This window comes from Rhinoraja longicauda, chromosome 24 (assembly GCF_053455715.1).
Source record: "Rhinoraja longicauda isolate Sanriku21f chromosome 24, sRhiLon1.1, whole genome shotgun sequence".
Taxonomy (NCBI): Eukaryota; Metazoa; Chordata; class Chondrichthyes; order Rajiformes; family Arhynchobatidae; genus Rhinoraja; species Rhinoraja longicauda.
The window spans coordinates 25446310-25579612 of NC_135976.1; the positions used below are offsets into that span (position 1 = coordinate 25446310).

General features: G+C 44.9%; 4 protein-coding genes across 12 annotated transcripts; 3 read left to right on the forward strand and 1 right to left on the reverse strand.

Annotated features, from left to right (window-relative positions):
• Positions 1-295: 295 nt before the first annotated feature.
• mrpl16 (mitochondrial ribosomal protein L16) lies at positions 296-46874 on the forward strand. 3 transcript variants are annotated; one of them, XM_078420821.1, is made up of 4 exons: positions 296-782; positions 41244-41315; positions 43679-43827; positions 45632-46874. In XM_078420821.1, exons 1-4 carry the CDS (start codon positions 347-349, stop codon positions 46115-46117), a joined length of 1143 nt encoding a protein of 380 aa, XP_078276947.1. In that variant the 5' UTR covers positions 296-346; the 3' UTR covers positions 46118-46874. The 3 variants fall into 3 exon arrangements, with proteins under 3 accessions (XP_078276947.1, XP_078276951.1, XP_078276948.1); XM_078420825.1 differs by lacking the exon at positions 296-782 and adding an exon at positions 21219-21331; XM_078420822.1 differs by lacking the exon at positions 296-782 and adding an exon at positions 39028-39107.
• Positions 46875-48537: 1663 nt separating this feature from the next.
• LOC144605493 (adiponectin receptor protein 1-like) lies at positions 48538-69883 on the forward strand. The gene is made up of 8 exons (XM_078420826.1): positions 48538-48671; positions 52260-52426; positions 58233-58358; positions 61135-61306; positions 62325-62511; positions 63796-63983; positions 65604-65797; positions 68096-69883. Exons 1-8 carry the CDS (start codon positions 48647-48649, stop codon positions 68222-68224), a joined length of 1188 nt encoding a protein of 395 aa, XP_078276952.1. The 5' UTR covers positions 48538-48646; the 3' UTR covers positions 68225-69883.
• Positions 69884-70750: 867 nt separating this feature from the next.
• On the forward strand, positions 70751-106639 carry klhl12 (kelch-like family member 12). 6 transcript variants are annotated; one of them, XM_078420828.1, is made up of 13 exons: positions 73609-73689; positions 75668-75792; positions 78614-78848; positions 84013-84166; positions 85029-85246; positions 88852-89001; positions 91521-91635; positions 93414-93520; positions 95847-96042; positions 99613-99771; positions 101934-102032; positions 102963-103149; positions 104777-106639. In XM_078420828.1, exons 3-13 carry the CDS (start codon positions 78666-78668, stop codon positions 104901-104903), a joined length of 1695 nt encoding a protein of 564 aa, XP_078276954.1. In that variant the 5' UTR covers positions 73609-73689; positions 75668-75792; positions 78614-78665; the 3' UTR covers positions 104904-106639. The 6 variants fall into 6 exon arrangements, with proteins under 6 accessions (XP_078276955.1, XP_078276956.1, XP_078276957.1 ...); XM_078420829.1 differs by lacking the exons at positions 75668-75792; positions 78614-78848 and adding an exon at positions 70751-70788 and having other exon boundaries at positions 73528-73689; XM_078420830.1 differs by lacking the exons at positions 75668-75792; positions 78614-78848 and adding an exon at positions 70793-70928 and having other exon boundaries at positions 73528-73689.
• Positions 106640-108187: 1548 nt separating this feature from the next.
• Positions 108188-116384, reverse strand: LOC144605320 (bcl-2-like protein 15). 2 transcript variants are annotated; one of them, XM_078420447.1, is made up of 4 exons: positions 116195-116384; positions 114266-114387; positions 111856-112080; positions 108188-109772 (listed from the first exon to the last, which is right to left on the reverse strand). In XM_078420447.1, the coding sequence occupies exons 1-4, from the start codon at positions 116298-116300 to the stop codon at positions 109758-109760; spliced, it is 468 nt and encodes a 155-aa protein (XP_078276573.1). In that variant the 5' UTR covers positions 116301-116384; the 3' UTR covers positions 108188-109757. The 2 variants fall into 2 exon arrangements, with proteins under 2 accessions (XP_078276573.1, XP_078276572.1); XM_078420446.1 differs by having other exon boundaries at positions 114254-114387.
• Between the last annotated feature and the right edge of the window lie 16919 nt (positions 116385-133303).

Consider the following 133303-nt stretch of genomic DNA (forward strand, 5'->3'; position numbering starts at 1 on the left):
CGTTCATTTGCCGTTGTCAGTTGTTGTGCTGCTGCAAGTAAGAATTTCATTATTCTATCTGGGACGCATGGCAATAAAACACTCTTGACTGTTAGCGTGTTGTTGTCGGCCGCCACTCGCTGTGTCGTCTCGCATTAACTTCAGTGCCGAGACCCCAACCAACGGACTGGCTCCTTTCCGCGTGTAAATCGAGTTTGGACACATCGGTGACACTTCGGTGTGACAGACCGTGTGGCGTGGGTGGGTGTGTGTGGTGTGGCGTGGGTGGGCGTGTGTGGTGTGGCGAGGGTGGGCGTGTGTGGTGCAGTTGCAGCGGCAGCAACGTTGTGTGGCTGAAGTTGGAGAAATGTTTATTGAGTGGATCTCGCAACAACTGGCTAAACCTACTAACAGCCTGTTGGGATGGATGGCGAAAAAGCTCTTTGAGAGGGAAAACAGATTCCTGGAGGAGGGTGCCGTGAATCTGTGCGACATACAGCCCGAGAATGTGGTTCTGGAGCTGGGCTTCGGTCCGGGCCTGGGGTTGCAGGAAGCTGCCCGGCGTCTGACACAGCCCGGGGGGAAAGTGTACGGGCTGGATATCTCGGAGTACATGTTTAACACCGCCAGCGAGCGGCTGCGGGCGGACATCCAGTCGGGGAAGGTGACTCTGTTTCTGGGCAGCGTGGAGCAGATCCCTTTGGAGGACAGTGTGGTGGACAAGGTTTATCACTGCAACTGTTACTACTTCTGGCCTGACCTGCGAGCTGGGAGCAGAGAGATCCACAGAGTGATGAAACCAGGTACAATACTAGATCCGCTTGATCAGTGTGTTTGTTAATCGACCCGCCACGTACCCCTCCACACATCCCGTTTACTGGGACTTGGACAACAGCCTTCTGTGTCTGGGTGATTCAAATGCTCGTCCAATACCACTACCACAGACTGAGAGTAGACATGGTCATAGGTCAGAGGGTGGCGAATGTGGAATTCATTGCCACAGATGGCTGTGGAGGCCAAACCAATTGATATTTTTAAGTCAGAGATTGATAGATTCTTGATCAGCACGGGTGTGAGGGGTTATGAGGAGAAGGCAGGAGATTGGGGTTGAGAGGGAAAGATAGATAGAACAGCCATGATTGAATCACGAAGTAGATTTGATGGGCCGAATGGCCTGTCCCGCTGAGTTACTCCAGCATTTTGTGTCTATTTCCCCTATAACTTATGAGCTTATGTCAACTGGGAAACAATGTAAGCAGGAGAGGTTTTCTTATTTGAATTTTTTATTTTTATTTTTTATTTTTATTTATTTATTTTTATTTTTACAGAACTTTTTAGAAAACAAGCCCTCCCACCCTCCCTTATACTAACCCCAAATAAGAAAAAAGAAGAAAGGAAAGAAAGATTAAAGATTGCTTGGGTGTTGGGGGTCCTGCACACTCCCCATGGAATTCCAAACAGAATAAACTGTATATATATGTACATCTCTCCCAAAAGGACCATTGAGAATATGAACAATTCTTCTATATATATAGGCCCATCTTTTGTAAATAAGGACGCCAGATATTAAAAAAAGTATCATATTTGTTCCTTAAATTATAAGTAATTTTTTCAAGTGGGATACAGTTAGAAATTTCATTATTCCAAAGGTCCATACTTAAATAGGAATCTGATTTCCAAGTAACTGCGATAGTTTTTTTTGGCTACTGCTAATGCAATTTTTATAAATTCTTTCTGATATTTATTCATTTTAAGTTGTGGTCTTATTCCTTCAACATCACCCAATAACAAAAATCTTGGGTTGTATGGAAGTTGTATTCCGATAATCTGTTCTAGAAAACTTCTTAAGTTTGTCCAAAAAGGTTGTATTTTTTAACAGGACCAAGTAGAATGAAAAAAAGTACCAATTTCTTGATTGCACCGAAAACATTGGTCAGATAAACTTGAATTTATTCTCTTTAATTTTTGTGGTGTGATATATAATTGATGCAGATTTGAATTTATTTGAGGGAGCAGGGCTGTAGATAGAAAATTTAGCCATGCTCCAGGCCCATCCCATCACCGCCTCTCCCCATCCGTCCAAGAACCAGTGCTTTGCACATCCACAGTTAGAGTCATCTAGTCGTACAGTGCAGAAACAGGCCCTCAGTCCATGCTGATCAAGATGCACTCCAGTCCCGCTACTGGAATCTACTCCAGTCCCACCTGCCCACATTTGACCCATATCCCTCTAAACCGTTCCTATCCATGTACCTGTCCAATTCTCTTTTAAATGTTGTTATAGTATTTTAAGGATCTACTTCACAGGATCCATTTTCTGTCTGTCTTCAGTGTAACCCAGCATCTACTGTTCCTTCGTACATGTTTTATCTGCTCCACGGTGAAATCTCCTCAAGATATGCCTACTTTGAAGAAGTTCTCCTCCTGCCGACAGGGGTTCTGCAAAATCCTCTCTCGCTGCTCCCCCTCTGTGATTCCTCTTACTCTCCAGCTCTACGACCTCCTTTTAACTCAGACTCGCTCATTCATTTGTTCTTTGTACCTTTTCATATCTCTAGTTTCCCTCGCCCCGACTCTCAGTCTGAAGAAGGGTCTCGACCCGAAATGCCAGTTATTCTTTTCCTCCAGAGATGCTGCCTGACCCACTGAGTTACTCCAACATTTTGTGTCTATCTCAGATCCTACAATATTGTTATTGGTCTGGTATTGTTACTTCCACATTAAAAGATCTTGAGATTGAAGTTTGTGTAGGAAGGAACTGCAGATGCTGGTTTAAACCAAAGATAGACACAAAATGCTGGAATAACTCAGTGGGACAAGCAGCATCTCTGGAGAGAAGGAATGGGTGATGTTTTGGGACGAGACCCTTCTTCAGACTTAGAGTCTGAAAAACGGTCTTGACCCGAAACATCACCCATTCCTTCTCTCCAGAGATGCTGCCTGTTCTGCCGAGTTACTCCAGCATTTTGTGTCTATCTTGAAATTGAAGTTGCTTCATATACCTTCCAAAGAAACCAGGTGTTTCTATTTTTTATTCCACAGGAGCTCTCATGGTCACCACCTTGGACCTGGAGGCTCTACAGAGGGTAGTTGGTTCTGGAGTGTTGAAGGATACAAACTGGCAGCCTGAACTGTACATGGAGGCTCTCAGTGAGACGGGGTTTGTTGACGTGCACATGGAAGATCAGCAAGACATTGGAAGATCCTTCAAAGCCATCTTTGCCACAGCAAACAAGGCCTGAGTTTGCTGTTATCAAAGCTATTATTATAATTACTAGCTTAATACTAAATGGAGCATTAATCCTTTAGCTATGGAAAAGTATTGTGGAGCACACTCACATAGAAACATAGAAAATAGGTACAAGAGGAGGCCATTTGGCCCTTCGAGCCAGCACCGCCATTCATTGTGATCATGGCTGATCATCCACAGTCAGTAACCTGTGCCTGCCTTCTCCCCATATCCCTTGATTCCGCTAGCTCCTAGAGCTCTATCTAACTCTCTTTTAAATTCATCCAATGAATTGGCCTCCGCTGCCTTCTGTGGCAGAGAATTCCACAAATTCACAACTCTCTGAGTGAAAAAGTTTTTTCTCACCTTAGTTTTAAATGGCTTCCCCTTTATTCTTAGACTGTGCCCCCTGGTTCTGGACTCCCTCAACATTGGGAACATTTTTTCCTGCATCTAGCTTGTCCAGTCCTTTTATAATTTTATATGTTTCTATAAGATCCCCTCTCATCCTTCTAATGCCCAGTCTTTCCAATCTTTTCTCATATGACAGTCCCGCCATCCCAGGGATTAACCTTGTGAACCTACGCTGCACTACCTCAACAGCAAGGATGTCTTTCCTCTAATTGGGAGTCCAAAACTGCACAAAATACTCCAGATATGGTCTCACCAGGGCCTATACAACTGCAGAAGGACCTCTTTACTCCTATAACGAGGAGTTATAAAGGCCAACATGCCATTAGCTTTGTTCACTGCCTGCTCGACCTGCATGTTTACTTTCAGTGACTGGTGTACAAGGACACCCAGGTCTCGTTGCACTACCCTTTTACCTAATCTGATACCATTGAGATAATAATCTGCCTCCTTGTTTTTGCCGCCAAAGTGGATAACCTCACATTTATCTACATAATACTGCATCTGCTATGCATCTGCCCACTCACTCAACCTGTCCAAGTCACCTTGCAACTTCCTAACATCCTCTTCACAGTTCACATTGCCATCCAGCTTTGTGTCATTGCCACCCAGCTTTGTGTCACCTACAATTGTCCCAGATAGTTGAGAACCCAGTTGAATTATTTCAATTTACGCTGTCTTTTTAAGCTCTGCATTGCTTTGAACATTGAATATATCGCACAGAACAATACAGCACAAGAACAAGCCCTCCAGCTCACAATGTCTGTGCTGAATGTAATGCCAAAACTAATGTCGTCTGCCTGCATGTGACCACCGCCCTGCATTCTTTGCATATCCATGTGCTTATCTAAAAGCCAGTCATGTTATCTCTGGAACAGCTAGATAACAAGGATACCCACGCCAGACATTTATTGACAATAGCTCTGCCTGCAGCACCTAAATCCCATCCAAACTCATCTGCAAACTCCTGTTTCTAGAAGTAAGCACCCCTTCTGCCAATAGATGCTAAACTTTCCTATGCATAGACCACAGTCAGTGAGGATAGATGACTATGCATCCTCTATAATAATACTCAACACCAGTGCCTCAAAATGATGCACAATCAGACTCCTACTCTACTCCCTATAACCCACAACCGTATGGCCAGATTTAACTGCAAATCCATTCATATTTGCAGATGATACCACTGGATGGGGCAGTTCTCGAACAATGATGAGATAGAGTACATGAAGGAGATAGAGTGCTTAGTAACATGGTATCAGAGCAATAACTTCTCCCTCAATGACAGCAAGATGAAGGACTAGTTATCAACTTCAGGAAGTGCGTTAGAGTACATGTCCTGATCAGCATCAATGGTGCCGAAGTGGAAATAGTTGAGAGCTTCAGGTTTCTAGGTGTAAATACTAACAACAATCTGTCCTGGACCAACCGCATTGAAGCTGCAGCCAAAAAGCACACTAATGCCTCATTTGCCTAGGAAATGTGGCATGTCTCCAATGGGTCTTACCAACTTCTACATGAGCACAGTAGAAAACACACACAGAAAGTCATGCTACATCACAGCTTGGGTTGGCTTGTAACCCAGTCCATCACTTTGCTCCATTGACTCTATCTACACTTCACACTGCCTCGGGAAAGTAGCTAACAATATCAAGGACCTCCGGTCATTCCTTCTTCCCGATCCTGTCGGCAGAAGATAGTAAAGCATGAAAACACGAACCACCAGAAATAATCTTTTTCCCTCTTTTATCAAACTTCTGAATGGTCGGTCCTTCCAAAGGCCAGATACAATTTTCCAACCTACTTCATCACAGACATTGGAATACTTCCCTCGAACTGTTATGCTACAATGCTGAGAAATTACATTTCTACTGCACTCTGTTATTTTTCTCATCACTCCAACTGTTGTTTGTGTATGATTTGATTGTGTTCAAGTATGGTATTATCTGATTTGATTTAATGGCATGCAAACAAAAGCTTTTCACTGTATCATTAAACATGTGGCAATAATAGAAACATAGAAAATAGGTGCAGGAGTAGGCCATTCGGCCCTTCGGCCCTTCGAGCCTGCACCGCCATTCAATATGATAGTGGCTGATCATCCAACTCAGTATCCCGTACCTGCCTTCTCTCCATACCCCCTGATCCCTTTAGCCACATCTAACTCCCTCTTAAATATAGCCAATGAACTGGCCTCAACGACCTTCTGTGGCAGAGAATTCCACAGATTCACCACTCTCTGTGTGAAAAAAAACTTTCTCATCTCGGTCCTAAAAGACTTCCCCCTTATCCTTAAACTGTGACCCCTTGTTCTGGACTTCCCCAACATCAGGAACAATCTTCCTGCATCTAGTCTGTCCAACCCCTTAAGAATTTTGTAAGTTTCTATAAGATCCCCCCTCAATCTTCTAAATTCCAGCGAGTACAAGCCGAGTCTATCCAGTCTTTCTTCATATGAAAGTCCTGCCATCCAGGAATCAATCTGGTGAACCTTCTCTGTACTCCCTCTATGGCAAGAATGTCTTTCCTCAGATTAGGAGACCAAAACTGTACGCAATACTCCAGGTGTGGTCTCACCAATGCCCTGTACAACTGCAGCAGAACCTCCCTGCTCCTATACTCAAATCCCCTCGGTATGAATGCCAACATACCATTCGCTTTCTTCACTGCCTGCTGCACCTGTATGCCTACTTTCAATGACTGGTGTACCACGACACCCAGGTCTCGTTGCATCTCCCCTTCTCCTAATCGGCCACCATTCAGATAATAGTCTGCTTTCCTGTTCTTGCCACCAAAGTGGATAACCTCACATTTATCCACATTATACTGCATCTGCCATGCATTTGCCCACTCACCTAACCTATCCAAGTCACGTTGAGACCTCCTAGCATCCTCCTCACAGCTAACACTGCCCCCCAGCTTCGTGTCATCCGCAAACTTGGAGATGTTGCATTCAATTCCCTCGTCCAAATCATTAATATATATTGTAAATAGCTGGGGTCCCAGCACTGAGCCTTGCGGTACCCCACTAGTCACTGCCTGCCATTCTGAAAAGGACCCGTTTATTCCTACTCTTTGCTTCCTGTCTGCCAGCCAGTTCTCTATCCACATCAATACTGAACCCACAATACCGTGTGCTTTAAGTTTGCGTACTAATCTCTTATGTGGGACCTTGTCGAAAGCCTTCTGGAAGTCCAGATATAACACATCCACTGGTTCTCCCTTATCCACTCTACTAGTTACATCCTCGAAAAATTCTATACGATTCGTCAGACATGATTTACCTTTCATAAATCCATGCTGACTTTGTCCAATGATTTCACCACTTTCCAAATGTACTGCTATCCCATCTTTAATAACTGACTCTAGCATTTTCCCCACTACCGATGTTAGACTAACTGGTCTGTAATAATGAACCTATACCAATATTAATTCATGTAATGGGGCGACCAGAACTGCACACAATACTCCAAATGCGGCCTAACCAAAGTTTTATATTGCTGCTTTATAAAGTTTGATATACAAACAAGGAACTGCAGAAGCTGGTTTACCAAAGGAAGACACAAAATACTGGAGTATTGCAGTGGGTCAAGCAGCATCCCTGGAGAACGTGGATAGGTGAAGTTTGAGATCGGGACCCTTCTTCAGTCTGAAGGGTCCCGACGCAAAACATCACCTACCCAGGGTCCTGACCTGAAATGCCACCTATCCATGTTCTCAGGGATACTGTCTGACCTGCTGAGTTACTCCAGCATTTTGTGTCGTTTTACACTACTTCTATGTTATCCCACTTTTGCATCCACTCCCTATGCAGGCAATTGGGGGCAATTTACAGAGGCAAATTAACCTACAATCCTACACTTATTTAAGATGTGAGAAGAAACAGGAGCACCCGGAGGAAACCCATACGCTCACAGGGAGAACATGGAAACTCCACACAGACAGTGCCCAAAGTCAGGATTGAACCCGGGTCTTTGGCGATGTGAGGCAGTAGCACTTTCAGTTTTGCCTCTGTGCTGTCCTTGTGTTGTTACTTTTAGGAAGCTATGGGCTCGGACCCCAAGATCCCTCTGTACGGTAATGCAATAAACTTCTAGGTTTTCCCTCTGCCTCTAGAACTTCAGACAAAAACAATCCAAAGTTGTCCAATCTCTCCTTCTAGCTAATACTTTCAGGCAGCATCCTCATAAACCTCTTCTGCACCTTCTTTAAAGCCCCCAACATCTTTCTGTAATGAAACTGCAAATGTGACCTAAACTAAGTTTTATACAGCTGCAATATGATTTCCCACTTCTTTACGACTCTGGGTTGCCACTTTGGGGGAGTTGAGGACTTGGACTTCAAGATCCTTAAGGGTTCTTCCATTAAGTCTATACTTTCCCTTTATGTGTAACCTCCCAAAGTGCAACACCTCACACTTGCTCGGATTAAACCACTTACTATTTTTCTGCCTTTATCTGTAACTGATCTATATCCCGCTGCATCCTTTGACAGCCTTCCTCATCGTCTGCAAACCTGCTAACCAACCATCTACATATACGTCTATATATATATAGGTATGTGTTTTAAGGTCTGAAGAAGGTTATCAACCTGAGACGTCACCAAATCCTATCCAGAGATGCTGCCTGTCCCGTTGAGTTACTCGAGCACTTTGTGTCTATCTTCGATTTAAGTGTGTGTGTGTGTGTATGCATTTGCACACACACAAATGTATATATATATATATATATATATATATATATATACATTGTGATATCATGAGAGGTAGAGTCATAGAGAGGAGATACATTTCCTCCCGGTGGATGCAACAAGGACTACAAACACCAGACCTTTATCAGCAGCACCATCACGGACCTCATCATCTCCGGCGATCTACCCCCCAGTGCCTCCAAACTCATAGTTCCCCAGCACCGCACGGCCCGATTCTACCTCCTACCCAAAATCCACAAACAGGACTGTCCCGGCAGACCCATTGTCTCTGCCTGCTCATACCCCACCGAACATCTCTACCTACCTCCACTCCATCCTATCCCCCCTGGTTAAATCCCTCCCCACCTACGTCCAAGGCACCTCACATGCTCTCCATCTCCTCGATAACTTCCGGTACCCAGGCCCCCACTCCCTCATCTTCACCATGGATGCCCAGTCACTCTACACTTCCATCCCCCACAAGGATGGTCTCGAAGCCCTCCGTTTCTTCCTCGACCGTAGAACCAGCCAATCCCCATCGACCAACACTCTCCTCCGCCTAGCAGAGCTGGTTCTTACCCTCAACAACTTCTCCTTTGACTCTTCCCACTTCCTCCAAACCAGAGGCGTAGCTATGGGCACTCGCATGGGCCCTAGCTACGCCTGCCTCTTTGTCGGGTACGTCGAACAATCCCTGTTCCAGACATACACTGGCCCCATCCCCGAACTCTACCTCCGCTACATCGACGACTGCATTGGTTCTACCTCTTGCACCCATGCAGAACTCACTGACTTCATACACTTCACCTCCAATTTCCATCCTGCCCTTAAATATACCTGGACTATCTCCGACATCTCCCTCCCGTTTCTGGACCTCACCATCTCCATCACAGGAGACAGACTAGTGACGGACATTTACTATAAACCCACTGACTCGCACAGCTATCTGGACTACACTTCTTCCCACCCGGTCCCCTGCAAAAAGTCTATCCCCTACTCCCAATTCCTCCATCTACGCCGCATCTGCGCCCGGAATGAGGTGTTTCACACTAGGGCTTCCGAGATGTCCTCGTTCTTCAGGAAACGGGGCTTCCCCTCCTCCATTATAGATGAGGCTCTCACTAGGGTCTCTTCTACATCCCGCAGCTCCGCTCTTGCTCCCCCTCCCCCCACTCGCAACAAGGACAGAATCCCCCTCGTTCTCACCTTCCACCCCACCAGCCAGCGGATCCAACATATCATCCACCTGTAGCGCGTCGATAAAGGCAAGGAGCCAGGTATTTCGGGAAGGTATATTATATTGTATCGTGGGGGTCAGACGGGTCTAGTCTGCCGGAATGGCTTGGCGCCCAAACCTTGTCCTTATATACCTGAGTCCAGGACCGCCTCCCGGGACTGGTCCATTCCCGTGCCGAGGGGTCGGTAGTAGTATGGCCCGACCCTTGGGAGCCGCCACAGTAACCCCCCCCAGAACCGGAGGCACGAAACGCACTGGTGGTCGCACAACCCGACCGGACCGCGTACGGTAATCGGTCGACAGAGGGGCCGGCGGAGGCACAGTTGGAGGGACAGGCGGTGGGACCCGCAAAGGGGGGCGACCTCGTGGCCGAGGCTGGGCCACCCGCACCGGTTGGTCGATGTCTAAGTGGGCCGGCTTCAGGCGGTCAATTGACACGGCCTCCGGCCGGCCCCCCATGTCCAAAACAAAGGTTGTCTGTCCGTGCTCCAGCACCCGGTACGGGCCTTCATACGGCCTCTGGAGTGGCGCCTGGTGGGCGTCACGGCGCAGGAACACAAAGGCGCAGTCCCGGAGGGCCGATGGCACGTAAGGGCGGAATGTCCCATGGCGGGACGTCGGCACGGGTGCGAGCTTGCCAACTCGCTCTCGGAGGCGCTGTAGGGTAGATGAGGACGGTTCCTCTCGCCCCGGCAACAAGGGCACGAACTCCCCGGGCACCGTGAGCGGAGACCTGTAGACGAGCTCCGCTGAGGATGAAGCCAGGTCTTCCTTGGGGGCGGTCCGGATGCCCAGCAAAACCCATGGTAGCTCGTCCATCCAGTCGGGGCCGGCGAGTCGCGCCTTCAGCGCTGCCTTCAGCTGCCGGTGGAACCTCTCCACCAAGCCGTTTGCCTGCGGGTGATAGGCCGTGGTGTGGTGCAGCCGCACGCCCAACAGGTGGGCCATGGCCGACCACAGCTCGGAGGTGAACTGTGGCCCCCGGTCCGATGAGATGACCACCGGCACACCAAAGCGAGCAATCCAGTGCGCGGCCAACGCACGAGCGCATGTGGCTGTAGACGTATCAGCCAGTGGTATGGCCTCCGGCCACCGCGTGAAGCGGTCCACCACCGTGAAGAGGTGGGTGATGCCCCGGGACGGCGGGAGCGGGCCCACAATGTCCACGTGCAGGTGGTCGAAACGGCGGCAGGGTAGACCGATCCCTTGGAGTGGCGCCCGGACGTGGCGTTGAATTTTTGACGTCTGGCACGGAATGCAGGTGCGGGCCCAGTGGCCAACCTGCTTGCGCAGACCGTGCCACATGAACCGCGCAGCTACCAATGAGATCGTTGCCCGGATGGATGGGTGAGCCAGCCTGTGGACCACGTCGAACACCCTCCTGCGCCACGCGGCCGGGACGATGGGGCGCGGCTGACCTGCCGACACATCGCAAAGTATCGTCGTCGCTCCGGGGCCGAGGGGAACATCCTCAAGGCGGAGGCCAGAGATGGCAGTCCGGTAGGCGGGCATCTCCCCGTCCGTTAGTTGGGCCTCCGCCAGGGCAGAATAATCAATGCCGGGTGCCACTTCTAACACGGCATTGATGGCGGGGCGAGACAATGCGTCGGCCACCCGGTTTTCCTTCCCCTCGATAAAGCGGATGGAGGTGGTGAATTCTGATATGTAGGCCAACTGGCGCTGCTGTCGGGCGGACCATGGGTCGGAGACCTTTGCCAGGGCGAAAGTGAGCGGCTTGTGGTCCGTGTAAGCGGTGAACGGGCGGCCCTCCAGAAAATAGCGGAAGTGACGAACGGCCAGGTACAGGGCGAGGAGCTCGCGGTCGAAGGCGCTGTACTTCCTCTGGGCGTTGTCGAGGTGCCGGCTGAAGAAGGCCAGGGGGCGCCAACCCCCGTCCGTGAGTTGCTCCAGTACGGCACCAACCGCCAACTCTGAGGCGTCCACCGTAAGGGCTGTCGGGGCATCCTCCCGTGGGTGAACAAGCAACACAGCCCGAGCCAGGGCCTCCTTCGCGCCGTCAAAGGCTGTTACGGCCTCGTCGGTCCACATGACGGTCTTACGCTTGCCCGCCAGCAGCTCGTATAGCGGCCGCATGATGTGGGCCGCGGATGGCAGGAACCGGTGATAAAATGCCACCATGCCGACGAACTCCTGCAGGCCACGCACCGAGGACGGACGGGGAAACCGGCGGATGGCGTCTACTTTGTCCGGCAGGGGAACCGCTCCTTGCGAGGACACACGGTGGCCGAGAAAGTCGATTGTGGCCACGCCAAAGCGGCACTTGGCGAGGTTTATGGCCAACCCGTGTTCGCTGAGCCGCTGGAAAAGCTGCCGGAGGTGGGCACAGTGCTCCTGCCGCGAGCGGCTGGCTACCAACATGTCGTCAAGGTAGACAAATAGGAAATCCAGCCCGCGACACACGCCGTTCATTAAGCGCTGAAATGACTGCGCGGCGTTCTTGAGGCCGAACGGCATCCGTACGAACTCGTAGAGTCCGAACGGCGTAATGATTGCCGTCTTGGGTACATCCTCCGGGTGGACCGGGATCTGGTTGTAACCTCGCACCAGATCTACCTTTGAAAATATCGTGGCCCCAGCCAAATGGGCGTTGAAGTCCTGGATGTGGGGCACGGGGTATCGATCCTCGGCGGTAGCGACGTTCAGCCGCCGATAATCCCCGCAAGGCCTCCAGCCCCCGTTTGCCTTGGGGACCATGTGGAGTGGAGATGCCCATGGGCCGTTGGAAGGGCGGACGATCCCCAAGGACTCCATCGTGCGGAACTCCTGTCGTGCCAGGCGTAGTTTCTCAGGCGGGAGTCGGCGTGCTCGTGCGTGGAGGGGTGGGCCGGTAGTTGTGATATAATGGTACAGCCCATGCTTGGGGGTCGACTACCGGAATTGCGGGGCCATAATATCAGGAAAGTCCGCCAGCACCCGAGCGAAATGGGAGTCCACGGACGACAGCGGGCATATAATGGGGTCATTCAGCCGCAACGCGATGGGCTCCATCGTGGCGGAGTGGACCAAGCGCTGCTGCCTGACGTCCACGAGGAGAGAATGAGCCCGCAGAAAGTCGGCCCCGAGCAACGGCTGGGAGACGTCGGCGATCGTAAACAGCCACGTAAAATGACTGGCGCCGAAAACGATGTGGACCGTGCGGACGCCATATGTCTGAATAATGCTCCCATTTGCCGCGGTGAGGATGGGCCCCCGCTTCCCATCTACAACGGGACCCCACCACTGGCCATATCTTCCCATCCCCTCCCCTCTCTGCGTTTCGCAGAGACCGTTCCCTCCGTAACTCCCTGGTCCACTCGTCCCTTCCTACCCAAACCACCCCTACCCCAGGCACTTTCCCCTGCAACCGCACGAGATGCAACACCAGTCCCTTTACCTCCCCCCTCAACTCCATCCAAGGACCCAAACAGTCTTTCCAGGTGAGACAAAGGTTCACCTGCACCTCCTCCAACCTCATCTATTGCATCCGCTGCTCTAGATGTCAACTTATTTACATCGGCGAAACAAAGCGCAGGCTCGGCGATCGCTTCGCTGAACACCTGCGCTCGGTCCGCATTAACCAAACTGATCTCCCGGTGGCCGAGCACTTCAACTCCCCCTCCCATTCCCAGTCTGACCTTTCTGTCATGGGCCTCCTCCAGTGCCATAGTGAGGCCCACCGGAAATTGGAGGAACAGCACCTCATATTAAGCCTGGGCAGTTTGCAGCCCAGTGGTATGAACGTCGACTTCTCCAACTTTAGATAGTTCCTCTGTCCCTCCCTTCCCCTCCTCCTTCCCAGATCTCCCTCTATCTTCCTGTCTCCACCTGTATCCTTCCTTTGTCCCGCCCCCCTGACATCAGTCTGAAGAAGGGTCTCGACCCGAAACATCACCCATTCCTTCTCTCCCGAGATGCTGCCTGACCTGCTGAGTTACTCCAGCATTTTGTGAATAAATCGATTTGTACCAGCATCTGCAGTTATTTTCTTATACTACAAACCATCATGGCTGCCTGCCCTGCTGACACTGATTGCTGCTGACACTGATTGCTGCTGACACTGATTGCTGCTGACACTGATTGCTGCTGACACTGATTGCTGCTGACACTGATTGCTGCCCAGCTGAACCAGATGAGCTGATTGCCTCAGTGAGAGAGCTAAAAGGGAAGGGAAGCAGTGTATTTAAAAGAGAGACAATGACTGGAGCAGAGGGGGAGAGAAGCAGTGTTTGAGTTATATTTTGTAAGAAGGCAGCAAGCCACAGTTTTGATTTAACTACCTGTTTTGGTTTTGTGTACCTGTCTGCAAACAATTAAGTTTACCTGTTTTTGGAAAAGACTAAATATATGGAATTTAAGTTTGAAAACAAGAACTTTTCTGTCTTCATTTCCGGCACCCACACCTCCCAACCTTCAAGAGAAAAGCTCCCGACCTCTCAAGACATCACAACATATATATATATATAACGATTACATTTTTTGAGGAGGTACTGAAAATGATTGATGAGGGTAGAGCAGTGCATGTTGTTTACATACATGCATTTAGTCAGGTGATAAAGTTTCCCATGGTAAAATAATGCAGAAGACCAAGATTCATGGGATCCGAGGTGATATGATAGTTCGGATTCAGAACTCACTTATATATATAGATTGACACAAAAAGCTGGAGTAACTCAGTGGGACAGGCAGCATCTCTGGAGAGAAGGAATGGGTAACGTTTCGGGTCGAGACAACATCACCCATTCCTTCTCTCCAAAGATGCTACCTGTCCCGCTGACTTACTCCAGCATTTTGTGTCTTGAAATTGAAGTTGCCTCATATACCTGCCAAAGAAACCAAGTGTTACTATCCATGGTGGGTGCCGGAGGATAGACGAGGACGTACCATCAAGAACAAAGAGGGACGGTGTGGGGGACACACCGAGAACAAAGAGGGACCATTGGGGACTAAATGGAATACTTTGCAACTTTGCGAACTATGTGGCAACTCTTTGCATACTTGTGTATGCAAAATAAAGTAACTCACTGTGAGATGGCACATGTGATTATAAAGTATAAAATATAATTCATTCATTCATCACACCCTTCATTTTGAGTTGGATATCTTTGCCGGAGATTGAAAATTTGATGCACCCAATTCCATGTCAGGTATCACCTACGTGAAACTGAGATCAAACATATAACCTTGGGGAAGGAGATACATCAGGAGGAAGGAAAAGACTTGCTTTTGCACAACACTTACCATGACCTCAAGACTGATGAAATAGTGTTTGAAGTTGTAGCCACCACTACATTGTGGACATTTAGATAACCAATTTGTGCAATATTTCCAGCGTTCCCTTCTTTATGGATTCTATTGGAGTTCCTGGTTACTGCAGTGTAATCCCAAGACTTTTCAATGGCAAGGATAGTAATCAAGTCAATCAAAGAAAAAGGAGTAACTGATAATTCTGCTGCACACACCGGTGGGATGTCAGTGTGATTGATCAATAATGTCAGAGTACCATTGGTTTCAGATCAATATTGTGATTGGGTTACTTTAGACAAGGCAAAGAAATAGGGTTGCAATTTGAAGAAACAAAGGGAGAGTTTAGTATCACCAAAAATATAATTTGAAACCTATTGTTTTATTCTGATAACTAGATACAAGCAACAATCTAAGGAACATTGGAATAAAACCAGTAATTCAGGTGAGAGATGTGTCTGAAGAATGAAATCTTCTTCCGCCACTTGTGTTCTCATTGAATTCACTACTTTTTTTTCCCAATAACACTAAAATAAATTTATTGGGAACTGTTTTTTGCTTAAAATTATAGTAACCTGCTGCATCACTATGCAAGGAAAGTTGCTTTGTCTCATTCAAAATGTATTTATCTGTGGTTTTGTTTCCTTGTTTTTTATTAATTCGTCAGCAAGCACCTTATGAAGCAGATTGTTTGTTAACCTCCTTCAGTCTCTGTCCTAAGTCACAATTATGTTGCAAATATTCACTTGGATTATTTATAAAGCACCACTAGGTCAAGGCATAAATCTTCTGTTCACAGATGCGAAACATCTACTGATGAAAGAAAGCATATCCTGATATTATTTTTTGATGTGATGTTTGCACCTGCTGCACTCCTGCACTTCATTTTCATGCATTTGCATGGATATCTACATTCATCGTTTCACGACATTCTCAACTGAAAGAATATTTCCTTAATTGGAAATTGTTACGGGTGTGTTTTTATTAACCAGTACAATGACAATGTGAAGTGTATATCCTTTGCCACCTCCTAATATGTTATTTAATGTATCAATATAACCTAAATTACTCTGCAGCATGTTTGACAATTTTAGTTGCTTCTATGTGATGTAGCAGGAGAAATAATGAACCAGAATTTTGCTCCAATTTAAAGGTTTTAGTAGTTTAATAATACATTGAAAACATTCTATGCATTAGGAATTTGACAAACTATGGTATAACAAATTCAATGTTTTCTTGAATTTTCAAGATGACTCAGCCTCTAAAATCGAATTCAAAAACAGTAAACAGAATAAAGTGCTGAGGTTTTATGCCATGGACAAGATTCCTTCAGCTTGATGGCGATGTGATCCCTTTACATGGTGGATTACCATCCTTCACGGTTTAAAAAAGCATTTTTGTAAAGCAAACAGCAAATTGGAAACTAAGACATGATTGAAAAAGACAGCATGGAAACAAGGCATTTGGCCCACCAAGTCCACACCATTAAGTTTGAACTGTGTTTGAACGAAGTAAGATTCCTTCTCCAGGGGACATTGTTGAGGTAAAACTAAAACGTACCTGCTAATTCTTAAAATATCATCTGGTCAAAGCATTAATTGGAATTAACTTTCCAAAAATGTTGGTCTCTCTTTAATCCCTCTTATTATGGTTCAATTTCTGTTCATTCGCAGAACCTGAGCCAACCTTATGCTCATTCATTATGTGTATACTATTAAGGTTCAACCATTTCCTTTTGTAATTTGAGAATATCTTTGTAAATTTTCATAAACTTCATTTAACACAAACGTTTTGGAAGTTAATGTAATTAGACAAGGGGGATAGTTGTAAATAACTGTCAACCCCCCCCCCCCCCCCCCCCCAGTCTCTAAATGGGAGCTTTGCAACTTTGGAGCTGTGGTTTAGACAGATTGCCACACAGTATATAATAAGGCAAGAATGCAGCAGTGATAAATCAATCAGAACACAACTGCAATTACAGAAGAATCTCAAATTAATTTAGCTAATTTCTAACATTGTAATTTCTCAATCACAGGGCACAATTATTCTTACACAATGCATTGGAAAATGATGTTACTCATCCATTTGTTTTTTGTTAAACGGTACTTGCAGTGTCTCTGCTGCTGTCATGGCAGATAAATTATGCAGTAAAATGATAATCAAAATTAATCTAATCTGCCCCGTCTGAACTTCATACAAGGGAAACTCCTGTAAATTCACCTCAACAAAGGAAATACTGACTGGTAAGCTCAGTGTCACATACTGCAACATTACACATCAGTATAAATAATAAGACCAATTATGGCACAACAAAACGTGCAGAAACTGTAATGAATATACAATAACTAGGACATTTAATGCCCATAAATGTCACTTGCAACCTGAAATGATTTGCTCCCAAATGCTAGTTTCCTTTTTCAGGTAAAGGTTTGGTGAAGTTAGTGATACTAGAGAGTAGTAACTGTATAAAGCAACTCTTCCAGAAGCACAATCCCCACTCTGATCACCATCCTCCAAATTGACAGGTGTCTATGTGGTCGTATTCCAATGGCTGGGACTCCAGTTACTGCAAGCAGGACTCTGATCATATTGCCAATAAATATGGCATTTTCTGGCTGAATCTATCACAATATAAAGATACATGGAAAGTTAGTACGTTAAATTGATGAATTATTAAATATTATATGAATACAAATTTACGAAATAAATGCAAGCTTCAATGTCTTTAGATTCTGTAGAAATATTGTGATGTGAATTACTAGACATGAGCATCAGCAAACCCCTACACTGGAGGAACTAGCCAGACCCATCCTAATTGTATAAAATTCAGTAACCCTTCCCGACCAGTGGAAAACAAAACCCTAACAGGTTAACGACCAATGTTGACCAGAAACATAGAAAACAATACCCGAAGAGTTCCTCCCTCAAGAGATGAATGCTAACGTAAACAAAAATGGACGAAAATATTACAGGAATCAGCATATGTCAAGAAAGATCCTAATCAAGGAAGAGTTGACACTCTTGGACACCCTGGACACTCCCTCTTCTCCCCTTTCCAATCAGGCAAGATGTACAGAAGTGTAAAAACGCACACCTCCAGATTCAGGGACAGTTTTGTCCCAACTGTTATCAGGCAACTGAACTATCCTATCACCAACTAGAGACCGGAGCTGGGCTACTATTTACCTCATTGAAGACCCTCAGACTAAATTTAATCGGACTTTACTGGACTTTAACTTGCCCTAAATGTTATTCCTTTATCCTGTATCTTTACACTGTGGACGGCTTGATTGTAATCATGTACAGTCTTCATTGACCAGATAGCATGCACCAAAAAAGCTTTTCACTGTACCTCTGCACATGTGACAATAAACTAAACTAAGATCCACCTCTATCTATATGTTTGAAAACATCATTATTTAACATTAAAAAATAAAATGATAGAATAAAATGAAGCAATCAGGCAGCCCATGTAGAAAGAGAAACAGTTAAACAATCGGGTCTGGGATCCTTCATTAGAATTCTGGCTATCAGAACTGCCAGCACTTTGGGGTTAATTTACTGGCATGGATTTAGGATTGATTAACAGACAGTGAACAGAGAGCAGGAATTAACTGGTCACTTTCAACTTGGGAGCCAGTGATCAGTGGGGTGTCACAGGATCGGTAGACCCCAGACATCCTGTCGCAATGATTTGGATGAGTTTATCTTCCACATGTTTCTGTCTCTGTGGTGTGGTATTCTTCCATTGGTTTATCACCAGACTGGTTGGACTAATACATATCAAACACAATAGAAACAGCTGTGCAAACATTAACAGAGCTGTAGCATAGCTTAAAAGTCTTAAACTTACAAATTCATTGATGGCAAGAAGAGTGCGCTGGATGAAATGCGGATTATTGTCAAAATTGTTGTTTAGCTGGTCGCCGATCAGTTGGAGTCTCCTGGCCACAATTGCGTGATCATCACCTGAGGAAATGTGAATGCATAAGACGTCATAGAAATGAATGGCTTTTACCCACACATTTCCACTCTTTGTTCAGTTCCCCAGATCTTGTCAGGAATGAATTTGGCTGATAAAAATATATAAACATGTGAGCAGCATAAATGGTGACGTTTTTAAAGTTTTCTATCTTACCCATCTTGCATACCATTTAAGGTGAACTATCATTTTTAGGCTCAAATGTATAGCACCGCTGTCCACATAAGTACATTTTGAGTTGCACAGTAAGATTAAGAGGGTGGTACAGTGGCATAGCGGTAGAGTTGCTGCCTTACAGGGCCAGAGACGTGGGTTCCATCCTAACTGCGCATGCACAATGCAAACAAATTACTAGGCATGAGCATTATCAAACTCTACACTGGAGGAAATAGCCAGAACCTTCCTAATTGAATAAAACTCAGGAATCCTTCCCGACCAGTGGAAAACAAAACCCTAACAGGTTAACGACCAATGTTAACCAGAAACATCGTTAACAATACCTGTTATAAAAGCCTCTACTTCCTGAGAAGATTAAGGAGATTCGGTATGTTAAAGAGGATTCTCTTGAACTGCTACAGGTGTTCTGTAGAGACCATATTGACTGGTTGCCTCATGGGCTGGTTCGGCAACTTGAACATCCAGGAGCAGAAAGGACTGCAAAAAGTTGTGAGCACTGCCCAGTCCATCACTGACTCTGACCTCCTCACCATCAAAGGGATTTATTGGAGTCGCTGTCTCAAAAAGGCAGCCAGCATCATCAGAGAGCCACACCATCCTGGCCACATACCCATTTCACCACTACCATCGGGAAGAAGGTACAGAAGCCTGAAAACGTCCAGGTTCAGGAACACCTTTCCTACAGCCATCAGGCTATTAAACACAACCTCAAATAAGCTCTGAACTACAATAGACTATTATTATTATTATTGCACTACTATTGTTTGTTTTTTGAGTATGTGTATGTATATATATATATATATATATATGTGTGTGTGTGTGTGTGTGTACTTGTGAGTATGTGTATATATACACACACTGAACTTTTTCTCTCTCATTTATCATATTGTTTACAGTGTACTATGTTTACATATTCTGTTGTGCTGCAGCAAGTATGGAGTTTGTACGTTCTCCCTCTGACTGCGTGGCTTTTCTGAGTGCTCCGGTTTCCTCAAATATTCCAAAGATGCACAGGTTTATAGCTAAATGGCTTCTGTAAATTGTCTCTAGTTTGTAGGATAGAATTAGTGTATGGGTGATTGCTATCTAAGTGCCGACTAAGTGGGCTGAAGGGCCAGTTTCCATGCTGCATCTCTAAAACTGAATTATTATTTTTTAACTGCTGGAGGATCTCAGAGGATCAGGCAACATCTGTGTGGTCTTGATGTACCATTTCAACCTGAAACGTGGACCATCCCTCTGCCTCCACAGATGCTGCTTGACCCGTTCCTTCAGCAGTTTGTTTTTTTGCTCCAAATTCCAGCATCTGCAGCCTCTTGTCTCTCCATTGAGAGGCAGCACTGAATTAAGTTTCAGGATATGAAATGGGGAAACTTGATAGCACGGATAGGTGACAATGCAGAAACAGTAACCTGTGACTGCAACGTGTCAAAGATGATGGTATTTACCTGAGGGAATAAGTAAGCTCACTGAAAAATATGGGATGATTGAGTTACAGATTTGAAATAGTGCTACAGGATTGCAACAAACAAGACATTTTTTTCACTGAAGAATAAACATGAAATCAGGCAAATGAAAAATCTAAACAACTATGTAAGGAAGCCTAGCAAGGAGAGAGAACTGAATAAAACAATCGTGGAATCAAATTGGGTTGGAGAAACAGACGCAGATTTGAATTGATGAAGATAGACACAAAATGCTGGATTGACTCAGCGGGTCAGACAGCATCTCTGGAGACCCTATCTTCAAACTGAAAGTCAGGGGAGGGAAACTAGGGATATGAAAAAGTACAAAGAACAAATGAATGAAATGTAGGACAAGAACAAATCAAAGCCAGCCAGATGACCAAGGAAAGGTGGAGTCCGTTGTTGGCTGTGGAAGAGATGACAACGAGTGGATAAAAAAGTGAACCTAAGCCAGGCGGGACGACAGTGAAACTAGTAGGATGACTAGGGTTTGGGGGGGGGGGGGGGGAGAGAGGGGGGGGGGGGGGGAGAGAGGGGGGGGGGGGAGAGAAGGAATACAAGGGTACTGAATTTCCTCTTTTCTAAATCTGAAGGCCGAAGGTGGAGGTTTTGCATAATTGAAAGGGAAATTGGACGAAATACTGGATGGTCGAGTCCCTCTCTGTCTCACATTTCGATATACGACCGGACGGCAGGGCCCGTGCGCGCACACATTTAGGCGATTTGCGCCGTGCGCGCACACATTTAGGCGGTTTGCGCCGTGAGCGCACACGTTTAGGCGGTTCGCGCCGTGCGCGTGCATGGTTCACGCAGGCGCCGTCGGGCCGGCCCAACGGGGGGTTTGTGATGGGCGCCATTTCGAGCGGAGAGGACGGAGCGGGCGTCGATGGAAGACGCTTTAGGGAAACGGATTCAGAGCGGTACGATGATCCGAGCCTCGAACATACGTCGGTAATAGACAAGATTATCGACACAAAATGCTGGAGTAACTCAGGGGGTCAGGCAGCATCTCTGGAGAGAAGGAGTGGGTGATGTTTCGGGTCGAGACCCTTCTTCATACAGTCTCGCTGTATGGCCCGCTGAGTTACTCCAGCATTTTGTGTCTATCTTCTGTGTAAACCAGTATCTGCGGTCCATTCCACCACATTTCGTCGGTAATAGACAATATAGGAACATGCTGCGCCGAAAAGAGAGTGTTTTGTGATATTGAAAAAAAGATCATTGGAGTCTCCTGGCCACAATTGCATAAACATCACGTGAGGAAATGTGAATGTATTAGAAATACGTTGGCTCTATAGAAATGAATGGCTCTTTCCCACGCATTTCCACTCTTTGCTTTGTTCACTCCCTCAGTTCTTGTCAGGAAGGAATTTGGCTGATAAAAATATATAAATATTTGTGCAGCGTAAGTGGTGACAAGTTGTTAATGTTTTGTATCTCACCTATCTACCATACCGTTTATGGTGAACTATAATTTTTAGGCACAAATATATATAGCACTGCTGCCCACATCAGTAGATTTTGAATAAGATTAAGATGGTGGCACAGTGGAGCAGCAGTAGAGTTGGTGCAGAGACCTTGAAAAAATAAAACTAGGTGTTGGAAATCTGAAATAAAACCATAACATGCTGAAAACTCTCAGCAGATTAGGCAGCATCTGAACAAACAAACACTGAGTTATTTCTCGTTCCCCGATTCATTTTCCACAGATGTTGACCTGCAGGGTGTTTCACGCATTGTGGATTGGCCTCAGTATGGAACATTAGCACCAGGACGAGTTTTGGCAGAGTTTATCATTGAAATTGTAGGCGATGCACAAATAATAGCAATACATTTAATTTCATTGATTGCAGATCTTAGGTGCACAAGCACCGTGAGACTATTAGTAGAAACAAAAGAACCGTGAGTCCCTGAGCCTGCTCCACTGGACAATAGGATTGTGGCTAATGGGACATCCACGTTCACTTTTCTGTCCTTTCACTATAAAACCTAATTTCCTTTCACATTGAAAATCTATCTCAGCCTTAAATAGTGACATAATTGTGCCCTTGCAGCCTCATGTCAAGGAGTTCTAAAACCAAATTCTCAGAGAAACCAAATTCTTTACCAATTCAGAGGTAGTGCCTCTGGTGCTAGATTGTCCCATGAGAGGAAACATGCTCGCAGTAGTATCTAGTCCCCCAAGAATGTTACTTCAATAAAATTGTCTATTATCTGACCTGTTCCGCCTTTCTTTGTGGAATTATCCTTTACAAACTTGATCATCCAAATAAAAGATCTCAGAACTGCCTCCAATGAAATAATATAATTCCTTAAAAAAGTGGGACCAAAACTGTTTGCAGTGCTGTAGATGTGGTCTCCCCCATACCTTGGAACAGCTATACTTTGCCAGTGAACTAATTGTGGCATTTGTGGAGTATAAAATCCATACAAGGTGGTGTTCAGAGAGATGTAATTCAATTGGGGTTTCAGTTTACAATCCCAATATTACAGAACGTAAATTTCACCGTACTAAGCTTCAAAACAAGTATTTTTTCCTGTTTATCCTGTTAGTGAGTTCACAAATCAATTCAAGAACAAAACACAGGGATCACCATAAATATAATCAATATTGATATATAGTGCATGGATAACAGTCATTTTGTGCATTGTCACATAGGGATCAGAGTTCCCTTCTATTACAATAGATTTTAGGGCTTTCACATCCACCTGAACTTTTGGAACAGTTGAAAATAGAATAATTGACGAAAAGCAGCCAATCTCTGAGTATAAGTTTAAAATTCAACTCATATTGATATTGGATAATAACCTGCATCCACTTTTATTATCATTTTTATCCACCCCACTATTAGTGTCCAGATATCCAGATTAGTGCCCAGATGATCTCTTCATCTCTAACCATATAACAATTACAGCACGGAAACAGGCCCGTTCGGCCCTACCAGTCCACGCCGACCACTTTCTCTGACCTAGTCTCATCTACCTGCTCTCAGACCATAACCCTCCAATCCCCTCCCATCCATATACCTATCCAATTTACTCTTAAATAATAAAATCGAGCCTGCCTCCACCACCTCCACCGGAAGCCCATTCCACACAGCCACCACCCTCTGAGTAAAGAAGTTACCCCTCATGTTACCCCTAAACTTTTGTCCCTTAATTCTGAAGTTATGTCCCCTTGTTGGAATCTTCCCCACTCTCAAAGGGAAAAGCCTACCCACGTCAACTCTGTCCTTCCCTCTTAAAATTTAAAAAACCTCTATCAAGTCCCCCCTCAACCTTCTACGCTCCAAAGAATAAAGACCCAACCTGTTCAACCTCTCTGTAGCTTAAGTGCTGAAACCCAGGCAACGTTCTAGTAAATCTCCTCTGTATCCTCTCCATTTTGTCGACATCCTTCCTATAATTTGGCGACCAGAACTGCACACCATACTCCAGATTCGGCCTTACCAATGCCCTGTACAATTTCAACATTACATCCCAACTTCTATATTCGATGCTCTGATTTATAAAGGCAAGCATACCAAACGCCTTCTTCACCACCCTATCCACATGAGATTCCACCTTCAGGGAACAATGCACAGTTATTCCCAGATCCCTCTGTTCCACTGCATTCCTCAATTCCCTACCATTTACCCTGTATGTCCTATTTTGATTTGTCCTACCAAAATGCAGCACCTCACACTTATCAGCATTAAACTCCATCTGCCATCTTTCAGCCCACCCTTCCAAAAGGCCTAAGTCTATCTGTAGACTTTGAAAATCTACTTCATTATTAACTACACCACCTATCTTAGTATCATCTGCATACTTACTAATCCAATTTGCCACACCATCATCCAGATCATTTATGTAAATGACAAACAACAGTGGACCCAACACAGATCCTTGGGGTACTCCACTAGACACTGGCCTCCAACCTGACATACAGTTGTCAACCATTACCCTCTGGTATCTCCTATTCAGCCATTGTTGAATCCATCTTGCAACCTCACTATTAATACCCAACGATTTAACCTTCTTAATCAACCTTCCATGTGGAACCTTGTCAAATGCCTTACTGAAGTCCATATAGACAACATCCACAGCCTTGCCCTTATCAATTTCCCTGGTAACCTCTTCAAAACAATTCAAGAAGATTAGTCAAACATGACCTTCCAGGCACAAATCCATGTTGACTGTTTCTAATCAGGCCTTGTTTATCCAAGTGATTATATATATTGTCCCTAAGTATCTTTTCCATTAATTTTCCCACCACAGACGTCAAACTAACAGGTCTATAATTGCTAGGTTTCCTTTAGAACCTTTTTTAAACAAAGGCACAACATGCGCAATGCGCCAATCTTCCGGCACCATCCCCGTTTCTAATGACGTTTGAAATATTTCCGTCATAGCCCCTGCTATTTCTGCACTAACTTCCCTCAATGTCCTAGGGAATATCCTATCAGGACCTGGAGACTTATCCACTTTTATATTTTTCAAAAGTGTCCGTACCTCCTCTTCTTTGATCCTCATAATTTCCATCACTACTCTACTTGTTTCGCTTACCTCACATAATTCAATATCCTTCTCCTCGGTGAATACCGAAGAAAAGAAATTGTTTAATATCTCCCCCATTTCTTCCGGCTCAGCACATAGCTGTCCACTCTGACTCTCTAATGGACCAATTTTATCCCTCGCTATCCTTTTGCTATTGACGTATCTGTAGAACCCCTTGGGGTTTACTTTTACATTACTTGCCAAAGCAACCTCATATCTTTTTTTCGCTTTTCTAATTTCCTTCTTAAGATTCCTTTTACATTCTTTATATTCCTCAAGAACCTCATTTACTCCCTGCCGCTTATATTTATTGTATATCTCCCTCTTTTTCTGAACCGTGCCCAATTTCCCTGGAAAACCACGGCTCTTTCAAATTATTATTCTTTCCTTTCCACCGAATAGGGACATAAAGACTCTGTACTCTCAATATTTCACCTTTAAATATCCTCCATTTCTCTATTATATCCTTTTCATAAAACAAAATGTCCCATTTCACTCCTTTTAAATCCTTTCTCATCTCCTCAAAATTAGCCTTTCTCCAATCCAAAATCTCAACCCTTGGTCCAGATTTGACCTTCTCCATAATTATATTGAAACTAATGGCATTGTGATCACTAGACCCAAAGTGCTCCTCAACACATACCTCCGTCACCTGACCCGTCTCATTTCCTAACAGGAGGTCCAACACTGCCCCTTCTCTGGTAGGTACCTCTACGTATTGCTGCAAAAAACTATCCTGCACATATTTTACAAACTCCAAACCATCCAGCCCTTAAACAGAATGTGATTCCCAGTCTATGTACGGAAAATTGAAATCACCCACAATCATTACTCTGTGCTTACTACTAATATCTGCTATCTCCTTACATATTTGCTCTTCCAATTCTCGTTCCCTATTTGGCGGTCTATAATACACCCCTAAGATGTGGAATCAAGCAGATAGTCTCGTGATATTTTGCTATGTTTTATGTGTGTTTGCTATATTGACACATGAAAATAAATTCCCCAGAGTGCTGAACCATGCAAGAGGATTTCTCTAATATTTTTGTTACCGACTAAGCACAATTTCCGAAGACATTATTTTCAGGTTTCTGCCTTGTTTTACATCTTAGAGTTGAAAGGATCACAGAACTGAATACTTATTATATTGTGGTAGATGTGAAGAAGAATCTACTCTTGAATATTAATAATAATTATTATAATTGATTAGTTGTTATTTTGAGGTGTTCTTCCATGTTAAATACAATTCAATGTGGATGTTTCTATTGATGACTAATGGTCACCATTACCTCTATAACTTTTTTCATTATGTAAATCAAAATGTATGAAGTGGTTTTCACTATTAAATAGCTATTGATTTAGGATGATTCAAATAACACATTTTATCGCTCACCTGATGCCATGGTCTTGTACTTGGCAAATCTTGTTATTTTCAGACTCTTAAGACTGGAATCTTAAGAATCTCCTGTAGTGTTTGATAACTTTTATATCATGCGAACCTATCATGTAATTTTCCTTCAGTTTTGTTTCTAATGACTTTAGGAAACAAAAGCCAAAATATACTGATTTATAGCAAGTTTTTGACAAGCTAGGACATGCCCGGACAATGATGTTTTGGGTCTTCCACATACACCTGCCTGGGCAGTGGTATTTAATTGCAAGCAATCTATTGGATACAAAACTTGTTACAATCACAGTGAATGCTCACCATAAGCAGTTTCCATTTCTGACATTGTTTCTCTTCCAGTTTAAGGACTCATGAGTAAAGGATTTTCAGTGTCAGCTTATGAAGGTGCCTCTCTCTCTTGTGGGGATTTCCAATCGAAACATGACACGTTGAAACTTGAGTGTAGGGAAGTCAATAAGTTTGTCTAATCAAAGCATCAACTCTTAAATAGGTCCTTATGTTTTCAATCGTGGATGCTGTTTATTCTTCTTTATTTAGTACATTTATTTGCTCTCCATCCTTTCCAGTGCAGAACTAAATAGAGGTGCCGCACTCTTGTGTTTAACACTATTAACTGGTCACGGAGGCACACTAACATATTTTGCCTTGATTTCAATCTATTTTGGGTTGCATATAAACAATACTTCCCCTTCTTCAGCAGTAAATTGTTTGTTTCGATAGTTTTATGTTTTATACATTCATATTAGAAATATTTAAAATAGCAAAATCTAAGAAATGCTTTCTTAGAGTTGATATTTCTCTGGCATGTGATCGGACATAAAAGTACTGTGACTGAATCTGCAGCCAGAATTTTGGACCATTAAACCAGAGGCATTGATTTGAATTTTAACATAGAAAATAGGTGCAGGAGGAGACCATTCGGCCCTTCGAGCCAGCACCGCCATTCATTGTGATCATGGCTGATCGTCCCCAATCAATACCCTGTGCCTGCCTTCTCCCCATATCCCTTGATTCCACTAGCTCCTAGAGCTCTATCTAACTCTCTTAAATCCATCCAGTGATCTGGCTTCCACTGCCCTCTGTGGCAGAGAATTCCACAAATTCACAACTCTGGTTGAAAACGTTTTCTCTCACCTCAGTTTTAAATGACCTCCCCTTTATTCTAAGACTGTGGCCCCTGGTTCTGGACTCGCCCAACATTGGGAACATTTTTCCTGCATCTAGCTTGTCCAGTCCTTTTATAATTTTATATGTTTCTATAAGATCCCCTCTCTTCCTTCTAAACTCCAGTGAATACAGCAGACAACTCCTTAAATCTTAATTGTGGTAACTATGAAACTAGCAGATTGTCATTAAAAACTCATCTTTTTTATTTAATTTGATTTATGGAAAGAAACTCAACATTCTTTCCTGATCTGGGCCAAATATGATTCCAGACCCACCAAAATGGGTATATGAATGTTTGGTTCAGAAGCATTTAGGAATAGCCAGTAAATATCAGTTAACTCGATATCCTGTGAAAGAATAAATAATAAAGACATTCGCCAACCTCCCTTCCATTGACTACATCTACACCATGCTGTCTCGGCAAGCCCACTAGCATAATCAAGGATCAATCACACCATTCACTCCCTCTTCTCCCCTGTCCCATCAGGCAAGAGGTACAGAAGTTTGAAAATGCATACGTCCAGATTCAGGAAAGGTTTCTTCCCAGCTCTTAGCAGGCAACTGAACTGTCCTCTCACCAGCTAGAGAACAGTCATGACCTCCCATTTACCTCATTGGAGACCTTTGAACTATCTTTATTCTGACTTTATTGAATTTTATCTTGCACTAAACCCTTTATCCCTTCATCTTATATTTGTACATTGTGGATGGCTTGATTGTAATCATGTATAGTCTTCTCACTGACTGGATAGCTTGCAACACTTGACAATAACAAACTAAACTAAACTAGACCTGTGGCTTTACTGATTGTGAAAAGTATTGATGTTACTAACGTTGCTTGGAATGTATCAAAGCTTTTTTTGAGAAGTCAACAATGAAATTATCATTTTACCGGGTCCAATTCTTCTTACAGTTATGTAAAATGTGCATGTAACACAATAGAAATAGAGCTGACTGGAGCCTATTCAGATATTTACATAAATTATTTGTTCAGGTTAGGGAAGAAATATTAATCTGTTCATTAATGATCAGATTTAGTAAAAGTCCAATAGAATTTAAGATGTGTTTGCATATTGGACATGTTGTTCTTAAGAGAGTGAGTGTTGTGAGAGTACTGACTCCAGTACTCCCACGGGCAGAGTATTCCAGATTGTAGCCACCCTATGGGTGAAGTTAATGTCCTCAAATCCTCCCAAAATCTCCTAACTTTACCTCAAACCTGGCTTTTGATAACTCTGCTATGGGAAAAAAATCTCTATTCTATCAATGCCCCTCATAATAATAATAATAAATAATAATGCCCCTCATAACAATGAAAGTAGATATTTGTTCAGCGACAACCTATTTTAAAATTCCAATTTCTTTCAAATCCCATCATATTGTCATACTTCCTTATCTGTTTAACTTCCTTCAGACTCCAATGCTTCTATACTCTTCTCATTCCAGTTTCTTGCATATTATTGATTTTCATCACTCTGCCATTGCCAGTTGCACCAAATAGTTTTGCCGAAACCAAAGAGTGGAATAGGCACCCATAATCTCTCCGCTAACATGCTTAGTTTAGTATATTAGTTTAGTTTATTATTGTCATGTGTACCGAGGTCCGGTGAAATGCTTTTTGTTGCATGCTATCCAGTTAGCAAAAAGACTACACATGATGACAATAAAGCCATCCACAGTGTCCAGATGCAGGATAAAGGATATACCATTTAGTGCAAGACACAGTCTGATTAAAGTGGTCCAAGGTCTCCAATGACGTAGATAGAATGTCAGGACTACTCTGCTTAATAAAACCCTCCTATTTCATCAAGCTTGAAGCCACCCGTTGTAATTGTTTATTAAATGGTTTATGGTGAATTTTGGTTAATATTGTTCCTTGAATGTGTAAAGCTACTACAAGTTAATATTATAGAAAACCATATTTAGTTTGTATGGGGTTTTTTAAACCACAATGCTGAATTCTGTGAAATATGAAAAAAATATGTGAAAAAGATTTTCCTCATCCAAATCCTAAATGTGCATTATTCTTATTCTTATTCTTATTCTTATTCTTTAAACTGTTTAACCCCTTATTCTTAAACTGTGACGCCTGGTTCTGGACTCCCCCAACATCTGGAACAAGTGAAAAAGTGTGAAAACAAGAGATCAAAGTGGATGAGATCAAGGAAAATGTAGATCATTGTTAGCCACTGTTCTTGTTTTGTATATATTTTTCGATGAAATCTGTGATGTAACCAAGTCAAAATTTAGGCCTTTATGCAAATATCTATATACTACAACTCGTGTTTGTTTGTTTGTTCCTGAACTACAGCCAAAATGCCACACGATAGCGCGACAATTATAGGCCCACCTTACTCATCGTCGTCCCATTGGTGCTAATGGAAGAAGTTTCATTGAAATCGGTGTTATATTTTTTAAGTTATTCACATTTTAAAGTTTAAGAAAAAACGCGCATGCGCAGTCAGGGGCCAGTTGATCTGATACTTACGAAAGATGGCCGCCATATCCGCTCCTATACTTACGTAAGATGGCCGCCGGAACTGCGCCCCTCTCCTTACGTGAGATGGCCGCCGGATTCGCGCCTGTACTTACGTAAGAAGGCTGCCGGGGAACTACAGCCAAAACGGTAGAGGGGGAGGGAGGGGGAGTGGGGATGGAGGGGAGGAGAGGAGGGAGGGGGAGTGGAGGTAGGGGGGGAGTGGGGGAGGAGAGGGTGCTGCACCAATGCAGGAGAGACAACTCTAGGGGGAGAGGGGGGGAAAAGAAGGGGCGAGGGATGGGAAGGGAGGGAAGGCTTGCTATTGAGGGAGTGCAGCGTAGGTTCACTAGGTTAATTCCCAGAATGGCAGGACTGTCGTATGTTGAAAGACAGGAGAGACTATGCTTGTATACGCTGGAATTTAGAAGGATGAGAGGGGATCTTATTGAAACATGTAAGATTATTAAGGGATTGGACACGTTAGAGGCAGGAAACATGTTCCCAATGTTGGGGGAGTCCTGAACCAGGGGCCACAGTTTAAGAATAAGGGGTAGGCCATTTAGAACGGAGATGAGGAAAAACCTTTCAGTCAGAGAGTTGTAAATCTGTGGAATTCGCTGCCTCAGAAGGCAGTGGAGGCCAATTCTCTGGATGCTTTCAAGAGAGTGCTCGATAGAGGTCTTAAAGATAGCGGAGTCAGGGGGTATGGGGAGAAGGCAGGAACGGGGTACTGATTGTGAATGATCAGCCATGATCACATTGAATGGCGGTGCTGGTTTGAAGGGCCGAATGGCCTATTGCTGCACCTATTGTGTATTGAGGGAGGAGGTGGGGGGATGCGGGAGAGGGGAGGGGGAGGAGGAAGAGGGAGGGGGAGGGAGGGGGGAGTGGGGGGGGGAGAGGGGAGGGGGCGGGGAGTGGGGGAGGAGAGAGCGCTGCACCAATACAGGAGAGGCAACCCTAGGGGGAGAGGGAGGGAGGGAGTGAGGGAGGGAGGAGAGGGTACTGCACCAATGCACGAGAGGCAACCCTAGTGGTTTGGGCCCAACGGGTCTACTTGGTCTAGTAGAAGTGCTAAAGTTGCTGTTGCCAGTTTAACAGGGAAGGGGGGACTTGCAGCGCCGGGAGGCAGCTAACAAGACCATAGCTTTTCCCATAGTAAATACTATTTACCTTAGAGGGACTAAGGTAAATAGTATTTAACTTAGACTTTTGTTTGAAGAGATTTAAATGTTTAGATTTTTTTATGGTTTTTAAGTTTTTGTTTTTTAATCAACAATTTTAGGAGCATTAGTTTTGAATAGTTGAGATGATCTGACTGCTGGAATTGGGGCAGGGAAATGTTCAAAATGTTAAAATGTTAAATCTCTGTCAAAATGTTCTCTGGCTTCCGCACAACTATATAATTTAGGAACAGAAAATTAGTTCTGGACGATACGGAACTTCAAGAGTAAAGGTGCCGGCGGAACATTCATTCACGAGTCAAGAGTGTTTTATTGTCATTTGTCCCGAAATGGAACAATGTCATTATTATTTGGCTAAGATAATGCTAAAGTAACTCAGCGGGCAGGTAACATCTCTGGAAAGAAGGAATGGGTGACGATTTGAGTCGAGCCCCTTCAGACTGAGAGTCAGGAGATATCGAGAGATAGAAGGGTAATCCAGTACTTTTCTGATTTACTTATTTATCAGTTTCACACAGTAATTGAGTGAAGTTAAACATTACAATTCTTTTCTAAAATATTCAAAAAGTTATAAAAGATACGACACGGTGGCACAGCGCTGCAGTTGCTGCCTTATAACTGGGTTTGACCCTGACTACGGGTGCTGGCCGTACGGAGTTTGTACGTTCCTCTGTGTCCGCGTGGGTTTTTCCTGAGTGCTCCAGTTTCCTCCACACTCCAGGTTAATTGACTTCATAAATATTGCAAATTTTCCTAGCGTGTAGGATGGTGCTGTGAAGGTGACCTGGTCAGCACGGACTCGGTGGGCCGAAGAGCTTGTTTCTGCGCTGTATCTCTAAACTAAACTAAACGCACATTGGTGAGCCTTCACCGCCACTACTGGTAGCTACCAGACACCTACAATCCTCTCTGTAAAATACTTGCCTTGCACATCATCTTTAAACTGTGCCCCCTTCTTAGAATGGAGATGAGGAAGATTTGTGGAATTCAATGCCACAGCCAAATGCACATTGCAGCAGAATACCACAGCAGTAGTAGTATCACTTATCTGCATTATGTAGATATGCATTAGCAAGCTAGACGCCACCCTCAACGACACCATGCGGATTATCACTGGCTGCCTACGCCCTACTCCGACGGATCTCCTGCCGGTGCTCGCAGGTATCGCACCTGCCAAGCTTCGCAGAGAGTTCTTCACTCATAGGCTGATGTGCAAGGCCCCATCGGACGCCAAACATCCTTTGCACCACCTCGCCCAGGATTCACAGCAACTGGGACCTCAACACCTGTCATCTCGTCACCCTTTCTCCCGTCATGCAGCGACCCTCTGTGGCTCCGGTTTCAACATACTAGGAGCATGGAGAACCAGCTGGGAACAGACATCGCGACCTCAATTCACTGTCGCACCGAACACCACAACCCCACCCGGCTCGGACATACCCCGCAAAGAGTGGGTCGCCCTGAACCGGCTCCGCACAGGGGTCGGCTGGTTCAATGCCAACATGGATCGTTGGGGGTTGCGTCCATCAGCAGCCTGCGTGTGTGGAGCAGACCAGCAAACAGTGCAGCACGTCATTTTCGACTGCACTGTCCTCCGTCCCTGGTGGAGGGGGAGACCTCACGGCCCTTGACAACAGCACATTGCCCTGGCTACAGCGCCTGGAGGGCGTTACATAATTTCTGCTGCCTCAAACGCAAGAAGAAGAAGTCTGCATTATGTAAAGGCAATGACTAATCTGGAACACGATATTTTGTAATAGCATTTTGTTGATGACACAGATTGGTGTGTTGGGTTGGTGTGATGAAGTGGATACACGACGACCTATGGTGCCCTGTTTTCCCCTCTGATCTGTTCATTGTTTCTGACATATCTTGTTTTTGTTTTATATTCCCAGTATCTGTCTTATTTTTACTTTTCAATCTCTGTCCAGTTCTGATGTCAAACCTTTCCTCCAATTCGACGACACAGAAAAAATCATTCACGCTTTCATTTCCTCCCGCCTAGACTACTGCAACTCCCTATACACGGATCAGCCAATCTTCCCTGTCCCGCCTGCAACTGGTCCAAAACGCCGCAGCGAGACTCCTGACGGGTACCCGTAAAAGGGACCACATCACCCCGATTCTGGCCTCTCTCCACTGGCTCCCTGTACGGTACAGAATCAACTTCAAGCTCCTCTTATTCACGTATAAAGCCCTAAATGGACATTCCCCCCCCTACATCAAAAATCTTCTAACCCCCCTCTCTAACTCCAGGTCCCTCAGTTCGGCCGATTTGGGGCTACTCACTATCCCGCGGTCTAGGCTTAAGCTCAGGGGTGACCGCGCTTTTGCGGTTGCAGCTCCTAGACTGTGGAACAGCATCCCTCTCCCCATCAGAACTGCCCCCTTCATCGACTCCTTTAAGTCCAGGCTCAAAACCTATTTCTACTCCCTAGCGTTTGAGGCTCATTGAGGAGGCGCTATGAACTGTTTGCGTGCTACTGTATGTTTCATTTTTTTCCTTAGTACCTAATCAGATGTACAGCACTTTGGTCAACGTGTGTTGTTTTTAAATGTGCTATACAAATAAAATTGACTTGACTTGACTTGATGTAACCCAATATTTTCTTCCATAGATCTGCCTGAGCTCCTGGAGCTTCCCAGCAACTGCTAAATTCTGCATCTTACCCCTCCAGCAGACTATTTTTTCTCTCCTGTAATCTCTTTCCTTACATCTCCAAACAGGCTTGCAAGTTTTCTAAATTTGTTCTGAAGAAAGATGTTTAACCTGGATCAGCACCTTAATTTCTCTCTCACACTCACCGCCTTGGCTGTCATTTTTATCCAACCGCTAAATCTGGCAACAGGTTAGGATGAAATTGCTCGCTATTTTTGTCGGGCTTAACATTTATAGATGTAACCCTTATAGATGTAGCCCTTATAGATGTCGCTCAAAAATGCAGCCCTAAAATATAAACTTTTTGAAGTGATATGAATTTACCTGTCCCACAAATTACAATGACAGTAACTGTGTACAAAATCATGAGAGGAATATATCGGATAGACGCACAGAGTCTCTTGTCCAGAGTAGGGGAATCGAGAACCGGAGGACATAGGTTTAAGGTGAGAGGGGAAAGATTTAATAGGAACCTGAGGGGTAACATTTTTACACAAAGGTTGGTGGGTGTATGGAAAGAGCTGCTGGAGGAGGTTGTTGAGGCATGTAGATTTGTAACAAATGAGAAACAATTAGACAGGTACATGGATAGGACAGGCATCAAGCGATATGGGCCAAATGCAGGCGTGGGATTAGTGTAAATGGGACAATGTTGATTGGTGTGGGCAAGTTGGGCCGAAGGGCCTGTTTCCATGCTGTATGACTCTTTGACTAAGTGGCTCAGCCTGATGAGAGGGTTCACATCAACATTGTGATGACTTGGGCTGTTGGAAGTGCAAAAGTTTCAAAGCAACCCTTTCTCATGCCTTCTCCTGCCATCTTAATGAGTGAATTGTCGATGAACAACACTCACGCCTGCTGGACAATCTTTCTAACAGCACTGACATGGATTCTCTGGTGACTGCATCATTACAGTCACACAATTGCCATGTGCCCAGAACCAACCTCTCCCCAACCCATCCACTATGGCCTGAGGAGAAGGAGTATGAGGATGAGAGTATTCCAACCCCTCCAAGGTCTGACAGTCGAATTTCAAGGGTTAAATGGTTAGATTGGAGAGGTGTGTTTCACATCAAGATTTCCCAGCTCTAGCACACTGTAGCACCCAGAGGCCATTTCAGAGGAATTTTGAATCAGCACTGCCCTGAAGGACCTGGATGAGGACCAAGCAAGGAGAATATGTTTGCAAAGTAAGGCTGCTGCAGATCTAGACAAAAAGGCTTTATGCTTTAGCCTGTCTGCCACCCAGTCCCGGATAGACTTCTTCTTCACATCGAGGGCCGTCACGGTCAGACACACCGACCTCGCGCCAGTGTTCTTCTCTGACCACTGCCTCCTTCAGGCCACCTGTCACCTACAGGGGGACCGGAAGGCGGGCAGAGGGACGTGGAAGTTAAATGTGGAGCTGTTGACCCCGGAGAACGTTGAGGAGCTAAAGAGGGACTATGCATGTTGGAGAATTGTGGGGCCCCTCTTTGACTCCCCGACACTCTGGTGGGAAGCAACAAAGGAGAACATCAAGAAGTTCTTCATCTCCAAAGGTGTTCAGAGAGCAAGACAGGGTAAGAGGGAATTGTGTCAACTCCAGACAGATTTGCAGCAACTGCTCCTTCTGCAGAAGAGAGGGGTGGATGTGAGGGAGGAACTGAGAGAGTTGAAGGGCCGGCAAGCTCGGCTCTTTACCTCTGAATCCTCCAAGATTATCTTCCGGTCCAGGGTCCGCCATGTTGAGCAGGATGAGACGTGCTCACTTTTCTTCTTCCATAAGGTTCACAGGGGGAGCTCTGTGATCAACAGCCTTAGGGAGGAGGACGGCTCAGTAACATCCTTGCAGACAGACATGCTAAAGATCTGCAGATCCTTTTATAGGGATCTGTACGATAAAAAGACCACAGACAGCACCGCCTCCCAGAACTTCCTGTCCTCCATCACGGATGTCTTGGACGACAGCAAGCGGGAGAGTCTGGACCAACCACTGACCCTGGAGGAGCTGACTGGCTCCATCCATTCCTTTGACACGAGTAAAACTCCCGGAGGCGATGGCTTACCGGCAGAGTTGTACTCGGCTCTGTGGGACTGGGTGGGCCCAGACCTGCTGGAAGTGTACAACGACATACTTCTAGCTGGCAGCATGTCAGACTCTATGAGGAAGGGAAGCATCACCCTAATCTACAAGCAGAAGGGGGAGATGAATGACATAAGGAATTGGAGACCCATCACATTGTTAAATGTAGACTACAAGATCCTGTCTAAGGCCATCGCCAACCGGGTCAAGTCTGCTCTGGGACGGGTGATCCACCCGGACCAAACCTGTGCTGTACCTGGCAGGAAAATCTCAGACAGCCTGGTGCTGCTGAGAGACACCATTGCCTACGTGCAGGACAGACGGGTGGATGCCTGCCTGGTCAGCTTGGACCAGGAGAAGGCCTTCGACAGGATATCGCACACGTACATGAGGGACGTGCTCTCCAAAATGGGCTTTGGGGAGGGAATCAGGAAGTGGATACAACTGCTCTACACCGATATCTGTAGTGCAGTCCAAATTAATGGGTGGGAATCAGACAGCTTCCCCGTCAGGTCTGGAGTCAGGCAGGGTTGCCCTCTCTCCCCTGTCTTGTTCGTCTGTTGCATTGAGCCCTTTGCCGAATCCATCAGGAAGGATGCGAGCATAAGAGGAGTGACATTGTCAGGCAGTGGGGGCACTCAGGTCAAGGCCTCCCTGTACATGGACGATGTCGCCATCTTCTGCTTGGATCCAGGGTCGGTCCGCAGATTGATCAGCGTCTGCGACCAGTTTGCGTTGGCCACAGGGGCCAGGGTAAACCGCAGGAAGAGCGAGGCCATGCTCTTTGGCAACTGGCCCAACCAATCTTCCATCCCCTTTACCATCAAGCCCGACTTCTTGAAGGTGCTGGGGATCTGGTTCGGGAAGGCTGAGGTGTGCAACAAAAATTGGCTGGAGCGGATAGCCAGGGTGGGGAAGAAGCTGGAGCTGTGGAAGCAGCGCTCCCTCTCCATCACGGGGAAAAATCTGGTCATCAGGTGTGAGGTGCTCTCGGGGCTGCTGTACTTGGGGCAAGTGTGGCCCGTCCCTCCCTCCTATACCAGGGGTATCACCCGGGCCGTCTTCCACTTCATCTGGGGGTCGGCGATGGACCGGGTGCGACGAGCCACAATGCACAAGTCGGCAGAAAACGGGGGTAAAAGCGTGCCCAACGTCGCCCTCATCCTGATGGCCACCTTCGTGTGTGGCTGCACCAGGCGGAGCATAGAGCCAAGGCACGTGGGTACCAAGTGCCACTACCTGCTGAGGTTCTACCTGTCCCCGGTGTTGCGAAGGATGGGCCTGGCGCAGATGCCACGCAATGTGCCAGTCAGCTGGACATTGCCGAACTATCTGTCGTTCGTGGAAAGGTTCTTCCGGACCAACACCTTTGACCACAAGTCCATCGGGCAGTGGTCAGCACGGAACGTCCTGCAGGCACTGCAGGGGAATCACTCCATGGATCCTGTGGCGTGGTTCCCAGAGCAGACTGCCCAGCTTGTCTGGCAAAATGCCTCATCGCCAGAACTAACCAACAAGCACCAAGACCTGGCTTGGCTGGCGGTGAGGGGAGCCCTTTCAGTCAGATCCTTCCTACACCGCCGGAACCTCACTACCGGCGCATGCTGCCTTCGGGACGGCTGCTAAGGAGAGGAGACGGTGGCCCACCTCTTCACAGAGTGTGGATTTGCAAAGAGAGTCTGGAGAAGTCTGCAGGGGTCCCTGTCACGATTCATTCCGAGCAGCTCCGTCACAGAGGACTCTGTGATCTACGGACTGTTCCCTGGGACGCATTCGGAGACTGACATCGAGTGCTGCTGGAAGGTCATCAACTCGGTGAAAGACGCTCTTTGGTCTGCCCGAGCTTTGTTGGCCTCTCGGCAGAGCGAGATGTCCGTCAAGGAATGTTGCCGACTGGCCCGCTGCAGACTGCAGGAGTACGTGCTGAGGGACGCACTGAAGCTTGGTGCAGCCAACGCCAAGGCCCTGTGGGGGTGGACCACAGTCTAGGGTCCTTCCGCTGCTGGACATGGGGGGCAGGGTGTGGTGGAGAGAGACGCCCCTTCAAATAAGGGACACTGTGTTAATGTCTGTAAATGTAAGTAAATGTATGTAAATTTGGAAGTAAATGCCTGTATTGAATGTGTAACCTCCGGAAATGTCGGATGGGCTTGTTAAAAAAGATGTTTTGTAAATTATATTTATTACTTGAATAAAGTATTTTTTGATTAAAAAAAAATTAAAAAATTTAGCCTGTCTGCCTTCAGGCTAACGAGATAATCAGGGCCATGACACACCATAAGGATCAAACAGGCTTTTCAGCTGCAATGAAGTTGTCCAAGCACCAAATGTTGAGCAAGCAGAATGCTTAGAAAAACAAATTAAGTGCTTGGGAAAAGGCTTGGAGGTCATTCGAACCATTTAGACTTGCGACCACCTGCAAGATACCTAATGTCGATGAGATAAAAGGCTAGCGTGCTGCCTGATGAACTGATTAACCCTTGTTTTCAGTATGCAGAAGAACAGCTGGTTTTAAAAACATAGTTGTTGGTAGATTAGGAATGAAACGTGGGTTTACTGATCATATAAGTGCATATTTCAACTAAGTTCACCAGGAAGAGACTTCACCTTGGATCGGGATCTGGAACAGTGCTAGGACCTTTGAATTCTCAAGATCAGACATCACAATCAGGATAGACACAAAAAACTGGAGTAACTCAGCGGGTCAGGCAGCATCTCTGGAAAGAAGGAATGGGTGACGTTTCGGTTCGAGACCCTTCTTCAGACTGATGTGACCAGATCTGAAGGGTCTCGGCCCGAAACGTCACCCATTCCTTTTCTCCAAAGATGCTGCCCGACCCTCTGAGTTACTCCAGTTTTTTGTGATACCTTCGATTTGTACCAGCATCTGCAGTTATTTTCCTACACTGCTAGAAATGGGGGAAACTGTTGCTTCTCTTGTGTTGTTTCTCGTACATTGACGAAATCAGAGAAAAACCAGGCCAAAGAGAGAGCATAGAGGTAGCGGCTGAGCAGGGCATCGGATGGGGGAGACTCAAGAACGGGAAAGTGCGGGGCTCTGGTAGCCGGGCGGAACCTTTGTGCTGGTCCAGCGGGTGCGCGGGGAGGGTGTTGAGTGTGAAGCCCGGGCCATGGCGCTTGTACTACGCCGGCTGGGCTGCTGCCTGTGGGCGGGAGTCAGCCCTGGGAGGCCAGGTGAGGCCCGAACCCGACAGTGCTGGGTCCCGGGAACGCAGTTAGTGGAGGTTGCACCCGCGCTGGGGTCACCCTAGTCTGGGTCGGGAGTGTGGAGGACGAGGGGAGTCGAGGAAGGGGAGAGTGGGCCGGAGGAGGGGCGAGTGGAGACCGGCAGGATGGGAGCGAGAGTGGGTCGGGGAGGAGAGATGGGCGAGGGTGGAATGCTGGGCACGGTCCTTCAGTCCAGCCACTTGGCCTCGGGACCATGTCCAGCTCATTTCCAGACAGCCCCCCCTTTGGGAAGGAACAGGTTGCAACTGCAGGCTCGACCTTGGTCCAGTAAACTGGGTGCAGTTTGGGACCAATGACCTTGTTCAGGTTAACCACTGTAGTTGTGCTGTGGTCAACGTGAACCAGGTGAGCAGTGTAAGTAGAGACACAGGAATTGCAGATGCTGAAATCTTGAGGAAAGCACAAAGTGCTGGAGTAACTTAGTAGGTTAGGCAGCATTTGTGGATGGGATGGATAGGGAATGTTTTGGGCTGGGACATCTCTTCAGACCACCTTCTGAGTCTGAGGAAAGATCCTGGCCCAAAGGGTTGTCTGTCCATTCCCTCCACCGATGTTGTCCGAGTTACTCTAGCACTTTGTCTTGCTGAGCAATGCAAGTCCCTGGCCCAGTCGTTCACTCAGAGAGTTGGATGCAGCTTACATTTTGAATTTCAGTCTGAAGAAGGGTCTCGACCTGAAACATCATTCCTTCTCTCCAGAGATAATAGACAATAGACAATAGACAATAGGTGCAGGAGTAGGCCATTCAGCCCTTCGAGCCAGCACCGCCATTCAATGCGATCATGGCTGATCACTCTCAATCAGTACCCCGTTCCTGCCTTCTCCCCATACCCCCTCACTCCGCTATCCTTAAGAGCTCTATCCAGCTCTCTCTTGAAAGCATCCAACGAACTGGCCTCCACTGCCTTCTGAGGCAGAGAATTCCACACCTTCACCACTCTCTGACTGAAAAAGTTCTTCCTCATCTCCGTTCTAAATGGCCTACCCCTTATTCTTAAACTGTGGCCCCTTGTTCTGGACTCCCCCAACATTGGGAACATGTTTCCTGCCTCTAACGTGTCCAATCCCCTAATTATCTTATATGTTTCAATAAGATCCCCCCTCATCCTTCTAAATTCCAGTGTATACAAGCCCAATCGCTCCAGCCTTTCAACATACGACAGTCCCGCCATTCCGGGAATTAACCTAGTTGCTGCCTGAGTTACTCCAGCATTTTGTGTCTATCTTCGACTTAAATCATTATCTGCATAAATCATTTCCTTTATGTTTTGAATTAGTATGGTGCATCCTCTATTGGACTCTTGTCAGTTGGTTGAGTCTAGTAACCAAACCTTTTAACTGCCTTGTATCTTCTCTGCACAAAAAAAAAACCAAAGCTCTGGAGGAATTCAGCAGATCAGGCAGAATCTGTGGAAGGAAATGGGCAGATGATATTTCGGGTCGGAAATCTTCTACAGAGCGAAGATAGACACAAAAAGCTGGAGTAACTCAGCGGGGCAGGCAGTATCTCTGGAGAGAAGGAATGGGTGACGTGAAGGGTCTCGACCAGAAACGTCACCCATTCCTTCTCTCCAGAGATGCTGCCTGGCCCGCTGTGTTACTCCAGCTTTTTGAGTCTATCTTTGGTTTAAACCAGCATCTGCAGTTCCTTCTTACACCTTCTTCAGACTGATGAAAAGTCCCGACCCAAAATGGTGTCTGTTCAATATCTGTTCACAGATGTTAAAGGGATCAGGGGGTATGGAGAGAAGGCAGGTACAGGCTACTGAGCTGGATGATCAGCCATGATCATATTGAATGGCGGTGCAGGCTCGAAGGGCCGAATGGCCTACTCCTGCACCTATTTTCTATGTTTCTATGTTTCTATGCACTGAGTTCCTCCAGCACATTATATTTTTGCTCAATATTCCAGCATCTGCAGGCTCTTGACTCCATCTTCTCTGCGCAGTCCATTATACATGTATCAAGTAGCTTGTTAATTCAAGGATAATATATATTCCTTTATTTGTCCCATTTACAAGGAAATTTACATGTTTCCTTCCATGATTTTTCTGCACGGAATCACATCTGCCTTCTTTTCAGGCCTATATCAGAACTTTTCAAAAGTTTTTGCAGCTGGGCTAAAGACGTATGAGTGTCCTCCCAATTATAATGGTGAGTTTGAATACATTTTCCACTCAATCTTGATGATTTTTGCCTGCCACAATTAAATTTTGTGAAGCAAAAAAAAAATTATTTACTAAAAGGTGTGGATATAATGTGTCTTTATCTTCTGATAGTTCATTGATAGTGTAATTCAGAATGCCTATATTAGCAATAATGACCATGAGTTGTGAGATCTGACTGCCATGTTGCATTTAATCAGGCTGTGTTTTCGGGATCCCAATTGTCTTTATGATAGGGTTTTAAGATGTAGATCTTAAGATCTCTTTCAAGTGGCCAGTTATGACATTGTAGTATCACTGTTGAACTGTAGATTGTGGGCTCAAATTCCATGGCGTGAGGTAGGGTTTGGATGTAAGAACTATATTCTGCATTCTATTTTCCTGTTTGCTCTACCTATTGTACTTGAGTTTGACTTGATTGTATGTATGGTATTATCTAATTTGATTGGATAGCATGCAGAACAATGCTTTTCACTGTACCTGGGCACACCACTTGACAATAATAAACCCAAACTAAATCCAAACCCAAGGACAAAACTCCATCTCTCGGATGGAGATACTTTATCCAACAGCTGTGTTTTGAAACAGAAGTTGGAAGTTATTTCTTGTGATTCAAACTGCAAAGTGAATGTCTGATGTTGTTTAAAGGATCAGTCAAAATACATTCTGTGAATTGTTTAAATATTATCACAATGCTGTTTCTCAGATCTGTATCCACAAAAATAACATAATTTAGAATCATAGAGTGTACAGCATAGAAACAGGCCCTTTGGCCCAACTTGCCCATGCTGTCCAAGATGCTTCATCTATTCCCACCTGCCTATATTCCTAAACCTTTCTTATCCATGCACGATGCAAATGTTTTTTAAACCTTATTTTCTATAATAAAACCATGAATCCATTTCAAGTGTTTTATTCTCTGTCAAGATCATGGAAGGTGCTATATAAATGAAGTTCTTAATTGAGGAATTTTTAATTGCGGTGCTGGTTCAACAGGCCAAATGGCCTCCTCCTGCACCTTTTTTCTATGAATGGAGAATGAGAGGATGCAGGTACTGAATAATTTGACAGATTTGTGGAAGGGCACAAGAGAAAACTTCCACGAGAATTGTGAGGTGTTGAATGTGTCAACAGAATCAGTAAATGAAGCAAATAATGCTAATTTGTATAAAGGGGTAGGAGTGATGGTTGATGTGGAGAGATGTAAAGAGTGAGGTCTGGCAGCTGAGATTTTGTCATTGCCGAAGCAGAAGTGTCATGTTAGAAGTGTACTTGTTTAACCATGTGTTGAAATCAGGGGATGGGACGTGGTAATGAGTGGGGTAAGTGTCACATCAAGGTTGGGTTAGGACGCCAGGCAGTTGATCAGGTGGCGAATATTTTAAACTTTTTATAATTGAATCACGCGGCTTTGAAATTGGATTGCAATGTTCTCAACAAAAATACGGGCAGATCTGTCAAATAAATCTAGATTAAACGACTGGTTTTGAAGTGTTACCCTGGCCCACTCACCAAAAGCAGGACATGGGTGGAGTAACTGGTGGACTCGCTGCCTAAAAGCACCAGAGACCCAGATTTGATCCTGACCTTGAGTGCTCTCTATGTGGAATTTACACATTCTCCCCGTAAAACCCGCGTGGGTTTTCTTCGGGTGCTGCGATTTCCACTCTCATCTCAAAGACATGCAGGTTTGTTTGTAGGTTAATTGGTCTCTCTAAATTGACCCGAGTGTGCAGGGAGCGGATGAGAAAATAGAATAAGATAGAACTAGCGCGAATGGGTGATTGATGATTGGTTGGGCGAAGGGCCTGTTTCCATTGCTGTATCTCTAAACTAAACTAAAACCCTTGGACAACCCTCCACGTTGAAGAGGCAGACATGTTAGCTCAGATAAAATGGCACTCAGTGAATAATGGGTTTGTATTACCAAATTCAGCCACTAACTCTGTGATCTGTTTAATGCCCTGACAGAGATTGCAAGTTTTTGAATTCATAAGTTATAGGACCAGAATTAGGCCATTTAGCCCATCAGGTCTACTCCAACATTTAATCATGGCTGATCTCTTTCCCTCTCAACCCCATTCTCCTGCCTTCTCCCCATTACCATCAAGAGTTTTGGAACATTGTGAAAGATGCTATATAAATGCAAATTTTTCCCTTCAAAACTGAAAAGGGTTGCATTTAATTATATTCAAATTTGACAAGAAGATAGATGTTCTCTAGTTTATGATTTTTTTTTTCTTTATGAAGTTTGAAATAATAGTTCCAAATTTGTTGATGGATAGGCTGGTGTCTATGGATCTTTGCTGGGATGAGGAAGTGTTTGTAATATTGGCGGGTTTGTTCCCTCAGATGTGATTATGCCGGAGAAGCCAAAGCTGAAATTCATGAATAAAGTCCCAAACTACAAGAAGTCCAGGAGATGGATGAAAAGGCTGGGCGATATCCGAGGGCCAGCAACACAGGCCAACAACATCGCCTGGGGACAGTACGCCATCGTGGTAAGTGCTCCTGTTCCCTGGGTGAGAGACATTCAATTCTGGGTACTCCTTGGAGCTGAACATACAAACAAAGTTAACTTTGTTCTCATGGAGACGTCCTTGTCCGGATACCCCAGTGTCGCAAGTGGTCGGTGTGCAAGAGATGTCATAACTTCAGATATCCGAGGCAGCGATCTGTAGTTACGTGAAAATTCTGTCCTCCAACATGTGTTAACTCTTGGTAGGTCCACCCAAGATCAGCCCTTGGCAAGTCCTCAGTTATCTTTCCTTGCTTTTGCTGCCTCCAATCTATCCAATCTGAATGGACACTTAGACATGCTACCAGAGTGGTTTGAGGGGATACAAAGCCTTTGCCAAGGAACGGAGTGCCATCTGATGCACGAAGGTCCTGCATTGATAAGTAGAAATCCAGAGTGAATAGGAAAAAATACAGACTTCTGCATTCGAAATAAAGCTGCAGATGCAGTACAAACATTATATAAAATAGATGTTGGGGGAACAACTTTGGGGGCGGCACACTGGCATAGCAGCAGAGCTGCTGCCTTACAGCACTAGAGACCTTTGTACGTTCTCTCTGTGACCGCATGGGTTTTCTACGGGTGCTCTGGCTTCCACCCACATTCCAAAGATGTGCAGGTTGGTAGGTTAATTGGCTTCAGTAAAAAATGTCCCTGGTGCGTGTAGGATAGTGTTGGTGTACAGGGTGATCACTGGTTGGTGTGGACTCAGTGGGCCAAAGAGCCTGTTTCCGCGCTGTGTCTCTTAAGTCTAAAAACTTGAACACACATCCAAAGTGCTGGAGTAAGTCAGTGGGTCAGGCAGCCTCTCTGGAGAAAATAGATGGCTGACTTTTCAGATCGGGGCCCCTTTTTCAGACTGAAACGGGTCTTGACGTGAAACGTCATCCTCTAGAGTTACTCCATAATAATGTGTTTTACTTAAAATTACATCACCTGCAGTTCCTTGTGTCTCAACTTAAACACATGTAGGTGAAACTAATAATGACTTGATTTTTGTCTCTGTGATATTATTTCAGAAAACGCAAAAAAAAGACTATGTCAAAATTGCTCTGTATTTAGGACTGTATCGGCAAATATCTAATTTGAGATAAATATTGAGTTGATATATATTGGGACCAAAAAGCACACTACCTATGTTTTATTGTAAAGACTTAGCAGTTGCGAAACTCTGATCTTCTGTATAAAATGTTATCTTCCACTATTGGGTATAGCACAGTACAACCTTAGTCATGTATTCAAAGGGATAACTTTGGTAGTTAACTGAAGGTAGTGATAGACTGTTGTAGCAGGAAAATTAAAGTATCGTGGGCACTTCACGAATTACCTTTTAAACAGAATTTACCTATTGCTCAGTGATGACAGTCAGTTATATTTGAGCAGAATAAGCCCTGATCCTTTGCAACGTGGAGACAATGCAAGTATGTGAAATATGCACTTTTTCTCCATAATTAGTTATGATGCCAACATTCTTTTCAATCGCACCACGTTTATTGATGTAAAAAGACACAAAGTGCTAGATTAACTCAGCAGGTCAGACAACATATCTGGGGAATGTGAATAGGTGACATTTCGGTTTGGGATCTTTCTTCAGACTGGTTACCTATCCGTGTTCTCCAGAGGTGCTGCCTGACCTGCTGAGATATTCCAGCATTTTTTCTTTTTGTTGGCAAACAAGCATCTTGGTTCCTGGTTTCTACTTGTACTGATGTGTCTTGTCTCCTCATCCCTCCTACACTCTCTGAGCCCCACACCCATCCCTTCTTCCACTTGTTCTCCTTCTCCAGGCACTTGGCGGTGGCTACCTTCACTGGGGTCACTTTGAGATGATGCGGCTCACCATTAACCGGCGCATGGACTCCAAGACCATGTTTGCACGCTGGCGTGTGAATGCCCCCTATAAGCCCGTCACGCGTAAGGGACTGGGCCAGAGGATGGGCGGTGGGAAAGGGGCCATCGACCACTACGTTACTCCTGTCAAGTACGGCCGGGTTGTCATGGAGCTCGGAGGGAAGTGTGCTCTGGAGGAGGTGGAGCCTTTCTTAACGGAAGTTGCCAAGAAACTGCCCTTTCCCGCTAAGGTCTTCACCCAGGAGTCGCTGGAGGAGATGGTGAAGGAGGAGGAGCAGAAAGCTGCAAACAACCAGAATCCCTGGACCTTTGAAAGGATCGCATCTATGAACATGATGGGAATTCGCAAAGTGTTGAGCCCATTTGATTTAAAACATCATGGCAAATTTACTGGGAAGTTTCGTGTTCCAAATCGTGTGTGAAAAATAATAGATCTGGCAAAGTGTTTTTTGTATTTACCTGAATGACTGGTTTTAATAGAATATGTCATCTGTAAAAGTTAAAAACAAAATATTTGTAGCATCTGAGCAGGGTGACAAGTGACATGGTCTTTATTTGAGCTTTTCCTGTTATGCAGTGTTGCATTTACCATTGTTATCCTTATGCATTTAGAGGTCATTCAGCCCATTGGGTGTCTGCCAGCACTTGGGGGGCAATTTATGATGCTGCTGATGATGATGATGATACTGATACTTTATTGTCACTTGTACCTAGCTAGGTGCAGTGATATTCTTTGTTTTTTTGCATACAAAGTACTCAAAACAATCGCCAGAAAGGCACCAACAAAGTTACAATAAATATTCGTCCCTTCTTCGTCCCTCCCCCGGGTCCCTCTTGGTTCTCGGTGACACGGCCCGTCCACCTTGGCCTGACTCGGACCTCGGTTAGGCCCGTCTCAACCCGGAGGCTCTGTCCTTAATCCAACTCCTTTCGAGGCTCCGACCTGATCTTGTCCTCAGCCTGACCATTTGTCCCATTCCCCCATGACATTTCCCTGTAGCCCTGCAACATACTCTCTATCTCCTCTGGCAGCTCGAGCAATATACCCACTAGCCTCTGTGTTAAAAAGTTGCCCTTCAGGCTCCTATTGAGTCTTTCCCCTGGAACCTATAGAATATGGGGAAAAAATGCAAAGGAGAGGAGGTGAATGAAACCCTATTTACAGTGTGCAACAGGTGGGGGGAGGGATGGAGGGGGGTGCATAAGGGGGAGGAAGAGGTGGAAAGGGAGGGGTGGAGAAGGACGAGGTGGGAATCAATCATATTTCTTTATTGTCATTGTAATGGTGCATACAACGAATTTCGGGTGCACTGCCTGAGCGAAGCTCAAATGTACAAGATAAAAAATAACAGTGAGAGAAAAATAAAAACTGTTTATACACTTTGTGCGCATACTGTGACACATACACAGATTTACACACGCATTAACATAATGCCTACGTATGCACCCTTATCAGAATATAAGATATTGCACCTTGTCAGAATATAAGATATTGCACAAAATAGTATTATAAAAATAAATATCATAAATGAATATATCAGAATTGCACAGAGGTAGGTATTGTACAGTATAAATATTGTCTATGGGGGGGGAGTGTGCTTTCTGTGCAGAGTCAGTGTGGTGATGGCCTTAGGGTAGAAACTGTTTGTTAGTCTTGTGGCTTTAATTGACTTGTAGTGCTTTCCTGAGGGCAGAAGGGCAAACAAGTGATGGGTGGGATGAGATGGGTCCTTTAGGATGCAGGATGCATTCCGCAGGCAACGGGTGCTATGGATGTCTTCCAGGGCAGGCACATGTGTGTTTGTGATCTTCTGGGCTGAGTTGATGACTCTGCAGAGCCTTCTTGTCAGCGGGCAGAACTGTTGCCATACCACACCAGGATCCCATGGGTCAGGATACTCTCAATGGAGCAGTGGTAGAATGACACTAGCAGCTGTTGTGGCAGGTTGACTTTCCTGAGTGTGCTTAGGAAGTGAAGCCTCTGTTATGCCTTCTTAACCAGAGAGTTTGTGTTGGTTGACCACTTGAGATCTTCTGAGATGTGGGTGCCCAGGAACCTGAAACTGGAGACTATCCACTCTTTCTCCGTTTATGTGCAGTGGGGGATGGTCACCCTGCTTCTTCCTGAAGTCGATGATAAGCTCTTTTGTTTTTTTGGTGTTGAGTGCAAAGTTGTTTTCTGAGCACCAGCTTGTTAGCTTCTGTACCTCCTCCCTGTAAGCTGACTCATCGCCATCACTGATCAGCCCCATCACCGATCAGCCCCATCACCGTCGTGTCGTGAAGGGAGGGGTGGGAGGAAGGGAGGGGTGGAAGGAAGGGAGGGGTGGAAGGAAGGGAGGGGTGGAAGGGAGGGAGGGGTGGAAGGGAGGGGGAAAGAGGGGAGGGGGGGAGGAGGGGAAAGAGGGGTGGAGGGGGAAAGAGGGGTGGAGGGGGAAGAGGTGGAAAGGGATGGGGAGAGGAGGAGGGATAAGGGAGGAGGTGGTGGAAAGGGAGGGGGGAAGAGAGATAAGGGAGGAGGAATAAGGGAGGTGGAATGGGAGGGGGATAAGAGGTGGGGAGGAGAGGAACGGAGGGGAAGAGGTGGAGGAGGGGTGGGGATTAGAAGGGGGTTGGGGAGGGATGGGGAAGGGAGGGGGTGGGCAGGTGAGGGATTGGGGATGGAGGGAGCTGCTCATTCCAATGGCATGGATGGGCCAGCAGGGGGGCTCTGCTCTGCGTCAGCCTGCGCTGGACGTGATATCATACGTCACGACGCTGGGTCAGACGCCAAAGTCCCCCCGGAAGTGATCGCATGGGACCCGGAAGTGGCCGGTCGGGGCTGGCCTTTGGGGGGGGGGGGGGAGGTTGTTGCAGTGAAGCTGAGCGCCGGCCCTGAGCAGCGGGACGGGCCGCGACCGGACACGACGGGGCTGGACGGCAAGATAAGGCCTCCTGGCGGCCAGCGACGCATGCAAGCACTCCGGCGACACTCGGGTAAGGCGGCATCCCACAGGGAGAGCAATCCAAGAGACAGAGGCTCCACAAAAAGAGGGTCAGATCCGATCGAAGTGTGAAAATCCCAAAACAACTGCAGATACTGCGAAGGCAGCGGATGCTGGAAACACCCAGCAGGCCGGGCAGCAATTGTGGGGAGAGAAACACCGAGCGTGTCAACTCGAAAACACTTCTCAGGCATTGACTCTCGTTTCTCCTTCCACAGATGCCTAATCTGCCGAGTGTTTCCAGGACAGATCAGAGAAAGGGGGGTTGGGAATCACAGAGAGATTACTGAATAAAGTGCAACCTATGCATAGATTTCCAGAAGGCATTTGATGAAGGTGATTTGCAGAAAGTCAATGCTCACTTGGTGTTGAAGGTATCGTTATTGGCACGGGTAGAAGAATGGCCGGCTACAAGGAAGCTGTGTAAATCAAATGATTTGGATGTAGGCATCAAAGCCTCATTTCCCAACAGGCAATGGAGCTGAGAAGAAGGAAGTGCGGAAGATTTTAAAAGCAGTCATTAAAGATAAAAGATTGTTAGTTTCAGAGTGAAAGAGAGTCAGATTTCAGGAGAGCCGCTGTTATGAGAGAGGCTGTGTTTGAGTTCTGATTACGGAGTTTGAGTAGTAAGTGCTGAGGTTTTGACATGTGAGGCCTCAGCAAGGAGATTGAACAGGCAAAGTCTTTTAACTGTACTCTTCAGACTTTGTTTTGTTGGACAGAGGTATACATCCAGTGTCCTTGGTGACAGCACCTGTGGGAAATGTGCACAGCTAAGGCTCCTGATTGACTGCGTCAGGGAACTGGACAGATGCACTCAGGATCATCCGGACTGCTGGAGAGCATCGTCAATAGTGAGGTGGTCACATCCAAAGTGCAAGCAGCAGGTAGATGGGTGACCACCAGGAAAGGTAAAGGAAGGTGGCATTGCAGGTTTCCCCCAAAACCATTCCCCTTAGTAACAGGTTTATCTCTTTGGATACTGTTGGGGTGGGAACGAAACTTTCAGAGGACAGCAGCAACAGCCAGTTCTGTAGCACCATGCCTAAAATACACAAAATGCAGGAGTAAACGGGTCAGCGGGTCAGGCAGCATCTCTGGAGAACATAAATAGGTGATGTTTTGGGTCAGGACCCTTCTTCAGACTGATTGCAGGTGTGGGAGTAAAGAAAGCTGGAAGATTGGAGGGGCAGGACAAAGCATGGCAGGCCAGGGAGTGATTAAGTGTGTTCAAGATGTTGCACTTTGGGAAGTCAATCCAGGGTAGGATTTTCACAATGAAAGGTTGGGCCCTGGGGGGTTGTAGAACAGAGGCACCTAGGAGTACAAGTGCATAGTTTCCTGAAAATACCTTTAGAGGTAGACAGGATTGTGAAAAGGGTGTTTGTCATGTTGGCCTTCATCAATCAGGGCAATGAGCATAGAAATTGGGATGTTATGTTGCAATTCTACCTGACATTTGTGATGCAGCGCAGGGAGTATTGTTTAGTCTTGGCTACCCTTCAATAACAAAAGATGTCAATGAGCTGGAAAGAGTGCAAAGAAGATTTACAAGGACGTTGCCAGGACTTGAGAGCTTTAGCTGCAGGGAGAGGTTGGGCATCCTTAGCTTTATTCCTTGGAGTGCAGGAGTCTGAGTGGTGATCTTATAGTAGTATATAAAGTTATGAGGGGCATAGATAAGGTGTATGCACATGGTCTTTTTCCCAGGGAAAGGGAATCAAGATCTCGAGGGCTTTGGTTTAATGTAAGAGGGGAAAGATTAAAAAAAGACTTTAGGGACAAGTCGTGACCCAGAGGATGGTGGGTTCATGGAATGAACTACCAGAGAAAATAACAATACTTAAAGGATATTTGACCAAGTACATGGATAGGAAAGGTTTGGAGGGATATCGGTCTATAATGTTGGAAAATGGGACTAGCTTAGATGGGGCATCCTGGTGGGTACTGAAGCGTTGGGCCAAAGAGCTTGATTTTGTGCTGCGTGATATTGACTTATTGGTGACTTCATGCTGTGAAGAAGACAAGGAGATATTGTGGGTGGAATATTATGAGAATATTTGTGACATTTTTTCATTTTGGGTGAATATTATAGTGGGTGGAATATTATGAGAATATTGTGACATTTTTTCATTTTGGGAGGAAAAATCGGGGGGGGGGGGGGGGAAAGGTATTTTATCTAAATAGTAAGTGATTGTAGCAATCTGAGCCTTTTTCCCCATGATGGAAAAATCAAATACTAGAGGGTATCGTTTTAAGGTGAGAGGGGCAAAGTTTAAGGGAGATGTGCGGGGCAATTTTGTTTTCACACAGAGTTGTAGTGAATGCCTGGAACGTGCTGCCAGGATGGGTGGCGATTGAGGCAAATACGATAGTGGCATTTAAGAGAATTTTGGAAAGGTTTTTGGATATGGAGGGAAATGGATTATGTGCAAGTAGATAGGAGTTGGGCGTGGTATCATGTTTGGCACAGGCAATGTGGTTTGAAGGGCCTATTCCTCTGCTGTATGTTTGATGTTCTATGAGGTAGAAAGGGATCTATATCATATCCTATTATATGATTTATTAGTCCAGGACTCGTGCAGCACAGAAACAGGTCTTTCAGCCCAATTCATTATTTAAGGAAGGGCACTAATGGATTGGTAACAGTTCTGAGACAAATACCAAAAGGGATGGGTTGACTATTGTGAAAATGCAGAGACTAGTCTTATGAATGCCGATGTTTGCAAAAGTGAGAGGGGACTTGATTGATACGTGTATGATCCCGAGGGGCCTTACCGGAGTGGATATGCAGACATGTTTCTCTTGTGTGAGAATCTGGAACTAGAAGTCACTATCTAAAACGGTGAACCCTGATTAAGATCGAGGTAAGCCAATTTTTGTCTTTCGAATGAGAGTTCTTGGACCTTTCTTCAAAGGATAGTGGAAGCAGAGGGTCTTGAATATTTTGAAGACAGAGATAGATCGATTCTTGATAAGCTGGAGTAGTGATAGTACAGTGAAAGGTTTTTGTGGGTAGAAAGCAATGCGTAGTTGATGTTCCAATGATCTTGAAACGTCGACATTGGTCACAAAGGTGGACAACCCTTTAGTATGTGTAAAAAGAAACAGCAGATGCTGGTTTAAACCGAAGATAGACACAAAAAGCTGGAGTAACTCAGTGGGTCAGGCAGCATCTCTGGAGAGAAGGAATAGTGTCATTCGTTATCACCTATCCCACAGCCAACAATTGTGGTCTCCACCATTCTTTGATCATTGTCGCTTTTTGCATATCTTTCATTCGTTTGTTCTATGTACCGTCTATATCTCTCGCTTCCCTTTCTCCTGACTCTCAATCTGAAGAAGGGCCTCGACCCGAAACGTCATCTATTCATTTTCTCCGGAGATGTTGCCTGACCCGCTGAGTTACTCCAGCTTTTTGTGTCTAGTTAGTATGTGCTGCTCAATAGTGGGTTGGGGTGTCATGGTTCGATTGAAGCGAGGGCTAGTTTTTAAATTACCTATGTAAGATGCATTGATTGTGAGAATGTGTGGGAGTGACCTGTGTGTCGGGGCCTTGGCCTCATTTCCCTCTCTCTAGCCTTCGCCAGGCAGAAGGCTGGGAGTGCAGCGTCCATGTCTGTCCAGCGATCACCCAGTGAAGTGTGCGGTGCGTCTAACAACAGCGGCCACCAGAGGAGCAATGTCGAACTAACTGAACTGCTGGACGAGAAACCCAAGCCGCAGGCTGGTGGGAACTCTGCGGATGTAAGTGCTTGTGGCTGAAGGGTGGGGTGTTGTTAGGGCAGCCAGTGGGGAGGAGGATGCAGGCAAGACAGAAATTTCAAGCACATAGTCTTAGTCTTTGGATACATCTGCTTGACGTTACTATTCCACAAGCTTGAAATTAGGTAAACGTTTAATTATCATTGCAAGGTTAATATTAGACTCCATCTTTGAACTCATTGCCGGTATGATTGGAAGTTACAATTATAATAGATCCTCTTGGTATGTTCAATGGTGCAATGGTTCTTTATTATCACCTATACCAAAGTACAGCGAAATTATTTTTTTGCATTCAGATCAGAATGATTATTGCCATACATGGGTACAATCCCTGATTAAGTACAGAATGCATAGAAACAGCCCACTGAATCCATATGCAAGACTCATCAGGTTTTGACACCATTTTCAAAGCCCCAGCCGCAGCTAGCCATAAAGGCCCATTGCAGTCATTGTTTCCATCTGATTCATCCCGTGAACTGATGTCCCTTTCCTCGCCTGGCCACCATTAGTCTTTGTGCCCCAGGGGGCCTCTCCCGCAGCTGTCCTTGGGGGCGCGGAAGGCAAGGCACCTGGATCTCCTTCCCGGCCCTTTGTCCATTGTCCGTCGCCGTCTCTGTCCACCATCTCTCCAGTTCCCGGTCTTTGGGGACGAGCAGGAGATGAGCCTGGGACGAGGCTTCCTCTCTAGCTGGGTTCCTGGTTCCGCGGCGGGCGAGCAAAGCCTGTTGCCTGGGTACGGCCTCGGCCTGTCGGGAGTTAATATTTTCCAATATATGTCAGGCAGGAGGACACGCCATCATTGGCAGTAGCTGTGATGTGTTGGTGTAATAATAGACTAGTAATTTCCTTATTTGTTCCACTCTGCGAGGCAGGGACCAAAATCAATTCCACTTCCAGTTATTAGGTCCCCAAACGTAAATTCACGTCCCCATTACAGAAGAAGTATTAGGTGAGCAGGAAAGGAGAATGTGTATTATTTAAGACAGGTTGACTTCAGAACCAGGAATTGTTATTCAGTCACCTTATTGTGTCTAATGCAAGTGCTTTTGTGTGGACTTGTTGCAGTTAGGTGAGCAAATTTGATCTTGCAACGTTGTTCAGTTCCACTGGGATCAGCTGGGACCACTGTCCATGAGACCACCTTTGGCTTCAGAGAACTTCACAATGTGTACTGAGTCTGAAACCAGATACAACGCATTCATTCAGTCCTCCGAGTTTAGCCACTGTGAGGTTTCCAGAGTTCTGCTATTGCCCACCACTCATCCATTAATCGAGACTTGAGCAAAACAAAGGTCTGAAACTCCGGTGCAATGCTGCCTCGATGAGATGTTGAGCGAAGGCCTGCTCTGCTCTGATGGGGAGTAAGAAATATCTCATGATGCAGGGCGGTACAGTGGCACAGCTGATAGAGCTGCTGTCTCACAGCAACAGAGGCCTGGGTTCAATCCTGACCTCGGGTTCTGTCTGTGGGGAGTGTGCACATTCTCCCTGTGACTGGGCGGGTTTCCCCTGGGTGCTCCACTTTCTGCCCACCTCCCAAAGATGCGTGGGTTTGTAGGTTAATTGGCTTCGGTAAATTGCCCCTAAGGTGTAGGGAATTGGACAGTGGGAGAACACTTTGAACCAGTGTGAACGGGTGATTGATGGTTAGCATGGACTCGGTGAACCAACGGGCCTGTTTCCATGTTGTATCTCTAAACTAAACTAAACTAAACACAATTTGATGTCCCTACACATTTTTAATTGTTACCCTGCCATTATTTAACCAACTAAAATAACTGCAAAACAATTTAATCAGTTTTTATCCTGCTCCTGCTTCTTGGATCCTGCTGTGTACAAATTAGCAAACCTTTTTTCTACTTTAAGCCAAAGCCAATAATTGGCTATAAAGCACTTGAGGACTAAACTGCAGTAAGATACTGCAAACGGAAAATGCGATAGTGACCTAGAACGGTGAAGGTATGTTGTTGTTTGATAGTTTTTTTGAAAATGAGCCCAGTGACATTTACCTGAATGAGACGTTCATTTGGATCCTTCTGAGGCATTTGTCAGTAGTTCAGTACAATAAAGGTACCTTCAATAGACAATAGGTGCAGGAGTAGTCCATTTGGCCCTTTGAGCCAGCACCGTCATTCACTGTGATCATGGCTGATCATCCACAATCAGTACCCCGTTCCTGAGAATTCCACAGATTCATAACTCTCTGGGTGAAAAGGTTTTTCCTCATCTCCATTCTAAATGGCCTACCCCTTATTCTTAAACTGTGGCCCCTGGTTCTGTACTCCCCCAACATCGAGAACATCTTTCCTGCCTCTAGCGTGTCCGATCCCTTAATAATCTTATACAGTGCCCTCCATAATGTTTGGGCCAAAGACCCGTCATTTATTTATTTGCCTCTGTACTCCACAATTTGAGATTTATAATAGAAAAAATTACATGTGGTTAAAGTACACATTGTCAGATTTTAATAAAGGCCACTTTTATACATTTTGGTTACACCATGTAGAAATTACAACTGTGTTTATACTTAGTCCCCCCATTTCAGGGCACCATAATGTTTGAGACACAGCAATGTCATGTAAATGAAAGTAGTCATGTTTAGTATTTTGTTGCATTTCCTTTGCATGCAATGACTGCTTGAAGTCTGCAATTCATGGACATCACCAGTTGCTGGGTGTCTTCTCTGGTGATACTCTGCCAGGCCTGTATTGCAGCCATCTTTAGCTTATGCTTGTTTTAGGGGCGAGTCCCCTTTAGTTTTCTCTTCACCATATAAAAAGCATTTGGTTCAGATCGGATGATTGACTTGGCCACTTAGGAATTTACCATTTTTTAGCTTTGAAAAACTGCTTTGTTGCTTTCACAGTATGGGATCATTGTCTTGCTGTAGAATGAACTGCCGGCCGATGAATTTTGAGGCATTTGTTTGAACTTAAGCAGATAGGATGTGTCTATACACTTGAAAATTCATTATGCTACTCCATCAGTAGTTGTATTATCAATGAAGATAAATGAGCCAGTACCTTCAGCAGCCATACATGCCCAGGCCATAACACCCCCACCACCATGTTTCACAGATGAGGTGGTTTGCTTTGCATCTTGGGCAGTTCCTTCTCTCCTCCATACTTTGCTCTTGCCATCACTCTGATATGTTAATCTTCGTCTCATCTGTCCACAAGATCTTTTTTCCAGAACTGTGGTTGCTCTTTTAAGTACTTCTTGGCAAACTTTAACCTGGCCATCCTATTTTTGCAGCTAACCAGTAGTTTGCATCTTGCAGTGTAACCTCTGTATTTCTGTTCATGAAGTCTTCTGCGGACAGTGGTCATTGACAAATCCACACCTGACTCCTGAAGAATGTTTCTGATCCATCGGACAGGTGTTTGGGGATTTTTCTTTATTATAGAGAGAATTCTTCCGTCATCAGCTGTGAAGGTCTTCCTTGGCCTGCCCGTCCCTTTGTGATTAGTAAGCTCCCCGTGCTCTCTTTCTTCTTAATGATGTTCCAAACAGTTGATTTTGGGAAGCCTAATGTTTGGCTGATGTCTATAACAGTTTTATTCTTGTTTCTCAGTCTCATAATGGCTTCTTTGACTTTCATTAGCACAAATTTGGTCCTCGTGTTGATAAACAGCAATAAAAGTTTCCAAAGGTGATGGAAAGACTGGAGGAAAGGCGAGGTGCTGAGAGTCTCTTATGCCTGCATGAAGGAGGCAATTAAACACACCTGAGCAATTACAAACACCTGTGAAGCCATGTGTCCCAAACATTATGGTGCCCTGAAATGGGGGGACTATGTATAAACACAGCTGTAATTTCTACATGATGAAGCCAAAATGTATAAAAATGGCCTTTTATAAAATCTGACAATGTGCACTTTAACCACATGTGATTTTTTTTTTTCTCTATTACAAATCTCAAATTGTGGAGTACAGAGGCAAATAAATAAATGATGGGTCTTTGTCCCAAACATTATGGAGGGCACTGTATGTTTCAATAAGATCCCCTCTCATCCTTCTAAATGACAATGCAATGTTGCTCAACACTGTGCTGAAGTGTAAACCACAGTGAGTGGGAATGAAGTTTGAACCCATAATTGCTGGGCTAAAGGGTGAGAGTACAAAACACTGAGCCAAGCTGAACTTGAGGTCCATTTAAAATGGAAGCTGGTATTTCTGAACGTCTAACTAGATGTGGCACAGCGGTAGAGTTACTGCTTTACAGCACCAGAGACCCAGGTTCCATCCTGACCATGGGTGCTGCCAGTACGGAGTTTGTACGTCCTACCTGAGGCCGTGTGGGTTTTCTCCAGATGCTCTAGTTTCCTCCCACATTCCAAAGATGTGCAGGTTTGTAGATTAATTGGCTTCTGTAAATTATCCCTTGTGTGCAAGATCATGTTGGTGTGGCTGAAGGGCCAGTTTCTGTGCTGTATCTTTAAAGTCTAAAGAAGCAAGATTTCTCTTGCTCAAAGTATTTTCTGTCTTTGAATCTGCTGCCTTCACAGCAGGGGTCCTTGCAGATACAAGGCTTCCATGTTAGGTGGTCTGGGCCAGAGCAGTGATTGATTTTCAGTGTTTACAAGATCAATGGCCTAGGCCTGTGATATTGTTTCCTTGGGATAAGGACAGACACCCTCAGTTTGTTTTGGAGTTCCTATTTTTTTCCAGGATAGGAAGAGAAACCTTCGGCTTGGGTAAGGGTTACGATTCCTGATTACAGCCTGGCGATCTACGGTTGACATGTGCTGTCAGATGAAGCCAAGGTCAAATTCAGTCTTGATTCCACCATGTTTCACGGCGTTGCTCTTGCAGGTCAAAGTGCTTGAGTTTAGTTTAGGGTTACAGCGTGGAAACAGATGCTTCAGCCCACCAGGTCCATGCTGATCATCAATCACCCGTACACTGGTTCTATGTTATCACACTTTTCACATCCTATACGCTATGGGCAATTTACAGAAGCCAATGAACTTACAAACCTGCATGCCTTTGGAATGTGGAAGGAAACCAGAGCACCCAGTGGAAACCCACGTGGTCACAGGGAGAATGAACAACTCCATGCAGACAGCAGCTGTAGTCAGGATCAAACCTTGGTCTGTTGCGCTGTGAAACAGCAGCTCTACCTCTGCATCACTGTCCGCCCAGTTCTTTGCATAAAGAATAATCCCTCGGGGATCTCTTTAGAGGGGTGTGACAACCAAATCTGTGAATCCCGGAGGGCCAGAGGCAAAGGCAGAGGAGAGAGGCCAGATGGGGGAGAGAGGCAATAGACAATAGTTGCAGGAGTAGGCCATTCGGCCCTTCGAGCCAGCACCACCATTCAATGTGATCATGGCTGATCATTCTCAATCAGTACCCCGTTCCTGCCTTCTCCCCATACCCCCTGACTCCGCTATCCTTAAGAACTCTATTTAGCTCTCTCTTGAAAGCACTCAGAGAATTGGCATCCACCGCCTTCTGAGGCAGAGAATTCCACAGATTTACAACTCTCACTGAAAAAGTTTTTCCTCATCTCTGTTCTAAATGGCCTACTCCCTATTCTTAAACTGTGGCCCCTGGTTCTGGACTCCCCCAACATTGGGAACATGTTTCCTGCCTCTAACGTGTCCAACCCCTAAATAATCTTGTATGTTTCAATAAGATCCCCTCTCATCCTTCTACATTCCAGTGTAAACAAGCCTGGTCGGATGGGGGGGGGATGGGTTTGACTGGGAACACTCGGGTAGATTCACTTGCTGTATATTACAGTGCAGCTGAACCCTCTGTCTAACACTGCTGTTGTTTTGTAGGGAATGGAACTTAAGACGGACTCAGGAACACAAAATGAGGAGGAAGAGGAAGAGGATGTGCGGGTACTGACCCTCCCACTCCAGGCTCATCATGCAATGGAGAAGATGGAGGAGTTTGTGTACAAGGTACTGCCCAAAACACACCCGCCATGTATGTAAGAAATAGAAAACGGGCATGGGGTTTATTCAGTCTGTGGCTTACTCTCTGAAGTCCACTCCTACCTCATCTCCACTTCCCATAATTTTCTTGGGTTCTGCTTGGATTTCTTCTGATCTGCATCTGAAAATATATTGAGTGTAAGAAAATAACTGCAGATTCTGGTACAAATCGAAGGTATTTATTCACAATTTATTCCTTCTCTCCTGAGGTGCTGCCTGACCTGCTGAGTTACTCCAGCATTTTGTGAAAATATATTGATCTCTGCCTTGAACGACTGAGTCCTCTGGTCCTCTGGAGACGAGAGTTCCAAAGAATTGCAACGGTCTATTCAAAGTTTTTTCTCCTAATCTTAGCCATCAATAGTTTAGTTTAGTTTATTGTCACGTATACCCAGGCACAGTGCAAATCTTTTTGTTGCGTGCTATTCAGTCAGCAGAAATACTATACATGATTATAATCGTCCACAGTGTACAGATACAGGATACAAGAAATAATATTTAGTGCAAGATAAAGTCCAGTAAAGTCCAATTAAAGATAGTCCAAAGGTCTCTAATGAGATAGATGGTGGGTCAGAACCGCTCTTTAGTTATTGATAGATGGTTCAGTTGCCTGATAACAGCTGGGAAGAAACTGTCCCTGAAAATGGAGCTATGAGTTTTCGCACTTCTGTACCTCTTGCCTGATGGGAGAGGGGAGAAGAGGGAATGACCAAGGTGCGACTCGTCCTTGATCATGCTGGTGGCCTTGCCAAGGCAGCGTGGTGTAGATGGAGTCAATCGAAGGAAGGTTGGTTTGTGTGGTGGTTTGGGCTGCGTCCACAATTCTCTGCAATTTCTTGTCTTAGATGGAGCTGATCCCACAGCATCCACTCTATCAATCCCTCCAAGAATCATGGATGTTTTGTTGAGATTGCATCATGCTTCTCGACTCCAACAGGCCTTAGTCAATCCTATTCAACATTTCCTGTGCGGAAATACTTTTCAAAAAAGAATTGGGTGTTAATCCATTGAAACTGTGCAGAACCTCTCCTGCTCTGGGTTTGCAGGCCAAATTGTACGCAACATTCTGTGCCCAAATTTCTAAATGTCAGCAGCACTTCTTTAGTCTTGATTGGAGTCATAACTCGCACAAGGGAAATTTGGTGAGGTTGCTGAAGGTTAGTCATTCAAGCTCCAAGTCCATCGTCTTCCACGGCATCATCAATGACCTTCCTTCCATCAAAAGATCAGAAGTGGGAATATTTAGTGGTGGTTCCACTCTTCGATTCCATTGGCAACTCCTTACAGCAAGTGAAGCAGCCCATGCCTGCTTGCAACAAGACCAAGGTAACATTCAGGAACGGGTTGATGAGTAATAATTGATACCCTTGCTGCAATTGTGCCAGGCAGTGATTGTTACCCGTCGGAGAGAGTTTAGCTGCCTGCTCCTGACAGACAACTGCATCACTATTGCCAAATTCCCCACTGTCAGTCTGTAAGGGTTGGTTCACAATTGACACTAAACTCAGCTGGACTTGCCACTTAACTGCTGCAGATTAGAGAGCAGATCAGTGGCTGGGTAATAAGTGGTCAGATAACCTGCGGCTCCCCACTGCACATTCCACCATCTCCAGGGCACCAGCAGGAGTCTGATGGAGCGATCTCCCTGATGAGGGCATCTCCAACACCATTCTAGAAGCTCCACACCATCCGTGACAAAAATTGTCGCCCTAGACATTCATTCCCACAACCACTGGCACAATCTGGCCATCTATAAAAAGCACAGCATTTAGTCACCCTGGGCTCTTCTGACAACTACTTCCAAACCTGTGACCCCTCACACCATCGCCCAAAAGGCCAAAGACAGACGGCACATGGAAGTATTCTCACAAACCATCCTCACCCGGGAATAAGTCACTGGTACTTCATTGTGACTGGGTCTAAACCTAAGAACTCCCTTCCCAACAGCACAGTGGAAGTACCTTCTCCAGATACACTAGAGCGGATCAAGAAGTGGCCCACAACCAGTCTGAGAGATGGGTAACGAATGTTGGCCTTCCATTAGCATTCACGCCCTTACAATCAATTATTGCAACCATTTCTTTGACTTAATATTATATTTTGATATTTTGTTCTGGTGCCCCTTTAGCTGAAATTTAAATATCATACCTTCTTCTTCACCAAGATCTTAATAATGTGTGCCTATGATCCAACCCTATGCCCTCGGCCACTGAAAATCTTGTGTGGTCTTAGCATCCCAGCCTTCACCCTCCATTAGTTCCGCAAAACCCAAAACTCTGCCATCCATATTTTGCTACATTCGTCCCATTCCCTGTTTGGCACCTAATGCACAACGTGTTGAATTCGGGGCCCTTTTCTTCAAATCCATCTGTGGCCTCCTTGCATTAGAAGTGGAAAGTGCCACGTCCAGATTGAATGGGAATTGATATGACGTGTCTGTGAGTATGCCTCATGGCTGAGGGCTGCAGATGGATGACTGAGATGATGGCATACACAATGAAATGCATTTGCTGCAACTGTGAGCAGAACACAAAGTGCTGGATGAACTCAGCATGTCAGGCAGCATCTGTGGAGGGAATGGACAGGCAATGCTTTGCGTCGTGAACCTTCTATGGCACCATGTATATCCGATGCTAAGATGGTAAGATTCAAGTGTTAGAGATCCATGCTCCGAGGTGAGATTGTGAATTGTTTCTACTACAGAAGACATTGTGAGACGAAGAAATGTTATTGTGTGATTCAGGTTTGGGAGGGCCGTTGGCGAGTGATTCCCTATGATGTGCTCCCAGACTGGCTGAAGGACAATGACTATCTCCTTTATGGACACAGGCCGCCTATGCCCTCTTTTCGAGCTTGCTTCAAGAGCATCTTCAGAATCCACACGGAGACCGGTAATATCTGGACACATCTGGTGGGTAAGAGAAAGAATGATTTCACAAGTCTGATTCACAGCTTCTTAACCTCTCAGTATATCTTTAAAAACTTATGGTCATGTTGTAATATACAGAGATGCCTCTTCTGTTTCCACTAGCTGTGAGCCACAGCCAGTTCCATTTGGTTATAAGATTATCGCAATGAATCCAATTTTTAAAAGGAGTATCTTCGCTCTTGTAGGATTAAATGAGCCATAAAATGCACCACACACTGACATGAAGCCGAGAAAGTCCAATGGAGGATGAGTGAGGAGGGAGAGGCAGATTGGAAGCCTGTGGAGGGTGAAGAATGATGAGGAGAAGGATGAACTTCTTAGAACATAGATCAATACAGCACAGGAACAGGCCCTTCGGTCCACAGTGCTTGTGCCGAACATGATGCCGAGATAAATTAATCTCATCTGCCTGCACCTGATCCATATCTCCCCATTCCCTGCATATCCATGTGCCAATCTATAAACCTCTTAAATGCGAACTACCTACCTCCACCACCACCCCTGGCAGTGTGTTCCAGGCACCTACCACCTCTGTTAGAAAAGAAACCTTGCCCCACAAATCTTCTTTAAACCTTCTCCCCCCCAACTTTCATCCAGATACATAGAAAACATTAACTCTGGAGTGAATTACGGTTAGAGTTAGGTCAACAGCTTTGTTTAGTTTATTATTGTCATGTGTACCGAGATGCAGTGAAAATCTTTTGTTTGCGTGCTAAGCAGTCAAAGAAAAGACTATACATGAATACAATCAAGCCGTGCACAGTGGGAGGATAAAGAGTGCAACATTTAGTGCCAGATAAAGTCCGATAATAGTTCAAAGGGCTCCAATGAGATAGATGGGAGGTCAGGACCGCACTCTAGCTGATTGGTCTTCTTGCTTTGTATTCACATTTTCGCCCAGAGCAATGTAACACTTTATGAATAATTTAGTTTTAACCTGATAGAGTTCTCTGCTTCTGATGCACATGTTGCTGAATACTTCACTAACTGGAGCTCTTTCACAGGTTTTGTCTTTTTCCTGGCTCTGGGAATCCTAACTCTTCTGAGGCCCAACATATACTTCATGGCCCCTCTGCAGGAGAAGGTGGTCTTTGGGATGTTCTTCCTGGGCGCTGTGCTCTGCCTCAGTTTCTCCTGGCTTTTCCACACGGTGTACTGCCACTCTGAGAAAGTCTCCAGGACCTTTTCCAAGTAAGTACAGGGGACACAGATTTTGTATATCAGAGCGAGTGAACAAGTAACACTAACTCAGTCAAATGTGAGAGGCGTTGGTGTGTTTGGGAGAAGAAAATGTGGTTTTGTTGAGGATTGAGGAGGGCACAGTTGCCAGAATATAAAGGTGCAATTACTTGCTAGTGCTCATAAATTATTCCCAATAGAAACAAGCCCTTCAGCCCACCAATGCGATGCTTAGCTAAACTGATCTCATTGGCCTGCACATACTCCATGTTCTGCCATTCCCTGCAAATCTCTGTGCCCATCTATAAACCTCTTAAATCTTACTATCTACCTCCACCACCACCTCTGGCAGTGTGTTCCAGGCACCTGCCACACTCTGTTAGAAAAGAAACTTGCCCCACACATCTCCTTTAACACTAATTCACACTAATCCCATTTTATTCGCCCCATTTTCCCATCAATTCTCCCAAAGCTGTACCCCTCACCTACATATAGGTGCCATCTAACATATAAATTCTTTGGGAGGAAATGGGAGCATCCAGGAGAAATCCATGGGGTTACAGGGCCGCCACAGACTCCACAGGGAAAGAGCCCAGGATTGAACCCGTGTCACTGGAGCTGTGAGGTAGCTGCTCTACCAGCTGCAGCAGTGTGGGATCAGAGATGTGAGAGTTGGATGTGCATTTCTCTTACCTTAGCAATACATTGTGCAGTGGCATCAGCTGTGATTCATCACTTGTAGGGAACTCCAGGCTGATATGTTCTGTCATTTTGTTGTATGTGTTTACTGATCTGGATTGGAACCCAATTCAGGAACAGCTCAGTTTTAAACATTTCCTCCTTGCTTTCCAAACCTTCTGTGCATTGCAGCAATATTGCTCTCTCGCTCACTCTGTCTCTCTCATTTCCTTTTCTTTATTTTCTCTTTTAACTATCCTTGAAACCCCCATTTTTGACCAAGCCCCCTGATAAACACATATCATACATTCCTGTCACGAGTCTTCCATATTATACATTGAAGGTGCTAAATAAATGGGACTTGCTATAGTGTAATAACAAGGAACTGGCGATGCTGGTCAGTCTGAGAAAATGGATAGGTGAGCATTTTGTGATAAGGGCCTCACCCGAAATGTCTCTTATCCATTTTCTCCAGAGATGCTGCCTGACCCGCTGAGTTACTCCAGCATTTTGTGTCTATACTTGTTATAGTGTGTACTTCTCATACAAACACACATATGTATATATATGTATAATCTATCGTTTGGCTCTTCCTCATGTGTTTCTCTTTGTTCCCAGATTGGACTATTCAGGAATTGCCTTGCTCATTATGGGCAGCTTCGTGCCCTGGTTGTATTACTCTTTCTACTGCTCCCCCCAGCCCCGGCTCATCTACCTCGGGATTGTCTGTGCTCTAGGGATATCAGCCATTATCGTCGCTCAGTGGGACCGATTTGCGACACCTAAACACCGGCTAACCAGAGCAGGTGAGGGCATTAATCCATCAATATGACCCTCTTTACTGGGTCAGGGTTTGTATGCCATGGGCACGGTAGGAAGGTAATGGCAGAAATGAAAGTCACAACCTCTCCCACTCAATCTGACTTACTTCAGTTTCTATCCTTCAGCCAGGCTACAAATATGATACAGGTACATCACCGATTTTCTGGCACACTTGATTATCTGTTTTGCCGGGCAAACATTGGTTGTGGCCTCTGAGAGGAGTTCAATGGCCCGCCTAGGCCGTCGAGGGGCCCGCAAAGTTTGGTCTCGGACGTCGGCTATGGGAACAGATCTGTCGGCTCCAGCCGCGCTGGAATTCCAGAACCCCAGCCGCACGGGGCAAATTGGACCCTCTGATCAACCGCAGAAGCCCCGATGAGGTTGAAGTCGGCCGCCTCCTCCAGCCTAGGCAACACATTTCCGGGAGGACTTCTGGTGGGGTGGGGGGGGGGGGGGGGTGGGGGTGTGAAGGGGGTGGGGGGTGGATTTCCAGTGTGCTCTCGTAAATTTGTCCGGATTAAAGGAGGTCTGAATCACCAGTTGCTGGAAAATCGGTGGTGGACCTGTACCTTTACTTGGCAAGATTTCACATAGTTTTTGTGCTCTCAAAGAATGTGTACACCAGGCACTGTACACAGTCATTTTGTACATTATTGTGTCTGAATCTGAGTCCACTAATGTAGTGCACATGATAGTCTACCCACAACATACTTTCACCATTGTGTATATTAGCAGGAAAATTAGTGATTAGTTCCCATATTTCTAACCTCATCGTCCAATCTCCTGTGGAAGGACATTATTGAAATCTTTTGCCTATCTAAATATAGTAAAACTCTGATATTCTGGCACACGAGGGACTTTGGTGGTGTCAGATGAATGTTTCACACAATGGTGGACTAACTCAGCGGGTGGAGGAAAGGAATAGGTGACATTTTGGGTCAGATCCTTCTTCAGACCCCTTTGCAAACAGTAAAGTACAGATTAAGTTTGTTGGTTGAGAACAAGACAGCAACACAGGGTGAGGAGCTAATCTCTGGTGTTAGAATGGATTACAATCTAAAGAATGGAGATACAAGGAACTGCAGATGCTGGATTATTTTTTTAAAAAGAGACAAAGTTCTGCAGGAACTCGGTGGGTCAGGCAGCATCTCTGGAGAACATGAATAGATTGCGTTGTGGCTCATGACCCTTTTTCAGACTCATTATATTAGGGAGAGAAAGCTGGAAAAGGGTGTGGGGTAAGGACAAAGCCTGCTAGTGACAGGTAGCTAGAGGTGAGAGGGGTTTGCTTGGCAAATGGGTATACAGTGTGCAGTCTTGCTGTGAAATATGTATGCGTTTTTTTTGTGTGTCATAGAGTCATGCAGTGAGGAAACTGGCCCTTTGGCATAACCTGCTCACACCGACCAACATGCCCCATCTGCACTAGTCCCACTTGCCTGCATTTGGCCCATATCAGTCAAAACCTATTCTATAATGGTGTGTTTATGGCATGCATGGTTTTGTAGTGTGTACCATCTATATTTGCACTGTATATGGCTATGTGCTCATCAGTAGGTGTGCCCTATGTTTTGTGTTCATGCTTCTTCCACTCATTTCCACAGGTGTATTTCTGGGTCTTGGCCTGAGTGGTATAGTACCCACTTTACATTTTACCATCGCTGAAGGTTTTGTAAAAGCGACGACTGTTGGACAGATGGGCTGGTTTTACTTGATGGCTGCAATGTACATCACGGGGGCTGGGTTGTATGCGGCTCGCATTCCAGAGCGTTTCTTCCCTGGAAAATGTGATATCTGGGTAATGTACAGCACAACTCTTTATCAAGTTATCATTCTCTGTAACTGGACTTAACCTGTAGCAGACACATTGCATTAGAGTCATAGTCTTACAGTGTGGAAAAAGGGCCTTCGGCCCAACTTGCCCACACCGGCCAACATGTTCCATCTACACTAGTCTTATCTGCCTGCATTTGGCCCAGATTCCTCTAAACCTGTCCTATCCATGTACCTGTCTAAATGTTTCTTAAAAGTTGCGATAGTACCTGCCTCAACTATCTCCTCCGGCAGCTTGTTCCATACACCTACCACCCGTCACATGAAAAAGTTACCCCTCAGGTTCCTATTAAATCTTTCCCTTAAACCTATGTCCTAAACCTTCAACCTATGTCTGCTGGTTCTCAATTCCCCTACTCTGGGTAAGAGACTATGTGCATCTACCCAATCTATTCCTCTTATGATTTTGTACACCTCTTTAAGATACCCTCTCATCCTCCTGCGCTCCAAGGAATAGAGTCCTAGCCTGATGTCCGGGAGGGGTTTCTTGCAGTCACGGTGAGATCTTGGGACTGGTCACATTCACCCTGGGTCACCACTTTCTTTTCTGTAACTCACAGTGGTGCATTATGAGAATAAAAGCTACAGCATGGTGGTGCAGAGAGTAGAACTGGTGCCTCAGCTGCAGAGACCCAGGTCCAATCCTGAAGCTTGTTCATCGCAAATGATTTGCTTGAGGAGATTATGACAGAAAGAGGTGAATGAGAAGGTGAGGAGAGAGAATGAAAACCAATGCTGGAATTACAAAATACAAACCACCACAATTACTGGAAATCTGGAGCAGATGAGAATGTTTGAAAGGTTTAGTATGTTATGTGGAGAGAAAAAAACTTAATTAATATCACAGGTTGAATTGGCCACTTCTGCTTACAAACAAACTGTGAAAAAACTTGGTTATTTGAAATCGTTCAGTTCAGTTCAAGGGCTGCAATGTGCCAATTGGAAAATGAGATGTTCTGCAAACTTGCATTGGTGTTCTCTGGAACAGTGTAGGAGGCAAAGGAATAGGAGGTCAGAGTGGCAGTGGGATGGAGAATTGGAACCACCAAGCAACTAGAAGCCTTGGGTTGCAAAATGAATGGTGGTGTTCTGCAAAGCGGTCACCCAATCTGCATTTGGTTTCTCAAGTGCAGGGGAGACCACGTCTTGTGCATTGAATACAGTAGACAAAATTGGAAGAAGTGTATGTGAAACACTGCTTCACCTGGAAGGGCTGTTTGAGTTTAGCAGAAAGGAGGTGCAGGTGCTGGTTTACAAAACTCAGCGGGTCAGACAGCATCCCTGGAGAACATGGATAGGTGACATTTTGTGTCGGAACCCTTCTTCAGACTCAACACAAAGTGCTGGAATAACACAGCGGATCAGGCAGCATCTCTGGAGAACATGGATAGATGACGTTTCAGTTCAGGGCCCTTCTTCAGACTAAAGAAGGGTCTAAAGAAGGCTCCCGAAACGTAACGTCACCTATCCATGTTTTCCAGAGATGCTGCCTGACCCGCTGAGTTACTCCAGCACTTTGTGTCCAGATCTGTTCGAGTTGTTGGATGGTGAGAAGGGAAATTGAACTGTGCAGTTAAAGGCACTCTGAACTGTTCCACACTGACATCCCAAACTGAAAACATCAATAACTAAGGTTGACTGTAATTTAGGTATACCATCTGTATACAGAGCACGAGTTAAACTGTTGAGAAGTCCTGTTGTGGTGGTTCAGCTTGTGAGATACTTCAGCAAACCATTTGGAGAGTTCCACACATTATAAATAAATTTGCTTTAGCTGTAGATCAGTTGCCTCCAAGCCAGAGCATTGTGAGTACAAGACCTACTTGAACACAAAACGTAACATGTGAACCTAAGCCTTTTCAGGTGTTACGTAGTCGCAGGTGACGTTTTCAATATGAGACATTAAACCATGAAAATTTCTGATCTTTCTGGTTGACTTAGACTTCAATAGAGCTACTTTAAGGAAGAACGGGGGAGCTCTCCAAGGGTACTGACCAGTATTTATCTCTTCAATCTTAAGAAAGCAATGCCTTCTCTTAATCGTGCTGCAGTTTTTAATGATCATGTAATGTCCAAATTGGCCACCACATTTCCTATATTAAGTGATTGCAAAAAATGTTATTGGCTGAAAATGGCTTATGGGCATCCTGAAAAGCACAATGTAAATACAACTCGCAACTACATTTTATAATAGTAAGTACATCTGCTGGTCTTTTCCTCTCGGAGGTTGTGCATCACTAACGAACACTTTTTCTTTGTTCAGTTCCAGTCACACCAGTTGTTTCATGTCCTGGTGGTGGTTGCGGCCTTTGTTCACTTCCATGGCGTTTCCAACCTGCAGGAGTTTCGATACGGGCTTGAAGGAGGGTGCACTGATGATTCTCTGCTCTGAATCCCAGGACTGCTGCACAGATTTCTTATCAATGAGACTCAAAGTGCATTGGACCTTCTCTTTCTTCATTTTCTTTTACACAAAAAAAAATTGTCTCTTGCCTATCCTTCCCTCGGAAACAGCATTTTTAAAAAGGACAACTTCTCTTATCAGTGAAATGAGCGAGGCAGGCAACAGTTGGTGAGAGAGGCTTGTTTGATGTTAGCAAGGATGTTGTACCCTGCCAAACCCCCAGTCACAGTAACTTCATTCAGAGAGCCCCCCAAAATGGGGCGACACAAAAGATAACAGGAATTCCTGTTGATCAGGTTTTCCACCTGGGGAATAATCTTTGGCCGGTGTCATTGATCAATTCATCGGTTTATCAGAACTCCTTACAGCTGGAGCTGGAGCAAACCTCGATAGTACTACAACAATTACTTCTGGAGATCATCCATAAAGTTAAAATTAAATCCTAAAAGTCTTTGCAGGAATACAATCAAACACAAATTGACATTGAGCAGTACAAGGTGACAAGCGACTGGAAGGTAGATTTTGAGGAGCATTTAAATTGGACAGGGATCTACAGGGGAGAGACTTAAATCAGGGCGCACAAGAGCCCAAAATTGGAAGGGCATGGATCTGTGTTAATTAGGGTTGGAGGGGTTTATAGTGATGGGGTGGGAGGGGAAAGGAGAGGCATGGAGGTTTAAAACAGAATAGAAGGCAGAGATTTTGAAATCTGATTGTGCCCATCTGGTAGCCCAACCAGAAGCTTGGGGGTTATGAATGAGTTAAGGTTGGTGTGAGTAAGAGTATTGGTAGACGAATTTGAAAGACTGTGTGGAAAGTAGAACCATGTATACCAGGGCTGTGATAAAATAATCAAGTTTTGTCAATCAGTGGGGCGGGAATGGAGGGAGTTGCTCTCACCAACAGAGCTGAGGCAAGGCAGGAGCCAGGTAGCATTTCTGAAGTGGGAGAAGCAAATGCATAGAAATGTCACATTCAGAGTCAAAATGACACTAAAACTGCAGCAATCTGGTGCAGTCTCAGACACTTGCAAGGAAGAGGAAGGGAACTGATGTCATGTGGAAACTGCTACTGTTTTTCAATTAGGTCTCTGTGGATGGACTTGGAATAGATCCTTATGAGAGGGAACTCTAGAGATATCATTGCAGTGGGAGGAAGAGAAGTTGTTGCAAATAATGCTTTAGCTTTGCCTAGGTGAATATGAATGGAGCCTTTAGAGGAAGATAGTGTGGGAACCTAATTAGAGAAGAGAAGGGTTACATTCTTCACACACAGGATATATCATGGAAATGGCATGTGTCTGGAGAACTCTATCCTATTGAATACTTTCAGATCCTTTCCTTTCACAATCTACTGAGCTGCATTTCTACTGCAGCTGAAATCTGTTGGCAAGCACTGTGACTGAGTGTGGGGCGAAAATAAAACTAGCAGAATGGTAGCGCTGACAATAAGGGCACTTTATAGTAAGTGATGTAGGTAGCGCACATTATTTATTTAAAGGGGCTTTAAGATTGCTTATATAGATATGTATATTTCTTCACAGGTATTGTAAATTAATTTTCAGAGGGGAGAGTAACAATGTACGTAGTTAGTGCTGGACCTGATATTGATGAAGATAAGTAATCTGTACCCTGCAATAAAAAAAGATTGGTCTAGACTGACTGAGTATTTCTTTGTTTTAAGTCATTTCCAGATGCCAGGGTCGCAAAAACACTTTCCTTTGCCTCGCTTTTGGGAATGTTTGAGCTAGAGACAAACATAGTCAGAGCACAATCCCAAGCCCAGCACTTGACTCTCAATAACAAAGTCTTAAGTGTTTTTGCATGTGGCTCACTCAATCACTAGTGCTCTCTGACTGTGTACATAAATCATTTAATAAAGTACAACGTAACAACTCGACACGCCTGCCAGCTTAACCCTCACTGCGGACAACAAAGGTGGGAAGTTCATAGGGACAGTACAGAAGTCTGATGCTGGGGTATGGGATTTGATGATGCAGGAGAGTTTAGAGTTTAAGGCTGCTGCAGAAAGTTGGGTTGGATTTCAGGGCTGGAAATCAAAGATGGATCTATCGCTGGTGTTGGGGTTTGGTGATTGATTTTGAGTTGAATGTGGGGGGAAAATGAATGAAAGACTAGTGCTGAGTGGTGAGATGTGGTGGAGGAAAGGGATGGGTAGATAAGGGAATTGGAGAATGGTGCAGCAGGATCATAAACCAAGATTGTTAGAAGCTGCAAGCGGCGTAAGTTGACTCGCTGAGTTACTCCAGCATTTTGTGTCTATCTTTAGTTTAAGTTGTTGGAGCTGGAGGATTGGAATGGGTCTGGGATTGCAATAGAGGATGATGGTGGAAAGAGGATGGTTTTGAACTGGGGGATAGACAGGGAGATTGACATGCAGCAAGATGATGGCTAGGGGTTGGAAGTGCCAATGTTTAAAGTTGGCGTTGTCAGTGATAAGCTATCACCCACCGGATGCAGCGCGCATGCGTTGGCCCGCCGTGCATTGTGGGGGTTGTAGTCCTCGCCGAGAGCGGAGGCCGCGGGGAGACGGTAAGCGGGCGTCTGGAAACGGTGGCACCGAGCGTGAGCCGCAGCTGCAGGCCCCATCCCGTGAAGGAGCCGTGGAGGGACTGGTGGTCAAGCGCGTAGTTTTCTAGGAACTAATTCCACAAACATGCTTGGACCCCGGGGTAAACACGGTATAACGGCGGCAGGTGGGCCTCGTACGGCTTGGGAGAGGGGGAAGAGGGTGGGTGATGGCAAATATCATGGGGAGGGGTGGGGACCAGGTTAAAACGTCGGTTGTGGGTGGGTGGGGACTGGAGAAGGGGAGGAAACACCAGGAGTGGGGGTTGGGAGGGGAGTGGGATTGAACAGGCCCGGGCAGGGGAGTGGGATAGAGCATTATGGTGGGGATGTGGAAGGGGAATAAACCAGGGTGGGGAAGGGGAATAAACCAGGGTATGGGGTGGGGAAGGGGAATAAACCAGGGTATGGGGTGGGGAAGGGGAATAAACCAGGTTATGTGGTGGGGAAGGGGAATAAACCAGGGTATGTGGTGGGGAAGGGGAATAAACCAGGGTATGTGGTGGGGAAGGGGAATAAACCAGGGTATGGGGTGGGGAAGGGGAATAAACCAGGTTATGTGGTGGGGATGGGATAAAACAGTGGAGTAGGGGGTGGGAGAGGGGAGAAAACATCAGGAGTGGAGGTTGGGGAGGAGAGTGGAATAAAACATTTGGGAAGGGGGATAAAACTGGGGGAGGGTGCGGAAGGGAAAAAATCCGTATGAGCTGGTGAGGAGATAAAAGAATGGGGTGGCGAAAGGGAGGGGAGTGGGATAAAGCATAGCATGGGGTGAAGGTAAAGTCCAATTAAAGATAATGCAAGGGTCTCCAATGAAGTAAATGGTGGGGCAGGACTACTACATTTGGTAATAGGATGGTTCAGTTGCATGATAACAGCTGGGAAGATACTGCCCCTGAATCTTCATGTTCAAAAACACTTTATTTGTCTCTGGGGCAATTTACAAAGGCATATGTTTTCATACTTTTGGAACTCTTGCAGAGGGGAGAAGAGGGAGTGTCCAGGGTGAGACTCTTCCTTGATTATACTGGTGGCCTTGCCGAGGCAGCATGAAATGTAAATGGAACGGTGGTTGGTTTGTCTGATGGTCTGGGCTGCATCCATAATTCTCTGCAATTTTTTGTAGTCTTGGATGGAGCTTCTTCATCTTCTGTCGTATGTCTTTTAGACCTGCAGCTCCGTTGAGGCGAGCTAGGCCAACGTGTCATCGTCCAGGTCAATCAGACCTCGTTCACCATTCGGTGGCCAGTATTTGGGGCAACTGGTGACTATGTGCTCCACTGTCTGTGTTGGGTCCCCACACTCACAGAAGGCACTGTCCACGAGACCCCACCTCTTCATCGGTACTCCATAGCGTCCGACGCCTGTCCTCAAGCGATTGAGGGTTATCCACTGCTTTCGGGGCAGGTCCTGGCCAGGGACGTCCATGGGTTGACCGATGTAGCGGATGGAGCTGTTGCCAAACCATATCATATCATATATATACAGCCGGAAACAGGCCTTTTCGGCCCTCCAAGTCCGTGCCGCCCAGCAATCCCCGTACATTAACACTATCCTACACCCACTAGGGACAATTTTTACATTTACCCAGCCAATTAACCTACATACCTGTACGTCCTGTGATGCAACCCATTAAATGCTTTCTACGGCACATCTGTAGAAGTTGGTGAGATTTGTTGGGGACATGCCGAACTTCCTAAGCCTTCTAAGGTAGTCGTGGCGTTGGTGTGCTTTCTTGGTCACAATGTGTCTGGTCCAGGATAAGTTGCTGGTGATATTTACTCCTAAGAACTTGAAGCTTTCAACCATCACTACTTCGGCATCATCAGTGTATACCGTTGTATGTGTACTGCTTCACTTCTTGAAATCAATCACACTCTCCTTTGTCTTGCTGACATTAAGGGAAAGGTTATAGTCTTGGCACCAGGCGACGAGGTTCTCAATCTCCTTCCTGTACTCCGTCTGGTCATTACCTGATATCCGGCAAACTACAGTGGGTTTAAACTAATTTCCCATTGAGGAAAGGGGATTTCCCCACTGAGGGGAGAAGCTAGAAACTTGGGGATAGAATAATGCCTGGAGCAGAAGTAACAAAAGCAGGAATAACGTAGGAAGAGGGAATATCTTGGGAAGAAATTGAAAAAGAGTAATTTTATGGGCGATTAAATTAATCAGTGTAGGAAGAAGGTGAGCAATTTCCCAGCAAGGAGTGGAGGCAAAGAGGTTGGTGGAGGAGGGGGAAGAAAACCCAGGGAAAAGGAAGTGGGAAGGTTGGCATAACCCAGGAAACTCACAGATGCAACAGAGGAAGAAAAAATGGGAAATAATCTGGGCAGGAAAGGATATGCCAAGGGAAGGAATAAATTGATTGGATTGAGTCAGGAAAACAGAATAAAAAATTAGGGAGAGGCAGGGAAGAAATTGAGTCAGGATCTGGGATCAGATGAGATGAAGTATTAAAGGTTGAATGTATTTGTTCCAGTGCCCGAGTCCACGAAGAAAAGGAGTAGAAACAAAGAACTGCAGATGCTTGTTAATACACAAAATGAGCCGGCCTGACCTGCTGAGTTGCTCCAGCACTTTGTGTCCTTTATGGTGGAGAGAGTTATCTTTTCTGGAACCCAGGAAATACAAATGTAGTAGAATTCTGCTACTTGGTAAATTAATTTGTTTTGAAGTATTATTTTTTTACTGCTATTTCAGGTGGTATGACTGGATATGGCTGAAAGTGACTGAAATGGCTGTCACCCCATGAAGTTAGTCTTGCTCAGTTCTGGGATTGAATGGACGGCAGTGGCAGCTGGTAGACTGGATCTCTGCCATGGCACACCAGAAGCTCTAATAATCCTAACTCTGCAAGTGAATGTAAGAATTACTTCTCTGTTAAAAGACAAATAAATCTAATTCCATTCTACATTCTGAATAACATTTATAAATCACAATGTTAAATTGGAGTCTTCCACTGTTGTAATGCATAACAAAGGTACCCTCTGAGTTCCAACTGCAATATTTAATGCTACGTCTCTATTTCCATGCGGTATCTCCAAACTAAAATACTTCATGCATTGGGGTGGTGTAGTGGTAGAGTTGCTGCCTTACAATGCCAGAGACCCAGGTTCGATCCTCTACGGGTGCTGTCTGTACGGAGTTTGTGCGTTCTCCCTGTGATTGCGTGCGTTTTCTCCGGGTGCTCCGGATTCCTCCCACACACCAAAGACATGCAGGTTTGTTGGTTAATTGGATTCAGTAAAATTGTAAATTGTCCCTGGTATATAGGATGGTGGTGGTGTCCAGGGATCGCTGGTTGGCGTGGATCCGGTGGGCCATAGGGCCTGTTTCCATGCTGTATCTCTAAAGTAAAGATGGCCATGTCTGAGGACATATATCCTCTCACAGATCTCGTCTCATTTCTATAAAATTTATAGAAATCTACACAAATGATGCGATTTAATCCATCATATCTCTGCTGGCTAAACAAAAACGAATCCGACTCCTTAAATAATTTTGATGGGTATGGAACTTGTGTGCTCATCCAAGTATATCTCAAACATGATGAGTATTTCTGCCTCTTCCAGTTTTCAAGCAGTGAATTACAGATACCCAGCATTATATTGATGCAAAATGGTTCCCTCTGAACTACCGATTTCATTTGAATCTATAGCTTTCTATTATGATCCATCTGCTCTCCGTCCCCCCAATTCTAACTCCTCAACTGCATGTATCTTCAGTTTTCTCCGTTAAAAGAAAACAGCCCCAGTCTGTGCCTAGTTTCTTCATTGTTTAAGACTCTCGTGAATCAACATCCTCGTAAATTTTCACTGTATCCTCTAGTGTTATCAGATCTTGCGCTGTGCACTGCTGGGAAATGTACACAATATTGTATAACATAATAGTTATTTAATATTGTTTTGGGCTGATATTTCTGTGCCCCCTCCCCGTATAATATGCTGGGCCAGACTCAAAAATATTATTCTGCATGTCTTAGCCAATTTATTTGCTTGTCCTGTAAAGGTGCAATATCAAGATCTCTCTGCTACTCTGTATGTCTTCCTGCCATTTGTAATCCATTTCCTTGTTTTATCATATCATCATATCATATCATATATATACAGCCGGAAACAGGCCTTTTCGGCCCACCAAGTCCGTGCCGCCCAGCGATCCCCGTACATTAACACTATCCTACACCCACTAGGGACAATTTTTACATTTACCCAGCCAATTAACCTACATACCTGTACGTCTTTGGAGTGTGGGAGGAAACCGAAGATTTCGGAGAAAACCCACGCAGGTCACGGGGAGAACGTACAAACTCCTTACAGTACAGCACCCGTAGTCAGGATCGAACCTGAGTCTCCGGCGCTGCATTCGCTGTAAAGCAGCAACTCTACCGCTGCGCTACCGTGCCGCTACCGTGTACTCTTCAGAAACTTTTCCTGTTTGAATTTTGTTTATTGTTCTTCTGTCCAGTTGAACAGTTCATTAATACTGTCCCACATTGTTCCTCAGCGTCAACCACCTGTTTAGTTTTTGTACCATTTCCAAATATTTTAATTACGCCCCCTGTATTAAGTTTACATCATTGTTATGTCCTTGTTTTCTGTACTCTTCAGAAACTTTTCCTGTTTGAACTTTGTTTACTGTTCTTCTGTCCAGTTGAATAGTTCATTAATACTGTCCCACATTGTTCCTCAGCGTCAACCACCTGTTTAGTTTTTGTACCATTTCCAAATGTTTTAATTACGCCCCCTGTATTAAGTTTACATCGTTGTTATGTCGCATAGAAACAAAGTGTGCAGAGACTTGAGGAATCCAATTACAAACTTGAACATATATTATTCCACAGCAAAACGCAAAGCCCTTGGCTGCCTCCTTTGCCAGAGTGAGGCCACATGCAAACTTGCGGGACAGCACCTCGTATTCTGGAATCTTATAATCCAATGGTATAAACATTGAATTCTCCAATTCCAAGTAAGACCCACTACCCCGCTCTCTTTCCCATGCCATTCCACTTTGTTGCGCCCACATTTCTATGATCAGCCCATTGCCAGTGACCCTCCTCTCCCATTGTCAAGTCTCCTATTTCCCTTTCTTACCCACTTTTTCAGATTAGTGCTGGGCATCAACTATTTGCAATTTAGATGAAAGATTTTGATGAAGGGATTACATCCCCAAGATCACTAATGTTACAAAGATTAGTGGGGAAGTAAACATTGAGGGGATTGTGAAATAGCTGTAAGCATTCAGATTCAGATTAGTTTATTGTTGTATACACAGGGTGCAATGGAATTCCTTGTTCTCATGAAGTTCACAGAGTACCTAGTATATTACAGCAATGATAAATATAACGATAAATACAACAGAGTGTAAAACAGCAGATTGACGCACGGTATAGATACGTTAAGTGAATGGCAGAAGTTTTCTAGATGGGACATGGTGAGGTTATTCACTTAGTCGAGGAGTCATACAGCACAAAAACAGGCCTTTCCACCCAATTTGTCCATCCCAACCAAGATCCAGTTGTCCATACCAACCAAGATACACTAATCCCACCTGTCTGCGTTTGGTCCATATCCCTCAAAAACCTCTGCTGGTGTACCTGGTGTTTGCGAACCAGGACGTGGAGTCTGAAGAAGGGTTTCGACCCTTCACCCATTCCTTCTCTCCAGAGATGCTGCCTGTCCCGCTGAGTTACTCCAGCATTTTGTGTCTATCTTGTGTTATGGAGAACTACCTGTATGTCCCTCCTTAAATAAATAGCCCAAAAATAGTACACAGCACCCCAAGTAAAGTGTCACAATTCTCTGAAAGTTAGAAATTGACAAGCAGAAAAAAAGCTCTCTTGGAAAAATATCACTGCTGGCAAAAAAATCTCTTTGCATGTAACGTCCACACGTTGGAATTTTTGGCTTGCAGTAATAAAAGTAGACATAGTTGATAAAAAATACTTTACTTTTGAAAATCCTGCAGGAGAAATAACTGAGTATGCTCTCTCGCCCTAACTAAACTTTTCCCATTGACACATTTGATTTTATAATGCAATCTTCTATAACAGAGTTTCTTGGGAACCCAACTATCGTGTTATAGCACAATTACCTTTAGACTTTACCTTAAAGACACAGTGTAGAAACAGGTTGTTCAGCCCACCGATTTCCACACCGACCAGCGATCACCCCTTCAGCAAACTCTATCCTACACACTAGGGACAATTTAACCGTCCAATTAGCCTACAAACCGTCTTAGGAGTGTGGGAGGAAACTGGAGCAAACCCACGCGATCACAGGGAGAACGTACAAACTCTGTACGGACAGCACCCGTGGTTAAGAACAAAACTGAGTGTCTGGCGCTGTAAGGCAGCAACTCTACCGCTGTGCCACTGTGCTGCCCTAATTGCCACTGTGCGGACTTGATTGTATTTATGTATGGAATTACTAATCGTTTGGATAGCATGCAAAACAAAGCTTTTCACGGTACCCTGATGCACGTTGCACTAATAAACTTAAACCAATAATTTTGAGCACTATTTACCAATATTTCTGATTTGCCTCATTTCCAAGCAAGGTTCAAAAAACATCTTCCCTTTTGGAGTACTAATAGAGCACAATTTTGCCACATTAACTTTAATTATAAGAGACAATTAGACTGATTGGAAAATTAACTATGAACATTAATGATAGATTTTTAAGTTGAAATTGCAAATTTTAAGATGGAATGTTTCTATAAAAAAAAAACTGCTAGAGGGAATCAATGGGTCAGGTAGCTTCTGCGGAAGTAAATGGACAGACAATGTTTTGGATTCAGACCCTTCTTCGAACTGATCGACATTTGTCAAGTGCATTTTTAAACGCTAGCTTGATCTTAGCTGGGGCAAAATGTTTTAGTTATTAACTGCTGAAATTGGAATGTCGACCTGTGATTATCATAATGCCTAGCATCTAAAAAGCATGTGCCTGAAACATGCTCAACTGGTGCAGTTACTTGATATACAGCAGGCTGTCTTTGACCTGACATAAGTGGGTGATATTTAAAGCAAATTGCTATCTATTTCTTTTGGGTGTATTGTAGACTGCAGTTACTTTACCTCATTGCCATTTGGAAAGGATATTCAGAAGCTTTTAGCAAAGTGGAAAATAATCATTAACTTTGCAATTTTATTGATAACATTTCCAAACTCTTCCATTTCTATATTGGCTTGGTAACTCAACGACAGACCCTTTCAGTCTGAAGAAAGGTCCCAGCATGAAATGCCATCTAATCATTCCACCCTCAGATGCTGCCTGATCCGCTGTGTTCCTCCAGCAAGTTGTTTTACCCTTCGTTTCGGTGTGATTAGAACCTTGAAAGTGGCATAACAGGTAATAGGATGGCCAAGAAGGCTTTTGGCACATTGGCCATCAGTTAGAGTATTGAGGATAGAACTTGGGAGGTCATGTTACAGCTGTACAAGACATTGGTGAGATCACATTTAGAGTGTTGTGATCAATTTTGCTCACCCTGTTATAGGAAAGATCTTGTTAAGCTGGAAAGGATGCAGAGAAGAATTATGAGAATGTTGCCAGGGCTCGAGGGGCAGATTGCTGAGATGCATGCTCAGTTTGTGTAATACTTTCTGGCACCAAATGCAGTTAAAATGTAGTATGCAGTAAAATGCAGTTAAAATGTAGTAAATGTAGTAAATGCAGTTAAAATGTAGTAAATCTTATTCCACAATCTTTGCACAGGATATATTAAATATCAGAGATCTATGCTTCATAATATTATGTTGATAATATTTGGTTTGATTCCAATCCAGCTGTCGGCTACTTAATTTCTATTTCCTGGAATTACAAGTGGAAAGGAGCAACATGGCTCCTCGGGACATTATGACCAACTCACATGCTAAGTCCATTCTCAACACAATGAACTCCTTGAGGAAGAGTAACACCCTGTGCGATGTCACACTGCGAGTTGACAGCAAGGACTTTCCTGCGCATCGTATAGTGCTGGCAGCGTGCAGTGATTACTTTTGCGCCATGTTCACCAGCGAGGTAAGCTGGCACCGTGCTGCTGGATTTTTCCCCTGTAAATTCATAAGTTATAGAAGTAAGAATTAGGCCATTTGGCCCATCAAGTCTGTTCCTCAACAGTCTGTTCGAACTTCTACCATCGGGCAGACGATACAAGGCCTTCTACGCCCGCACCTCCAGACTCAGGAACAGCTTCATCCCCAGGGCCATAGCTGCTATGAACCGGTCCTGCTGAGCCGGATGGTCACATCGCACAGTGAACCGGCACAGATCTACTTGCACTTTATTCTGCTTTAAAACTGTTCTAATTTGTTTCATTGGGTTGTTTAAATTAATACTGACTAGCTAATTAATTTATGGCATCGTATGGGAGGCGCATTCCAAATCTCGTTGTACCCCTGTACAATGACAATAAAGATATATTATATTATATATTATATTATTATAAGTCTACTCCGCCATTCAATCACGGCTGATCTATCTTTCCCTGTCAACCGTATTCTCCTGCCTTCTCCCCATAACCCCTGACACCCTTACTAACCAAGATTCTACCAATCTCCACCTTAACTTGGCCTCCACAGCCAAGTTGGTTGTGGGAAAAAAAACACTTATCGTTATATCTTGCTTTTCCTGGTAAGGTTTTATAACCAAATAAACAGCTCCAGTCAATTCAGGATCACAAAGTACATAAAATACTTCTTATTTCACCATTTTTTAAATAGAAGGCATTGCTCAACCTGACCTCGGGTGCTTTCTGTGTGGAGTTTACACATTCTACCTGTGACCATGTGGATTTCCCTGGTGCTCTGGTTTCCTCCCACACAAAGATGTGTGGATTGACAGGTTAATTGGCCAGTTAGGGGTTAATTTTCCCCCAGTGTGTCGGCAAGGAATAGAATCTAGGGGAGAATGGGATTGATGTTTGATTACTATAAATTGAAAGTTGATGGTTGTAGCGGATGTGGTGGGCCGAAGGGCCTATTTCCATGCTGTATCTCGCTCTCACTCTAATGCAAGAGGTGATCCACAGTGTTCTGTTGCTGAGGTAGGATTAGAGTTGTGCAGTTCGATTCAAGAACCCAATATTGTAGGAATGCAGCAGTTCCTGAACTTAGTGGTGTGGGACTTTGGGCTTCTGTATCTCTTGTCCGACAGTGGCAGCGAGTGGAAAGCCATACCTGGATGCTGGGAATCCTTGATGACAGATGCTGCTTTCTTGAGGCTGCGGCTCGTGTAGATGCTTTTCATGGTGGGGAGGGCTGTGACTCTGGTGCACTGGGCTGGGTCCACCACTCTCTACAGCATCTTGTGCTCCTGTGCATTGGAATTGCTGTACCAAACCATGATGCAGACAATCCTGATGCAGGGTTTCCACTCAAATCGTCACCCATTCCTTTTCACCCACAGATGCTGTTTGACTCGCTGAATACCACCAGAAGATTGCTGCTCTAGAGTCCAGTATCTGCAATCTCATGTTTCTGTTCTCTTTTCGGTGCCTTGTCCTGTAACTATTTCTTCCCCAAACTAGAGTCTGGATAGATAATTAATCTCTATTGCTTTTATTGGCCAACTGACAGCAATGAGCAATCAGACATTGAAAGGTGCTTAATTAGACTGTTGCTTCTGTTCATGCAGCAATTTTAAACCAAAACTACGAACTTAAGGTGTCCAAATCTTCTTTGACTTTAAACATTTATCCCTAAAAATGTACTCGTCTCTGCTTGACCAGCTGCCAAATACACAGGGTGATATAGTGGCACAGCACCAGAGACCCGGGTTGGATTCTGACCTTGAGTGAAGTATGTGGTGTTTGCATGTTCTATCTGTGACGGCGTAGGATTCCTCCGGGTGCTCTAGTTTCCTCCCACATCCCAAAGACGTGCAGGTTTTTAGGTTAATTAGCCTCTAATTTCCCCCAAACGTGTAAACAGCAGATAAAAAAGTGGGATGACATAGAACTGGTGTGAAAGGGTGATCTATGCTCGGCGTGGATGAAGGGCCTGTTTCCATGCTGTATCTCTAAACAATGTGTTGCAGGTTTCTGTGTGCTTTCTAATGATATTTTCCATATTCCTACTCTCCTTGATGATTTTCAGCATACAAGTGATTTGATTTCTCTTGATTTTAAACCTGCATGACTGTTATTTGATGTGGAAATTTGGCTTGCCTAATGGAAACTGTTCGTCCCAGGTTACTAAAACCATTTGATAGATTTGGTAAGATAAGATATGAAACCAAGGCTGATAAATGGAGTAACATTTCAGATCAGTTGTGATCTGACTGACTGATGAATAGGCTCAGGGCTGAATGGTTCCGTGTTCCTAATTTATCCCTTTTTATCGGAGATACAAGAAACTGCAAATGTTGGAATCTTGAGCAAAACACAAAGTGCTGGAGGGACTCATCGGGTCAGGCAGCATCAGTGGAGGGAATGGACAAACATTTCGGGTCAAGCTCCTTCTTCACACTGATCCCTTTTTATTGGATTCCTCCGCTGGAGAAAATAATATGTTTCTAAATTTACATGTAGACATGCAGTTAAAATAGTGTATAATTGACCTTTTTCATGATCTTTTAATTCTAACTGTTGTTCTTGCATGACAAGTCAATTTTATTGGAAACCATAGTGAATAGAAGTAAAGATTATATGATGCTTGCATTTAAAAGCAGCAGATTATAGGATGGAAAATATATTGAAGTACCAAAATAGTATTCAGTATGCATGCTTGCAGTTAGAATTGTTCCCCTGGTTGAAAAGTAATGCTTTTAAAAATCATTCTAAATTTGAATCTGAATCTCAAAGCATTTTAATTAATGATCCCAGTGAAATTCTGTACCTTATATTGTAGCACTATTATCAATCTATTTTAAATACTTACCAGTAGAAGGATTTTTAACCTTTTTCCCCACCCATATTGCTAAATACTTCAACGGGTGGCAATGTACAGCTACAGAAGAGTTAGGGCAGCTGTAGAATTATGCATTTATTTTCTTGACCTAGTTCTTTTCAAGAGTTGTCTTTCAAAAGTGTTTAATTGAATAATTTAATAGCCTGACGAAGTATCTCGACCCAAAACACCACCCATTTTGTCTCTCTGGAGGTGCTGCCTGTTTTGTGTCGATTTTGTGTTTAATTATAAGGCACCGGGCCCCAAACAATGACATCCTTACTCCCCTAACCTGTATCAACCTATAACCTGCCAGGCTTTGTCCTGCCCCTCCTCTCTTTCAGCTTTCGCCTCCTCCCCCTCCTTGCTACAAGCAGTCGGAACCCAACCCAAAATGTCAGCTATCCATGTTCTTCAGAAATGTTGCCTGACCTGCTGAGTTCCTCTAGCACGTTATTTCTTTTTTTGTAAACTAGCATCTTGCATTTTGTGGTATCGACATTCTTACTTGTTGCAGCTTTACAGGTAAACAAATGCAACAAAAACAACAAATAAATATACAATCAATTATATTAGGTAAACTAGACAATATTAGTACAAGATAAAGTAGGCAGTACATCCATAGTTTATAGTAAGGCTGTAATAGTTTGGTGCTGAGGTAGTGTCGTGGTTAGGATTGTGCAGGTTGGTTGAAAAGGTTGATGTTGACAGGTTAAACCTGGAGGTAGCAGTTCTCGGGCTCTCGTCCCACCTTCCTGATGGTAGCAGCAATATGAGAGCATGGCCAGGTAGACATAGGTCTTTGATGATATTACTGCCTCTTGAGACAGCGCTTCCTATGGTGGGGGGGGTCAATACCTATAATGTCCACAGCTTGTGGAGCCTCCTTTGTTCTTGGGTGTTCAAATTACTGAACCAGACCATGATGGAGCCAGTCAGTACGCCGTCTACCAGTAGAAGATCGATAGAGTATTGGGTGACATGCTGGATACTCTATTGAACCTTTTGTTCATCAAATGTACATGGAACATAGAACAGTACAGCACAGGAACAGGCCCTTTGGCCCACAATGTCTGTTAAGCATATTGCCAAATAAAATTAATCTCCTTGTTTCTGAGCCATATCCCTATTTTCCCTGTATATCCGTGAGCCTATGTAAAAGCTTCTTAAATGCCACTATTATATCTGCTCCACCACTACTTCCCACAGCGTGGTAGTAGGCACCCATCACTCTCTTTAAACTGTTCCCATCTGACCTTATGGCTATGTCCTCTGATCTTTGACGTTTGAAAAAAGGTTCCAACTGTCTACCCTATCTATGCTTCTCATAATTTTATATACTTCTAATAAGTCTTCCCTCAACCTCCGATGCTCCAGAGAAAACAATCCAAATTTGTCCAATCTGTCTAGTTAATAGCCTCTAATTCAGGCTCCATTCTCGTAAACCTCTTCTGCATCCTCTCCAAATCCTGTACATCCTTCCAAAAAGAACTCTTCAGGTTTCTTCAAATTCAGCATAGAATTTGTCTCTCCAAACATCAGATCTTTCCTCTTATTCCTCGCCTCATCATTATTATGTTTCAGGAGGGACCTAGGTAACATGTATTAATCCATTGTAAGACAGTCTTTTACTGTAAGCATCTAACTGAAAGATGTAGGCAACTACGTGAGACTTGATGGAAAATATTAATTGACTCCTCTCAACTCGCTTCCAGAGGCAAGGTTTTGTCAGTCGAAAAGTCCGGATCTAACTAGCCCCATTTGTGGCTATCACCATATTAATAAATTAATTAGCAATGTTTGGGAAGGAAATACCTCTTTCCCACAGCAGTAGGGCAGCTTCCAAATCCTCACTAATTAAGCCTCTCAGTTATACCCAAATCATTAGTCGTGACCCAGGAAGAAATCTCACATCACTCTGGCAATGAGGAATGGGCAACTGGTGTAGATTTGCCAGCCAAATACAAGATGTGGCAGATGATTTAAATCTGTTATGAAAACATATTCAACAGAGTATGTGGACAAAAATAACAGTGTTAATATTTTGGGTTACAAAATAGTGTTAAACAGAGTTAAGAAACAGAGCTAACATCAGAATACTGTCTGTGGACACTGATCTTTAAGGGTGGGGGTCTGTGAAGTTCAACCTGCAGGGTGAGATGAATGTAGGGCAGTCTGACCCAGCAGAATGGGGTGACCACAAACGTGGTTTATATCTGCAGGAATTGTTTCCTGGAGGGACTGGTTAAATGATTTGTCTATAATGATTGATTGAGCTACTGTTCATCTCCTTGCAGCTCTCTGAGAAGAGTAAACCTGACGTTGATATCCAGGGTCTGACAGCCTCCACCATGGAGATTCTACTGGACTTTGTGTATACAGAAACGGTTCACGTCACTGTGGAGAATGTTCAAGAGCTGCTTCCCGCAGCCTGCCTCCTCCAGCTGAAAGGTGAGCATTCATCTCAGTCTTAAAGCTCTTGGAGACAACCCCATCCATTGCTGTTCTTCTGTGCTGCAAGGAATCACTCTTCCCACTTATAGTCTGTGAAACACTAGAGATTGCCAACATTGTGTTGCTGGTTGAAGGCAGTTTACTGGAAGAAAAAAAATAGCTCTTTATTTCAAGCCAGATAAGCCATTGTTGTATGGTTTAGGTTTGGGTTTATTATTGTACATGTACAGAGAAACACTTTTGTTTGCGTGCGATCCAATCAAATCAAATAAAGCAGAACACAAATATGATCAAGCCATACTCATGTACAGAAGATAGAGCAAAAGAGAAAGGTACAGAATGCAGAATATAGTTCTTCACTCTGTAGCACAACAGTTCCAGAGAAAACGTCCAATGTCCACAATGAAGGTAGATTGGCGAATCAGGATTTTACGCTTGCTCATGGAAGGATCGTTCAGAAGACCGTCCATTTCTCTCAAAGAAATACGTCTGAAGTGTAGCTATTTTTGCTTTTTTGGGAAATGCACGGCAGCAGTGAAAGAAATAACCTGTGAGGGAGTTTAAAACAAAAACAGGATGAGGACCTCACTTTAATATTTCATATGAATGACAGCACCTCAGAGAGTGCAAATTCTCCCAGTACTGAGCTGGTGGGTCTGTCTATGAGCTTCAACCCACAATTACTTCACTCTGAGATGAGGATGCTAACATGAGGCAAGGCTGATGCTTCGGACTCCAAAGCATTCTGTCCAAGAGAATCATTTACCTGCTGTAAGCACTGACACTAATGTAAAATACCAGCACAAAACGTAAAGCCATTTCTTTACACAGCGAGTGTTTTGTGTATACTTTTCTCCAGGTGTGAAGCAGGCTTGCTGTGAATTCTTGGAGAGTCAGTTAGACCCATCTAACTGCTTGGGAATCCAAGAGTTTGCCGAAACTCATAGCTGTGTGGATCTGATGCAAGCGGCAGAGGTTTTTAGTCAGAAGAACTTTCCCGAAGTGGTCCAACATGAGGAATTCATGCTGCTAAATAAGGAGGAAGTGGAAAAACTCATTAGGTGTGATGAGATTCAGGTGAGGCCTTGGCATTTAAAACAAAAGGATGTTGGATGGGGAAAAAAATTGTTCACAGCTCTTCAGGTGTTCAACCTTCAAACATAATAAAAGTTTCTTTCCTGATTACCCAGTGAGATCCAGACTCTCACTACACTTTGGGTGAAAAGATTGTTCCTTTAAACCATACTTCAGTTCTTTTATCAATTAACAAACTATTGGCTCTCTTCCAAAGGAAAATATTTTCTCTGTTCAACTTGTGTAAGGCATTCATAATTTAATAAAGCTAAATTAAATCAAATAGAAAGAAAACGTCGGAAGAAGGGTCTCAACCCGAAACGTCACCCATTCCTTCTCTCCAGAGATGCTGCCTGAGTTACTCCAGCATTTTGTGTCTATCTTAGAAAGAAAAGTACCTTTGTTTAGCAAATCTTAATGGAAATTCCCCAGCTCCGACAGTATCCTCATAGTGTAATGAGCAGAGCTGTGACCTGCCCTTTCTAATTTTTAATATAACACTTCTAATGTGACCTCCTTGCACCTGCATTCTGTGTCTTCACCAACAATGAAGTATCCCACATGCATTTTTAAGCATCTTATTTACTTGCAGCGCCACCTTCAGGGATCTAAGGAGATGGGTTCTCAGATTGATGATTCAATGAAGATAATTCAATGATACTTTATTGTCACGTGTACCTAGGTACTGTGAAATGCTTTGTTTTGCATACAACCTAGTAAAATCATGTAGCAGACCACACCTGGGCAGTACACAAGTGTTGCCATGGTTTTTGGCATCAACAAAGTTACAAACATTCAATGAACATTCCTATCTACTTCCTGCCACCAAATGTGGCTGCAGCCCCCCCCCCCCCCCCCTTCTAGGTCCCCCTTTTGATCTCGACGGCCTCCTTGCTCTCCGATATCCCTCCTCCCACTCTGACGCCCCTCCTTGCTCTCCGATGGGGCCTCCTCATTCTCTGACGGCCCTCCTCGCTCTCTGATGGGGCCTCCTCACTCTCTGACGGCCCTCCTCACTCTCTGACGGCCCTCCTCACTCTCTGACGGCCCTCCTCACTCTCTGACGGCCCTCCTCACTCTCTGATGGCCCTCCTCACTCTTTGACAGCCCTCCCAAATCAGCAATGCAAGTGGATTGTAGGCCACATAAAATGTGCTACCCTCATTTACCTCTCCTTATTACCACATCGAAGTTCAGTCATTTGTCAAACATGACTTTCTCATAACAAATCCATGCTGAATGTTCTTGCTTGATCTGTACAATCAGTGATGATTCACATTGTACCTCATAATTTCTTCCAATTATGCACCCATTGTCAGCAGGAGGCAGACTGGCTGGTATTTATTTGTTTAACCACACCTCTGCTTACCACACTGAAGATGCTGTCAGGACTTCAAAATTATGCACAGCAGGAAACAATGGGTAAATGGAGGGTTTTTTTGGACAGTTTAAGGCGTGATTTAATTGAGCTTTATAAGCATATCAAGGACTGAGCAACGTGAACGGGGGAAAAAATGTTTCCCTCAGCAAAGAGATCTGCAACTTAGAGGCACGTACTTTAGTTAATTGAAGGGGAGTTGGGGAAAAATACTTTCAACCCGAAGACAAGTAGGAGACCAGTCCTCTCTGCTAGAAAGCTAGAAAGTGGAGAGTGGAACTCTCATTACAGGTGGTGCAGCGGTATAGTTGCTGCCTTACAACATTAGAGATCCGCATTCGATCCTGACTACGGGTGCTGTCTGTACGGAGTTTGTACGTTCTCCCCGTGACTTGCGTGGGTTTTCTCCAGGGGCTTCGGTTTCCTCCACACTCCAAAGACATACAAATTTGAAGGTTCATTGGCTTGGTAAAATTGTTAAATAATTGTCACTAGGGTGTGTAGGATAGTGTTAGTGTGCGGGGATCACTAGTCGGCATGGACTTTGTGGGCCAAAGGGCCAGTTCTGTATCTGTAAAAAAAAGGTAAGGGATATCCAGATAAGTATGGAAGAGCTGTAACCATAAGACTATGGACCAGAAACTGGGGCAGTGTGGACGTATATTGAATGGCTTCCTTCTTGTGCTGTGCAATTTTCTGAATGGCGGGGATGTAAATGACGATAGGGAATGCTGGGAAGACTCAGAAGGTCAAGCTGCATCTGTGGCAAGGGAAAGAGAGTTCACGTTTCCCTTTCCACAGAGGCTGGCTAACTTGCTGATGACTGTTTAATCGGTAAGAGTATTTGTTCTGAAACAAAACACAGTATAACAGAGCAAGACTTTAGACAACTTTCAGAAGAACCAGTTAAGAGGTGAACCACTTAAATGTGGATGGGTCTGAGGTGATGCACTTGCTTAAGAAAAACAGAGCATCACCAGTATCCCAGAAAATAAGGAATTCAGTGTCATAGAAGTACAATGTAGGTAGGAAATTACTAAAACCTGTATTGCAGCTTCGTCAAATAATAATAAAGCACTGGAATAGAATTAAAAATGAGTGAAATTATATTAAATTAGTACTTGGCCTTTTTGAAGGAAAAAGGTCTTGAAAACTATGAATACAGTTTTAGGATAGGGGTGTGGATTAGGAAAACTATGAATACAGGATAGGGGTGTGAGAATGTCCCAACAAATAAGAGAATCAAGGTTTGGAGGTTCTGTCCCCTGCAATGTCAAGATGAATTAAATAGAAATGCAGTAAAGCACGGGAAAAGTTTCAGACTGCCAGTTAAGTGGCAAACAGCTTCAATACATATGGATGTTAGGTAGACACAAAATGCTTGAGTAACTCAGCAGGACAGGCAGCATCTCTGGAGAGAAGGAATGGGTGACGTTTCGGGTTGAGACCCTTTTTCAGACTGAGGATCTGAGGATCAGTCTGAAGAAGGGTCTTGTCCCGAAACATCACCCATTCTTTCTCTCCAGAGATGCTGTCTGTCCAGCTGAGTTACTCCAGTATTTTGTGTCTACCTTCGATTTAAACCAGCATCTGCAGTTCTTTCCTACACATGTGGATGTTAGGTGGTGGTTTTTATGAGGGTAAGTAGAACATCACCAACTCCTAATAAAATAACAAATTCAGCAGTTTAGAAGGATCAAAAAAGAGCAAAATCCCACAAAAATACAGGTTGGTTGCTCACCTGGTTTGTTAATTAAGAATAATTTCCTTAGTCAAAAAGGTTGATCTAGGTATCACGACAAGTGGAAGTAGGAAATGGAATAGGAAGGTGTATTGAAGGTTTGTGATAAGGGTAGATAAATTGGGAGACGATTCTTGTTGAATGTGAACAGTTCCATTAAATAGTTGGGCAAAACATTTGATGATCCACTAGTAAAACTAAATTAATTCTCTCAACAATTACTGCATTGCATGGAAAAGCCAATTTAATTTCAATTTCATATTGGTGCACAAAAACAGAATATTTTTGTGATATATTTTTGGACATTCAGAGAAAAATCAGTGTTGACTCTCACCACTCACAACAGCCCCCCCCCCCCCCCTCCCACTCCTCCACTGCATCTAGTTGCGTGCGTAATGTGGCCCAAATTACATGCTGTTATTTAAGTGAAGGCATAGAGCAAGTATTGTGGGTGGCTGGTTGTTTTCTGATAAACTGCTGCTATTGTAGGTGGATTCGGAAGAACCCGTGTTTGAAGCAGTATTAAACTGGGTAAAATACTCCAAGAAAGAACGAGAAGAATTCCTACCAGATCTGCTGCAATATGTGCGGATGCCACTGCTCACACCAAGATATATCACAGATATTATTGATCCCGAGGTGGGTACCCCTTCCATATAGATTGCCTCCACTCGTAATTTAAATGGTCCATGGGGCAACTAGTGTGCATTACCATGATTATTAAATTCATTTCTAATTGTTAATAACAGTTCTTTCATCATTGGTTTATTGATATGCTACTGTGCCTGTTACCCTGTAAATTTATTTATTCTCAGCTTCATTTAATTTATCAATGCTTATTGCTTTAGTGAGTGATTAGTTGCCAGTGTGGCGGCTCCCAAGGGTCGGTCCATTCCACGATCGAACCCCTCGGCACGGGAGTGGACTAGTCCGGGGGCGGCCCTTAGCTACAGGGATAAAGGCCAGGGGTTTAGGCGCGATTGTTCTCTTGCAAACCCGACTGGACAAGAGAACAACAGCTAATAAAATTCCTCCCGAAATACCTGGCTCCTCACCTTCATTTCGGACTTATCGCCGCGCCACATTCTTTTGTGCTATAAATTTATTTTGTCACTGTTGCCTATGCTAATTATGGTCATCATAACAGCTGACAGCTATTCTCTAATAATTGCAAGACTCTGGACCCATCTGCCTGCCTAACTTTACTATTAGTCGGTATCACCTTGGTCAATTTTGAAATTTGTCCTGTCACCCTTGCTCATACTCTTTTCTCACCAGGTAGATTGTTCTCTTTCTCAGTCTACTGTTGGGATCCTAGTCATGTTACTTTGTTTTATGGCATTAAAGAACAAAACAGGGAATAGTCTTTTCAAGTGGCCGAGGACTCGGCACACTACAGGAAATACTTGTTATCGGAGAAGATAGCAGACTGCAGATAGTATAACGCAACTGGATAAGTTTGGGATTAGAAATTGTTATGAAGATGTGGATTCAGGAGGTGGTGTCCAAGATGGAGGTGATTGAGAAAGACAGCTGGGGCAAGGACTTCTGGAGTTTGAAGAAGGGCTTCCACCTGAAACGTCCCCTATTCCTTTTCTCCAGAGATGCTGCCTGACCTGCTGAGTTACTCCAACATTTTATGCCAATTTTGGGGCAAGGACAGTTTGGTTGGTGAGGGAGAGTTGGAATTTGGATGAATAAGTTGGGTCAAGGCTCAGTGGGAGTTGGCAAGAAACATGAAAGAACAATATCATCTTAGCTGTTACTAAAAGAATACAAACCACAAAAGGGATATGGGAAAGACTAGACAAAAATATCAGTGAATGCAATACATGTACAATGAGAAAAAAAAACCCATCAGGTGAGATGAGTGAAAAGAATTGTGCATGCAACACCAGTGATATTATGTGGTTCAGATAAGGAATATATGTATTTATTTTCACCTTTACCATGTGAACAGGCCCCACATATTAAATTACCCATCTAGTTCGTCAGTGTTCTAAAAAAACTCCTCTTGCCTCTTTTTGTTCATATGTGGAATGTTACAAGTGATTTCATGGGGCTATATAATAATTTCTCAAACTTTTATATTCCTTTTCATTTCACCAATTCAATGCACTTTCAGGGTTGGTTAAAGCGCAGTTAGTTCAATATCTTTTCAATGGTTTATGGGCACTTGTGATTCACATATATGTATTTCTGTGACTTTTGAAGAGCTCTATAAATCTTTTAAGGGTCCAAGTGGGCTTTTGTTTCTTCGAAAGCCTCAGCTGAGTTCATATTTTAGAAGTATCAGACAAACAAATGGATTCAAGCAATTAGAGAGGAATTTTACAAGAGGTAACACACAAAGGTTTTCTGTATAGGAATTGAATGACTGCCCCTCTTGAAGCTGGAATAATTATTGCAACTAAATCAGCCTGGATATATTTATAGGGAGCAAAGTTGTTTCTTAAGTAACATGCATTCATTGGTGTCCTCACCACATCGATGGGTGTCACATTATTTACTAAACTATCTTTATACAAGTGCCTGTTCAGAGATTATCTTGTTAGTCAATAGTCAATAGTCGTTTATTTGTTACATACACATAAATGTGTAGTAAAATGAAACATTACCCGCAGTTGAACAATAAGACCAATAAGATTAATGATTATGCCTCTTCAAAATGAGATAAGGACAAGTGTGAACATTATCTTTTTGAGTGAATTGTGTGCTTCTCTTGTTCAATTGAATGAGTTGCTTTCCCAAAAAAGACACAAAGTGCTGGAGTAACTCAGAGGGCCAGGCTGCATCGTTGGAAGACATAGATAGACAAGGTTTCAGGTTGGGATCCTTTTTCAGACTTTACCAGTAACATCCACCCTGCCCTCAAATTCACTTGAATTTTACTGCTGAAATTGTTTTCCCAGCTAGATGGAGTTAGGGTTCAGCTAAATGACTTTCATTCAGTGTTTTTTTTTTCCGCAGTTGGTGAATCTTTATTGTACCTAGAAATTACTGATCTATCGTTTATCCAACTTTAATCTCAGTGGGTCACGACTTTTGTGTTAATGAACACTGCATATCTTTGTGTTGCATCATGATTAAATGGAAGCCTATGTAATTGATATAGTTCACTCAACCATTAGGATTGATAATTTTCCCTCTTTCCCCAGCCTTTGATTCGATGCAGCCTACAATGTCGAGATCTGGTGGACGAAGCCAAGAAATTTCACCTGAGACCAGAAATTCGAACGCAAATGCAAAGCCCCCGAACCAGACCGAGACTGGGTGAGTGTTCGTAAAAGGACGAGCACTTGCAGTATTTATGGTTCACGTTGGAGTCCACCGAATCTTTGTAGGTGATTTCCCCAAAGTAAGGATCATTAATTTGTATTCCATTAACAGTTTGCTTTATCTGTTGCTCCTCAATGCATCTGCTATGAGAGAATATGGATAGGCGACGTTTCGAGTGGAGATCCTTCCTCAGAGATGCTGCCTGTCCTGCTGAGTTACTCCAGCAATTTGTGGCCTTTTGTGTATTAACCAACATCTGCAGTTCTTTGTTTCTACATGCAAGTATGTACCACCAATGCTGGATTGTAGGCCAAAACACAAAAACATCAGATAACTTTACATACAGACAAGTTGCAGCAAGCCATTTAATTAATTGGCGTTGGGATTCATTCATTGATGTAAGTTAGGTTAACCTGCAAAGCAGGTTGTAAGGGAGTATTGTGTGCCATTTGGATTTCTTTGACTATATGTTGGTGTACACTGCTGCTCTTAATAAATGGGTGTGGAGGGAATCATTTGTTTGCATGGGGTGTATGATTATGCATGTTGTTTGGGAAATGTCTCTCTAGGAGGATCCCTTAATACCAATCTAGACAATTGTCCTCTCACTCAATTCTGGGTGACACGGTGGCATAGCGGTAGAGTGCTGCCTTATAACACTAGAGAGCCAGATTCGATCCTGACTGCGGGTTCTGTCTGTACAGAGCTTGTAAGTTCCCCCCCATGACCATGTGAGTTTTCCCTGGGTGCTCTGGTTTCCTTCCACATTCAAAAGACGTACAGGTTTGTAGGTTACTTTGGTTTCGGTAAATATTGTAAATTGTCCCTAGTGTGTAGGATGGTGCTAGTGCATGGTGTGAGCACAGAGTCGATGGGCCGAAGGGCCTGGTTCCGCACTACGTTCATGTCCATGTTATAGGAGCAGAATTAGACCATTTGACCCATCAAATCTTCTCCACTATTCAATCATGGCTGGTCTATCTTTCCCTCTCGACCCCAATCTCCTGCCGTCTCCCCATAACCCATGACAGCCATACTAATCGAGAATCTGTCAATCTCCGCCTTAAAAATATCTATTGACTTGGCCTCCACAACCATCTGTGGAAATTAATTCCACAGATTCACATACCCGTTATGATGGGCTTTATGTACTGTGTCTGAAGATTTTGCTGATTAGAGGTGTTCTGGTACAATGGGGTGCCACTGTAGACTGCATAAGTCCCTGGTCCTCCTGAGAGGACTACAGTAATTCAGCGTTTCCAGCAGTGGTGCAGCTGAGACAGCTATTGAAGGAGTATCTCAACAGTTAAATGGTTGTGGTCATGGTGCACACTGAGTGGACTTTGCAAGAAATCGAATCAGTTCCTTTCCTCATATTTTTAATTGTTTCTGCGCTTTTCCAGTTGCTTTAAAAGTACACGAGCTTTGATCTGTTCATGAATTGTATCATTCATTTTTGGCCAACTACCTGCAAATCTTCCCCTTGTAACTGGTATCTGTTAACATTATCATAACATGCACTTCCCAAAGGTGTCGCTATTCTCTTGCAGAGCAAATGTAGTGCACATCTTACACTGTAAAAAAAACGCGAGTCAGTCATTTCCTCGTGCTGAGATTTCTGTTTTTAGTCGCTTGATCTCACACAGCTGCACATTTTCTACAACTAACGACCAGTCTACTGAACATTGTCCTCCGGTTCTGGGATGTCCTCGGGTTCTTTTCACAGTGATAGATTGAATTTTTATACTCTGACTTTGCACATATTTCTGCAGGAGCCAATGAAGTACTATTGGTGATCGGAGGGTTTGGAAGCCAGCAGTCTCCCATTGACGTAGTGGAGAAATACAATCCCAAGTCCCAAGAGTGGAGTTTTCTGTCTGTGAGTAATAATTTCAAACTGCATCTTGCTTCATCGCAGCATCTGCTGTGAATCATACAATGTGGATTTGCATCCCTAAGAAATTAATGAGTGGACTTTTAAAGAAAGACACCCATCCCTGACTGTATTCCAGCACAGGCATGAATTATTAATAATTGTTTATTAGACCCGTAATAGAATGTATGAACTGTTGCATAGTGGTTAATTTATTGGACTGGTATCCAGCAATGTGGCTGCTGATCAAAGGAGATGAGTAAGAATCCTTTTACGATCTCTAGGAAATTTTAATTCAAGTAATTAAACAAAAAGAAATTGGCATCAGGAATAATTGCTGAGAAAATACTTAATTGTTTTTCAACCCGATCAGTCGTTCAGGAAAACAATATATCCTCACCCTTTCAAGTCTTTGTGTGCCTTTACACTTACCAATGTGGTTGATTCTTAACTGGCTCCTCAGTTGATGAGCAATTAGGCATAGACAATAATGCCAGGTTTTCTAGTGATGTTGACTGCCTGAGTGAATGCTCAAAGAAAGAAGCATTTTAATAAAATTTAAAAACTCAATTGATTGATTAATAACAATTAAGGAAGAAAACTTGCTCTCTTTCCTCAGTCTAGATCGTACGTAAATCCACTCCGCCAGTGTGATTAGATTCTCAGTCTATGTTGTTGCCCTTTACTTGGCCAACAGACTTAATCTGCACTTTATTATTTGCAATCTGAACTTTATTATTTGCAGCCTTTGTGCTGAGCTGAAGTAGAAATTAGTCATATTATTATGTGGTCAGGCAAGATCTTCACATTCAAAGAGCAGGGGGGCTAGAAATCTGAAACAAGCATGAAAATGCAGGGGTAGGTACAGCAGCCCAGTTCATATGTGGGGAGAGAAGAGCCAGCCAATGTTTTGGCCCCTGATGAAAAGTACAGAAAGGAAATTTCAAACTTTTCGATCCACAGTGGCTTCCCAAACTCATCTCCTTTGTTTATAAATCCAAAATGCTGGAGTAACAGTAGGACAGGCAACATCTCTGGATAGAAGGAATGGGTGACGTTTTGGGTCGAGACCCTTCAGACTGAGAGGATCTCAGCATCTGCAGTTCCTTCCTACACATTTCAAAGTGCTTTGTTTAGTTTGGCTTAGTGTGGCTTAGTTACACTAACTCACACTACACCCTGGGGACAATGTACAGTTTTTACCAAAGCTAATTAACCTGCTTAAGGCTGCGCCTTGTGGCTGCGGCTCACCGGCAGTCTCTCTGTCTTTTTTCTGTCTTTGTCTATTGTTACCGTTTAAATGTATGTATTGACCTATTTTTAGCTGTGTATATGTGGGGGGTGAGGGAAACCTTTTTTCTAAATCTCCTCCTCAACGGAGATGCAACCTTTTTCCATGTCGCATCTCCGTTCGCGCTACGGCCTAACACCGTGGAGTTGGCGGCCTCCAGCTGGGAGCGACCTTGAAGGCTCCGGTCGCAGGGCCTGGACTCACCATCTTACCTGGACTCACCGCGGGCCCTGTAGACCGCAACTTCGGGAGCTCGCAGGTCCCTGGCTGGCGACCGGCTTTCGGGAGTTCCAGCCGTAGCAGCTTCGACCGCCCCGAATCGCGAGGCTCGATCAACCCGTTCGCAGGACCTTCATCGCCCTGCGTGGCTCGGCCGCGGCACTTTCCTTCACTCGGTGGGGGCTTAGGACCTTCATCGGCCTGCGAGGCTCGGCCCTGGGACCTTCCATCGCCCGGCGGGGGTTTCAAAAGTCGGGAGCCTCGATCGCCTCGAGGCAGCAGTTTGACTGCCTGACCGCGGGAGAAGAATGAGGAGGACCTTTCTTTGCCTTCCATCACAGTGAGGGTGTGCCTGGAGGAATCACTGTGATGGTTGTCTGTGTTAAACTGTAATTGTGTGTCTTGTGTTCTTTATTGTTTATTGTCAATCATTTACTGTTTATTGTTTATTGTCGACCATTTACGCCGGACCCTGACGTGAGAGGACGCTGGCGCTGTTTGTTCGCCGCTTCTCCGTCTCGATAAATCTTTTGTTTGTTTATTTATTTTTATGTTTTGTTTACTCTGTAAAGCGTCTTTGAGTTTCCAGAAAAGCGCTATATAAATTAAAGGTATTATTATTATTATTATTATTAAACTCTTTGGAATGTGGGAGGAAATCGGAGCACCCGGAGTAAACTCACGCTGGTCTCAGGGAGAACGTATAAACTCCGTACAGAAGCACTCGTAGTCAGGATTGAACCCAGGTCTCTGGCACTGTAAGGCAGTAATTCTACCGCTGTGCCACCTCGAGCTTCTCTTCATCTGCTCGCTTTCCCACAGAGCATCACGCGGAAACGCAGGTACGTGGCCACGGTGTCGCTGAACGATCGGATATATGTGATCGGTGGATATGACGGTCGATCTCGCCTGAGCTCGGTCGAATGTCTGGACTACACGTCTGATGAAGACGGTGTCTGGTACTCAGTTGCCCCTATGAACATACGCCGAGGTCTAGCAGGAGCTACAACCCTTGGAGGTGAGGCTTGATGTTGCATTGGAAACTGTGATAAGCTGTCAACACAACCATCAGCACCCGGTTAAAGAGACCCGCAGAACATGTACAGAAGCTCATGAGAAAAGGTTTGGAGATAGTCCAGTCACATTTATTGTAACACATAAGTACAGTACAGGTACAATAAAAAATTGCAGCAGCATCACCAGCACATGGACTCAGACAACACACACACACACACACACACAACAAATTACACATATATTATTCAGAACATTTCTAATGGAAAGAAGACATGTAAAAAGCATACCTGTAGAAAAGAGATGAGCAGGAATTTCTTTAGTCAGAGGTTGGTGCAATTTATTGCCATAGATGGCCGTGGAGGCCAAGTCGTTGGGTATTTTAAAATATGGAGATTGACATATTCCTGAAGGTTACAGGGAGAAGGCAAGAGAATGGGGTTGAGAGGGAACGATAGATCAGCCATGATTGAATGTTGGAGTATATTTGAGTAGAATGGCCTGATTCTGCTCCTCTGACTTATGAAATTATGATTACAAAAACAAGGAATTTGTGCAAAACACAAATTAAAAAGGTGCATGGTAGTTCAAGAGGCGGACTGTAGTGTTCTATTGTCATGGTAGGCTCTGTGTGTGGTGGGATATTTGTTGCAGTTAAATTTAACAATCCAGTATCAGTGGCACAACATTTGATTAAATAGATGAAGGGAATTCGAGCCAGCACCACCGCCATTCAATGTGATCATGGCTGATCATCCACAATCAGTACCCTGTTCCTGTCTTCTCACCATATCCCTTGATTCCACTAGCGCTAAGAGCTCTATCTAACTCTTCTGAATGCATCCAGTGAATAGGCCTCCATTGCCTTCTGAGGCAGAGAACTCCACAAATTCAGAACTCTGGGTGAAAAAGTTTTTCTTCATCTCAGTTCTAAATGGCCTACTCCCTTATTTTTAAACTGTGGCCCCTGGTTCTGGACTCCCCCAACATCGGGAACATGTTTCCTGCATCAAGCGTGTCCAATCCATTAATAATTTTATATGTTTCTATAAGATCCCCTCTCATCCTTCTAATTTCCAGTGAATTTAAGCCCAGTCGTTCCATTCTTTCAACATATGACAGTCCCGCCATCCCAGGTATTAACCTCGTGAACCTACACTGCACTCCCTCAATAGCAAGGACGTCCTTCCTCAAATTAGAAGACCAAAACTGCACACAATACACCAGATGCGATCTCACCAGGGCCCTATCCAACTGCAGTAGGACCTCTTTGCTCCTATACTCAAATCCTCTTGTTATGAAGCATCCTCTTCACAGTTCACACTGCCACCCAGCTTTGTGTCATCTGCAAATTTGCTAATGTTACTTTTAATTCCTTCATCTAAATCATTGATATATATTGTAAATAGCTGTGGTCCCAACACCGAGCCTGCGGCACCCCCAATAGTCACTACCTCGCATTCTGAAAGGGACCCGTTAATTCCTACTCTTTGTATCCTGTCTGCCAACCAATTTTCTATCCATGTCAATACGCTACCCCCAATACCATTTTGCCCACTAATCTCCTGTGTGAGACCTTATCAAATGCTTTCTGAAAGTCCAGATACGCTACGTCCATTGGCTCTCCCTTATCCGTTTTACTTGTTACATCCTCAAAAAATTCCAGAAGATTAGTCAAACAAGACTGTCTGTACAGAGTTTGTACGTTCTCCCCGTGATCTGCGTGGGTTTTCTCCGAGATCTTCCGTTTCCTCCCACACTCCAAAGACGTACAGGTTTGTAGGTTAATTAACTATCCCAAGTGGGTGTAGGATAGTGTTAGTGTGCGGGGATCTCTGGGCGGTGCGGACCCGGTGGGCCGAAAGGCCTGTTTCTGCGCTGTATCTCTAAATCTAAAAATCTAAAGATTTCCCCTTCGTATATCCATGCTGACTTGGACCGATCCTGTTACTTCTAAGCAAATGCACCGCTATTTCATCTTTAATAATTGACTCCAGCATATTCTCCATGTCAGGCTAACTAGTCTAAAATTCCCTGCTTTCTTTCTCCCTCCTTAAAAAGTGGGATAACATTAGCTACTTTCCAATCCACAGGAACTGATCCAGTATCTACAGAACATTGGAAAATGATCACCAATGCGTCCACGATTTCTAGAGCCACCTCCTTGAGTACCCTGGGATACAGACCATCAGGCCCTGGGGATTTATCAGCCTTCAGTCCCATCAGTCTACCTAACATAATTTCCTGACTAATGTGAATTTCCTTCAGTTCCTCTGTCACCCTAGATCCTCTGTCCACTTGTTCATCTGGGAGATTGTTTGTGTCTTCCTTAGTGAAGACCGAACCAAAGTACCTGTTCAACTCGTCTGCCATTTCCTTGTTCCCCATAATAAATTCACCTGTTTCTGTCTTCAAGGGACCTACATTTGTCTTAACTAATCTTTTCTTTTTCACATACCTAAAGAAGCTTTTACTATCCTCCTTTATATTCTTGGCTAGCTCACCATGTACCTATCTAACAGTTTCTTAAATGTTGGGATAGTCCCTGCCTCAACTCCCTCCTCTGGCAGCTTGTTCCATACACGCACCACCCTTTGTGTGAAAAAGTTACCCCTCGGATCCCTATTAAATCTTTTCCCCTTCACCTTAAACCTATGCCCTCTGGTGCTTGATTCACATACTCTGGGCAAGAGACTCTGTGCATCTACCCGATCTATTCATCTCCTGGCCCTTGTACTATATTAGATCTTCATAATGCTTAAAATAGGGGAACCCATAAATCTTGTACTAGGTCATTGATACATAGCTTTGATAAAGAAAATAACCAGATTTTGCCTCGAATTCTTTCCTTGTTCTTTTGGACCAAAATCATTACGAGGTAGCGCTGTGAGTGAGTGCTGTTTTTCTGTAAACAAGATGGTGAACAGGTGGATATCTGACATGCTCGCTCCTGGTTAAAGCCAGTTTCAGTTCCCCTCTGGGGAACACACCGTCATCATGTACAAATTGTTTATTTTTGTTTTTTTTGACCACAAGTTTTCTTGTATCTTCTCATTTGACAGCACCTTTGTCCAATGAACCTCTTAAAACCCAGCGGGTGAGCTGCAATAATGTACAAAGTGTTCAGCAAACTCCTCAAAACTTTGATTCAATGGTTCTTTATTGTCATATGTAGCGAAAACTTAAATGTTTTTTGCATACAGTTCAGTAAATTATTGCTATACATAAGCACAATTCCAGATTAAATGCAAAGTGTTTAGAAATAGCCCACTGAGACCGTATACAAAAGTCGCCAGGTGTTGGCACCATTTTCACAGTCCAGGCTGCAGCTGGCCTTAAAGGCTGATTGCCCTGTTGCCGTTGCAGGGTTGACCTTGGCCAGGCGAAGTTGTCGGCATCCTCCACCGCTGCTCCATGCCACCCACAGGGTTGCCCTGGTCCTCACACTCGCTATCCTGGAGCGGTGTCCGATCCAGTCGAGTCAGTAGCTGGTTTGACCCAACCACGGGTACACACATCAGATTTCCATCCTACATTGCTGACTGTTGTCTATCTGTTGTGCTTCCGTTTTCAGATATGATCTATGTGGCAGGTGGCTTTGATGGGAGCAGGCGGCATACGAGTATGGAGAGGTACGACCCAAACATTGATCAGTGGAGTATGCTGGGGGACATGCAGACGGCAAGAGAAGGGGCTGGTCTTGTTGTGGCTAATGGAGTCATCTACTGTCTTGGTACGTACCTATGTTTTTGTTGGGTGTGGAATAATCAGATTGCATTGTTATTAAAGATAATTAATTGGAAAGTGTTAATCATCCATAAGTCTCTTCTAAAAACTGAGCATTGCCAAGCAATTCAATAATTGATGTCCTCACCCTAGTGTGCTGTGCAGGGGTTGTAGATTATGGGAACCATTTCACTCATGGACCAGATCACTAATGTTCCCCTGCTTCTGCTGAGTCCAACACAGGCAGGGTAAATGTGCCTGGTGGTGTCATTGTGCTAAAGGTGCTGAAGATGTGGAAGAATGATCTATTGAATTTGAAGACTGGTGGACAAGTGGAGCCATTCACAGTTCTAGGAGAGAGGGAAGGGAGTGAGAGCAGAAGTTTAGAAAAGGGCATGGTTGATAGACAATAGGTGCAGGAGTAGGCCCTTTGAGCCAGCATCACCATTCAATGGCTGATCATTCTCAATCAGTACCCCGTTCCTGCCTTCTCCCCATACCCCCTGACTCCGCTATCCTTAAGAGCTCTATCTAGCTCTCTCTTGAATGCATTCAGAGAATTGGCCTCCACTGCCTTCTGAGGCAGAGAATTCCACAGATTTACAACTCTCTGACTGAAAAAGTATTTCCTGGTAGTCTGGTTAAGGGCGGTACAGTGGCATAGCAGTCGAATTGCTGCCTGTAGCACCAGAGGACGATTCGATCCTGACGACAGGTGCTGTGTGTATGGAGTTTGTACATTCTCCCCGTGATCACGCGGGTTTTCTCAGACACTCCAAAGACGTTTGTCGGTTAATTTGGCTTTGGTAAAAATTGTAAATTGACCCTAGTCTGTAGAATAGTGTTGGTGTACAGGGATCGCTGGTCGGCGCGGACTCGGTGGGCTAAAGGGCCTGTCTCTAAGCTGTGTCTCTAAACTAAATGCAGGAAAAATGGTCCCAATGTTGGGGGAGTCCAGAACCAGGGGCCACAGTCTAAGAATAAAGGGGAGGCCATTTAAAACTGAGATGAGAAAAAAACTTTTTCACCCAGACAGTTGCGAATTTGTGGAATTCTCTGCCGCAGAAGGCAGTGGAGGCCAATTCACTGGATGAATTTAAAAGGGAGTTAGATAGAGCTCTAGGGGCTAGCGAAATCAAGGGATATGGGGAGAAGGCAGGCATGGGTTACTGATTGTGGATGATCAGCCATGGTCACAATGAATGACGGTGCTGACTTGAAGGGACAAATGGCCTCCTCCTGCACCTATTTTCTATGTTTCTAAACTAAACAGTAGTGGAGCAAGATACTCAAGTAGAACTGCATTGCAGATATGATCAAGTGAGGCAGACAGAGAAATTAGGAAAAATGGGCGAGTGACCATTTTGGACTAGACCAAAAGGACTTGTGTTGCCTGGAAGTGTTGTTAAGGTAAATGTAGTAGCCAAATATTGCACGTCTGTCTTCAGATATGGTGATAGGGATAGAGATGGTCCATGGCCATTGGAAATGGGGGAAGGGTGGAAACTGGCAGTGAAGTTGCAGCCTGTGCTTATTCAGAGGGACAGACTTGAAGGAATAATGAAAGCACAGCAAATGTGAAATTGGAAAGAGGGATATAGAGTAAAAGGAAAGTGAGAGAGGGAGAGTTTTAGAGGCTTGGTATGTAATGGTTGTTGAACCAATTAAATTCAGCTCCTGCCTGCTCACCTACTGACAATATAGTTGATGAGCCATTAGTGGGAGTTGCACTTGTATGTTTGCTGGTACAGTATATGGGTGTTCAGGCCATCTAAGGTCATCCTATTGGAGATTCTGATATCCCATCATCGTCACATCCAGACGTTACTTATATTATCCCAATGTATAGCCTCCACCACACTCATTGATGGGATTTTCTATTCCTTGAACAGTCAACTTGAACTGAAGCTTCACAGCATGCCCTGAAAAGATTTGTCACATAGGATTTTCTTTCATGTAACTCCCTGACTCCAGTTACAATGTCCTGCTGATTTTTTACTCATGATTGGAAGTGCAAATCATTGGATTAAATTTTTCCGTAAATGCTAAAATTATGGCTGCTTTCTTCTATTCTGTCAACTACATTTGTTCTGAATGATCATGGATTTTCTTGCTGGTATGGTCAAGATATCAAGCCTAGTTGCTGCAATGCTCTTGATGTTGTTCCAGGAGGCTATGATGGGATTAACATCTTGAGCTCCGTGGAGAGGTATGACCCGCACACCGGACACTGGACACATGTCACACCGATGGCAACCAAACGCTCAGGTTAGTCTGAATGCGAGTCCATTGATTTAGTTGAAGTCTGACCTGAAATGTCATGTGTACATTTCCCTCCACAGATTTAGTGTAGTCTTGGGTAAAAAATATGTTCTCTCTCTCTCTCTCGGGTTTCTTCACACATATTTTTCATCTCGTTTCATCCTCAGTGTGGTTAAACATTTAGTGATTGCAATAATATAGGCCTAGAATGTGGCCACCCCCGCAGCAATGTATTAAAGTGGGAAGATGAAAGACTGCAGATGCTGGATTCTGGAGCAAAACAAAAACTGCTGGAGGAACTGGGTGGGTCAGGTGGCAACTATGGAGGGAAATGTACAAATGACATTTTGGGTCTGTAATTTTCTGACTGTTGTAATCGAGGAGATCGCCCAGTTAAATCCCCACTATATCCCATCAGCCTGATCGAAGGATTCTGATCTGAAACATCATCAGTCCATTTCCCTCCACAGTTCCTCCAGCGGTTTGAATTTTGCACAAAACCGTACAGTGAGAAAAGAGGAACTTCATTAGTGCCCAAGAGGACACGCGCGACTGAATCAGCATTACATGAAACGTGATCTTTCCGTGTAAACAAACTAGGTAATCTGTCAGATGGAGTGGATTAAAAGGGAGTGTATGATCCAATACTGAATGATCCTGTAATAGTTCGGAATGCAGATCAAGGAGCGAGTGTTTGCTGATTAACCCGTAGGGAGGACCACTGATAAACTTTGCTGCACTTCTCTCCAAGAGATAACATTTGTTTCTTTTCATCTGTGGATATGTCCTCCAAGCCAAAGTTCATGTCTAGCTCTCCTTAGTTTTGGAATCCTGACCGGCATTCTTAGAATCAAGTGCAAATGTTTTTCTCGTTAAACAGAACCAAAATGGGGTATGTTTGAATGTGTCCTGCCTCTTCTTTTCACTCTTGCTTAGGAGCAGGAGTGGCTCTGCTGAACGACCATATCTACGTGGTTGGTGGCTTTGACGGAACAGCCCATCTTGCATCAGTGGAAGCGTATAACATTCGCACAGACTCGTGGGTGACGATAACGAACATGACAACACCTCGGTGCTACGTGGGAGCAGCAGTACTCCGTGGGAGGTTATATGCCATTGCGGGGTATGTCAGAGTCCAAGCAAGATGGTGCAAATTTTTACATTATCTGCTTTTTTTACACAAGTTGTACAAAATCATGAGAGTCTCTTGACCAGTGAAGGGGAATCGAGAACCAGAGGACAGAGGTTTAAGGTGAGGGGGGAAAAGATTTAATAGGAACCGGAGAGGTAACTTTATCACACATAGGGCGGTGGGTATACAGAACGAGATCCTGAGGAAGTAGTTGAGGCAAGTAGTATCACAACGTTTGCAAAACATTTGGACAGGAACAAGGTTAGGACACGTTTAGAGGGATATGGGCTAAATGCAGGCAGGTGGGACTTGTGTAGTTGGGACATGTTAGTCGGTGTGTGCAAGTTGGGCTGAAAGGCCTGTTTCCTCGCTGCAAGACTATATGATTCAAAATGACTCCCGGCTCATGGCCAATGTCCTACAATAGTAATTGAAGAAATAAATTGATTTGCACTTAATTGCTTAGAATGAGCAACTGAGTTTCAATGTACTGGCAGCAGAGTGATGCAGCAGTTGGTGCTGCTACTGTTGGCTCCAGGGTGGACATCTGCAACAAACCCACTGATTTTGACAGTTAACGTGACTACACCTTCTCTCACCCTGCCTCTTGGAGGTACACCATCCCTTACTCCTAACTTTCCGTCTCTACCGCATCTGCTCCCAAGATGAGGCTTTCTATTCCAGGACATCTGAGATGACCTCTTTCTTCAGGAAACGTGGTTTTGCCCCCTACTGATGATGAATGAAGCTCTCACCCACATCCTCGGTGCCCCGCAGTTCTGCTCTCACTCCCTTCCCCCCCTGTAAAGTTCCTCAGGTTATGTCCACTAAAGCTGTTGTTTCATTGCTGCAGCAGGCCAAGCTGGCAAAATCGCAGCCTGATCGTGAGTCAGCAGCAGTTCTTGGTTTTTCACAAGGGTAGGCTATCAAAACAACATGGTTGGGTGTTTTAAAGATGATTTAAGAGGAAAGGGTTTTTTTAAATACAGGGATTGGTTGTTACATGCAACTAGCTGCCAAAGGAGTTGGTGGACTCAGCAACAATCACTATGTTTAAAAGACAGTTAGACAGATTATTAAATAGGTAAGATATAAAAGACACAGATCTAATGTGGGTAAATTTGATTGTTGTAGATGGGCTGAAGGACCAATTTCTAAGCTGTATCCCTCTCATGATTAAATGTTTGCCTTGGTTTGGGCTGTTACCCATGGAGTGTTCACCATTATCACGTGGAAAGAACATTTAAGGACGATCAACACAATGCTGCAGTAGCTCAGCAGGACAGGCATCTCTGGATAGAAGGAAAGGGTGACGTTTTGTGTCGATCCTTTCTTCAGACCATCATGTTTGTACAAGCAGTAAACTTGTCAGTAAACAAGTCTGAAGAAGGGTCTCGATCCGAAACGTCACCCATTCCTTCTATCCAGAGATGCTGCCTGTCCCGCTGAGTTACTCCAACATTTTGTGTCTATCTTCGGTGTAAACCAGCCACTGCAGTGCCTTCCTACACAATATTTAAGGCAGTATGTCTGTAAGGTTCCAGCTGGAGAATTACTTTCAAGTAAAGAAAATGCTAATTAAAGTGGATCTGTCAATCGTCTTTTTTTATTTTTACAGGTATGACGGCAATTCTTTGCTGAGCAGTATCGAGTATTATGACCCTGTCATTGACAGCTGGGATATAGTAACTTCAATGGGAACTCAACGCTGTGATGCTGGTGTGTGCGTGCTGCGGGAGAAATGAACTAACCAAGAACAAGAGGAGCACTCACACAGGAGACTAGAGTCTCGGCAATGATTTATCTTTGCCCTCAGTTATGCAGTTTGTTTTAAAGTGCAATATTTGGACTTAAATGTAAATCCTTCCATAAATAAGCAGTAGTTTGCACAAAAAAGAAGTTCTGCAGCCCAGAATCTAGATTAAATGAGAGTTGGAAAACTGATAGTAGATTGACGTGAGAATTTGTTTTAATCTCTGATCCATCACCACCAAGAGAGTGTAAAGAGTATCGAGGGCAAGAAGGACCGGCGTTCTTCTGAACATGAAGGGTGATGGTCTAATGTCCACATGTTGTCCTGTCACTGATTAACCTTTTCAATTGTAATTTGTTCACACTGGTATCAGGACAGTGAACACAAGATGGGTTCAAATCCTCACTCTTACGGAGAGATCATTGTTTTATTAAGACAGCATTTTATTTATATCAAGTGTCTTTTCAGTCCTATGCACCAATTATATACTCTCTCCTGTAACTGTCCTTTAATTATTTTAACGGTAAATTGTACTTATAAGGAAGGAAAAAAAGATTTGAAGATATTTGTGTAACCTTTGTGTGTGTAAAGACATTGAACATGATGTAGATTTTCAGTTAATAACTGTGAAGCTCTCTGGTGCACCAGCCAATTTCCTCATCATCCCATCAAATGAGGGAGTAACACCTTTGAATCCCTCCAGCTTTCTCCTTTGCTGCATTATGCCATTTTGTTCTCAGTTGTATATGTGCCCAAGAATGTTGTGGGGGCATTTCTGCTGCCTGTTCCCTTGTCCAATAGCTTAGGCTCAAAGTGAAATACATAAAGAACTGTCTATAATAGTGACGCTAGTGAGATTACAAGGTACACTGCAAAAATACCTGCCCAGCAGTCACTGTGCAGCAACTTTAAATAAACTATGGAAATACTAACAGGCATATTCTAGGTTTAATTATCATCTTTCTACACCTATCACACATTTAACATTCCCACCTCATGTTTATCCAGCTTACATAAATGCATCTGTGTTATTTCTCCAACTATTCCTTAAGGGAGCATATTCTACACGTGTTCACAAGATTGAAAAATCTATTGTGGAGGCCGATCAACACTGGGACTCAGACATAACTACTGTAGCTCAGAGGGTAGGTCAGGATAGGTTTTCTGTGATTTTGTGACTTATTATAAATGTGTCATGCATGGGACAATTTGGATGTGTACAGAAATGCGCTCCATTTGCCTGAGTGCATCTAACAAGTGTTCTTCACCCTATCCATCACTAACAATGTATCTGTGGTATTTACCTGCTGCAGCAACTCGCCCAAGACTTCAACAGCATCTCAGGAATTATTTTCACTAAAAGGACAATAGAAGAATGGTACCACTTATAATTTCCCTCCAAGCCAGACCATCTTGGTTCAGAAATTTCCCATTCCTTTAGTTAGAGTCAAAATCATGGATCATTCCTTCACCTGACCAGCATCCCAATCCAATGGGTAACAGTGGCTTAAGATCACTTGCTTACTGGTATCTGCAAGGGTAATTATACCAATGAATAAATATTATCGACTTAATGCTTGTATTGTGTAAACTGATTGAAAAACACTTGCAAGAGTTCCAATTTAGACAATATAAGCATAATCTCAATATAAACATAGCACAAAAAGTAAGGAAATTTGTGTTTGGTAGATTATTTCTTTGTTGTAACAATGCTTCTTGGCAATAAATCTTATACCGTTGGAAAGCCTGTTTATTTCCCTTTTAAATGGTGCCACATTTGTAAGGAACATGCATTTGTGGGATGAGCAGCAGAGCTGAGTATGTGGGTTGCGCCCATGAAAAATCTGCCAAATCTTCTCTGCCAATGCCAAACAGCTTATTCTGCCATTGACTCTTGTTCGGTGTTGTTTGGTGTATTGGATGATTGAAGTCTGAAGAAACAAGACATATTGGCAATTTAACAATTTATTCATTTAATAAACAGGAGCCTCAGTAGCGTGTGGAAGAACCATACACAGCCACAACAGCCTGGCACCTCCTCCTCATGCTGGTCACCAGCCTGGTCACACATTGTTGTGGGATGGCATTCCATTCTTCAACCAGCATTTGTCGCAAGTCAGCCAACGTGGTTGTGTTGGTCACTCTGGCACGAACAGCACGCCCAAGCTGATCCCACAAGTGTTCAATGGGGTTGAGGTCAGGACTGCTGGCAGGCCATTCCATCCTCTCCACTCCCAAATTCTGGAGGTAGTCTCTGAGAAACCCTGCTCTGTGGGGGCGAGCATTGTCATCTTGGAGGATAGAGTTCGGTCCCAGACTGGAGATATGGGATTGCCACTGGTTGCAGAATCTCATCTCAATATCTCTCTGCATTGAGATTGCCTCCAATGATGACAAGCCTCGTTTTTCCAGCGAGGGAGATGCCGCCCCACACCATCACACTGCCTCCACCAAAAGATGTTACTCTATCGGTGCAGCAATCAGCATAGCGTTCTCCGCGTCTTCTCCACACTTTGACCCTATGATCCAACTGCCGTAGGCAGAATCTGGACTCATCGCTGTACATAACATTCCTCCACATGTTCAGGTTCCAGTTGCCGTCACCAGCGCAAACAGGCCTGACGGTGAAGGGCAGTCATGGCAGGCCTCCTGGCAGCCCTACGAGACCGGAGATCGGCTGCGTGCAGTCTGTTCCGAATTGTCTGGGCAGAGAGTCGTTGGCCATATCGTCCTGCAAACCTTGACTGCAAATCTGTAGAAGACAGCCTACGGTTCCTAAGTGCTGACGGGGTGAGGAAACAGTCTTCTTCGGGTGTCTTCTTGGGACGCCCACTTCGCGGCCTGTCTCTGACATCCCCCGTTATATGGAACTTGGCCTTCACTTTGGAGATGGTACTAGGGCTCACTCCAAATAATGCCGCAACTTGGTTTTGCGGTACACCAGCTTGAAGTTGCCCTATCGCACGGGCCCTATCCAGATCAGTCAAACGTGACATGCCGATTCTTGGAGCAGACACCTACTGACCACTGTAGCAGGGCCCATGCTCACAGATGCTGCCAATCAGGTGCCAATCAGGCACCTGATTGTCAGCACCTGGGGGTACCAGAAGCTCAAAACAAGAGTCAATAGCAACAGCAGAATAAGCTGTTTGGCATTGGCAGAGAAGATTTGGCAAATTTTTCATGGGCGCAACCCATATACTCAGCTCTGCTGCTCATCCCACAAATGCATGTTCCTTACAAATGTGGCACCATTTAAAAGGGAAATAAACAGGCTTTCCAACGGTATAAGATTTATTGCCAAGAAGCATTGTTACAACAAAGAAATAATCTACCAAACACAAATTTCCTTACTTTTTGTGCTATGTTTAGCTGCATTTTATTAGTTAACAGTTTCAGTCTAACAATGGTTATGCACAATATAACATTTAATTTCACAGTACATTCTTAATCAGATGGTTTGAAGGTTCATTGTAATTGTGTTAAAAATGCCAAGGTAACAATTGTGCTGAAATGTGTGCAAAATGGCTAGTAATACTGCACTGTATAACAATACTATTTCAACAAACCCTATCCCGTTTGTATCCTACAAAAAAAAGAATGCTTCTGAATTGTGACAAGAACATTGTAAAAACTAAAAGTGTGATAGGAAGCCAAGCTGAAACCAATCTCGGTTCAGTATTGAGTTTGTCAGTACATGAAGAGTTTGTGGTATAGTAAATGTATACCAAGATTCAGCCACAAGTGACATTAACATACAATTAAGCAGAGTTTTTGTAAAAAAAATCATTTGATATGCTGTCCTTTCAAATCCCCATCAAAAGGAGTTTTTAGCCAACATACCAAGAGCATACTGCAATTTAAAGTAATTAGCACCAGGAGAGACAGTTTGATAGATGATAAACTATATTCAACAGACAAAGTCAATTAGGATGTGCAGAACTATGAGATGTAAAGTGAAATATTTGTTTACACAGACTATAGAAAAATAATTGGAGAGTCTTGGCATTCAACAATTTGGATGGTGTTTCTGGGGACCAAAACAGCAATTAGTTCAGGTCAACGATTTTTCATTAAAACTGCTGTTCAACCTGAAATGTTTCAATGAATGTCACCCATCCCACTGATTATTCCCAGCACCTACAGCAATTTAATCGAGATTTAATCCCATCATGGCTTTTACTCTTGGTGACTGGTTCTTAGAACTGCAATATTCAAAAAAGTGTTTGACTTAGATATTGATTTTTGATTAACCAAAATCAAAGAGTTATTGGAAATTTCCTATTATCTGACGTCCAAAGGAAACTTGAACTAATTATTTTGATCAACTAACTCTGAATATACCTTAAAGCTTTTATTCTAAAACTGCATTTAAGAATCTGGAAACAAATTGAAAGCTCATTGACAATACCAGATTTGGACAACTGATTCAAACATGGACGTGCTAAGTGAATGTTCAATAGCTCCAGAATAGAAACTTAAAAACGTCACCTGTTTTCCTACTACCTGTGATTACATTTTGGCAGCTGTTTTGATTTTTACTCCACCTCTTGCGGACAGCATACAATTATTACTCCATAAAATTAAGATTAAAGACTTTTGAATTGGGCAAATTCCTCAATCTTCATTCTCTACCTACCACCTACCATTGTATGTAGGATCATAGGAGGATTGATAAATAACTGGCAATCACCAAATTACTTAGAGGAACAGTCTGATATACTGCAAGCGGGGAAACTTGGGATCTGCTCCAGCTCTGCAAAATGTATTCGGAATGGGTTTTTTTATGCACTGTTTTCACCAATCTTGAGCTTTCCTCCATCTTCAAAGAATGTGTGGCCAAAAGTCATAAGAGGTTCTCCTAAAAGGAAATAAAGGAAAAGATTAACAACATTGGCCGTTCAAGAGTCAAAGTTAAATAGTTTAGATTTGAACATTCCTGTCTTTTTCTGGGCACCCAATGGTTAAAATTGAAGTTTTCCCTGCAGTCAGATATATGCAAGATTTGGTCAATGTTCTCAAAATACCAAAAGGAATTTACAAAATGGAATTAATGGGATATAGTCTAAAAATTAAAGCGCCCCTTTCAGGAAATATGGGAAAGTATAAAACAACCACCTCAGATCTCCTTTGTTTCTTTCCTCCTACCTTAAACTTATGCCCTCTATTTCAAGATTCCTCTGCCTTGGCGAAAAAGATTATTGACCATTTGCCCTCAACTCTATAAACCTCGATAACATCTGTCTCCTACACTGCAGTGAGAATAAACCCAGCCTATCCAGTCACTCCTTTCCAAACAATATCTTGGCAAATCTCTTATGTATTTTCTCTGCTACTACCGCATCTTTCTTGCAGTGTGATCAGAAACTGTACACAATACACTAAATGCAGTCTGACCAATGTTTTGCACAACTGCTAATTGGGCAATAAATGTGTCATGGTCCCATTTCACTGACGCTAATCTGACTCATCTTCAAGCTCTCATATTAATCTAAAACATGCTTGTATAAATCTACAAAATTATATTTGCTGTTATCTTCTCATTGTCTGTGCCAATACAAACCATATTCCACTGGTTTTCTTTCTTCTCATAGCCTGTATCAATATTAAACTAATCCCTCTGCTCTCTATTAATCCAGATTTAACACACTATCTCACCCTTCTCTTAGCCCTGCATCATTCCATTAATACCAATAGCCTGCTGTTCCAACAGCTCTGTATCAGATTACTGACATCACTCAACTATGGGAATCTAAGATTAATCCCGTTGATGCAGGTCTACAGAAAGAAAAAATCTTAACTGTTCCACTATCACTACATAAACTGCCAAAAATCTAAAATTAATCTTTGCTCTTTCCAACTAGTCATGAATAACTGATCTTTGTGCTCTCGTGCTAACCCTTAAATTCCTATCTCTTGCTCTGATCCACTCTGTAGTTGCTGATTGCCTCCAGATATCTAATCCAAACACCACTCTTTTTTTGGCTAAACAGGCATTGATAACCTGTACTGCTGTTACTGAATCATAATTCTGGTGACCCCACACGTAGTAGTTGATTGGAAAGCCATTTGAAATGATCACCATGTGTGATGTTTTCTTCTTCGCCCTGTTAGGCAATTAAAACCATCTTTGATTATGTATGTTGCATAAACAGGGACCACATCATATCATGTTACACCCAGCCACACCAATCAAAAGAAGAATAGAACAGGATGTGTAAGAAGGAACTGCAGATGCTGATTTAAACTAAAGATAGTCTGAAGAAGGGTCTCAACCCAAAATGTCAACCATTCCTTCTCTCCAGAGATGCTGCCCGAGTTACTCCAGCCTTTTGTGTCTATCTTAAGAATAGAATAGGACCCTAATTACAAGGAAGTCAGCCATTTAAAAAAAAGAAAACAGCAATGTACTGGAGGAACTCCACACCAGGCAGCATCTGTGGAGTGAAATGGACAGATGACCTCCGGGCCACGACTCTTCTGCAGACTGATGAAGTGGGGGAAGCGCCTTTTTCTTGCAGTGATTTCAGAATTATTTGTTTGCAATTGAGCAACTGTGGCCATTTGGTTTAGGCTGAATAAGAGGATTGTAAAGCAGTAGCATGTTTATGCACAGCAAGATCTTACAAACAAGGTATTGAAAAGATAATGTAAAAAGGTAATATTTTAATTAACCTCCTGCAGAACACTAGGAGAATGCTCCTGTTTTCACTTGAATCATCCTCCGGGATCATTAATGCTACTAAATTGTCTGGGTTTAATGATCCTAAATAAAAGCAACAGCAAGGAGTCAACCCAGATTATGTGCTCGTTTCTGGGATAGATTCTAAACCGTTAACCAAAAGATGATATCATTCTTGTATTCTGATAAAAGGTAAAGCATAAAAGAGGAAATAATGTATTACTTTAGTAATCATTCCTGCAATGTTGGGAATGGTGCTTACCCATCCTCCTGAATGTCGAATCCAGGTCAGCAGGTTCGTATTGATATAATTCACCATTGCAGTCTTGACACTGGGAAGCAGTTCAGGCAGTTCCTTAGCAATATACATTCCCAGAATGACAGTAGTTCTCAGCATGTTCATTTCTGGACCCAACTGTTGTGCATTTGTGAGCAGCACATGGTTGTTGCTCAGTTCAGTCACCATTTTCGAAAACACTTCGGAAGTCTTGAAAAGTACATTACATTTTCTTTAGAGAGTTACCAAACAAAAATCACGTGTCTGTTAATATCACACTGTTTAAGAGGGTATGTGTGAAGTAACTTTGCCTTTCAGCAGCTATTCTATTTCTTTAGTTTTACTTGGTGCTCTATGACATGCCTTTTAATATTTATTTATTTTCCTGTTGTATTTAATGTCTTCCCAATAAGTAATGTAAAATTGCAGCAATTAACGGCCTCATAGGTCATAAGTGACAGGAGCAGAATTAGACCATTCGGCTATCAAGTTTACTCCGCCATTCAATCATGGCTGATATATCTCCCCCTCCTAAACCCATTCTCCTGCCTTCTCCCCATAACCCCAGACACTCGTATTAATCAAGAATCTATCCATCTCTGCCTTTAAAATATCCATTGACTTGGCCTCCACAGCCTTCTGTGGCAAAGAATTCCAGATTCACCACCCTCTGACTAAAGAAATTCCTCCTTATCTCCTTCATAGAAAGAAACATAGAAAATAGGTGCAGGAGGTGGCCATTCGGCCCTTCGAGACAGCACCGCCATTCATTGTGATCGTGGCTGATCATCCACAATCAATAACCCGTACCTACCCTCTCCTCGTGTCCCTTGATTCCACTAGCCCCTAGCTTCCTAAAGGAACGTCCTTTAACTCTGAGGCTATGACCTCTAGTCCTAGAAGCTCCCACTAGTGCAAACATCCTCTCTACATTCACTCTATCCAAGCCAAGCCTTTCACTAATATGTACATTTCAATGAGCCCCCCCCCCCCCCGCCAATTCTTCTAAACTCCAGTGAGTACTGGCCAGTGCGGTTAAACGCTCATCATACATTAACGCACTAATTCTTGGGATCATTTCTTGTAAACCTCCTCTGGACCCTCTCCAGAGCCAGCACATCCTCAGATAAGGTGTCCAAAATTGCTCATAATACTCCAAATGTGGCCTGACCAGAGTCTTATAGAGTTTCGTCGATATATAAAGTTCTAGTGAGGGTAGTTGGCCAACAGGGCGGGGGTCCAAGAGGAGGGGGTTCGCTGGAGACGGGAGAAGGGGTCATCACTGGGGGGTGAAGACTCCTTCCCATGGAAAAAGGCTCGGAGGTGGAGGTCTGAAGGAGGGTCTCGACTCGAAACGTCACCCATTCCTTCTCTCCCGAGATGCTGCCTGACCTGCTGAGTTACTCCAGCATATTCCCTCCAGGAATATAGGGCCTTAGAGCCTCAGCATTACATCCCTGTTTTGGTATTCTAATGTGATGTATTATCTTGTGATGTAATGCACCACAGGCCTGTGTTATGTATTATAATGTTCCTCCTGACTGAGAAGGTACAGAACAGAAGAGAAAAAAAACAAGTGATAAAAACACAAAAGAGAGTGATGGAAATGGGACCCAAATTATAGAACTGCAGCATTTGGTGTCCTCCTTTATTGCCTGTTTTTATGTCAAGTTAAATTAATTTTTTTGGACAGTATTGTAGCAAATTGCAATATTTCTCCTTCTACAAATGCAGCCTGAACTGGTGAGTTCCCCAGAATTTTGTTTTTATTTTGGATTTCCAGCTTCTGCGTTTTTTGGATTTTCATATTTTCTTTCTTCTTCCATCACCACAACAGGCCAATCCATTAAATGCATGCAATAAAGTCCAGAAAGAAACCATATCAACACTGGTCAAGTGATGTACTCATCTAGGCAAGTGGACAGTATTACTTCACACTGCCTGGAGTGTCAGAAGAAATTATTTGCTACAAGATATCCAGCCTGCACTCTAGTTTGTGGCCACTCCAATTTAGTTTTTGGTCCTGCCTTCAAACATAAAGGTGGTGAGAATTTCCTGACAGAGATTTATCATTGCCTGCTGTGACATAAATGTTGCTTACCATTCATCAGCCTATGCCTGAAAGTTGTCTATATCTTGGTCCATGCTGGATGCATGATCATTTGCTGAGAATTGACTACATTGTACAAAGAACATCTTCATTTCTGACCTTGTGAAGGAAGAAATGGATCTGATGAAGCTGTTAAAAGCGGCTGTGCCCAGGAGAGTCGGAATTAATTTATTTAATGATATTGTAGATTCACTACACTGGTTCCAGGGATAGTGGGTTTATTGAATGAGAGGGACCCAGTTCTCTCTGTAGCTCGGATAAAGTTCTAAATACCTGATAATTTACCGGCTCTTGTAACCTGGGATGAAATGTCTTCATTTCCCGCTGAAGATTGTCATTGTATTCATCTCCGAGCTTCCGCAGACACTGAGCTACCTTGAGAATTGCCTCATCCTCCGAAATAGGACCTGTATGCAATATAAATGAACCAGGAAACAAATAAATCCTCTCCTGATTTATATCTCAATAGGATTGCATTCAAACTTGTGGAAATCCTGCCAATAAGTGAAGAGTATTTTGTGTTGTGCCCCGAGTCAGGACCTAACTTGGGTTTCACCCATGACAACAATTACTCTAGAAGAATAAGAGGTACATGTTAGCTACATCGCCAAGTTTATCTTCAGCGCATTGCTCATGGGACTGCAGCCAAACTGCTATGACAATGGGGGAGGATTACCATAAATGCCCGTCTTGCTGGTGATAGCTGTACCACACAAACATGTACCTGCTTGGATTCATCTATATTACTACACATCAAGAGCCTTTCTCCATTTGCCAGGACCCAAATCCAACCTACATTCCCCGGACGCACCAGTTTACTCTTACATCTCAAAGATGTGCAAGTTAGTAGATAAACTGACCACTGTAAATGTCCTTGTGGGTAGATGAGTTATTAGAAAATGGGGTGAATTAGGTCAAGAGTGCTTAATTGTCATATGTACCATCAACAGAACAATGAAATTCTTACCTGCAGCAGGTAAAAGGCCTGTTATACAATACCATGAGATAATATAAGCAAAGATTAAATAAATTATTTAAATAAATGATTTACAGGCTATTCCCAGGTACACATTCAGAGAGTCATCAAGTGCTGCTAGAATATCATCAACTTGGTGAAAGACACTCTTTGGTCGGCCCAAAACTTGTTGGCCTCTCAGCAGAGCGAGGTGTCCACCAGTTAATGTTACTGACTGGCCCATTCCAGATTGTAGAAGTGAGTGCCGAGGGAATTTAGACAGTTGAGAGGTGACTTCAATGAAACTTACAGAATAATAAAAGGCATAGATGGATGAGTAGATGTGGAAGAACGTTTCCACTGCTGGGGGAGTCTATGACCAGAGGTCATCGGCTCAGAATTAAGGGCACTCTTTTAAAAAGGAGGCGAGGAGGAACTTCTTTAGTCAGAGGGTAGTTAATCTGAGGGACTCATTGCCAAAGCGGTGTGGAGGCCAAGTCAGTGGATATTTTTAAGGCAGAGGTAGACAAATTCTTGATTAGAATGGGTATCAAGGGTTATGGGGAAGAAGGCAGGAGAATGGGATTCGGAGCCAGTGATCAGTCATGATTGAATGGCAGAGCAGACTCGATGGGCTGAATGGCCCAATTATATTCCTATAATTTGGGACTCCCTCAACGCCAAGGCTCCGTGGGGAAGAATCATTCTCGGGTTCTTTTGCAGTTTGACATCTAGTCCAGTGGAGACACCGCTCAAACAAGGGAACGGATCTCACCCGGTGGAGGTCAACAATGGCAAGAGTGTATCAAGGAACTGTAGATGTTGGTTTAAACCGAAGATAGACACACAAATCTGGAGGAGCTCAGTGACTCATGCAGTAGTTCTGGAGAAAAGGAATAGTAGAGACCCTTCGTCAGATTAGGATGTCTGGTTTAAGGATAGTTACAGACCCTACTCAATATGACACTCATGAATGATTTGACGCTGCGAACATGGGAAGTGTTTTTGCACTGTTTTTGTTTTGTATAAACTTTTAAAATTCTAGATAAAGTTTGTTTTTGGAATCCCTCTTCTCTTCCTCCATGTTCCTTGCTCCGTTGCCACCTCCCCACCCATTACAGTCTCTCCCCCATCCAAAGAACCAATGAAGGGGGCCTTCCCCCTCCCACACCAACGACGGCGGACGCTCACAGGGCACCGGGCGCGGATATCAACCCTCTTCCCGCCAGTCCCGACAACGAGCAGCGGGCCGTGCCTACCTGAGCTGTCGCTGTCGCAGTCGCAGTCTGTCTCCAGCAAGCCCCATGGATCCTGATCCAGCAGGTGTTCTATGATGATCGCTGTCTGCTCCTTTAGGTCGCGCATGATGCGGCGTACTGCAGTGGGCCCGCGCCAAGCAATGAACCGAAAGTGCGGCCACGCCGCGGGTTAAGGTCAAACCCGGCCCCTCCCCCACACTCTCCAGCTCGGCCACGCCCCTCCGCCTCCCCCACACTTCCCAGCTATGGCCGCTCCCCCACACTCTCCAGGCCGGTCACGGCCCCTCCCCCACACACTCTTTCCACGGCCACGCCCCCACACTCACCAGCCCGGTCACGCCCCCTCCTCTCACACTGAGCTCCAACCCGGCCACGCCCCTCACACTCTCCCGCCCGGTTACGCCCCTCCCCCCACACTCTCCAGTGCTGCCACGCCCCCTCCGCCCACAACCCCCAGCTACGGCCCCTCCCCCACACTCTCCAGCCCGGCCACGCCCTTCCCTCCGCACACTCCCCAGCCACAACCCCTCCCCCTACACTCTCCAGCCCGGCCACGCCCCTCCGCCCCCCCCACACTCCCCAGCCACGGCCCCTCCCCCACACTCTCGTGCCCGGCCACGACCCCGCGCCCCACACGCTCCAGTTCGGCCACGCCCATCTCCCCCATACTCTCCAATCCGGCCACGCCCCTCATCTCACACTGAGCTCCAACCCGGCCACGCCCCCACAATCTCCAGCCCGGCTTCGGCCCCGCCCCCCCACACTATCCAGCCACGGCTCCTCCCCCACACTCTCCAGCCCGTCGACGTCCCCGCCCCCCAAACTCTCCAGACGGGCACGCCCATCCCCCCCCACTCTCCAACCCGGCCACGCCCCCTCCTGTTACACTGATCCCCAACTCGGCCACGCCCCACACTCACCCGCCAGGGTCACGCCCCTCCCCGACACTCTCCAGCAAGGCCACGCCCCCTCCAACCCCCACACTCCCCAGCCACCGCCCCTCCCCACACTCTCCAGCCCGGCCACGGCCCCTCCCCACACTCTCCAGCCCGGCCGCGCCCCCTCCGCCCCCCCCAGCCACGGCCCCTCCCCCACACTCTCCAGCCCGGCCACGGCCCCTCCCCACACACTCCAGCCCGGCCGCGCCCCCTCCGCCCCCCCCCCCCCCAGCCACGGCCCCTCCCCCACACTCTCCAGCCCGGCCACGGCCCCTCCCCCACACACTCCAGCCCGGCCGCGCCCCCTCCGCCCCCCCCCCCCCCCCCCCCAGCCACGGCCCCTCCCCCACACTCTCCAGCCCGGCCACGGCCCCTCCCCACACACTCCAGCCCGGCCGCGCCCCCTCGGCCCCCCCAGCCACGGCCCCTTCCCCACACTCTCTAGCCCGGCCACGCCCCCTCCGCCCCCCCACACACTCCAGCCCGGCCACGCCCCTCCCTCCACACACTCTCCCGCCCGACTCCGGCTACCGGGCTGAGCTCGAGCACGAAAACGTGCTGATCTCGATCGTTCACGTCGCCCTCGCAACTTCATCCCAATTCGTGCCTTGTACCCCTCCTGATCATTGCCCCATTCCCATCGTTTTCTTCTTCCTCATGCTGCCCCCTCATTTTTCCGACACCCATACTCCATTGTCCCATATTCACATTTACAACACCCATTATCCAACCTCACCCTCCAACGTTTTCCTTCCTCACATCCCATGCTCACCGGCCATTCCACATATCTAATTTCGACTCCCCCCTTCACTGCTTCCAACTTCTCCTATCCCTATTCTCACCTCATACCCACATATCCCCTGAATGTCCCCTTTCCCATCCATGCTCTGTCGTCCTACATGACACTCGACCCTCAATCCCTGTCTCTACCCCTTCATCTGCATTCCATCCAGCTTCCTTTCATTCCAACTCCTTCTATCAACTGTGGCTCCATCCCTATCCCCTTCCTCCATTTCACCTCACTCCATAGTTTTTCTTCTTGCTCCATCTCCATTGCTAAGGGAGACACTGTAGCGACCATAGAGAATGGTCCAGGTCGTCGAACCCTCAGATTGGCCAGCGAGGTCACGTGTGAACGCGACCATGGGGATTGGTCAAGGGAGCGACATCGCTGATTGGCCAGCGTGGTCATGTGCGCTTTTGGCGCCCGAAATGTTCAGTTCGGCGAAGTCTTCGAAGAAGACAGTAAGTTTTTGATGGTTGTCCTTTACCTTGTTGTTTAACTCTATTCGAATATTGCGGCTGCAATAAACTTCTTCTACAACCAACAAGTTTTCGGACTCGCCATATTGGTGACCCCGACGTGATCTGGACGATCACCGACTATGCAGGGACACGACGCCTCGTTGTTGATTGCCGCGCCTGGCACACCGGAGTTAAGCGCGGTAAGCGTTCACCTTCCGTTGTTTTGGACACATTCACCGCAATCTTGGTTTGTCCACACCGAAGCTCAATTTCATATAAAGAAGATATCGGACGACTCCACGATGTATTACTACCTCGTCAGCGCTCTATCACCGGAGACGACCACACGCGTGATGCGGTTCATCGTTAATCCGCCTGCGGAAAACAAGTACGAGGCCATGAAGAAAGTGTTACTGCGAACCTTCGGGTTTAATAGGCATGATTGCGCTGCAAGACTTCTGCACCTACCGGATCTCGGAGATCGACGGCCTTCCGTTCTCATGTCCGAAATGATGATGCTAGCCGGTGAGCATACGGATTGCCTTATGTTCGAACAGGCATTCCGAGAGAAGCTTCCTGAGGATGTCCGACTGCTGCTCACGGATTGTTCTTTTAAGGACCCCGAAGCATATGCAGCGAAAGCGGACGCGCTCATAGCGGCTAAAAACAAGGCAAGCGGTTCGATCAACAAGGTCTCGACATCAGTGACCACGCCACAGCGACATCAAGATGGCGCCGCGTCTCCCGCCATTTCTCCGAAAGCCCGCCAAAAAGATCCGTACAAGCGCGGCTGGTGCTATTATCACCTACGATGGGGTAGCGAATCCCGCAACTGCCGCTCACCTTGTACCTTCGCGGGAAATGCCTCGGCCGATCGTACATAGGGGCAGTTACGATTGGCCAGAACCGACGCCTCTACGTCCATGATCGATTCACGGACACAGAATTTTTGGTGGACACAGGAGCCATCGTCAGTATAGTGCCGCCGACCGACCTCGAAACCAGAACGGGTAAGACAGGTCCCACCCTCATCGCGGTTAATGGCAGCCCCATTCGCACTTTCGGTATACGGAAGATGTCCCTTGTGTTAGGCCTCCGCACGTACGAATGGCCATTCATCATAGCCGACGTCAGACAAGCGATCCTGGGCGCAGATTTTCTCTGGGCTTTTTCACTGGTCCCTGATGTCCGCGGTAACGACCTCCGACCCTCCGCCGGAGAGGAGCCCGTCGCTCCGACCATCGCCTCCCCGCCCAGCCCTACTGTCCAGGCCGTCGTCGCGGCCCCTGACTCGTATGCTGAGATCCTGGCGGAGTTTCCAGAGCTGCTCATCCAACGTTTTGACACGCCTTTGGCCAAGCACGGCGTGGTCCATCACATCCGCACCGAAGGCCCTCCCGTTTTCGCTCGGGCCAGGAGACTACCGCCAGACAAACTGGTGGTGGCACGGGCGGAATTTAGGAAGATGGAGGAAATGGGAATTGTCCGTCAGTCCGACAGCCCGTGGGCCTCGCCGTTGCATATGGTCTCCAAGGCATCTGGGGGGTGGAGACCATGTGGCGATTATCGGCGTCTCAATGCTGTCACCACGGCTGATCGCTACCCCATACCGCACCTACAGGACTTTTCGTCTGGGCTGGAAGGAGCGGTGGTGTTCTCCAAAATCGATTTGGTGCGAGGATACCACCAGATTCCGGTGCGACCGGAGGACATACAGAAAACTGCAACGATTACTCCGTTCGGGTTGTTTGAATGGTTGCGTATGCCTTTCGGTTTAAAGAACGCGGCACAGGCTTTCCAACGACTGATGGACCGTGTGGGCCGGGGTTTACCCTTTTTGTTTATTTATTTAGATGACATCCTGGTCGCCAGCCCCTCAGTGCAGGAACACCAGGTCCACTTGCGGACTGTGTTCCAGCGGCTCCAAGACCACGGGCTCATTATCCAACCCTCCAAGTGTCAATTCGGCCTCCCTTCTCTTGATTTTCTAGGGCACAGAATTACCCCTGCCGGCGCCTCCCCTTTGCCCGAGAAGGTGGAGGCTATCCGGGCATTTCCCAGGCCCACCACAGTAAAAGGACTACAGGAGTTCGTAGGCATGGTTAATTTCTACCATAGGTTCGTTCCGGCAGCTGCGCGGGTCATGCGCCCGCTTTTCCAGTGCCTTGCGGGAAAACCGGTAGAGTTGATATGGTCCCCGGCCGCAGAGTCGGCTTTTACAGCAGCTAAGGCAGCCTTGGCAGACGCCACCATGTTGGTCCACCCGAGCCCCTCCGCCCCCACGGCCCTGACGGTTGACGCCTCTGACGTGGCGGTGGGCGGGGTCTTGGAGCAGCAGGTCGGTGGCCGTTGGCAGCCGTTGGCAGCCTTTGGCGTTTTTCAGCCGGCAACTAAATTCGGCTGAGCTGAAGTATAGCGCATTTGACCGAGAGCTTCTGGCCCTCTATTTAGCTGTTCGTCATTTCAGGTACTTCCTTGAGGGCCGCCCATTTGTGGCCTTTACGGACCACAAACCATTAACATTTGCATTTTTCAAATTGTCTGACCCATGGTCGGCCCGCCAGCAGCGGCACCTGACTGCTATCTCCGAATTTACCACCGATGTCCGTCATGTCGCGGGTAAGTTTAATGCCGTTGCTGACGCCCTGTCTAGACCTGCTTTTTCCCCTATTTCGGCGGTGGACTGCGAGGTGGATCCCCAGGAGCTTGCGGAGGCACAGCTTCTAGCGGATACCGCTTCGGCATACCAGTCCACCACTTCGGGATTGAAGTTGGCTCAGGTAGCCTGCGGGTCGGAAGGCACAAAAGTCTGGTGCGATGTTTCTCCTCCCCGTCCCAGGCCGGTAGTACCGCCCTCCCTTCAGCGCCGGGTTTTCGATGCCATTCATGGGCTGGCGCACCCGTCCATCCGCTCCACATCTGCTTTGGTAGCAGCTCGGTTTGTCTGGCATGGCCTACGGAAACAGGTAGCGGGTTGGGCGCGTTCCTGCGTTCCCTGTCAGACCGCTAAAGTCCAGCGCCATGTCCAGCCCCCCGTACAGGATTTCGAGGTCCCAGCAGTTCGTTTTTTCCACATCCACGTGGATTTAGTCGGGCCTTTGCCTTCCTCCCGGGGCTACACCCACCTCCTCACGGTGGTGGATCGGTTCACCCGGTGGCCAGAGGCTTCCCCATTGTCTGATATTTCGTCAGCGTCTTGGGCCAGGACTTTGGCCCTCCATTGGGTAGCTCGTTTCGGGGTCCCGGCAGTTATTACCACTGACAGGGGGCCGCAGTTCACTTCGTCCCTCTGGACCGCGCTCGCAGAACTGTACGGTTCCAAGTTACAACCCACTACTGCATATCACCCCCAGGCAAATGGACTTGTAGAAAGGTTCCACCGTCAACTTAAGGCGTCCCTCAGTGCAAGGCTTGAAGGCCCGGACTGGGTAGACCAGCTCCCCTGGGTTCTTTTGGGCATCCGGACTGCTCCTAAGCTAGATCTCGGTGCGTCGTCCGCGGAGCTAGTATATGGCTCGACACTTCGAGTACCCGGAGATTTGTTTCCGGACCCTTCAGACCAGCTGCCTACAGTCCCATCAGTGTTAGCATCTCTCCGGGAACGGGTGGGCTCCCTGGCTCCAGTCCCGACTTCACGTCATGGGTGTCCCATGGTACATGAACCGCCTTCCCTGAAGGACTGTGAGTTTGTTTTTCTGCGAAAAGATTCCCATCGCGCCCCGTTGCAGAGGGTCTATCAAGGGCCGTTCCGGGTTTTGCGTAAGGGAACGGCTACCTTCACCTTAGACATGTGCGGCAAGAGTGAGCTCGTCTCGGTGTCCCGGCTCAAACCTGCACACTTGGATCCGGATCAACCAGCCCTGGTCGGTCAAACCCCTAGGAGAGGCCGACCTCCGTTAGTTCCGCTCAGTCCAGGACCCCCCGTTCCGGCAGTTCCTCCAGGACCCCCCGTTCCGGCAGTTCCTCCAGGACCCCCCATTCCGGCAGTTCCTCCAAGTCCGGAACCCCCGGCTCCTGTGGTTGAGGCTGTCCCTCTCCGTACTCGTTATGGTCGCGAAATCCGGCTCCCTGCTAGGTTCCGTACCTCGGGTTCTGGGGGGGGGTCATGTAGCGACCATAGAGAATGGTCCAGGTCGTCGAACCCTCAGATTGGCCAGCGAGGTCACGTGTGAACGCGACCATGGGGATTGGTCAAGGGAGCGACATCGCTGATTGGCCAGCGTGGTCATGTGCGCTTTTGGCGCCCGAAATGTTCAGTTCGGCGAAGTCTTCGAAGAAGACAGTAAGTTTTTGATGGTTGTCCTTTACCTTGTTGTTTAACTGTATTCGAATATTGCGGCTGCAATAAACTTCTTCTACAACCATCAAGTTTTCGGACTCGCCATAACACAAACAATCTCCCGGAAATACTAGGGGACCGAGGATCCAGTGGGAATGAGGAACTGAAGAGAATCCACATTAGTCAGAAAATGGTGTTAGGTAAACTGTTGGGACTGAAGGCAGATTAATCCCCACGGCCTGATGGTCTGCATCCCAGAATACTCAAGGAGGTGGCCCTATAAATCGTGGATGCATTGGTGATCATTTTCCAATGTTCCCTCGACTCTGAATCAGTTCCTGTGGATTGAAGTGTAGCCAATGTAACTCCACTTTTTAAGAAAGAAGGGAGAGAGAAAACAGAATTATGGACCAGTTAGCCTTACATCAGTAGTGGGGAAGATGCTGGAGTCGATTATTAAAGATGTTATAACAGCGCATTTGGAAAGCAGTAACGGGTTTGGTCAAAGTCTGCATGGATTTAAGAAGGGCTAATCATGCTTAACTAACCTTTTGGAATGTTTTGAGGATGTAACAAGTTGAATGGATATGGGAGAGCCAGTGGATGTGGTGTATCTGGACTTTCAAAAAGCTTTTGACAAGGTCCCACACAAGAGATTAGTGTGCAAAATTGGAGCACATGGTATTGGGGGCAGGGTACATGGATAGAGAACTGGTTTTTTTTAGAGATACAGTGCGGAAACAGGCCCTTCGGCCCACCGAGTCCGCGCCGCCCAGCGATCCCCGCACATTAACACTATCCTACACACACTAGGGACAATTTTTAACATTTACCCAGTCAATTAACTTACATACCTGTACGTCTTTGGAGTGTGGGAGGAAACCGAAGATCTCGGAGAAAACCCACGCAGGTCACGGGCAGAACGTACAAACTCCGTACAGACAGCGCCCGTAGTCAGGATCAAACCTGAGTCTCCGGCGCTGCATTCGCTGTAAGGCAGCAACTCTACCGCTGTGCCACCGTGCCGCCCTGCAGACAGGAAGCAAAGAGTAGGAATTAACGGGTCCTTTTCAGAATGACAGGCAGTGACCAATGTCAGTCTTGGTGCTGGGACCTCAGATGTTTACAATATATTAACGATTTAGATGAAGGAATTAAATGTAATATCTCTTAAGTTTGCGGATGACAAAAAGCTGGGTGGTAGATGCAGTATAATGTGGATAAATGTGAGGTTATCCACTTTGGTGGCAAGAATTGGAAGGCAGATTAATATCTGAATGGTGTCAGATTAGGAGATTGGGATGCAACAAGACGTGGGTGTGCTTGTACAGTCACTGAAAGTAAGCATGCAGGTACAGCAGGCAGTGAAGAAAGCAAATGGCATGTTGGCCCACATTGCGAGAGGATTTGAGTTTAAGAGCAAGGAGGTCCTACTGCAGTTGTACAGGGGCCTGGTGAGACCGCACCTGGAGTATTCTGTGCAATTTTGGTCCCCTAATTTGAGGAAAGACATTATTGCTATTGAGGGAGTGCTGCGTAGGTTCACCAGGTTCCCGGGATGGCGGGACTGACGCATGATGAAAGAATGGGTCGACTGGACTTGTATTTGCTGGAATTTAGAATGATGAGAGGGAATCTTATAGAAACATATAGAATTCTTAGCAGATTGGACAGGGTAAATGCAGGAAAAATGTTCCCGATGTTGGGGTAGTCCAGAACCAGGGATCACAGTTTAAGAATAAGGGGTAGGCCATTTAGGACTGAGATGAGATGAAAAAACTTTTCACTGAAAGAGTTGTGAATCTGTGGAATTCTCTGCCACAGAAGGCAGTGGAGGCCAATTCACTGGATGTTTTCAAGAGGGAGTTAAATTTAGCTCTTCGGGCTAAAGGAATCAAGGAATATGGGGAAAAAGCCAGAACGGGGTACTGATTTTGGATGATCAGCCATGATCATATTGAATGGTGGTCCTGGCTCGCAGGGCCGAATGGCCTACTCCTGCACCTATTTTCTAAGTTTCTATGCTCTTCTCCATCCCATCTTACGCTCACCTCCCCAATTCCTCAGCATTCACCGTGGAGTGTCTTTAGTCTGCACCTTATGATGGAAGCCATTCTGTGGTGCCTTACATCTGTCAGAGAGAAAAGGAAAGGGGATCTGGATTGATAGAACTGCTGCACTGGGAGTCGGTATGGATCTGTTGGACCACATAATCTGCTAGTGTACCATGATAAGTAAGTGGTAATGGCTTATGGCTTATTTAAAAGCACAATTGTGAAAATAAATACAAACTTCAATGATTTCTGCAGTATGGTCTCCATATTCAAAAATATTTTAATAGCTCAGAGCAGCATAAGTGTACATGGAGAAAAGATTCAATATTAAAATGAAGAGCGGGAGTAGTCCTTTAAAGCCTGTTACGGCAGTTTACCAATATCATGACTGATCTTATGCCTCTAGGTGATTTCCAGCCCATGTCACAAACACCTGAGATATCTGAACTACTATCCACATTTTTGGTGATCCTCAGACTATCCTTGCTGGCTTTACCGTGCACTAATCGTTATTCCCTCTATACACTAAATGGCTCGATTGTAATCATGTATTATCATATCATATCATATCATATATATACAGCCGGACTTACAGCAGTATTGTCTTTCTGCTGACGAGTTAGCATGCAACAAAAGCTTTTCACTGTACCTCAGTGACAATAAACTAAACTGAATTGAATCCTCTAAGTATCCAGAAATGTATTGATCTATGTAGTGACTTAAGATGATTAAGATGAGGTATTAAATGTATTGCATTGTTTATCTGTTAAAACTGATATATTTTACAAATATTACTAGATCAAGATTCTTCAGATTTGTATATCTGCTCATCTTTCACTTATTCTTTGGTATCTAGATTGTGCCTTCTTGCTACCAGGTGCCCGCAAGGCACTGTGTTCTGAGATTCTGATACAGTGCGCGTGTTCAAGCAGAGGAGCAGGGGTGGGGGGTTGAATTGGATGACAGCAGAATCTCTCAATGAATTTTAAAAGATTGTGCACAGGAAATAAGTGTATCTTCAAAAGAAAAACCCCACCGCATAGGATCATAGGTGATAGGAATAGAATTAGACCATTCGCACATCAAGTCTACTCCACCATTCAATCATGGCTAATCTATCTCTCCCTCCTAACCGCATTCTCCTGCCTTCTCCCTCATCCACAGTGCTTTCATCAGAGATTCCTTATGCCCTAGATGTGCCTCAATGCCCTTCATTTTTGTGGCAAGAGCAGCAATGTGATGCTTCCTTAATTTGAAATAAAACACAAACGCAAGTTGAAATATTCAGTTCTAGGTGCTCAGTCATTAACTACTCCTGAAATTTTTCGAAGTGGAAGAATATCCCTTTCAACAGCTGAAACCTGTACATCCAAAACTGCAAATGCCAACTAAACTTCAAACTGTCATGTTTGCACTCTGGGCTTTGGGCTTTTGTCCTGTTTTGCACATACTTCCAAAGTAGGTTCATTGAATAGAACAGTAAGGTAAAGGTGAAGAACCTGACACTTCTTTACGACTGCCTGCATTTCAGATTTATAGCGAATAGCAACATTTATAAATACCTACTGGTGATTATAGAAACATTCAATCAGATTTGGCAAGGTGGAGAGATGATTGCAATTCAATATTTCCAAAATTGCTAACTATGCACCATGGCCAACACTCAATGATGGTCTTAGAAAATATAATTTTCAATGGCTTTGTCCAAATAGTGAATCACATTATTTCTGTGCAATAATCTTTTTTGCAGGGCGGTGGTGGTAGATAGCCATTGACTGGATTTCTTGTATGTTTCTCACTCAATATCAATATTTGTCTGAAGGAAAGAAAATGTAATTAAACAGACGGAAATGTGACAGCAGCCATTCATGTTTTCCAACTATTGTATACACTTCTGCCTGTGTTTATCATTTGCAATCCTACTGTATCCTACCATGAATACTGTATCCTACCATGAATACAGGACCCCTTTCCTGCGAATATTCCATCACCATATACATTACTTCATGTGTATACACCTTCCCAGACATCTTGGCAGAAGAGTTAAACGAGTATTTTGGTTCTGTCTTCATTAAGGAAGACACAAGCAATCTCCCAGAAATACTAGCGGACCGAGGATCTAATGGGAGGGAGGAACTGAAGGGAATCCACACTAGTCAGGAAATGGTGTTAGGTAAACTGTTGGGATTAAAGGCAGATAAATCCCCAGGGCCTGATGGTTTGCATCCCAGAGTACTCAAGGAGGTGATCCTAGAAATCGTGGATACATTGGTGAGCTGGGGGAACAGATGGAAGCAAACAAAGATTAAAACAAAGAAAAAGAGGCAGAGGGAGGAAGGTGGAGGTTGATAATGGGTCACAAAGGAATCTGATAAGGTGATAATGGGAACCATTAAGGGAGAGAGATGAATTAGTAAATGTTAATATTTTTACTTTAAAAACCAATGTAAAGGAGAAACAACTTTCTAAAATATTGTTTATTTTGATAAACATGGGGCACACAGACAGGAATTCGACTACCAAAAGTATTGGTTCATTTCTGTTTAAGTACAGCAATATACAACACTGCATATTTCAATGTTAAGTTTCTTCTTGTTCCCTAAAGTGAAGTCTATGCCTTTATCCTATATCGCCATCCTCATATATACTCGTCTTTTTATTAACCTATTCCCTGTGTATTTGCAGCACCTAAAAAACTGTTCAGATGGTGTGCTGATATTCTTGACAAATTTTGTCTCATTCCATTTATAGTCTACGATCATACATTTCCAAGTTACTTTCTTTTGAATTAACTCTCCATAGTTTACCATTTAGCCTTTACTGTAGTAGATTCCTATTCCAGCCACTCTCATAAGAAAACATTTTTCTTATGTGTCTGCACTCCCCAATCTATTCATAGTTTAAGATCTTTATTGGCTTTCCACATTTTAAACAAAATGCAGCAGATGCTGAACATCTGAAATAAAGCAAAAAATACCGAAAATACTCAGCATATCAGGTTATGTGCAGAAAGAAATATAGTTAATGTTTCAGATCAATGATCAGAATCAGAATTTCAGGGGAACTAAACTGGGAAAGGAAGATAAGAATACTGAGCTAACTTTTAGGTGACCTCTCGCTCCCTCCATCTCTTAAGGCATGTGAACTATTTTCCAATACGGTGAACAAAATCTTCCAAAACTTGTTCAAGGAGAATGAATTCGCAGTTGAAGAAAGCAGAGGAAAGCAAAGGTCACTTGAAATTAGAGAAGTCAATGTTCATACCACTGAGATGTCAGCTGCCCAAGCAAATTATGAGATGCTGTTCCTCCAAAGTGAGCGCTGGGCCTCACTCTGACAGAAAGGTCAGAGTGGGAATGGGAGGGGGAGTTAAAGCGTTTAGAAACCGGAATCTAAAGTGTCAGAGCATCAGGCACAAATACAGGGCAGAACATACAAATAGTTGTAGGTTATTCCTAAGGAATAGAGAATTAGGCAGTTTCACAAGGTAAAGTACCAGGCATATCTGCACAGTATAAAGAACTTTACCTGCAGATTCCAAATTGGGCTGAAGGCATCGAAAGCCCATCGAAGGATCATTGTCATCATCTTCTTCTCCCAGCAGAATATTGACAAGGTATTCAGTCTGTTCTTTAAATGACGGAGTCACAGCCATTTGGAGAAGGAAACCTCTGCCTGAAGTTACTGTGACTGACACTTCTTTATAGTGCACCTTTATGCACAAAATTACTCAATAACCTCAATTGTTTTCAGCCACACCCATTTACTGGTAGAGAATGTTTAGTTATTTCGCTTTCTGTGTAAGCAAGTATCCAAGAAACAGGATTATTTTCCTATTGGTTAATGAGCTAGAGGCAATGTTGTTGTCAGTGTGACTGCATGTTTCAGTATAATTGTGAACCCATGGAATTCCACAGAAACTGGAGGATTTTAGATGCTTAAAAATGAGTCATCGGGTGGCGTGGCGATGGCAGCCTCGCCTACAGTCTATCTGTCTGTTTCATCTATTGTTTGTTATTTTTAGTGTGTTTAAAAACTATGTGTTAATGTTCTCTGGTTTGTTTTATGTGAGGGGGGGGGGGGGGGGGGGGTGTCAGGGGAAACTTTTTTTCAATCTCTTACCTTGCCAGAGATGCGATTGTTTTCTGGATCGTATCTCCGGTCACTCTGCGGCCTAACTTCGTGGAGCTGGAGGCCTTGCTTCGGACTGACTTTGAGCCCCACCGTAGGATGTGGACTAACCATTGTAAGGGGTTTCTGCGCCGAGCTTTCGCCCGACCTAAGGTCCCCGTGCCTTGCTCTGACCCCTTGACCAGGCCGCGCACACTGGTTCCCCGTGAGTGGTTCGACCCACTCACCCCCTACGGTTCTAGACACTGGACTTAGATGCAGGAGCGTTTATAGTGCAGAAAATTCAACCAGACCAGATTTGAAGACCAGGGTTTAAATGGAAAAGGCTTTTATTTAGCGCTTGGGACTATTGTACATGAATACTTATACAGTTCTATAAGACATATCTATAAGACATATACCGAATACATGAATACCTTTTACTCCGAATTCTAAAACGCACAGTTCTACAAGACATATACACAACTGTAAGATGGGGAACGTACGACACATCGCAAAATTGACCAACACATATTCCTTTACACACCCACGTTTATTCAAACCACCCTCCCCTCTACACTAAACTATGTCCAGGATATGTAAGATCGGGGTGCATGCTCACCATGGGGCTATTACTGGAGTTACTGGCTGTTCGTTTTTCAGTATTTCTTCTCGAGTTGCGTGCCTGTTCCTCTCTCTTGCATCCGTTCTTCTTGCCTGTCTTTTCTTCCTCCTGCATCCGTTTTTTTTTCTTCTTGCGTGAGTTGCAGGTTTCTTCAAGCATGAGATTAAAACCCAAAGGTCGTGGCCAGTTATACTATTCTGACCCGTCCTATCTCCCGCCAGATCTTGGGATCTCTTTGTTCAAAAAGATATGTATGAGTTCTCTCTCTGATCTGCGCTTATGTCCGGGGGTACCGGGGATGGCCAGACGGTGTTAATTGGTATTTCGTTGCGAGGTGATGGGTTTAACTGGTTTCCCATCACCTACCAGGTAGTTTTCTATGGGCTATTGTGCCCCCCTTAACGAGATTAACTGTGTAGGTCGGCTTGGGGCATTGTGAGTATGCTGATGTCAGCGCCCCAGTGTCTGGACTTCGACCTGGTTTCGCAGGTTTCTGCATGGCCAATACCCATCCATTGTTCTGGCCGTGGCTTTGCAGAAACCTAGAGACTGGGCTGTAAGGTTTTTACTTTTGTGGCTGGTCACGAGGTCCTGCAGCCATCTTAGGACCCACAGATTGTGACATCCCTTGGTAAACTGACCGCAGCCTTTCTCCGCTATCAGCCCCAGTCTCCCGTTTAAAATGTCCAAACTGCAGCTCTTTGGTTTGGGGATGCTTTCAGAATGAGGGAAAACTTCTCAAATCTTACACCATCAGAGCCGATTCCTTGCCTGGGATCGACGCTCCAACTGAGGTCTGCGGACTTTAACATCGAGGAGCTCGCAGTCTCGGGTTGAGACTGACGTCAGGAAGCTCCAAAGCCGCATTAGCCCCGACCGGGGTAGATTGCCCGGCACGGGGGAGCTGATATTACCCACGATGCAGGAGCTTGTGGATGCTCATCGCCCCAATGAGGAAAGCCCGACTGCCGGCTACGGGAATGAGCAATTGAGTTTCAATGTACTGGCAGCAAAGTGATGCAGCAGTTGGTGCTGCTACTGTTGCCATCTGATTTTGACAGTTAACGTGACTACACCTTCTCTCACCCTGCCTCTTGGAGGTACACCATCCCTTACTCCTAACTTTCCGTCTCTACCGCATCTGCTCCCAAGATGAGGCTTTCTATTCCAGGACATCTGAGATGACCTCTTTCTTCAGGAAACGTGGTTTTGCCCCCTACTGATGATGAATGAAGCTCTCACCCACATCCTCGGCGCCCCGCAGTTCTGCTCTCACTCCCTTCCCCCCTGTAAAGTTCCTCAGGTTATGTCCACTAAAGCTGTTGTTTCATTGCTGCAGCAGGCCAAGCTGGCAAAATCGCAGCCTGATCGTGAGTCGGCAGCAGTTCTTGGTTTTTCACAAGGGTAGGCTATCAAAACAACATGGTTGGGTGTTTTAAAGATGATTTAAGAGGAAAGGGTTTTTTTAAATACAGGGATTGGTTGTTACATGCAACTAGCTGCCAAAGGAGTTGGTGGACTCAGCAACAATCACTATGTTTAAAAGACAGTTAGACAGATTATTAAATAGGTAAGATATAAAAGACACAGATCTAATGTGGGTAAATTTGATTGTTGTAGATGGGCTGAAGGACCAATTTCTAAGCTGTATCCCTCTCATGATTAAATGTTTGCCTTGGTTTGGGCTGTTACCCATGGAGTGTTCACCATTATCACGTGGAAAGAACATTTAAGGACGATCAACACAATGCTGCAGTAGCTCAGCAGGACAGGCATCTCTGGATAGAAGGAAAGGGTGACGTTTTGTGTCGATCCTTTCTTCAGACCATCATGTTTGTACAAGCAGTAAACTTGTCAGTAAACAAGTCTGAAGAAGGGTCTCGATCCGAAACGTCACCCATTCCTTCTATCCAGAGATGCTGCCTGTCCCGCTGAGTTACTCCAACATTTTGTGTCTATCTTCAGTGTAAACCAGCCACTGCAGTGCCTTCCTACACAATATTTAAGGCAGTATGTCTGTAAGGTTCCAGCTGGAGAATTACTTTCAAGTAAAGAAAATGCTAATTAAAGTGGATCTGTCAATTGTCTTTTTTTTTTTTACAGGTATGACGGCAATTCTTTGCTGAACAGTATTGAATATTATGACCCTATCATTGACAGCTGGGATATAGTAACTTCAATGGGAACTCAACGCTGTGATGCTGGTGTGTGCGTGCTGCGGGAGAAATGAACTAACCAAGAACAAGAGGAGCAGTCACACAGGAGACTAGAGTCTCGGCAATGATTTATCTTTGCCCTCAGTTGTGCAGTTTGTTTCAAAGTGCAATATTTGGACTTAAATGTAAATCCTTCCATAAATAGACAATAGACAATAGGTGCAGGAGTAGGCCGTTCAGCCCTTCGAGCCAGCACGGCCATTCAATGCGATCATGGCTGATCACTCTCAATCAGTACCCCGTTCCTGCCTTCTCCCCATACCCCCTCACTCCGCTATCCTTAAGAGCTCTATCCAGCTCTCTTGAAAGCATCCAATGAACTGGCCTCCACTGCCTTCTGAGGCAGAGAATTCCACACCTTCACCACTCTCTGACTGAAAAAGTTTTTCCTCATCTCCGTTCTAAATGGCCTACCCCTTATTCTTAAACTGTGGCCCCTTGTTCTGGACTCCCCCAACATTGGGAACATGTTTCCTGCCTCTAATGTGTCCAATCCCCTAATTATCTTATATGTTTCAATAAGATCCCCCCCTCATCCTTCTAAATTCCAGTGTATACAAGCCCAATCGCTCCAGCCTTTCAACATACGACAGTCCCGCCATTCCGGGAATTAACCTAGTGAACCTACGCTGCACGCCCTCCATAGCAAGAATATCCTTCCTCAAACTTGGAGACCAAAACTGCACACAGTACTCCAGGTGCGGTCTCACCAGGGCCCGGTACAACTGTAGGACCTCTTTGCTCCTATACTCAACTCCTCTTGTTATGAAGGCCAACGTTCCATTGGCTTTCTTCACTGCCTGCTGTACCTGCATGCTTCCTTTCATGCATCAGAGAATAAGCAGTAGTTTGCACAGAAAAAAAGTTCTGCAGCCCAGAATCTAGATTAAATGAGAGTTGGAAAACTGATAGTAGATTAACATGAGAATTTGTTTTAATCTCTGATCCATCACCACCAAGAGAGTAAAGAGTATCGAGGGCAAGAAGGACCGGCGTTCTTCTGAACATGAAGGGTGATGGTCTAATGTCCACATGTTGTCCTGTCACTGATTAACCTTTTCAATTGTAATTAGCTCACACTCGTATCAGGACAGTGAACACAAGATGGGTTCAAATCCTCACTCTTACTGAGAGATCATTGTTTTATTAAGACAGCATTTTATTTATATCAAGTGCCTTTTCAGTCCTATGCACCAATTATATACCCTCTCCTGTAACTGTCCTTTAATTATTTGAACAGTAAATTGTACTTGTAAGGAAAGAAAACTAGTTTTGAGGACATTTGTATAACCTTTGTGTTTGTAAAACATGATGTAGATTTTCAGTTAATAACTGTGAAGCACTCTGGTGCACCAGACAATTTCCTCATCATCCCATCAAATGAGGGAGTAACACCTTTGAATCCCTCTGGCTTTCTCCTTTGCTGCATTATGCCATTTTGTTCTCAGTTGTATATGTGCCCAGAGGGCCATCGGAACACAGCTACCAGACTTGGAGGGCATCTGCAACACACGATGCCTCAGAAAAGCCACCAGCATCCACGAAGACTCTTCACACCCCTGCAACAGTCTGTTAGAACTCCTTCCATCGGGCAGACGATACAAGGCCTTCTACGCCTGCACCTCCAGACTCAGGAACAGCT

What these genes read in the sequence shown, in the direction of transcription:
- LOC144605320 (XM_078420446.1), bottom strand. Translation starts at nt 116,300, where the DNA reads ATGCGCGACCTAAAGGAGCAGACAGCGATCATCATAGAACACCTGCTG. An exon ending in CTGCGACAGCGACAGCTCAG is followed by an intron (nt 114,388 to 116,194) that starts GTAGGCACGGCC and finishes TATTGCATACAG; the next exon opens with GTCCTATTTCGGAGGATGAG. An exon ending in AAGAGCCGGTAAATTATCAG is followed by an intron (nt 112,081 to 114,253) that starts GTATTTAGAACT and finishes GTACTTTTCAAG; the next exon opens with ACTTCCGAAGTGTTTTCGAA.
- LOC144605493 (XM_078420826.1), top strand. Translation starts at nt 48,647, where the DNA reads ATGCAAGCACTCCGGCGACACTCGG. An exon ending in AGCACTCCGGCGACACTCGG is followed by an intron (nt 48,672 to 52,259) that starts GTAAGGCGGCAT and finishes CCCTCTCTCTAG; the next exon opens with CCTTCGCCAGGCAGAAGGCT. An exon ending in CTGGTGGGAACTCTGCGGAT is followed by an intron (nt 52,427 to 58,232) that starts GTAAGTGCTTGT and finishes GTTGTTTTGTAG; the next exon opens with GGAATGGAACTTAAGACGGA.
- klhl12 (XM_078420827.1), top strand. Translation starts at nt 78,666, where the DNA reads ATGGCTCCTCGGGACATTATGACCAACTCACATGCTAAGTCCATTCTC. An exon ending in CTGCCTCCTCCAGCTGAAAG is followed by an intron (nt 84,167 to 85,028) that starts GTGAGCATTCAT and finishes ACTTTTCTCCAG; the next exon opens with GTGTGAAGCAGGCTTGCTGT. An exon ending in AAGAGTGGAGTTTTCTGTCT is followed by an intron (nt 93,521 to 95,846) that starts GTGAGTAATAAT and finishes GCTTTCCCACAG; the next exon opens with AGCATCACGCGGAAACGCAG.
- mrpl16 (XM_078420821.1), top strand. Translation starts at nt 347, where the DNA reads ATGTTTATTGAGTGGATCTCGCAACAACTGGCTAAACCTACTAACAGC. An exon ending in GTGTCCTCCCAATTATAATG is followed by an intron (nt 41,316 to 43,678) that starts GTGAGTTTGAAT and finishes TTGTTCCCTCAG; the next exon opens with ATGTGATTATGCCGGAGAAG. An exon ending in GGGGACAGTACGCCATCGTG is followed by an intron (nt 43,828 to 45,631) that starts GTAAGTGCTCCT and finishes CTCCTTCTCCAG; the next exon opens with GCACTTGGCGGTGGCTACCT.